This window comes from Barbus barbus (assembly GCF_936440315.1).
Source record: "Barbus barbus genome assembly, chromosome: 47".
Taxonomy (NCBI): Eukaryota; Metazoa; Chordata; class Actinopteri; order Cypriniformes; family Cyprinidae; genus Barbus; species Barbus barbus.
In genome coordinates this window covers 10,018,547-10,162,725 of record NC_136725.1, presented here as the reverse complement: position 1 = coordinate 10,162,725, position 144,179 = coordinate 10,018,547, and the positions used below count along the sequence as shown (strand labels likewise).

General features: G+C 37.2%; 1 protein-coding gene across 1 annotated transcript; it reads right to left on the bottom strand.

Annotated features, from left to right (window-relative positions):
- Nucleotides 1-32,580: 32,580 nt before the first annotated feature.
- On the bottom strand, nt 32,581-106,491 carry LOC306866191 (autism susceptibility gene 2 protein homolog). The gene is made up of 3 exons (XM_079411274.1): nt 106,123-106,491; nt 103,781-104,478; nt 32,581-33,853 (listed from the first exon to the last, which is right to left on the bottom strand). Exons 2-3 carry the CDS (start codon nt 104,051-104,053, stop codon nt 33,608-33,610), a joined length of 519 nt encoding a protein of 172 aa, XP_079267400.1. The 5' UTR covers nt 104,054-104,478; nt 106,123-106,491; the 3' UTR covers nt 32,581-33,607.
- Between the last annotated feature and the right edge of the window lie 37,688 nt (nt 106,492-144,179).

Below are 144,179 nucleotides of genomic sequence, written 5' to 3'. Positions count from 1 at the left end.
CTTCCTGGCTCCCCCCACTGAGCTATCTAGGAAATCACGGCCAATGGCAAATCATTTGTCTCTGCGGTATGTTCACTAAGTGTTCGCTGCCCTGTAGAGGGACGGAGCAGGACGCGAGCACATTTCCTCTCAGTAAACACAGCAAATGAGTTTTGCAACCCTGCGAGCGGCAATTTGGTGAAGGAACAAAGATGGGAAACACAACAATCAAAACCGTTTTGTGAGTCTGCATGAGAAAATTCGCTTTTGCTGACATTGGAGATGCACAGATAACTCGACTTTGTCAAAAGAGCATCTTTCCTCATTATATCAACACGATACTTTGGAAACAAAAAGAACATAAGCACAGAATCTGAATGTGGCGTGAAAGGCACTTTCCTTTTGTCAGTCAATTTGTTTGACCTTTTCAAGAATGTGATTCCAGGATGAGTCTTGTACAAACATCCTCCAGGTAGTTATCAGAGTTGAAAAATACACAGGTTTTCCACCTCTGTCAATGGCACAGAGATAAGTGAGGCTTAATTAAGCTTTGTTACATCTAATGAGAGGTGAAAACAAACACATCATGCATGTCTCTGGACCTTGGCTGAGGCTGATAAGATTGACTGCCCTGCGAGTGAGTGATATCAGCATGCCACGCTTTTTAAACATCAGGGAAGAGGATATATCTTGTGTGGGTGTATGGACGGTTAAGAGTTATGCGTTTAAGATGTTTGTTGCTTGTATTCAGAGCCCTGAACCTCTTATCATATCGTCTCTGCACACTTAAAGAGGTGTCTGTGATAAGCTGCAGTTGGCTGTGCTAAAACATGATTTACAGCTCTTCACGATAACTCTTTTACTGCCTCTGACAATTTGGGATTTACTGCATTATGACACTATTCAGAAAGTTAAATAAGGCTTGGCAACCCTTTAGTGCAAATAGAGCTACTGAGAGGAAAAAAAAAAAAATGCATACACACATTATGATCATATTAATCTTGGTTTATAACAGGAGACAAGGAGTATATACAGTATATACAAGGTGTGTATATATATATATATATATATATATATATATATATATATATATATATATATATATATATATATATATATATATATATATATATATATATAGTATAAAATATATATTTTTAATTTAACTGAAATTAAAAAATAATAAAACAAAAATTAATTAGATTTTCTATATTATATAAAACAATTAGTTAAAACAAAATATTATCTAAAAGCACTTTATAAAATAAATGTATATGAATTAGGAGGTCAAATGATTGATATGATATCTAAACAAAAATGATTTTAAAAAAAGTATTTACATGTATATATTTATATCATATTATATAAAAATATATTTAATATATAAACGACATATTTTTCTGTATTTATATATACATAATACATATACACAGTACACACACATTATCTAAACAAAAACTTTTATTTTGGATGTGATTAATCGTTTGACAGCACGAATATAAATGTGAAATATAAAATATGAAAACAAAAGGTGGCTATATTAGGCTACAATTTATTTGTCTCCCATGTAGCCTTGCATCAGAATTAAGGCTATTTTAGGTATGGAAAATAAATATATTTTAAGTAAGAGTAATGGGGGTTTCACATTCTATATTGTCTATAAAAACATATCGTATCATATAATTAAATTTCAATATATCTGACTGACTATTGGAGATGAAAAAAAAGAGTAAAATAACGCCTTGATTTCCTCAAGATTTACAATAAGGAAAAAATAATGCAGCACAAATATACAACTCAGGTACACAGTGTACACAGCACGGCCTCTGCCCTGGGCTTGCACTAGAGGAAAATGAAAGCCAATTGTTGTATGAATAATGCAGAAGCATGCAAAATGCAAATGCAGGACACACAGGATTTATTTTAAAGCCTAGAGCCACAAACGGGGATTTAAAAAGAAAGCAATTGAAGGAAATATGAGGTGCATGTTCTAAGGTGCATGTGAGCTTTTAGAAGGGTGACATTTAACTTTCTGATGAGAGAGAAAAAAATCCTTCTGAACAGGGTTACATAGTGTGCATATAATCGTGGACGCAATAATGCTCTGCAGCACAAGCTCTTGTCCTTGAAATGCAATGAACACAGAGCATTAGAGCTACGATCCTGTTGAAATCAGTCAAATTTACCTCTATACCATACAGTATGTGCCTGTAGTCTGTGTACGTGGATATCAGGTGTCTGTGAAGAAGATGTTACCTCTCTGCTGACCTGCAGGTGGTGCTACATGATCACTGATCAGATCAGGGTGAGGCAGAGGAGGATGAGGCAGGATGGAGTGGAACACAGGAATAGAAATATACACAGAGAGACGAGTATAAAGACAGGGCTTTCCTGTAGCTCAAATAATAGAGCATGGCGCTAGCAACGCCAAGGTCATGGGTTCGATTCCCAGGGAAAGCAAGAGCTGATAAAATGTAGAAACTGTAACTTGAATTCAATGTAAGTCGCTTTGGATAAAAGCGTCTGCTAAATGCATAAATGTAAATGTAATAAAATAAGCAGAAAAGAAAACTCAGCCATGACAATCTCAGGGATTATTTCCATTCTCTTAGAGCATGGGTAGATATAAATGTGCCTGTGAGGCAGATAGAGAGACAGAGAGGAAGCTAGAGAGGTGAATGTAAGGTGTGTCACTGCATACAAATAGTTGTCCTACAGAATAACATTTAAACCGGGGTCAAAAATTTAAGGTTAAGGCTCAGCTGATGCTGTGAGCGTTCAAATATTATGTACTTGCCCTGCCAACATTTTCAATGCCTCCATCCAAATAAATGAATAAATAAAAATACATACACAATATATAAATTATAATTACATTCTGCATTTATCATAAATATTTAAAATAAATGAAACTTTTCAAAATATTTAATATTCATCAGAATAAAAAAATACATGTTTCCAAATCACTTTCGCAATTTCAAATTAAATTGTCAAATCAAATGGATTTATATAGCAATATAAAAAATGACCAATGTGCCCTACAATAATAAATTCAAACCCTAGCATTGATACTAGCATTGATGATATAATAAATACACAAATAAAAAACACTACCATACTAAAAAAAAAAAAACTTCATCAAGCTGACTAATTTAACCTCTAATGTAATATTTGTACAACCAGCATTCAATAAAAACAGTGTTTAATACATAAAACTACATGATTAATGACACATAAGATTTAATGAAAAAGCATTAAAGGGCAGTCCTGTTAGCTGACCCAAACTAAGGATAAAAGGACATAGGACAAAAAAGGAAAAAGAAAAGGAGGAGGATAAAAAAAAAGAAATACTATGGAAGTCAATGGCTACCGTCAACTGTTTGATTACCAACATTCTTCAAAATATCTTCTTTTGTGTTCAATAGAATGGTTTAGGGACAAGTGGGAGAATTTTCATTTTTGAGTGAACTATCCCTTTAAAACTTAGATACTTACTGGGATATTACAAATCAAAAGATTTGAAAATACACAAAGATTCATTCAAGGTTAATTAGTGATATTAAATGAATATACAGATACGCGGTTCAACCTTACAGTCCTTGTTCTTCTTCTCTGCTTCCTTTTTTCCCTCTCTCCCCTTCCTCCTCCTGCCCCCCTTGTTCCTTGTATAGCTGCAGGCTAATTGGTGCGATTTTAGATAATTATTATTAAAACCAGAGCAGCGTGGGCGCTTTGGCAGATAATTCCCCGGAGGAGGAGGAGGAGGAGGGGTCTGCTTACACGGAGAGCGCCAATCAAGGCCCGGCATCACGCAAAGCATTTCCTTTGTTTTGCTCTGTGTTGCTGGAGCGTGTTATAAGAGAGAGAGCGAGACAGACCGTTACACTTCAAAACAAACACTAATGCAGAACGGATGCGATGTACATACACAGACAACTGTACAGCACCGCACCGTAAGTTGGCCTTATCACAGACAGACGCTCGGTCATCTGCTCGACAGTAATGCAGATCAGCTCTCCAGGTTTCATGGCGTCCAAACTTCAAAGCTTTATTTCCATGACCACACAGACAGCTACTCACACACCAAAATATTCATTTCTCCTGCATCCAGACCAAACGTAAATACTTCACAGCAAGCACAGCAGGAGTATGCAGTTAGACAACATACAATAATGGGGGAAAAAAAATCAATTGCTTCTTGACACATAAAACATATTTTTTGCATATTATTTATATTTTTAAGTAAGCATAGCAGTTTAGTCGACTAATTAAACATTCCTCAATTATAGGTGAAATGTGTAACTTATACATCACTACCATCACCAAACAGAATGACAAAAATACTTTTTTTACTTTTTGAAATCTTGAAAAGGCACTACTGCAGTGCAAGTGCTTGACATTTCATCTGCTCACCAGAAATAGCATACCATTTGGGCATCTTTAGAAAACTACTTTTAATTTGCTACGACATGGGATGCAAATGCTAAAAAGTATAGCAGTATGCAAATTGGGATGCAGCCACTTACACAAACTAAAATATGGAAGCATGAGTTTCCATAAGTTGAATAGCACTTGTGTTTAAAGCATAGTGATTAATTCAACTCTATCCAAAGGATTTCTAATTTTGGAAGTGGGGATCTGCACTATTGATCCCATCATAAACCACAATTCACTAACAGAAAAGACTCTGATCTTACTGATGATTAAGATCAATCCAAGAATTAAACAGAAAGAGAAAAGATAAAGACCGCACATGTATTATTAAAGCTACATCCAACTTCAGATTTAAAGACGGGATAGAAACATTAAAAAGCACTACGATAAGGGTGATTTTTTAAAAGTCAAAAATCCCAGAAGATATCATGTATCAGTGAATCAAACTTAAACGAATTCAGCTCCACTAATCCTGAAAAGTTCATCAGGGAAGGCAAATGAGATCCCTTGCAGTCTCATTTCAAGACTTGAAAAATCAGCTAAATTGCAGAGCAGACAGAGCAATAGAGAGAAACAGGAAAGGGTGCAGGTATTAGTTGAAATATAAAGCAGATCCTTTGAGGCTAACATGAGCCGTACATTTATTCTTATTTACCTGTAAATGCTCTGCTAGGTGTGAAAATAATAGGGATAATTATATTAAGCGAAAACCTTCTCCTAAAACATGAAATCGGCCTTCGCTATTCTTAAGACTAAGCCATGCACAACATTATAGCAGGTACTGTATGCACACACACACACACACAGACTGAACAAGAGCCTGTGGGCAGAGGGCCCTTCTCAAAACACCAGACTCTTCTTACTCTTCCTCTCTGGACATGAATAATTCATGAGAACATGTAAATACGTTATCTGGTGCATGCATTAATGATCACAGGGAGACTGAGGGTCTTTCAGCTCCCATAATTAATAAAACATGTAGACTACGAAGACTGACAACCTTAAGTTTTTTTCCAAGTGCACACACATAAGTAGAGTTTGCTGTCGTCTGTTAAGTCGATGCGCGTCTGAGACGGTCAATAGAGACATCAGTGTTGTCCAGTTTTTCTCAAACTGCGATTCAAAGTGATCTACAAGTTGAGGTGAAGAAATGATCTCTGTTTATTATAACTGAAACAAAGCACACTGAATTAATCAACTACTTAATTTGACTAATTAACCCAACAGGAAAGGAAACTGAAGCCATTTATCCAAGCTATTATCTTACACTACTTAAAACTGCAGGCAACACTTAACATCTTTTACTGTGGAAAGGTTTATGAAATCAGGAAACGCAATGAACCAGACACCATTATTCTACTGTATTATTTTATTTTAGTGAATGCTTTTAAAATTCAGCAAATGAAAAGCTGTAAATAAGTACATATTTTACAAGAAAATACTATTTCAGTCTTTCAACTTAAATTAAATTAAATGTAAACATGAAATTTACTAGCAATTTCTGAGTCAAAATTGTTTCAAATTAAATCCTACACCATATTTTTTTTTCTCCATATTCTCTCCCGTCCCTCTCATTTAATTTCCCTCTTACATGATTTCCTCTTTTCTCATTTATCCACACACACAGCACAGGCTCTGAGGGCCCAATAAAGTGACAGCTCTGCCTTGTCAGGTCTTTTCTCCACAGAGTTTAAGTCACCCAGGCAGCCTGTCAATCAAAATGCCAGAGAGATGACAGCTTCTCCCATTCGCTATCATGTTGCCGCGGCGACAGGGTGACCTTTCATTGCCTCAGCAGCTGCCAGGCATCTTTCTCTTATCACATGGAGAATGAGAGAAGAGAGGGAAAGAGAGATGAAGGGGAAGAATAAGGGAGAGAGGAAAATAATAAAAACAGCAGTTAGCATAGGGGAAAAGACTTCTGTGCTGGTCTCAGGCAGTTTCAAAAGCCAAGCTGCCTACATATACAGCATTTTTGGGGCCTATGATGTCCAACAATGCTTTCTAGGAAGGCAACACACTACAGTAGGTTTTGAGACACAGCCAGAAATGCATGTCAGAATGACTATATTCTTTATAGTACAACTAACAAAGATGTCAACACCAGTTTAAAGATGAATCATTTATTTGAACAAGCTCTTTTGAATAATTCAGTCAAACTGAACAACCAAATGAGAAATCTGGCTGGAGAAAACCACTGGAAACAAACAGAATCGCAGCAGTGAACTGATTCAGTTTCGTAACAACTGCTTGTAGGTCAGTGTGATTCTCTTCAATCGTGAAATCTGAAACTAAGAGTCTGAAATCCAAAACTAAAGTCTATCATTTCTGAAACGAGGCTATAAGAAAGTGGAAATGAAACGCATGTGCATGATGGCACAATGTATAAAACATGCAAACATTCTGAAGATGTATACATGAAGTGATGATAATGTAAATGAGTGTGTGTTGCTGTGGATGGGCGAGTGAAAGTGTGTCATTTTTATGAGATCCACACACACACACACACACACGGGAACAGCAGCATCTGGAAGCTGGGGAGGCATCACTGCACACAGGCTGCCCGCTTGCCTAGCTAAAAGAGTGGGGAAAAAGCTGGAGGAGCTGGATGACAGGAAAGCTGTTTCCTGTCATCCCCCATTTTGTCAGTCTCGGTGCAGACATCTTGCATCCTCTCGACCAGCTGTTTTCTGCTCAGTCACACAGATGGCTGCTTCTCTTTGATACAAACTCTCTCTCTCTGTTCAACTCTCCCTTCATCTCTTCATCTGACACCAACTTTCCTAAAGAGTTACAGAATGTTATCTTCAACAAAAGGCACATTACTGCTAGAACAAAGCTCAACAATAAAGACGGCCTGAGGTCTGAGGTTTTATCACTTGCAAAAATGATTTTGACAAACTCAGAATAAAGAAGCACCAAACATATAAGTAATGTTTTACCACAAAAGTGTCTATAAATTATTATTATTATTCATTTTCAAGAAGTTTTAATTCTGTCAGGACCAAGAAATCTCTTTGTAATCTAAAGTTTTTTAATCTAAAAGTACTATAAATTAAAATAAAGAAGCACGGAATTGGGAATTGGTTCCAGAATGTGTTGCATAAAAAGAGAGAGTTTGTTTTTGTTCATTTTTGTCTGTAGTAGTGAAAGGCAGCAAGTGAATTTGACAAGCACAGGTACATTAGTAGGCCCCTATGAAATCAGTTTTTTGTGTTTTAATCTTTCTGGATTCCGTTTTTAATGGTTAAATATATTTTTTATTAATCAAAAAAACGTTTAATAAATTGAAATCATGAAATTTACATAATTTAACAGCAGTTTATTAAAGGTTGAGCAAAAATTACATTTTAGGGCCCTATGAAATGTTTTTTTTTTTTTCTCAAATTCAGTTTTATTTAATTATTTTACCAAATACTGAGTTTTCCATTATTTTTCTGGTTTCCATTTTAACGGTTTCATTAAATTGTAATAATCAAAAGCATCTCTAATTAATTGATTTGATGAAATATTTATTTATTATTATTTTATTTATTTTTCAATAATATTCTTTTTCATACTCTTTTTCAGAAATACTGTGCATTTTTTCTGGTAAATATTGTTTCTGGTAAATATTCCTTAACAAATAATGTTTTAATAATAATTGTATTATTAGCAGTAGTAGTAGTAACACTACCATTACATTAAGTAATATATATGTTTGTATATGTACACAGTTTGTTCAAGTTAACCAAACTTTTATTTTGACGGTGTGAAGAACATTAAGTTTCTGATTGTATATGATATAACAATAGTTTTTCTCAAAAAACAGTAAAATGCTCATGAAGGGACTCTCAGAGCAGTTCTAGAGATCATTGGGCCCCACATTATTCTTAATCAAACATCTAATGAACATATATTAAACATATGGGCAAATGGATAATTGTAAATCAAAAACAACAAGGTCAAATAAAAATTAAACATATGCATGAATGAAAGTTTACAATAAGATCAATAACATGCATTTAGAAAATATATAGGCTGAATTTTTATTTCATACCAACTTCAACAAATAGACTCCTTGGAAGCTTTGTGCTCAAACTTTTTCTGACTGCTGTTTAAAAAGCTCTGAAACATCTGCAATTTTGGGGATTTTTCATCTATGCACAGTAAGAACCCAACAGAGTTGATGAATTAACCACAATGACATTGTTTGGGCCTCAAAGCCTGTTTAACTTCAGTTGAAAAGTGTTAGGAAACCTGTGCCACTTTGTACCTCTTTAGTGTCTCTTTAGTTTAGACTCTACACATTTGTGGCATTTGCATAATTTTTTTTAAAGAGGAAATTAAACTAAGAATATCAGTACTATTTTATTTTTATTTGTCAGTTTTATTAATCAATGCAAACAACGTTTTGTGGATTTATTGGAAATATGTACACACAGGGTGGTTCCTATCCAAGCTACTGTACCACCCGGACAGAAGCATGACCATTAGAAGCAGACCACCCATCTTGATTAAACCAGCCTAACATGGCTTCCATCAACAGCAGAGCAATGATCTGTTCATAGAGTTGGGGTAGAATAAAAGCAGCCCATAATCACTCAAATTATCTCTGCATGCTTCTCTGCAAGTGCCGTTTACAATTCACCGTTTTCCAGCCCGCAACTAAAGCAACAAAAACATTCTGATGCAAGTAAACCACAACACCCATGAGAAATTCACAATATCTTATTTTCCGTTTGTTTTTATGCTTGTTCAAAGGAGGGCAGATTTCTCCAGTCCTCTCTTTCGCATAAGAGAGTCTGTCTTTAGCCCACACATGTCAGAAGGGGGTAAATCTGTGGCCTTCTGGTCAACAGGGCTGAAACTTCGGCTATAGAGTTACTCTGCTTTTAGAACAACACTTGGACGTCAGCCTGCCGTCAGTTAAACCTCTTTGATCTAGACAGCGGTGAAAGGGTCATGGTGTACATCCATACTCGCACTAGATGGTGTAACAGAGATGTCCAATTCTACTCCAGGATGGCCACCTTTCTGTAGAGTTTAGCTCCATCCTTAAAGGTGCTGTATGTAATTTTTTGAATGTACTTAAGCATAGAAATATGTATGTTTGCAGATATTTAGAAAAAGATCAAATATGAGCCAATTATCCCACTTTGAAATGTGCATTCAGTGTCAGAATGTCTGTTTTTGTTTCGGTTTGTGTGATTTCACCTACTGCCAATTTACCCAATAGGATTTTGACACCCGAGTTGACTTCACTGAATGTCACTTCACAGTTGGTGGAACACACAGCCATGGAAGCCATCAGATAAACTGGGTCAGAGATTGCAGATTCTACCTGACATAAAAAGCCTCAGCATCCATCTAAAAAGCTCTTTGACCAGAGGCATAATAAAACACGAATATAATCAATTTACAGTTTAAGGCTCGATGCCTTCCATTATCAATTGCGCTCATTCCTGTTGCATGTTCTCAATCTGGCAACCTGCGTGAGTATTGAGTATCAAGGAGAAATGACTGCAGTAACCACTTCAACAACTAGCAGTCAATATCACATACTGCACCTTTAAAAGTTGATACAAACATATCTTATGTGCAATTCAAACATTATACAACTATGTTTTTATTTAAGGGTTTATTATTATATAAATTTATAAAAAAATAAAAAAAACTTTTTTGATTTTGGTGTTTTGGTTAAAACAAAAAATCAGTGCAGTTATTATTAACCAAAATAAAAAAAAATAAAAAAATGGTGAGACATAAAAATTAAACTTGACAAAAAAAATGACCAATTAATTATAGTTTTACTGCATGGTATATCATAAAACTTTTACAGCCCACCTGCCTGAAAACTACTCTAGATTAATCTGAGAAATTTAACACTGTTTAAAAGTTTGGAATGATACCACCAGTTTTTTTTACTATATATATATATATATATATATATATATATATATATATATATATATATATATATATATATATATATATATCGTAAAACTACGATTGTGTGAAAATTTATAAAAACTCATTTAAATACTAATTAACTAATACTAATTTTTTTATATTTTCAAAACTAATTTGAAAATAAAATACAAATAAAACTAAATTAAAAACTACTATAACCCTGCTCCTCTAGTATAACGTGCACTTTTTTTATCTTGTCAGTTTTTATGTAGACAATGTGATTTTCAGAAATCCAAAAGATGAGGCAAATTTCAGAGAAGTTTCAACACCTGGAAGCACCGTACAATATCAGCCTACTCCGACACACTGAACCCTCACATCTCTGACTTGTTCAGAGCTCAATTAGTTGTTCACTGGTCCGCTGCCCACATTTCTCAGTCCATCTCTCTCGGTCCTCATCCATTGCTCTGTTAATCAGCTGTGAAGTGAATATTTTTACTCTTCACCCTCTTGTGCTCGCTTCATAGCCTGAATCAAAAGTGTTCTCTCAATCTCTACTTTCACACACCAGGGAGCAGAGCAGTCAGGCGGTTGTCATGGTTGCCTTCCCTCATCCGCTCTCCTGTCCAGAGTATGAACCCCATCTCTCTTTCATTTCAAACCCTCTCTCTCCCCGTCTGTCTAGCGCTCACCGAGTTATGAGCTCTGCTAGGTGCCGTGTTAAATTATAGCAGTTCACATGTCACAGAAGCACACTTGGGTATTAGAATGAGCGGAGCACAGAAAAGACAAGAGCTGGAGAAAGAGAGAGACAGGCTTCACATAAAATGGACGTCCTATGTGAATGACAGGGTCTTGAACAGAGCAATATGGGGCTGACACACTGTCAAATAAAACGGGCATACATACAGTATTTTTCTCTGACGGAATTACAGATCGCATGTTTCACAGCTCTCTGATGTTAGACAGATACGGCCACCCCTCTATAATCAACCTACTTGCAAACTAGCATGACAGAGTTAGAGTTATTTACAAGTTTGTTTACAAGACAAAATTTATTAACCGAACAAGCCTAAAATAAGTACTTATTTTGCAATTATTTAATACAAAGACCATACCTCTGAACTACATTGCAGGTACTAGGTACTAGTGGTTAATTAATATAGTTTGTTAATGTTATTATTATTATTATTGTAAAACACTATGTGCTAAATTTGGTTGTGTTAAATGTGCTCTATATATAAAACGTTTGATGTTTGACTTTTTTTATGCTGATATTTAGAGAGCAAGGTGATAATACAAGCAATATTATGAACATATAATAAAACAATCAGGCATCATTATTATCCAATACTGGTGATCTAAAATATGCCAACATGTAAACTAGGGATACAACAATGCACCCCGAGCCAGCTGAAAAACAAAATAAATGTGACTATTCAAGACTGCTGAGATGTTAAACAAATCAAAAATGGTATTTTCTTTTAATTTTGCCTCTGTATAATGCATAATTAAGTAGTATTTCTTTGTAAACCAGGAAACACTACTGTAATATTGCCGCTGTTTCATAAGCGCCACCTGCGGTCAGAGAGTGAATTTGCGTTTTCATTCAGCCTGTCAACTGTTTTTGTTTTGTGCAGGTATATTTTATGTAGTATAGTTTCACAAAGCTAAAGTCAGACCTAAAAAGTCAGATCTAGAAAGTCAGATATAATTTAGATTAAAAACTGCTCATGTTGCATGAATGTAGCATTTTTGTTTGGATCATGGTTGTGTCTAATTTTACAAGGAAAGAGCACAGGCAAAGCCTGTTTATATGAAGAGATTTTTTTTTATTTATTTTAATTGGGTTTTGTTTTAGTTTTCAATTTAGTTTTTTTTATTTGACATTTCAATTTCACAAAGAAATATATGCAGAATTTTGTCTGAGAAAAATAAATAAAATGACACCTTTTTACTTAAGATTTGTTTTAAATCTCATTCGGTTAAAAAAATCTTGTGAATCCTATCACATTGTGAGTTGAGTGTAACCAGTATTTCCATCTAAAGCTGAACGGTACAGATCAATAAATAAATATATTGTGCTAGTTAATTTTGAGTATTTATTCTTGACAATCTACATTTACAGCCATTTTATTCCCCCTAAATCAATCAGAAAGGTAAATGATTCCCTATCCCAGTTCTCCAGCTTCTAGGTTGCCCCACATCAGAATTAACCCTGCAACCTTTGTGTAGACAACTGAGCTCCCTAACCATTAGGTACCATTATCCCAGTTTGACCTTCAGTACAGTGTAATGCATCAGGTCTGTGGGTAACTGGATCAAGTTCATATTTCACAGTGCTGATCCGATGTACATGTGACCTTTGATAAGGTTTTGCAATCTAAGAGGTTTTATGAGCAACAATCCAATAACAGAATGACGGATGGACGGATGTCTTTCACATCGACCATTTAGGTAACTGACAAAACATCAAAACCAGGTTCATGTCTTGTTTTTCACAAAGGAACACAATCCCTTTCTCTCTGAAGAATAGAATATCAGCCTCCATTAAAGTTTAACACTGCTGACAGGACAGGGGCATGACCTGATTCAGACACATATACACAGACAAATCACATCTGCTCAAATTTTACCATCTGGCTCAGTCTCAGCAGATTTCTCTCGAATAACACAACATACCAGCAAAAATGATATCAAAGAAGCTCTTTCATATCAGCACATGTGGTGCATAAGGGCAGATCTTAAAAGTGCAAAACATGTGTTTCAATGAAAATTTAAACCCTGGCCCTTGGTGGCAGAGTCAAGCTCGATTAAATATTCAATGATTCAAAACGCCGCCATGACTGTTACAAAATGCATGAGAGGGATTTTAGACCATCACACACTCAGCTATCAATATACCACCATCACTATTATCAACAGATCAATGGCAGGTTTAAGATTACAGCACCAGCATGTCTCTAGCACACAGAAGGCTGAGAACACCAGACCAAAGAGTGAACGAAGAAAAATTCGAGATACAACAGAAAAAGGAAACTCTACTGACTCACCTTCTCGTTATATTTGAACTTGACATAGAACCAGCTGGACTTAATCATGGTGTCGGCTGTTGGCCCGGAGCGTGTAGTACGCCTAGGGGCAGCGATATAGGTCAGGCGGGACGAGGGGTCCGGTGTCGGTGCAGAATGCCAGAGGATGGAGAACTGAATGCAGTCGGTCTGCTCCACCAGAGCTCAATCCCTCTGTCTGCTTGTGCTTCTTTCCGTCCTGCTCTCTACCTCACTCTCACTCGCTCTCTCTCGCTTTGCTTTCTGCTTATGCCTCTCTCTCTCGTTGTGTTGGCAGGATGTCAGCCCAGCTCTTCAAATAAGCTTCAGCTGTGTTCATTGGCGATGGCACATGCCAGAGAGCCAGAGGATATGCAGTCTCTCTCTTTTCAGTCTCTCGTTCCCCACTCTATGCATCCCACAATCTGTTTTCTGTCCTTTATGATTTTATGACAGCTTGACAATCCTCTAAGAAAATATAAGGCCAAAAGTCTCTGAATGATTCATTCGGTTACTTTACTGCCATATTCTGCTACTGTAGTATTTTTTCACTCGTGTGGATTTCTTTTTTTTCTCAGCCAGCCATATCATGTGTAACTATCACATTCTCACCTACCTTTTATCTTCTGGCATCTTAAACCCATCTGCCTATCCCTCTGTTTTCTTTCTCAGCAGCTGTAATCGCTATAACCATACAATATTGATGCTTTTACATAATATTCACCGAATGTCTGCGACAGTAAAAATTTAGGATTTAAATCTGTATACATAAATATTTTAGATTTTGAACATTTTAAAACTACTAAAGATGTAAAATGAATCAAATGTTTCAGTTTCTGCACTATTTCTGTAATCACTCTAATCACATCACCCCACACTTCCACTTTGCACATTTTTCAAGTACAATCTGCACTAATTTGTAGAAGGTTACGAAAGGATAAATGAGTGGGACTTACATACCATTTGTCTTTAGTATCCTTTTACTCACTTATACACTTTACTGCACTGCACAGCACAGCACACGGACACTTTATCACTGACATACACTTTACTTTTTATAGAATCTATATAGAATCATATTCTTTTTTTTATTCTCATATCTATTTGTTATTTTATTTTATTGCTAGTTTATTCTGTATATATGTTTACTGTACTTTTTCTATTTGTATTTTTGTAAACTTGAGGTTTTTCTAATTTTGTTGGACAATTTGTTGGACAGTCGTACAATACATTTCACTACATGTCGTACTACGTATGTATATGTATGTGACAAATAAAATTTGAATTTTGAATTTGAATTTGTTTTCATTAAATTTGTGACAAACCTTGACCATTTTCGAACTAAGGGTCAGATTTCCTTCTTCCACACAAGGTGCTCTTTGGATCACTCTTAAATCTCACTGGATAAGATGATTATCAGGTTTGCTCAAACTTGTATATACATTTAAATAAAGTCATTTGCTAAATAAATGTGCATGATGTAATGTAACATTTCCCAGCAAAAGGCCCAGCTGCTGAGTCACTGTGGGTGTGGATCTATTTGGTTCATTTTTATATTTGATATGAAATGAATGAACTAGAGTGCATCAGGAGACCAGACATCTATCAATACTAATTGAACTAACCATATAACTATTGCAATCATACTGCTTTCACTAATTGTACGTTTGCACTGTATCCCCGCCTCGATATGTAAATGACCTCTGTTATGATTGGCTAACCTCTTTGCAAGTGAAATACCACCCACAATAAATTGCAGAACACTAGTCTTCATATGTAAATATGAGTGGCCATATGATAATGTGCTCATTGTTGTGATATCAATACAGCTACTGTAACAATTATAAATGACACATTTATACAGCTTAGCTTTTAGAAACACAAAACCTGTATGTGCTCTTTAAGCTCCCGCTAGACTAATGTGAACACATCCAGCAACAGATAATGTCTATTCTCCTCATACACTGCAATCCACTTCACATAAAACAAAGATAAATAAAACAAATCCAGACTGCTGGGTCACTCCACTACTGTGCAATTTCTTGGAAAAAATGTTACATTACATCATCCATATCTATTTAGCAAATGACTTCATTTAATTATATATCCAGAATGTCTAACCTGAAACAATTGTCACGTTACATGACCTACAAAACAGTCCAATCTGTTCTGACTGTGTGATTTTTATTACTGAAATACAAGTATTCTCAGAAATATCTTATAATTCACACAGCCTGATTAACTGTAGTAAAGTAACATTTATATCTAAACCTGCACACCCACAAGTACGCGATATAATAATTAAGTTTTTCCAATAGCGCATTTGAACCTAAACAAATCAACAGAACGAGCTAAATTTGGCAGATAATCTCACACATGCTGCCAAATCCACTATAACTGCATTTTAAAAAAGCCAATCAAACATAATTGGCAATTATTTAAAACTATAATTATAATGTTTTAAATTGTCACAAAGTCACAATTTTCAGGAAAATCAACTTGGAATGGATTACGAAAGAAACACACATACGGACAAACAGCCCTAATCTCTAAATCAATTTCTAAACCAAATTAAATTGCTAAATCTCCAGCATACCCATGGGCCAAAAACTAAAACAAAATGGTTTACACTGTGTTTTTTGTTCTGTTTATTTTCAAAATGCGGAAATAAGATCTGGGAATGTAGTCTAGGGTCATCGACCGAAGATGTAGCGACAAACTGGGAGAAATTAGCAGCAGATTTAGGACACACACGAGCCCAAGGGCTGTTTTAGCCGTTGATCCATCCCATGGTGTGCACTGAAACCCATCGCCATGGTAATATTTAGTGACAGGGCATGTGCACACTCACATCCACCCACAAACACACGCTCCACTTCACTGTGCACCCCGTGGTAAAACACAAAAAGACAGAGAAAAACAGTAAATAAATAAGATTAGAGAGATGTTCTGGTGCCCATTAGGAAGAGACACACAGGCCCTTGAGACTCCAGCAGAGAATGAGAAAGAAATAAACACAGCGAGGACAAAATAATTACACAAGAAGTGCCTGTTGTGTGCTAAGACTCTGGAAGCACTCATCTTGTTAACATGTTTATAAAATGATTGTCTTTTGTTCCGTCAACAGCTATTGTTGTCCTGCTAAACAGCATAATCTATGTAAAATGATCTAATGCAAGCCTGAAATCTGTGGCTGTGAAGAAATGCAACAAGCTAATGCTTTAAAACGGCCAAAATAACTTTACCAAGGTCATATTATGGCTTTTCTAATACAAAAGAGATATATGGCTGCAATAATATTCCAGCTGGTGCACATATGACAACTACGCTGATGTACAGAGGCTAGTTAATTATAACAGAGATCGTAATATTACATAACATTATTAATGGTACACTAATAAATGAATGTGCAGAAGCGTTGCTTCACTGGCCGATAACAGCAGTGGGCCTGGACTGTATTCTGACACCTATTGGTGGGGATGCAGAATCATAAAGCAAATGTTTATATTTAACGATACTATTGTATAAATACATTATTCACAAGTGTACATTAACTAGCAGTAGTTCTTGACTAGTCAAGTGATCTCAAAATGGCGGCCTTTATGAGGTAATCTGCACTATACTTTTAAATTGCACAAAATTACTGTTTTACTGTATTTATATATACTGTACTGTTTTACTCTACCAGCCTTGGTGAGCATTTTTTGTTAAATACCGATTATGATAACATGATTATGAGAAACTGTCCCAAGTGTACAAACACAAATAGTGACCCCAGTACTCCTTTTAAGAAGCTACATGCAGAGAAAAGGAAAATGTTCACACACTCCTGCAAAAACACACTGACACATTCACCTCTGCACAGGAATACACACATTGTGCTTGAGGGTAAGCGCCTCAGGCTCGGACAGCAGCAGCAAGCCACATCCTCGGCTGTGAGATTCAGGACTCAAGAGCTCTGGGTGCGTGAGAAACAGTCTGCCTGACCCCCGAGGCCCTGCCCTGGGCATGCTAACAGAACGACGGGCCATCCCACCGCAGCTCCCCTGGCATTCTTGAGCTACACGCTACAGCCCCTCTAAATCTCTCAAATTATCCACTTAACCAGATGCCAAACGCTGAGAAAGAACCACAGACAGAGACGGACCTCCACTAAGCTTTGACAAATACTTTCAGTGCATCATTCAATCTTTTAAGCTTTTACAGAGGAAAGTAGCGTTTCAAATGAAACGGCACTTACATATTCCAAATGAAAGGAAGAGAGAAGACAAAGAAAAAACAAATTTGCATTTAGTGCCATTTTTCCATTCATGTATGTTGTAGGGAAATATTACATGCTGAAGTTTAATATCAAGCACAACCAACGTACAATTTTCTTGTGTGTAAATATGCACAGTATGTGGCACGTGAACCAATCATTTTAAAACACATCTCACACTGCAGGACTGATAGTCGCCAACAGGTCCAGATATTTAGCATGCCAAATATCTCACGGGCATCAGCGCTTCTCTCAGATCGTGACTGTCACTGGTGTGAAAGTGCCCCAATTTGCCTCCAATTTCAGGCAATTGTCTGTGATTTCCACAAAAACGTTGGAAAATGAAAATCTTGGCTAAAATTACTAAACTGTAACAGGTCTTGTGTTGATTATTAAAAAAAAAAAAAATTCAACAATTAATTAATTATGGAATAGATACAAAATGGTTTGGTTTGCACCAAAACAAAAACTTCAAAAAATCATTTTACATTTACATTTTACACAAAGCAAGTTTAATTTTTTTTTTATTATAAATAAAAAGCAAACAAATAGATAGAACACAAAAAGATTAGAGTGCCAGTTTTAGACAGTCTTTTTATAAAAATAAATAAAAAGAAAACAAGTAGACAGAACAGAAATAGAACTAGCGTTAAGGACTATAACTATAAAGATAACGATACCAAGAACGGTAACTATAAAGATGATAAAGATAAAGAAAACAAGCAGACAGAATGGAAATAGAATAGAGAGCATTCGTTTTAGAGGGTCAGGTTTTTAGAATAAATAAAAATAAAAAAAGCAGTTAGAATAGAAATAGAATAGAGAGCGCTAGTGCTAGAGGTTTTTTTTAATAATAAATAAAAAGAAAACAAGTAGATAGAACAGAGAGTGCTAGTGTTAGAGGGTCAAGTGCAGATGGAAGAGATGTGTTTTTAGCTGTTTCTTGAAGATGGCTAAGGACTTGGCTGCTCGGCTCAAGTTGGACAATGTCATTTCTCCAGGAGGGAACAGTTAAGGTGAAGGTCTGTGAAAGTGAGTTTGTTCCTCTTTGGGATGGCACTATAATGCGCCGTTCCCTTGCAGAATGCAAGCTTTTGGTACAGCACTTGTTCTAGTCAAAGATGTCAGGTAAAAGTCCATTCACACATGAAAAGAACTCCGAAACATCAGCTATAATCCAAGGTTAAACATCTTAAAACTAAACCTTTCAGATGTACTGCATTAGCTATTATTTTGAGCATGACAAGATATTACGGCATGCCAGAATGTGTTTACACTGGCGCTGAGATGCAGGTCTATTGCATTTCATTTGCAGCAAGGCAAAGAAAGCCTTTTAAAGAACAAGACGGCAGACTGAGACAAAAAAAGAAAGATAAAGAGGCAAAAGGAGAAGAACAGACAATATACCTTAGAGAAGATACCATAAAAACAAAACTATGAGGTACTGAAGTACAAACCCCCTTTCAGGAGTTTTTTTTTGTTGACTAAAAAATGGACTACAATCGACATGTAACAATATGACAAACTAAATGGGCTGTACTTTCATTCCCCACACACATGTTCTTGTCAAACTAAATAAAGCATCTACTCCAACTAAGGACTATATGACAGAAAAAAGCGTTCACAGATTTGGGAGACCTCGGCCAAGCATCCGTAGAGACACGTTAAGCACAGATCTTAGTAAGGTTAGGCAAACGTTTGTCGGTCGTTACCTAATGTTAGGGACACATAACAGGTTTAATGTACTGTGTGCTTTATGAACAGTGACAGGTCTGCGTGTGGAGCTCATTTCTGCTCTCCAGGCAGCAGGAGACTTGGATGGAGATAAGACCGCCCTAGAGAGACAAAGATGAGGCAACAATTCCACCATCCAATGACTTTCAGACGTAGGGGCCACTGCCAAACCCTCTCCGCAGATTGCGCTCTTCATTTGTCCTAACAAGAAACGGGGCTCCACGGCCCGGGCTTCGCACGCACACCTCCCACCCTCTGCTACAGCCCAGCTGGGATCAGATGAAAGAGAGGAAAGGGAGATAAACGAGTGTAATTGCTGGCAGATGACGAGAAGAACAATGGAGCAGAGTGTAAAGTGGTGAGGACCTGAACCAGAAGAGGTAAGATGTTGGATGTTTGCCACAGGTCTGCAAAACCACACACACAAATTCCAGCTCAGTTCCTACGGGACACGAACACAAATATATATATTTTTGCTAAATTTACATACAATTTTAATATATAGAGCGCATTGGTTTACACATTTTCTTTCTATATACCTTTGTTAAAATAGATCCCATTAAAACACTAATCAAGGGTTAACGGATAGAAGTCAATGGAAACTGGGCTTTTGAGCAAATGGGTTAAAGAATTAAAAAACTGAGCCTTTATGACTGATCAAAACATTTTAAGCTATCATGTGTATGTGTCACTTAAGAGGACAAAACTGGGATATGATGACAAGCACAGGAAAATATTTACAAAAATGCTGCAAAAAAGAACAGCATAAATCATATTCCACATTATTCCAAATTCTATTAATTTTACTTTATATAATCCAATTAAACTAGAATTAATTTTGAAGACAACAAACGTGTCTTTAATTTGACTTCCACTTATAATCATGAAAAATAACTACCACATTTTCTAAATAAATACAACCCCAAAGTTGTTATATAGGTTAGAAATATGAAAGATTTATGTATTTATGTGTGTATTTATATAAATACCTGAATATGGTAACTATGTATTTATGTTTGGAATAAATAAAGCCCCAAAGTTGTTATTATATAGGTTGGGAATATGACAGAAAAATATGAGACTTTAATCTAACTTTTTTGTATCTAATTAATGAAAGCATTCATTAAACATTTAATGAAAGGGCTATGATCCAACAAATCGAATACACTGAAACTATTCACAAGCTCACAGTGAAAGAGAAAGATAAGGTGCAGTCCCAATAACCTTTAAAACTTCTTAAAAGACAGAAAATATCACTAAAGGCCACATCAACCTGAAAAGATGAAAATAGCAAAAAGAAGAACCTGTTCACCCCTACAAAAGACAGTATGTCTTGTTCATTCAAAACAATTCACCTGTAAAAGCAGCAGCACAGCCATAACCAACCATCCTGGATCAGACCCAGGGTAAGACTGGCCAAGGTAATTACATGTAAAGTAACCAATTCACCAAGAGAATTGTGTGCAGCCCAAAAGATCAAGAAGTATACGAGCAATAATAACAGCCGCCCTGAGAGTGTCAAAGGAGCCAAAAGGCAAAGAAAACTCCAGTAAACTTGGTCCAATACCACACAGCTCTTCCAGTGCACCGACGCAGGCCACAATTCTGGCCTACCCGCATATTATGGGATTTGGTTGCCAGGGCTGAGTGCAAAGCAATACGTCTGCTGTCCAAAACTAGCTGAGGGGAGAAAAGGGACTTACTGTGCAGAGTGGCCAAACCTAAGACAATATTTATAGATTCTGCAGGAAAGTGCTGCACCAGGAAGAGGTCCTACTTTAACGTTGAACATATACGAGCAACAATTTTACACTGCATATTAATTTTCATTTGTGAAACTAATACAGAATTCTGTAATTGGAGTTGTTTTATATATATTAGTGCGGGCAATAAATCGGTAACGATAATTATCGCGATATAATTTTCCTCGATAAAACTATATAAATAAATGTTCAATATAATGTGTGTGCGAAAAAAGCAAAACAAAAGAGCGCTACTCATTTGAATCGGGCCACTTGGTCCATTTATCTGTTTGGCTCAAGGATCAAATGGCAGCACAGCATGAGCTTACTAGATCTAATGCTTTTACTTATTTACTCATCTACAAATTGCCATCTTTTCCCTTGGATTTACTGTAGTAACACTAATTGCTCCATGGTATTGTGTCAGAAATGTTGGTATTCGTATCAAATTGTATTATATTATAAATGTAGACGTATTAAATATGTAGTAACAGAGTAACAGAATATAGTTACAGTATTTTTTTGTGATTGAACTACAACATATACAAATGTAGGTGAACTATAGCATTTATAAATGTATTTAGACTATATACAGTCAGGTCCATAAATATTGGGACATCGACACAATTCGAACATTTTTGGCTCTATACACCACCACAATGGATTTCAAATGAAACGAACAAGATGTGCTTTAACTGCAGACTGTCAGCTTTAATTTGAGGTATTTACATCCAAATCAGGTGAACGGTGTAGGAATTACAACAGTTTGCATATGTGCCTCCCACTTGTTAAGGGACCAAAAGTAATGGGACAGAATAATAATCATAAATTAAACTTTCACTTTTTAATACTTGGTTGCAAATCCTTTGCAGTCAATTACAGCCTGAAGTCTGGAACGCATAGACATCACCAGATGCTGGGTTTCATCCCTGGTGATGCTCTGCCAGGCCTGTACTGCAACCGTCTTCAGTTCCTGCTTGTTCTTGGGGCATTTTCCCTTCAGTTTTGTCTTCAAGTGAAATGCATGATCAATCGGATTCAGGTCAGGTGATTGACTTGGCCATTGCATAACAGTCCACTTCTTTCCCTTCAAAAACTCTTTGGTTGCTTTTGCAGTATGCTTTGGGTCATTGTCCATCTGCACTGTGAAGCGCCGTCCAGTGAGTTCTGAAGCATTTGGCTGAATATGAGCAGATAATATTGCCCGAAACACTTCAGAATTCATCCTGCTGCTTTTGTCAGCAGTCACATCATCAATAAATACAAGAGAACCAGTTCCACTGGCAGCCATACATGCCCACGCCATGACACTACCACCACCATACTTCACTGATGAGGTGGTATGCTTCGGATCATGAGCAGTTCCTTTCCTTCTCCATACTCTTCTCTTCCCATCACTCTGGTACAAGTTGATATTGGTCTCATCTGTCCATAGGATGTTGTTCCAGAACTGTGAAGGCTTTTTTAGATGCCTTCCTGTTTTTGAGGCTCACCAATGGTTTACTTCTTGTGGTGAACCCTCTGTATTCACTTTGGTGAAGTCTTCTCTTGATTGTTGACTTTGACACACATACACCTACCTCCTGGAGAGTGTTCTTGATCTGGCCAACTGTTGTGAAGGGTGTTTTCTTCACCAGGGAAAGAATTCTTCGGTCATCCACCACAGTTGTTTTCCGTGGTCTTCTGGGTCTTTTGGTGTTGCTGAGCTCACCGGTGCGTTCCTTTTTAAGAATGTTCCAAACAGTTGTTTTGGCCACGCCTAATGTTTTTGCTATCTCTCTGATGGGTTTGTTTTGTTTTTTCAGCCTAATGATGGCTTGCTTCACTGATAGTGACAGCTCTTTGGATCTCATCTTGACAGTTGACAGCAACTGATTCCAAATGCAAATAGCACACTTGAAATGAACTCTGGACCTTTTATCTGCTCATTGTAATTGGGATAAATAGGGAATAACACACACCTGGCCATGGAACAGCTGAGAAACCAATTGTCCCATTACTTTTGGTCCCTTAACAAGTGGGAGGCACATATGCAAACTGTTATAATTCCTACACCGTTCACCTGATTTGGATGTAAATACCCTCAAATTAAAGCTGACAGTCTGCAGTTAAAGTACATCTCGTTCGTTTCATTTGAAATCCATTGTGGTGGTGTATAGAGCCAAAAATGTTAGAATTGTGTCGATGTCCCAATATTTATGGACCTGACTGTATGTATGTGTGTGTGTGTTACATTTTGTAACACTTGTAACTATTTTGTAACTCACACTGCTTAGTGTGAAATAAATGTAGTCTTTTGCTGCCTCATCCTACTGCTGATGTTTATAAATATGTGGCACTCCCAAACAATTGAAAAAAAAAAAAAATTGCTAGTCTCAGGAAAGAAAATGCTTTGGAGAATACACAGCTTTAGGGTTAGTGTGTGCAACAGTAGCGGGCAACACTAACAATAAAACTAATAAAAAAAAAAATCAATCAAGCAATCAATAACACTGCTAAATAACACCTCACACCAAATATTTCTTCTTTAAACACAAATTCATTTTGCAGGAAGTAAAATAATCGGCTGCTGCATTAAAAACACCATCCTTCTGAGAGACAGAGTGCATGTCATTACAAGAGACCTTAGCAATTGCAATCACTGCAAAACGGCCCGAGCAGAGCGATCGATCCGGACCCGTGAACTACATGTGCTGCATCGACAGGGTGAATGCATCAGGGAGAGCGAAAGGAAGATGGAGGAAGGGGGGACGGAGCGGGGAGGGACGCCGCAGGCCGTATGGGGGAGAGAGGTGCTGAAAAGGTTGAAAGATGAGGAGAAAGAAAGGTGCTGCAGTGCTCTTGTGTCTATATGATACGTGCCCGATCGCTCCAATATAAACACAGTCAACTAAAATGAATGCACACACACACACACACACACACACACACACACACACACACACACACACACTACACTACACTACACTCCCTGCTGTCAGGATGCCTGTCTTTTTGAGGCACTTCTGACGTGTGCAATGTTTAGCTGCAGGGAAGAGTCTGTCTCTTGGGAAGAATAAGACACGGATATATACTGCTTTCCAAATTCAGCCAAGCATCGGTGCATATGACAGAAACCAACCAATTTGTAGAGTTCACTAAAACCAATTTTTATTTTTTATTTTTTTAACTATGTAAGTTTGCTGCTGTTCTCTGTGAACACCAGCAGCGATAGCAGTCTGTAGCTGAAAGCTGACTAATTGAGAGAACTTAAAGGAAGGCAATCATTGCAGAGACAGACTACAGCTGCACCTTGCCTTCAAAAACAATGAAAACTGAGAAAGAGAGAGGGAGAGAAGGCAGAAAAGGGAGTGGAATGAAGAAAAACAAGAATAAAGTGAGATAATAAAAAGAGAATGAACAGGGTAGCAAGTAATGAGGGATGTAATTGAAAGGAAAGAGGAAGCAAAGGAAGGAGGAACCACAGACAGACAAACAGATAGAAAGATCCTGATAACACTGCTGAAGACATTCTTCAGTTAGGACACCAGAGGGTGCCAAAGCATCACATTTCTGTTTTTTCACACATCTGTCAGCTCAATAAAACTGCGACTCTAATTCAGTTCAGCAGGAGGTCAAAGTAGAAGTACTAAACATCTGTTTGGGGATGTTTCTGTCCTTTCTGTCAACAGGACACTTGAGATAAAGATATTTACACCTCTATGTCCAGTTTAGCACGCGTGTGTGTGTGTGTGTGTGTGTGTGTGTGTCTGTTATTGTTTATGAGCACATTTCTTCGATACCACCTGCTGTGTCTTTGTATTCTCAATTTAAGAGGAATTTTGGCAGTAAAACAGAGCAATCCATACAGATCCCAGAAACAGCTAAGAGTGTGAGTATCGTAAACACATTTATGAGTTACTGACCAGCAGGGGAAAAAAATAAAAGGAAATTGATTGTGAGTGGCCAAAGGCTCTCAGACTGCCTGGGGGTGGCTATAGGCAGCAAGTGTAACACATGCTCTCCTCAAACATTGTCCCACAGACACACGATACAGCCTCTGCATTCTTAAAATACATATTTACAAATATATACATTTTCATAATGACTTTCTATAGTGTAATGTTTAATTATATGAAGTTAAGGATTACATATACGGAATTAAAACATTCCTATACACAGCTCAACAGTGTTTATCTACGAAACTAGTCATTTTCATGTAGACCATTCCATGCTAAACCACCTCTGTTGTATGCATGTATGTATGTTATGTACGCACTGTGTGTGTGTGTGTGTGTGTGTGTGTGTGTGTGTGTATGTATGTTATGTACGCACTCTGTGTGTGTGTGTGTGTGTGCGCGCGTGTGTTAAAGGTAGGGTAGGCAATTTCAGAGAGGCTAGCAATAGCAAGCTAGCTTTGAAAACATAGCATAGCTAGTAGGGCTGTACGATTAATCGAAATCAAATCGAAATCGCAATTTGAGACGTTGTGATTTGCTAATCGCAAATCCTGCGATGTGGATGCGATATTACTCTGTTCCAGAGCATATGCATGACTGCCAGCCATGAGTGGCGGTGGTCTTACTAACCAATAGAGTGAGCGCACCTCCGTTCTCCTTGATCAGGACTGCTCTAGCCAACTGCGTAAACGCCCACCGTTTAAAAAGGGTCAGATCGAAAGTTAGGCAAATTAAAACTAATGAAAAACATACGTAACTTCAGCTTCAAAATGACATTGAACAAAAAAGGTAATTTGCAAGAGCTGTAGGCTGTTCCCCAAAGAATTTTTAAGTGAACAGTGCAGAACTTAGTGTGAAGAACATTTTGAAAATTTAAAGAACCTAAAACAGGGGTGTCAAACTCAGTTCCTGGAGGGCCACAGCCCTGCACAGTTTAGATGCAACCCTAATTAAACACACCTGATCCAGATAATCAAGTCATTAAGGCTTATTTGAAAACTACATGGTATGTGAGTTGGAGCAGGGTTGGAACTAAACTCTGCAGGGCTGCGGCCCTCCAGGAACGGAGTTTGACACCCCTGACCTAAAAGGTTGCATGGATGTAAAAAGTTCTTCATGTAACTATCAATGCCATTAAAGAACCCTTTTTTTTTTTTTTAAGAGTGTGGTTAGAATATGGTGTATCAGTCAAGTCCTAGCTTGCTTATCCAGGCTATGATAACACATGATAGATCAGTATTTACTGAGTATACCCACAGGACTATGGGAATCGCATTACAAATATTGTGAGAGATTCCTCCACTCTGAAATCAATAGATAATGTACTCCATAAAATCCCTCTGCAGGAAGAAAATATTATCAAAAGCACTCTGTGGTGGCCACTGCGAGAGAAATTATTCAAAGTGTCTTCTTCTATTGTCTAATACAAACACCCAGACACAAATAATGAGATCCATGTTTGTGTCGCTCAGCAGCCAGACTTTTGTCCAACAGCACGTTGTCTAACAAGATGATCAATCTCAAGGCTGATGCTGTCCAAATGCATCTTAGCAACAAGTGAGCATTAGAGACGAACCCAGAGTGAATTGCAACACACTAAAATGACTTGAAGCAAACAAATCAATCTCTCTAGAATAATCAAGAATATTGTTTAGACGTATGGAATAAAAATGATACAAAGTGTAAAAATGCAATAAATGTAAATAAATGGCAAATAAATAAATTTGCCATAAAGCAATAACCAGCTACTAATACGAAAGGAAGGATTTGTATTACAAACAATTAGCTATGAGATACTATACAAATGACTTAAATGTGATCACATTCTTCTATTGTTCCAGTCAATTTTATACTTCAAAAGCAATTCAGCTATGAATATAAAGGTTATATCCAGGAATTGCAGTCAAATCAGTTTAATCTGGAAACTATACTCTGGAGAGAAGAGGGGAAATTATGTTATCAGGGAGAATGAGTTGTGACTGAAGAGGACAGGTGGAGCAGTCTCTAAAATTATTTTACATTTTCTTAACTGTGGTTATAATAACAGTAAAGGGAACAGTGACATGGTCTATTGCTTTCCAAAAAAACTAAAAAAAAATGAGTTTAAAAAGCAAGGAAATATACTGTCAGGTTTGATGATATAACATTTAACATTTTAGGTTAACTATTCCTGTAGATAATGTAGACAGTGTTTCATGTTGATCTGGGTTTTGAGTAATGCCTGGGTTTCCATAAGAAGGCCACATGAATCTATACAAATGTGATGTTGGCATCTAAAACACTGGGCTTCAATTCCAGTCCAGATGTACAACCGTTGATCCATGGAGAGCTAAATTCCATCTCTATGAGCTGATCAAGAACCTCGCTCTGGAAACCTTGGCCAGACCAGTGGAAAAACAAACACAAGCTCCACAAGCTACCAGCTTCTCCATTGACTCATATCTCCACTGAAATTTCTAAGAATGCAAGCAATAAAAGAAAGTCTTATACAATGGAATGCTGGGGAAAATATTGGTTAGCAACTCATCGTAAAATATGGGAAGAATGAGAAAATTGAGTAGAAGAAAGATCTCAATGTGGTTATAGACCTTATTTAACATTCTAGAAACCAACATCTACGAATGACATCTAAAGCTATTACAACTTAACTTCAAACTATTTGTTGGATCATGGTAGATGCTTAGTTGCTGATCAAAGATGGTCTACCAGGCCTAAGATTGTATACCAAGCCATACATGGACCAGTTTGGACCTGCTAAGATGAGCTACTGACCATTTAACGGCAGGTCACAAACTCGGTTCCTGTAAAATTACTATATCTGAACACCACATAATTCTTTTAGAGGAAAAAAAAAAAAAAAAAATCCTCGTTATCCTCGTTCTGAACATCTCTTTTAACCCTGTTAGAGAAATGTTTCATACTAGTAATTTTGAAAATTAGCACTGCTTTTTGTATTGTTCTGAATTGTAGTACCAAACCGTTAATCCTGGTTAAATTATGAGCAGAGTGAAACTTGAATCAAGATAACCTAGGATTTACAATGGCCCAGGGTTAAATCTTATATATGTCCAGTCTTAGAGCTGAACAGAGTTGTACAATGAGTGGCTGGTAGTTAAAAAACTGCATTGTATGTGTGTATCAAAACTTTTTTGTTGAGACAGTTCTAACTCCATACTTGTTCTGATCTGGCACAGAATTATTGTCAATGGTCTCAGTTTAGTATCTCATTAAATCAAGTGGAGGAAGTTAACTCAGGGTTCTACTACAAACAACCATACCAAACTACAAACACATTTAAATTAGCTGAAAATGGTTCAGTGTCCTATAACTAAGTAAGATGGTTATTAAAGATCTTACATTGTTCTTCTTAGGAAGAAAGTGTTTGTGCATCTGTGTGCAACTTCCTGAAGGGCGATTAGTTTTTGATGTCAGCTAAGTGGGTTGGTTTGACTGACATCCAGTTTTAGCAATGCTGCTCTTTAAGTGCTGTAGTAAGGTGCAATTAATACTGGCTACACATGCAGTCTGACTGACAGCAACTGTCCAAGGTATTACAATCCAAACAGGTAAACTGCTCTCGCATAATTTCAGCAGATGGACTGCCCACCCTCAACTTGACGGATGGACGGCAGCCGGGGTGTCTATTATCCTGTCTTTAGCCCAGTCACCACCGCAACAATGCTTAACAAGCTTGTCTGTGAGGTTAACGCTTCACCCAATCCTGTCAAGCCGAGACGTTGTAATACATGGCGAGTGGAAAAAGAGCTAATACCATCCCTTCCAAACAGGGAGAGAGAAAGAGAGATGAGCAAGGGGGAAAAATTAGAACTGCAGTGAGATAGGGGGACATCATGGCCTAGTCTTGTCAAACAGCATTAAGACTCAGAGGAAAAGGAAGCGCTGGGGGTAGCATTACCATTACATTAGTACCATTACTACTGCCTGTGCGTATGAGTAACTGTCACACAAAGACAACATTAGGGCAAATTTCTTTGCAAGAAATAAAGAAAACAAAGACAGGGGTTTAAGTGTCTCATAAAAGGGCTCACTTAATGGGCCCGGGACAAAATATTTAGATGCCAGGTGACACTGAAAACTGGAGTAATGGACGCTAAAAATTCAGCATTGCCATCAAAGAAATAAACAACATTTTAAAATATATATATAAAAAAAGAAAACAGTTACTTTAAATTGTAATAATACTCCATACTTTTAATGTTTTTACTGCAATGGTGTGTGCACAAGATATGGTGATGCTTATATACACACACACACACACAGATTTGTTTTTTCAGACCCCAGTGTGCTTTACAATACTACCACTTTAGTGCATGCAGTTTTGGAGCAGAGTCAAGACTGAAGCTAGCATTTATCAGGTGTGTGTCTGTGAGTCACACTGCAAGTGTTTTCTCCTGGGTGTCTGTGTGTTCTTTGATGGAGGCATAAGTGTAGCCGCTCCAAACCTTGTAAACCTGAAAGCACAGGAAAAAGATAGTAAAAGAGGAAAAAGAGAGAGTTTCCATGTGTGCCTTAGAGATGCTTGTGCGTTAGAGTGGCTCTTTAACTGAGATGAACAACCAGGCATATAAACACGGTCCAAAATTAACACCCACCAAGTAAAAACTGGCTCTGCCGAATAAATAAAATCAGTCACAGCCAGCTGGCCGGCCACTTTATTGGGAACCACAACATAAATGGTTTTATTTCATTGAAATAATGAAAATCTGTCTCTCTCTGATGCAATTGGTGTTAAGTGGCCACATTAACTGTTTGTGGACTAAACAAATAAAATTTAAATATATTATAGTTTCATGTCCACTAACAAATATTTATAACTGATAAACCTTCTCAATCCAGGTTTGTCAATTTAATCTTGGCCCATGCTCCTGCAGACATTGACACTGAGCAAGCTACTAACCACTCACACATATGCCTTGAGGGTCGTGTGTAAATAAGAGGACATACTGATCAGGACAATACCGGCCCTGTGTCCTCTTCGGCAGTGTCACACTGTGTACATTTCTCACACAAACAACCGAACATAGCTCCCAGCGGCAGAATGTGTGTTTGTATCTGGCCAGATGGGCCTCTCAGCATGCCACTGCTGTCACAAACACACACACACACACACATTCTGACACAAAAACACTTCACATTCACACACAAATACTGACTCATAAACACAGTCTTGCACACACACAACCTCCCAGGCAGATGACAACCATGCTAACCTCGTCTGAGCACGGCCCTGTGATTAGTGCATGAACTCAGACACCCACATGAGTTCTCCATGGTAGGGCCAAATGGCTATATTTTTCTTCTGAGCTTGTGTCAATATTCATTATATATCTTGCATATGTCAAGTATACTGTAAGTGTATGATGTAATTATAAAAAGAAATATATAATTTATTTTCACGCAATTACCTAGAATATCATCATATGCTTAATATAATATATATATATATATATATATATATATATATATATTCATCTTTTAATCATATTTGCAAATGTCTTGACTCCACACACCACAGAGCAATTTAGGCTTTACTGTTCCAATACTTATGGAGGGGACTGTACATATGTGCTTATAAACACAATTTAAATTTTCTATACTAACATAAAATTAGGTAAATAACTTAAGTTAACACTATTATACATGCAGTATACAGCCTATAAGTCAACTTTAACTCCAGTATATTAAGAATATTATATAAATAGTCATGCTTTCCTGCATATTTCCATGCCCCAAGACACTGGGACAGACGCCGGGATCCCCAGGACCCTACAGTCCATTGGACAAGCGGTTTGGAAAATTAATGGATGGATAATCATGTTTTCCTGGCCGTATGTGATACGAGTGCTCCTCTGGATCCTATGAGCCTCAGCCTATGAGCCTCAGGAGAGGGCAGCCAGGGGTTCTGAAGCCAAGACTGTGAACAATATTTTGTGTGACAGCGATATAAAGGTGAGTCAGAGCTGTCAACTGAGTCAACTCAGCAGGAAACATTGAGACCCATCTGCTGGAACTTCAAACCCACATACCAGACATACACACACACACAACTGTGAACAGACCCTCATTCACACAATCACATACACACAGGCAGAAAATGCAAGATGGGCTCCTCTGGCCCTAACCCTAAGGGAAATCAGATTTTTAGAAATGACAATAGAGTAAATAGTTCACATAGTTCTGAATTTGCAAACTCGCACCTGTGCAGCACAACATACACACACAGCAGGGCAGAAAAAAGGGCGAGGGAGAAAGAGGATGAAACAATGAAGAAAGGGAATTTAATTCCCCACTATCCAGAGTAACTCAAGTTTATGGCCATTTCCTTGGTGTTTGATAAAAGCTTAAAGTGTCCTAGCCATCACTTCCCTCGGACTGCTCCATAAGAGATGGATTTGTCTGCCCTTAATTCAGCCAAAGGCAGAATACACATGATGAACGAGAGAGCTGTGCAATCGCTCTCTCTCTTTCTCTCTAACAAGGACAAATGGTACCTGTACCCTTCCTGTCTCCAGCTTCCATCTATGGGAAAAGTGTGTGTGCATGCCACTGAGCATGCGTTTAAGGAGACTCATATGGACAACTGTTATTATACCTTTATGGTGCATTTGCATCCTTTTTGAAGCTTCCCAATTCATTGTAATTGGATATAGATTGTGGATTCTTCAAAATTCTCAGTGATACAGGTTTGGAGCCACATGAGTGTAAGTAAATAATCACATAATTTCTTTTTTGGAGGTGAAGTATTCCTTTAAGTCACACTGTGGCACTGCATGAGCAACAGACTCAAATTTAGGTCATCATCTTCAAAAATCTTGACATCAGACAAAGCTCTCCTTAGAGCATTCATGAGAGTGAATGAATCATTCTTTTGAGTCATATTTCAATAAATCGGTTAGATTAATTAATTTAGTGCAGATGTTCACAGCTCCCCGGATCAACAAAGCTACTGTATGACTTTACAAGTTTTAAAATAAAGTGTATGGACCACTTATGAGACATTTATTGTGTTTTCTGTGCTCACCCAAAAAAATGAAAACATACTCACCTTTAAGTCATACAATATGTAGATGGCCTTGTTTCTTCAATAGAACAGATTTGAGGAAGTTTAGCATTACATTACTAACTCACCCATGGATCTTCTGGAGTGAATGGGTGCCGTCAGAATGAGAGTCCAAACTGCTCATAAAAATATCACAATAATCCACATGAATCTAGTCCAATCAATCAATGCCTTGTTAAATAATGATTTATGTTTTTGTAAAAAACAATCTGAAAATAAACTATTACTTCTGGCCAAAATTAGCCCCTGTTGTCCTCTCACATCAAAATCTACAGACATATTTATTTAGAACTGATGTGGACTGTTTTTGCTTGTAAACAGTGCTTGGTCTGTGCAGATTTCTCTCCTGATACAGACGAGACAACTTTTTCACTGAAGAAAGCAATATTATGGATAGAGGACCTATATTTTAGCCAGAAGCAATAGTTTGAATTTGTCATGAATTTGTTTATTACAAAAAATAATTTTTCACTTCACAAAATGTTAATCTATGGACTGGAGTCATGTGGAGTACTTGTGGATTATTGTGCTGTCATGATATTCTTAAATTAATTAAATTTCCATGGGAAAAAAAAGAATAAAACCATAGAGGTTTTGGAACCACATTCGGCTGAGTAAATACTGACAGAATTTTCACTTTTTGGGTGAGCTGTTTCTTTAAGTGCACATGGGTGTGTGTTCAATGTAGTGTGTGGCCATCTGATTGCTTGCTCCGTAGTAGCAATTCCTCTGTGTAAACATGCTATAAATACTCATTAGTAAAAACAAGAGGATGTCACAAACGCACACAACAATAACAAGAGTGACTAATTTAATTAGCACCATAAAACAAGTCCAAAAAAAGCTGGAGCCCGTCCTCTTCTCATTCACCCTTAATGACAGAATTAATCAGCAGTGTCTTTACACATCTAATCTCAGAGGACACAATCTCTATTATTCTCTCTCCCCACTTTGGCACTTTTTGTAAATCAGTCCACACGTTTGTCATTGTGTAATGTCTGAAAGACCCAACAAACCACTAGCCTGCCTGTAAAACCTGGTGTCATATTAATTACCTCCTCTGATTAGATCAGTAATAAGTCTTAGGCTGCTACAGAGGCGACTAATGATCAGTGGCAATTACTCGATTCAAATGAGCTCCGCCTTAATGGAGTCAGATTGTCGCACCTCTTCTGTTGTTCAGTCATTGTCAGCAAAGACAGACTGGCATTTTACGCAGCTTCGAGAAATGAACATGACTGTAGGTTTACATAATCTCAGTACACAATCTAATCAATTTAATTTAGTAAAGAAATTCATAAAAACACTGAAACAAAGAAGCATCTCAATGAAGTAAACTGTAATTAGATGCAAATGGAAGTTGAAGCATTAACATTACTTACAGAAAATAAAAACTAAAGCTGTTTTTGAACAGTTTTACTCAACCATGTGCTAAAGCACTGTGGAGAATCTTTAGGAAACAAATCACCCAAATACAAGGCCCCCAGTGTTATGTTTTCCTATTTGAAAAAAGTTGGACTCACAGGTCGGCGTTTCTTCTGCAGGTATTTCTTCTTCTTGCTGTGTGTATGTGCCAGGTGAGGGTTGTTCTCCTGGTCAGAGTGGTGGAGCTGGTGGTTGTTATGGTTGAGTCGGTCCTTGTGCAGGTCCAAGCTCAGCCCATTCGGCACTCGGCCGGGCTTCTTCTTGCGCAGTGGTCCTGCCTGGTTCTGTCTCCGCTCGTGAGGCTTCAGGGTCATGTCCTTCTGCCAAAAACAGATATGAGCGTAAAACACTAAAATTAAACAAATGCTATCAAACTGGATTTTTCTTTTCATAATAAATCTTATGGTGTGAAATTCATTACTATGTGTTACTCTACAGAAAAAAAATTATATCAAAATGCAAGAACTTTTAAGCCTCTAAAATGGCTTTTCTGATTACCGACTTAACTAAGGCTCAGTGAGTGAAGACAAAAAACAATTATAATAATGTCTTATAACAGTGTACACTTCTCAAGATTAATTTAAATTTCAATAAATACAATCAAGCCTTTCCAGAAAGCATTTCCCACTAAACACTACCATTCAAAAGTTTGGGCTTAGTAAAATAAAAAATAAGAAAAAAAGCAATTAATACTTTTATTCAGCAAGGGCACATTCAACTGATCAAAAGTGACAGTAAAAATAGTTATAATAATTTTACTAAAGATTTAAATTTCAAATAAATGCTGTTCTTTTGGACTTTGTTCATCAAGGAATCAAAAAAGAATGTATCATGGTTTCAACCAAAACACTAAGCAGCACAACTGTTTTCAACATTGATAATAATAAGCAATGTTTCTTGAGCAGCAAGTCAACATATTAGAGTGATTTCTGAAGGATCAAGTGACACTGAAGACTGGAGTAATTATGCTGAAATTCTGCTTTGTCATCACAGGAATAACTTACATTTTAAAATTACACTGAAATGGAAAATAGTTTTTAAATTGTAATAATATTTCACAAAATTCACATTTTACTGTATTTTTGATCAAAGAAATGCAGCCTTATTGAGCAAAAGAGACTTCTTTATAAACATATTGCTGACCCCAAATTGTTTAAAGTGATAATTCACCCAAAAATGAAAATTCTGTCAATTAGTTTTCTTTGTGGACAAAAAGTGGTCTCATAGCATAATAAAATTAAGGTTGAACCATTGATGTCACAATGGACTATTTTAACAATGTTCTTACTACTGTACTATCTATGCAGGGGCAGAAAGCTCTCAGATTTCATTAAAAATATCTTAATTTGTGTTCTGAAGATGAACAAAGGTCTTACAGGTTTGGAACGACATGAGGGTGAGTAATTAATGACAGAATTTTCATTTTTGGGTGAACTATCCCTTTAACAATAGTGTATCCTCATTTTGACTCTAAAATATGTAAAATGAAGGAAATGAGGGTTGTGTAAACGACATGCTATTTCACGTCGTTAAGTACCATTAATAAACAGCAAGAAAAACATTCCTGAATGTACTGTTTGTACTAAAACACATTACACAACCTAAGCAGTGCACACTTCAGTAGGCGTATACTTGTCTACCTCCAGCGAACATTGTTCTGCCAAGCTGCTAAATAAAATAATATTTACCCCACAGAAAAACAAGCACTTTGATAAAAGGAGTCTGAAATACAGCAGAGGAAGCAGAGGAGCAGCGCTCCAGAACTTTCTCATCCACAGAGGACTCTAGACAGCAAGATCAATATTCAATATGACAAAGCTCATCTCTACAGGGGAGCTGTGTATCTTCACATATCTCTGCTTACAGAAGCAATCAATTACATTATTATACTCCAGCTACAGAGAGATAGATACTTCCCGTGCCAAAACAGTACACTAAAGGAAAGGGAGACACTCGATACAGTTCAGAGTAGGAACGCCTAGAAGCAACAGCACAGTGACTTAGCAACCCTTAGAGATTCAGGATATTTAATGCATGATGTAAATAAAAGAATATATTTTACATTCAAATGTATCACGGTTTCCACAAAAATAAGCACAACTGTCTTCAATATGGATAATAACAGATGTTTCTTGAGCACCAAATTAGCATATTAGAAAGATTTCTAAAGGATCATGTGACACTGAAGACATCGCAGGAATAAGTTACATTTAGAAAACAGCTATTTCAAATTGTAATAATAAAATTCACAATAATGTCTTTACTGTTTCAATCAAATAAATACAGCCTTGGTAAGGATAAGAGACTTCTTTCAAACACATTAAAATGTCTTACTGATTCCAAACGTTTGAAAATTAACGTGTGTGTATTTACCAATTAAAAATGGGGAATGCTGGGAACACTTTTGAGTGGTGAAGCAAATGAATCCGAGTTTTAAATTGATTCACTGAAGCTTATAGTTTGAAGTGAGTCACAAAAATAACTTCTTTTTTTTGCTACTGTAGTTTTAAACACCTCTGCTTTAATGCTTTTCATATGCAACTTAACACGAGTCATCTCAAAACTATTCTAATGACACACTCTTAAGCAATCTCAATGGCGAAATAAACTACATTACAAACGTTGTTCAAAAATACAAGACCAGTTACAAAATGATGGGCAGCAAAGTGCAGTTTTTAATGTAAAAGTAATGATCATACGCCTCTCCACAGGGCCAAGGTTTTCATATCTAACTTCAGAGATGTAGAAGACTGTCCTTTTTATCTTGTTTTCAAGAGCTCAGCCATTTTTCTAAAATGACAGCTCCTTTTACGCTCTTCATTTTAAGCTCTGTGCGTGTGTGTGAGTAAAATAATATTGGTGTGTGATAAAAATGAGTAATTGCAGACATGAATGTTTCCTCTCTGATTCAGACAATAGTTTTAAAAGCCTTCAGTTTCATCAGAAGATATGTAGGCTATATCAAATTAAACATGAGCAAATGCTTATATACACATCTGAGTGTTTATATTGCATCAATTCAAGCCTCCAGGTGATTAAATTCAGTTTCTCAAACTTAAAGCAAAGTGTTTTTCTGTAACTGATGCAAACCGTACATTGAAAAAACCTTCTACTGTGCAAGTGTGTGTGTTTGAGAGGAGATACACCATCAGTCCTCATCCGCCTGCGGGACTGATCCTGTTAAATTTATGTACCAAATCAGATTACATGCCTCAGAGACATTACATCTTTAATAGCCTTGTTCTTGTACTTGAAGTCAGAAACATCAAAAGAACTCTCGGCTGAGCAGACGGAGCATGTCAGGACTACAAGATACGACAGGCTGATAACCAGCCATCAATGCTTCAGCTCTGATAGAGCATTCTGGGTATTTGTGCTGAGGGACAACTTCTATTCATGCTGTATCTCTCTATTCAGCGATCAGAATCATTCAGACTCAAAAAAATCAAGCCGTAGTTGATTTATTTCAGCTGCTTGAGAGGAGAAGCTCCTCATAAATATCATTCAGACAGGGACGAGGAGATGTTCAGACATACTACTTACTATATTTGAAAGGAAGCAATATGTAGGCATGGAACACTCAGATGAACAAACAAAATGGTGTATCCCACAATGCATTTGACCACGTTTAATGTGATAAATGACTCCGTGTAAATCAAACTGACAAAGGTCAATATATCACAACTGCAGTAAAATAGAACAAAATATAGGCCTACACCAAGAATTACAAAATTTCAACTGAACTTATTTGTAAGATAACAACTTAGATGCCACTTTAAAAGGGAAACTCAAACTCTTGTCCTGCCAATCAAACATGTACTTATGTGTCATGTGACAACTATGTAGCAATTTGAACTATTGAAAAATTCATACTGTATATTAAGAGATTTAAAACATGGTATGCAGTTGACAGTATAATTTGAACAGTAATATCTATCTATTAAAAGAAATAGTTCATTCAGTGATATACAACTGCTCGAAATGACCTCACCTTTAGGCCATCCGAGATGTAGATGAGTTTCTTTCTTCATTGGAACAGATTTGAAGAAATGTCGCATTACATCACATTTACAATGCATCCTCTGCCATGAATGGGTGCCGTCAGAATGACAGCTCATAAAAGTATCACAATAATTCAAAAGTAAGCCACATAACTCCAGAACATCAATTAATGTCTTGTGAAGTAAAAAGCTTGGGTGTTTGAAGTTTTTAATCAGCTGCTTGGACTCTCATTCTGACGGCACCCATTCACTGAAGAGGATCCATTGCTGAGCAAGTGATGTCATGCTAAATTTCTCCAAATCGCTACCCAGAAGAAATAAACTAATCTAATTTTGGATGGCTTGAAATTGAGTAAATTATCAGCAAATCTTAATTTTTGGGTGAACTAAGTATCTAATCTAATTATTTAGATTATCCTTTTACTTCAAAATGCATCCAAGTTCAATCAAAAAGGACATGAGCATACAATAGGCATTGACGTATGAAGGGAGACTTTAGAGGCTGGTGGAATCTGGGGCGGACTGGAAACTGAAATGACAGAAAGGCACATGAGATTATAGAGGATATGGAAAGTGAGTTTGTCAAGTATACTGAGCCTGAACTTGAATGTTTTTTCCACAGCAATCACTAGCACTCGAGTATGTGCTGAACCACAGCCAAGGAGGGTCTGGAACACATAATTCAACGGATGGGCCTAATTCGATGAGCTTTTCTTCTGCAGGAACTACAATGATCTTTCGACAACATGGCAAACTTCATTAATCCATCTGTAAGCACATCTGGCCCTGATGTGCGTCTTTCGGTGTGAATTAAGTATAAAACATGTGATGCTGGCAGAGGAAACATTAAAAGTTCACTCTGGGAAAACATTTGACGATAAATTGGGTTTGCTCATCTAAACTTGTCTAGTCTATCCTTGGAAAAAACATCAAAACCTACTTTTTTTGTAAAGAGCTCTGTTCTCTATTCTACAAGAAAACAGTTTTTTTCTTTCTGCACATTTTTGTTTAAAACTCTCATATCTGTCTTTCTATGCCTGTAGCATTCTTATCATATCGCACAAACTCATAGGACAAAATTTGATCAATCTAGCATTCAGAATGAGTGCAGAAAACTTCAAATAAAAAAAAATCTGCTATGTTAAGACAAAGAGTGGCTTCCATTTCTAAGAAAACTTGTTTTAATTTTTTGTTTTATTTGTATTTTTTTGCCATTTCCCAAGAGATTTAGCGAAGTAAACTTTGGATGCAAGAACAGCCCTACATCTACCCACAAATACACATAACACACAAGCTCCCTAGAGTTCACTTTGCTGTATTGCTTTCTAGAAGTTCTTCTTTTGCTGTAGGGACTTAAAAACACCTCCGTACTCTCTCACACACACCATCACTCAAAGGCAGCAGCTTTCAAGTGCAAAGTAGGTTTTTACAGTCTACACAGGTTTTATCTTTCATCTCCTTCACCACGAAAATGTATGATGTCTGAACAGAAAGAAAGACACATTCAGACAACAGACAGATAGAATGCACAGACATGCCCCCTCAGATTTATCAGTAGATTCTTCAAAATTTTTTAATTCTGTTATTAATTACTCACCCTCTGTCACACTTTACCAGGAAGTAAGGAAACACGGAACGAGGAATTCACAAACAGGAGTCTTTAATAATCCAGTGGGGAACATAGGAGACACAGGAACACATGGGATGACGTTCAAGAACCGACAAACACTAACTGAATGGACAAGACCTTAAATACACAGACAATTAGGGAGGAAGACGAGACACACCTGGAATCAAATCAACAATCAACATGAGGGAAAAAACTGGGTCACAGAACACATGGGGAGCAAAAACACAACAAAAACAGGTCCATAATGCTGACACCCTCATGTCGTTCCAAACCTGTAAAATATTTTCGGTCATCTTCAGAACACAAATTAAGATATTTTTATTGAAATCCGAGGGCTTTCTGACCCTGCATAGACAGCAATGCAACTGAAATGTTCAAGGCCCAGAAAGGTAGCAAGGAAATAATTAAAATAGTCCATGTGACATCAGTGGTTCAACCTTAAATTTATGAAACTACAAGAAAACTTTTTGTGCGCAAAGAAAACAAAAATAATGACTTTTATGTATCACGATATTCTCAACGTGCGCTGAATACTGAAATGGAAAAGAAGAAACTGTTGAATAAAGTCATTATTTTTGTTTTCTCTGCGCATAAAAGTATTCTCGTAGCTTCATAAAATTAATGTTGAACCACTGATGTCACATGGACTATTTTAACGATGTTCTTACAACATTTCTGGGCCTTGAATGTGGTAATTGCGTTGATATATATGTAGGGACAGAAAGCCCTCGGATTCCATTAAAATTGTCTTAATTTGTGTTCCGAAAATGAACTGACAAAAAATAAATACATTAAAAATGAACCAAATTAAAAATAATAATGATAAAAACGTGTATAAATTATGGATCAATTTATGCATTAGGAACAAACAATATTTTAACGAATGTATAATTAACATTAAAATTAGGGTAAATAGTGAAAAAATATGTACGTAATGTAATTTAATGTAAAGAATAAAACATTTTTAATCTCGTTTTATCTTGCCTAGGACCAAAACAAAACTGCTGTAGAAAGCCAACATAAAACTGTATGTGACGTATTATTTATTCTATAACGTGCTGTTTCTCAACCTGTAATTATAATCTAAGGTACTATCGCCTCTGCGGTGTGGTGCTAAAACATCCTCCTGATTCATTAGTGACACATACGAGGGCTGTGCTCACTATCCTATAGATGCAGGGGATGCTGACGAGCCAAACAGGAAAACTCCCACTCCTTTTACCCAGCAGTAAATGAGAGAGACAGAAAGAGAACAGCATGGGAGACCTGCACTTCGATCCTATTCCGTGATTGCACCCCTGTTCAACAGCAGAGCCACTCCAGGGATCAGTTCCCCTGCCAAGCGTAACTACACAGGCTTTTGTGAGATGGAGAGAGAGATTCTGTCCATGGCCTCTCTGTTTTATTAGTCTTATCTGTGGCCCTCAGGGAAGTTATTACTTCTTTAGCCAAAAAAAAGAGAAAAGAAATAACGAAAAAACTGCACTAACAGGAAAGCACAAGACATAAAGTGTTGCTTTGAGACGGCACAAGAAGCAATAGGCTTTTGTGACCAAGTAAGCGCCGATTTAGAAAACATAACACAGCAATTTAGTTCCATTCCAAAGATGGATTGAGGGGGTGAAATAGATGGAATGAGAGAGAGAGGGACCTGTGCCCTCCACATGAGTGAGTAAACACCATACGTCCATCTGTCTTCTCACTGAGTCAGGCTCTACACAGCAAACACATGCTTTAGCAAGTTTCTGCCTTTTGTTTTGTTTTTTCAGAAAAATAAATAAATATTCTGGTGTGAAATGCTTTATGATAGGAATAAATACCCGTTCACAACAAGTACGATAACTGTAAAGATAACAATGATAACTATATTAGCGTCCACACCAAAGGATGATAGTGTTCTGTTCATTATAAGCATGCGCTGCAGTTTTGCCATCTTTTTAAATGCTCAATCTCTTTAAGCAGGATGACTTCTGATTGGCTGTCAATGTTTTTATCATTCATCAGTTGAAAGTGTTTCCAATACATCTAATTCCAACATTGATAATAAGAAGAAATAACATTTCTTTATCAAAAAAATCAGCATATTAGACTGCATAACGGCTGCTGAAAATTCAGCTTTGCCATCATAGGAATACATTACATTTTAAATATATTAACTAAGTAAACATTGTTTTTTAAATAGTAATAATATTTCACAATATTACTGTTTTTACTGTATTTTCGATTAAATAAATGCAGCCTTGTTGAGCATAAGAGACTAAACGTTAAAAAAATCTTACAGACTCCCAACCTTTAAACTTTAATGTGTATATATGCTGTTAAAACACACACACACACACACACTAAGACACTCGAGGCCATGCATTACACTGATTTTACCATGGCCTCTTGTGACTTATTGCTTCAGTACCAGCAGGGGAGAACAAGCCAATGGCCTTCAAACGCAGGTTAAAAGAAATCAACTCTATTACAACAAAGGTCAACCACCCTCCACCAGCCGGCACTCAAAGAGAATATTTCATTAACTCGACTCAATAAGCAATTCGGAGAACGATATGAGCAGGTTTAAAGATGTATCTAATTAAAGGCCTGGCCAATCGAAAGAGTGTGAATCCTCAGAGGGAAGGGGAAATGAAGACCCCATACAGACCGAAGAGGTCATGCATGGTCGGCATGAAAGGCAAACATCTTGTTCTGAAATCAATCACCATGACAGGAAGGGAGAGGAGCTCGTGCTTTGAAGCCCTCTGCCTCCTTCCGTCCAAGTAATGGAGCTCAATCGCTGACAGATGGTGGGAGCGGCGGGGGGAAGCGAGGGAACGAATAAACGAATGAACGAATGAAGCAGTCTGTGTCCATGGGGGGGAAGTAGGTCATTCACGCTTGGGCAGTTTATACAGATTCACTGTAACAAAGCTGTTCCTTTAATAGCAGAGATCTGGGCCGAACCATATTTTCGTCACATTCTACAGCACAAAACATTTTAGAACAAATTTTTTTTTAAACAAATGTTCACCATGGGGTCGTATTAGGGAAACATCCTATCTTATCTGTTTAGTAACATGACGATTTCAGTTACAATCTCATTTACAACATCCTAATCTATCACTTAAAGGAACAGTTCACCTAAAATTGAAAATGATGTAATATACTTACCCTCATGTCATTTCTATGAAACCTTGTTTCCACTCCAGGATAAAAATATTTTAAATTTTCAAAATATAAAATCAGATATAAATGTGCAATTCTGAGAAGAAAAGTTGGAATTGTAAAATGTATTAACAACTGTGGAAAAAATGTCCAAAGAGATAAAAAGTCACAATAACCATTTTAAATTTGTATTGCGTGGTGGGGGAAAAATGTAAACTCAATTCAGACAAAAAGCCAGAATTATGAGATGTGAACTTGGAACAGCACGGGGAAAAAAGTCAGAATTATAACTTGCCATTCTGACTTTTTTTTTTTCTTTTTTTTTTCAGAATTGCACATCTATGTCTCCGAATTCTGAGATAATAATAATAAAAATAAATGTTTTTTTTTTCATTCGTTACAAAACTGTGTGACTTCATTTGTATGGAACATAAAATAATATTGTGAAAAATATATTAGTGTTTTAAACCAAGCATACTGCAGCATGATAGTTGATTCTAAAACTAAACAATATGCAGTCTGGAGTTTCTTTAGCATGGTTGTTTTGTGTACTAAATGATTAGCGAAGTGCCCTCCTGCGGTTCTAAGACACAATCACAGCACAAGGTGAGAAGCATCAAAGAGCAACTCAAGAGCGCATCAAAAGCTGCACAACAGGTTGCTTCATGAGAGTTGCCTTTTATGTTTTGAGAGGGCAAAGTCTTTTAATTAAATTCACGCAAAACAAAAGAATCAATTGGTCTGAGGAACGTCTGGATTTAGCCCAGGCAATTAACATGATTATAATAGTCATTTAATTCTATGGGATAAAACACTTTCCAACAGCTGGCTTCAGCCAGTTTTTCAACATCAGAATGAAAAATAAGGGAAAACTCAAAAGGGGCTCTGGGGGTAATTATTAAAAATGTAATAGCTTTATAACTGATGAGTACAAAATGATATGAATAATTATTCACGGCTTTCGTGTTTGATCCCCAACCTATGCTAGACACTGCAATGAGTTCACACGAGGCCTATTTCAGTGTATGTAATGCCTATAAAATAGTAATGTTAAGTTAAATTTAGTTAAATAGGTCAAATAAAATGTACACTATTACGGCCCATTATGACAACAAATGCATTATGAAAGAATTTGATTTTATTTTTGAAAGGAGTCTACAAAAATACAGTAAAAACGGTAATGCTGAAAAATATTATTCTAATTGAAAATATTTATTCCTGTGATGCAAAACTGAATTTTCAGAATCATTACTTCAGTGTCATATGATCCTTCAGAAATCATTTGAATATGCTAATTTGCTGCTCAGGAAACATTCTTAAACAGTAGAATGTGTGGCGCAGTAATTTGTAGTGTATTATACTGTACATATAATGTTAAGTAGGCGATCGTGAGTATAGTGTGCAATGGGTTTTTACTGTAATGCAGCAGACTGTGTATTGTTAATGGACAGAGTGTGTGTTGTAGACAGCATGTCAGTGGTGCTTCTAGTGCCGAGTAAGGCTGCAATATGAACAATACGTTCTCACTGAGGGCTCATCCATTCGTGTGACACATGACCTGATTCTTCACCCGCAGGCTAACAACACCCGCACACACAATGTTACAAAGGCTTCTAAAGAAGAGCTCTGCTCCCCACTTATTACACACTCTCTATCAGTTTACCCTTTTAACCTACGGCTTTCTCTCCCTTTCTCTCTAGCTGCAGTGACTCATGGGCAGTAATCCACACTAACGCCTCAGGAGTGCTGAGCTTCATTACACATTCAAACACTCCACTAAACACACTCGATCCTGCAGTCTGTTTTAAGATGGTGTGCTTTTTATGCTGATGTCAAATCAATAAAAAGGCAGCCCATCAGTCAGCAAATTGTTCGATACACTCCATCACTGGTTTATGCTATGGTCATTGTTTACGCTCAATGTTGTTCTATTTTCCTCCAGAGAAGTCACAGGTTTTTGTCTGGATGTTGAAATCTAGATGTTTTGAAATCTTTGGCAACACAGGCAGGTGTGAATATACACTTATGCTGCCCAAAAAAGCTGTCTAGGAAGGCAGCTCAAACAAGTTTTGAACCCCAATCCAACCCAATAAAAGCAAACTGTCACCACTTTGAACTTAAGGGCCAACTCAGTAAAAAATGCATTGCTTATATTCATCCTACATCATCCAGCCCTACGTTAAATGAATATTAACTACAAAGAAATTCATTTTTTTGTGTATTTTCTATTAGTCATCTAATCAAATAGAAAAGAGCATAATAACCAGCTCCAGAATGTAGCTGAATTTAAATAAACAGAAATATTAGCGGGTGCGATTCATATTGAATTCCCTCTCATACTCTTTTCACACATATTGCTTTTCTTTCTTTCTCCTGCTGTTTGCTTTCCAGTGGTCAAGATCATTATTGCAGCCGTTCTATTCTCGTCTGTTTGTGTCGAGCTGATAACATCTAAAAAAGTGCAGTCCCTACAAAGTAAGAGCAGTTAGTGCTAACATTACTAACATTACACACAGTGCATTTTAAAAACACATCAAAGAAACAGTAAAAAGAATGAAATACATCATGAGCGAAATACATCAAACACAGCGCCACATAAATATGTTCCAATAAACCTTTTTGGTGACCTCATGCCAGTCCGCTTGTAGGATTCCATGGCTTGAGCCCCTTGTGTCATACAGGCAATGTTGCCTAGCAACAAGGTAGAGAAAGCAGATCATTTAATTTTGCTGATGAAGTCTAGCCAGCAACAGCCACCAAGCGAGAGATCGCATAAACCATATCATCTTACATTGTGTTCCTCCCCTCAAATTTATCAATACTCTACTTTTTCTGCAGTTCGTTTCCATTAATTATACTTTTAATTCTTTCTTTTGTACCTGTGCTCCACCTGCCCTAGGAATATTATCATTTTAGAGTGTTATAAAAACAACAACTGATGATCTGGCTCATTAATTTGTATAGTGCTGTAGACCAATTCTGTGTTTGCAAACAGAGATGATGGGTTTTTTTTGTGGGCGGAGCCTATCTGGTGGCAGAAAATTACAGTTTTCAAGTAGCAGTCTATGGAATAAAATATATATATATATATATATATATATATATATATATATATAAAAAGTAAATTTGAGGTTATATTTAAAAATTCCGACTCTATTCTTGCAATTCCGTGATTATTTGCCACAATTCTAATAAGAAAAATCAACTTGTAATTCTTTCTTTTCCCCTTGGCTCATGAGTTTATATGCCACACTTCTGGCTTTTTTTCCTCAGAACTGACAAACTCGTATTGTTATATCGAGTTATAAAGTCTGAACTAGGATAAACGTGCATTTGCAAGAAAAAAGTCAGAATTGTGAGGCAAAACAGGTAAATGTTGTGAAAAATGTTATAGGTTTAGTATTTCATGCTGTAACTGTAGGGCTATATGTCCCCTATGAACAGCATATGTGAATATTATGTACACCTATTGTTTAAAGGGGTCATATGATGCGATTTCAAGTTTCCTTTCTCTTTGGAGTGTTACAAGCTGTTTGTGCATAGATAAGATCCCTGAAGTTGCAAAGACTAAAGTCTCAAAACCAAAGAGATATTCTTTATAAAAGTTAAGACTCGACCATGCCCACATGTCTACGTCACGGTGTGGGAAGATTTGCAAAACACAGCCCAAATGTATACGCAATGAAAGAAGTTGGAACTATTATTCTTGCTGTAGTATTGTTGCTGCCGCCGGCGCCATGTCCTGAAGATGCTGTATTTCATTGTGAAAGCGGAAGTACTTTGTTTGGGCTTCCAAAAGAGGACACAACTAGAAATCAGTGGTTAAGTTGTATTTACAACACTGTTCCAAAACAGATCAACCCAAATATTAAGAGTGTGTGCAGCGCATTTTACGGAGGACTATTTCCTGATCCTGGAAGAGTAGCCTACAATGCTGGCTTGCACAAAGGCTGTTTCGATAAAGTGGGGGCAATTCTAACTTTGCAAGGACAGTCTGGCGCTTCTGACTCACAGCCTATAAGTACGTTTCGATATTTAAAGAATTTGCCACTGACGATTTTTGAGCAGTGTAGAGTAATGCTTGTTGTTTGTTGTTTCTCCGATCACAAATGCAGACATGGTAATGTAAAATGACAGTATAAGTCATTATAATCATTAATTATGTCCCCACTGGATGCAACAAATGCCTCATTTATAATGGGTTTCGTTGTTTTTGTGTCATCGCGCCGGGACACGCCATCAAAATATGGTAAGTGGCGTATCATTTCTGTCTCACGCTTGAGGTATTCGGCCAATCACAACGCACTGGACAGCTGGCCAATCAGAGCAACCCTTGCATCTCAGAACGATGAGCTTTGTAAAAATCGACGTGTTTCAGAAAGGCAACAATAATGTACAGTATGTAGAAAATAATGTGTTTTTTGAACCTTAAACCGCATAAACACATTGCAATACACCAAATACACAAAATAATGTTATTTTTAGCAATGTCATATGACCCCTTTAAATCAAATGCATGATTTAAAATTAGAGTAATCACAGCAGGTTTCATCCATAGTCTGTTCCTTTAAACATCTGTGTTGAGCTTCAAATGGTGTCTTTGATGACAGCATTCTATAAAAATGATTTGCAGATTACAAGTAAAATAAAAACACTTTTGGATTGTGTCATGAACTATGGCCTTTTAACTCTCAGTTCCTGTTGAATACTAAATTTAAAAAATAGCAATATACATAATGTACTAGTTCAGACACTACATAGGGGTATATTTCCACTTGAACCATACAGAAACAAAAGTTCAATGTGACGTCAAAAAGTTGAATGTCACAAAGAACTTGTTTCCATCAACACATGCAGCCACCCTGACTGCGAGACAGCTGTTTAAAATCTTCTCTCAGTCCAACTGTTCCTCCAGTTCCAAATCTACGATTCCAAAACAGCCGCATGCTAATGGAGCCATGATTCTATGATCCTATTAAGTTCTATTTCATTCCATTCCCACTATACGTACATAAACCACCGCAGACATAAACAGTTCCAACCTTCCCGAGGGGTCGTGACGGGCCACCTGCTCCAGTGTGGGCCTGTGGGGCTTTAAACTAACAATGTAACGTGAAGCCCCTCACTCTCTCTCTATACTAATTAGACCTGACTCGAGAGAAAACCACACCAGTAAGGCAGATTTAACATCTTACCTCAAGTGAGCTAATGAGAGTTCAGAGATTCATTCTGAAAAGCTCATTGACTGCACACAGACTCTGTGAAATCCTGGCATGACTGTGGTAAAAACGCACATCACGAGCCAAATTCTACAAAAAAAAAAAAGCCTGTTTTGAGTGAAACAGCCAAACATGTAGAGAAGCTCAACACAAAGAGATTAGATAAATACAAAGTGAAAGCTTTGGCTCTAATGCATTAAACATACTGACAGACACTCGAGTCTTGTCCAAAACTGCATATCAAAGTGAATAGAAAATCGGACTTATTTTTCCAACATCTGTCTCTAGTTGTTTTACCCTGTTTTACACTTTTTTTTATTTTTTGGTCTTTTCTGTGTCTTACCAGTGCTATCTGCTAATGCAAGCATTACTGCTATTGTTGCACATACAGTACTAAGGATCAGGGAATTGAACAAACCCCAACCTAAACATTAAACGTCAGAGTGTAACTCATCCCAAACCATGTTACAGACATGGATGAAGCTTTTAGATATGGATGAAGAAACGATAATTGTTGCCGCAATGCTGCAAAATATAAATGATGCATGTTAAATAATCAGAACACACTCCAGGCCAGATGTCTTTCAAATATCAGCTAAATAAATAAAAAAATCATAAACCATGCACTCACTGTCCTTCTAAAATCTGCCGTGTGATCTCTCACACCATCTAAAGTTCAAAAATAATGAAATATCAGATTATTTGAGATTGCTCTGATCTTGCATACCTCTACTGGAATCCAGCAAGACAGACAGCCAGCTGGTATGTTTGGAAAGGTGTCGAACCCACATCTGCAGCCACTGACAAGTCAATAACAGCTAATGAGAGGTTTAGAGAGGCTCTGACTGGCGTAAACACACACACATACACAGTCAATCATGTAAGAGGGTTATTATTGGGATAATTAAAGTGTGCTTGTTATTGTTTGATTAGGTTTCAGTAACACAATTAACACTTAGGTGCTATCTATAATCACACTTCTCTTCTACACATCATGTGTAAGCAAACAAACAGCATGTTGTGTTTACACGGCACGGCAGAGAGATGGATCTGAAGCACGAACGACAGAAACAAGCGGTTGTTATGCCGTAAAGTCAGCCTTCTGTGACAAAAACAAACCCATCTAAACTTTCTTTCGCTCCCTGAAGAGCGCTGTCTGATTAATATGTTTCCAGACAACCTCCTTCATCTCTCTCTCTGTTGCTCTCTCTCTTCCATCCACCAGAGCAATTATGGCTCTTAACAGCACTAGATGAACTTCACAGTGAAGTGATCTGCAAGCGGCTAATTGGCTCCCCTCTAGTGGAGAGTGGCCTTCTTCTGTTGAAGTTGCTCCTTTAGATGGTTACAATAGACCATCTGTCTGCTCTTCCATTAGAAATGCAGACCTGCGTGTTTGTTTAAGTGTGAAACTGCCATTGAGTGTCATTAAAACAGCGATCGACACTTGCAGATCAAAACCAGAGGTCTTTTAAGGTTCACCTGTTCTATGTTAGTTGATATTCAAGTCTAATATAGAAGGTGACTAGCCTTGTTCATATGAATATGATTATATAACGCTGAAAAACGTTGACAGAGACACATCAAAATAGGTTTAAATCCATCTAAGAGCAATAAATGTCCACTGCTGACTGACTACAGGCTGATGACTTTGGTTTTCGGACACAGAAAATTAGATTCAGTGCATAAAAAAATAAAAATAAAAATGCAGCCTCAGATATTTATGAAGTAATGCTCTAAAAATGACTAGCGGGGTATAAAACAAAAAAGGAGAAGGTATGCTATAGAAACATACCGTAACTGTAGGCTATGTTGTCCTTTGCTAGCTGTCAAACAAACTGCAGTGACAAACTGGAGACTGCAGCTGTGCCACCGGGAATCAATTACAAACCAGTGAAGCAGAAGTACGGACACTTTAATGTTGAAGTGTTATAAATTCACACTCACACACACAAACACAGAGGTGTCATACACTTATTTTGGTGAGGGGCACCAGTTGCATTTCTGACTCTCTTGGTGGTCTAGTCTACTGGTTTCCAACCTTATTTTCATTTTTTTGCATATACAGTGCCATTCAAGAGTTAGGGTTAGTAAGATTTAAAAAACAAAATACATAAAATAAATATTTTTTTCAGCAAGGATGCACTAAAAAAAGATTCCAGTCACACTTTATTTTAAGGTCCAATTCAGACTATTAGCTGACTATTAACTACAACTTCCGGCTAAATAAACTCCTAATTTGCTGCTTATTAATAGTTAATAATGTTGATAATATTTTTTAATAGTTAATAAATGCTGTTCTTTTGAACTCTGTTCATTAAAGAATCCTGAAAAATGTCTCCAAATATATATTAAGAAGCACTGCATTTTTTAACATTCATAATAAATAATAAGAAATGTTCTTGCGCACTGAATAAGCATATTAGAATGATTTCTGAAGGATCATGAAGACTAGAGTAATGATGCTAAAAATTCAGCTTTGCATCACAGGAATAAATTACATTATAAAATATATTACAACAGAAAACAGTTATTTTAAGTTGTAATAATATTTCACAATATTACTGTTTCTACTGTATTTTTGATCAAATAAATGCAGCCTTGATGAGCATAACACACTTAAAAATAAAATAAAACAAACAAAGAAACTGGCCCCAAGTATATGTGTGAATAAACTTTTTAATAAACAACTTATTTAGTAACATATACTACACTCAGTTTCATCTTTATTAAAAACTGGGGCAGAACAGAATGAAAAAAGGTATCTTCATACATTTTTCAAAGATCAAAATTTGCAAAAGTGGCTAGAAATCTGCTAAAATCATAATGTGTTCCTGTACAATAAAGTAGTATGGTGGATTTAAATAGATACAACTCTCAGGTTAGAAAATTCTACACTATGCATAAAACAAACTTGTCTCAAACTAGGGCTGCTCAATTATGGCAAAAATAATAAAATCACGATTATTTTGGTCAATCACGATTATTTAACATGATTATGAGTGGGCCATATGACCAAAACTTTTTTATGAGTGATTTACTTAAATATAGTGAAATATATTAAATATATATTCTGTAAATAAGGATGCTATGACATCTACATTTTAGAAACCAGTGAAATTATCAATACCACAGCAGAATATTAGGGGAACTGATATTAGTAACAAACAAAAAAGTCCTCAAAATGATTGAAAATAATTAAACTGTCAGTAATAAAAAAGCAAAGGACACAGTCCTAACTCAAACACTATTTTTAAACTTCAGCAGTTCTTCATTTTCCAGTATATTCATATAGGACTTGTTAGCCTAGTGATGCAGTCTTTGGCACTTGCTGGGGGACCTGGGTTCAACTCCCATCTTAATATGTGAGTGTGCCGTGCACCCAGATAAACACGTTCTCTCTCACAGGCATACAAGCTCTTCCTTTTCTGTGTGGGCATCTGATAAAATGATTACAAACCACAGCACCTGCATCGCTTTACGTCATGAGATCAGACCGGAGTGAACAGACTAGATCACATTTCTTCTCATTACAGCCATTAAAGAGTCATTTAAGATATCATATGAAAGGGCCTCTCAGAGCCGCAGCACAGAAAGAGTCTGCCTGGGAAATATGGGCCAGAGCTAGGCAACTAATGGCCATAAACGCTGCACATATTAACCCGTCTTGAGGACCTGACCATATATGGTGCACCTCATTAATATACGTTTATGTTAGTTATTGAACTCCCACTGAATTACGTTAATGGAGGGGCCTGAGGGATATGTGGGGTCCAAATTATCAGAGACTTGGATGAGGGCTCTTTTAAATTAACCACCCAAAATACCCTAGCGACCACCTAGCAATACTCTAGAAACCAGCCAGAACACCTTTGCAACCACATAATGATTTAGCAACCATTTAGAAGATTATTTAAGTTAATTTGAAATGGTATTATATGGTTAAATATTATTAATTAATATATGTGTATTGTTAAATACAAACTATTATATTAATTATTATCTCCTAAGCCTCTTATTAATTTAGGTATTATATAATTTTATATATTACAAAAAAATATTAATTAATTATAAACTATGATAATTATTAACCTACTGTATATAACTATATACAATAGGTCACACAAATTGTTCTCACTGAACTAGAAGTAACCCATCTAAAAGGTCTCAGCCCTGCAGTGAGAATGGACCTAACAGTCTGGAAAAAACATAAACACTATAATTGCCAACATTACTGGAATAAAATCAACTTTAATTGACTTAATCAGTTTTTCAAAACAGTCTGATGCTCGACTCCCTACACCAGCTGTCTACAAGCCGCTCACTTTGATTCACATCTCAATATGCTAATGGAGTTGTTTTCTAAATGAGTTTTTTTTTTTTAAGTCTTTACATGCAACACAAGCAATTAGAACAATGATTATCCATCCCTGATCCTCAGATCTCGGACCGACCCCCGTCTCTGCGGCCACCCCCCTCTTTCTCCGGCTGTTAAGTAAAATAGAGGATAATTAGGAGGATGGGGATGAGATGGCAGGAGGTGTCATTAGAGGAGACAAACTCGCCGCACAATGATAAAGGGGGATAATAGAAGCCTTCCTCACGCAACCAGAACAGACAGATGGAGAACGCTTACAAAACCAACTGATTTCATTTAATTACAGTGTACTGTAAATGTATGGTAGAAGAATGTACATGAACTAAACTGACAAACCCTAACTATGAAATAACACAAAATTCTTTTCCACCTTATCATATGAAGAGGGTATGGCATTATAGAAACATTCAGATACACTAAATTGGCAATATATTCTGCCCTGTATTAATGGTTCTGATCTTTTCGCTTTGTCTTTTCCCCGAGCACTTCCTCTCTCTTTGCAGGGTCAGCGGTAATGCTTTCACTCCACCTCTCTGTTCTCCCTGCACTTGACATCATTATAGCGTCTATCGCTCAATATTGAACAAAGAGATTGAACTGAAAAGCCTCTGAGAGTTTTCTACAGGGAACTGCCCTTTAATGTACAGAAACCAATTCATTGGTTGGTATTAAAATCACAACTCTGAACCAAGTCATTGTGTGTAGACTATTGTTGGAGTGAGTCAAGCTAAATGCATTCCCACCTTCCATGTGATTTAATGTCACACCGTCAATCGCAATACATTTCAGGTTAATATATTTGAAATAAATTGCATTGTCATACAATCTGCCACACAGCAAGCACTAAAAACATTAACCCTGAACAAGAAAAAATAATAGCTATCACCAACCAATATAAACAATTTCAAGCCAGTCTACAACTTGGAAAAACAGTATGTAAACAGAAAAGTATGTAATATAGTTTTTTATATAGATATATATTCACACTAACGTGCACACATACACAAACACGCTTCAGTTCTGGATCCCAGTAAATGAGTTCCTTTTCAATTAGCATCACTAATGAAATACTACAAATGAGGAAAATATCATTAATGCCAGACACAAGCGCTCTCATTCTTCATTACATGGCACACTTTCCCTCTCTCGGACTGTTAATAAACTAAATCAATTATTCTGACAGATTACGCACACACACACACACACACACTGCAAAGCCTAAATCCAAGGCAAGCTGGGAGGAATTCCAGGAATGTACAGGAAAGCGAGAGACAGCGAGAGAGACAAGAGAGAGACAGACAGACAGACCACCTGACAGGCAACAGATGCTTGATATTTTAATGCTGCTCTTCCTTGAGAATTTTCTTACTTCATTAGTTTATTACTATTTTGCCCAAATATGTTATTTTAGTAAGATTACTGTCTCACCTGGTACTAATTTGGCAATAGAAATGTACATCTACTGAATGTCATACTAATGTATCACACTGAGAGAGAGAGAGTGCATGTGCTATTTGGCTTTCAGAGTAGAAAACAATGAGAATAGGTTTTCATTTCATTTCTGTTTGCCAAGAACACGTTCATTTCGGTGTGATATTGTTTCAGTCTCACTCTCTCGCTCAATATCTGCACAAGTGTTTCTTCAACTACAGGCACTTTTAGCCCGGTTGAGTTTTCGAAATTAAGACATTATTTTCTCACTCTCACTAGTTTTTCTTTTGTCTAACAGTGGAAATACATGCACCACAGGAACCTGTCATGCACCAATGTCATTCCCACCGCATCCCACATCATATTCTGTGGTGGACTTTGTACTGACAAGGCTAACTTCATACCTATAGTAGCATTTCAAGTATCTCAATTAAAATAAATAATAATATTACCAATATTTCAACACCTTTAGTGCTTGTTAAAAAAAGTCAAAAAACTGACTTTGTAGCTAAAGACACTCCAAAAACAAATATGCCAAGCTCCCTAATTCTAATAAACAATTAAAACAACCAAATTTGACAGTTTAAAGGCCAATTCGTATTACACTGACAGACGCAGACAAACACAGACAATCTCCAGATTACAGTGCGTCACTTTTCAGATATTAAATGACCCGACAAGTCAGATTTGGATATCAAAAATATTTATTCTCTCTCTTTTTGCAAAACATTTAATTGCTGCTGCTGAATACCATAAACAAAAATCAGCCGGCTACATTAAAACTGGAATCGATTAAGAGCTGTTTGTGTGAAAAATAGAGCTTAAGTATCCGATTCTGTAATTGGAATTGATTTTCGATTCCCAACCCTAACAAACACCCAGACCTATGTTCACAGACATGTATCCTAACATTTTCATCCTCCTAAATGCATGCAAACACACCCGCCAGCTTCCACAAACAAACTCGCAATTTTATCGCTGGGAACGGAGAGAACTAGGCATCAGGAACTTTAACACACTGTAAAATGTTCAGTGTGACAGAAATCAATACAGAAATCTTGTTTAACTTCTCTGCTGGAATATGTCCCACCCACACTCGGTGCGATCAACATACAGAGCGGCTCCTCGGCAACCAGAGCTGATGTTGTCTGTCAGCAGATGATCAGACAGAATTCTGCTGGATGTGTTTATGTGTGCAGTGTGAGGAAAAGAGCCCGAGGCCGTTCACACCGCACTGAACAGCTCAGAGCTCAGGAGAGCGCTCAAAATAAACAGAGGGTGAGATGGGCACCTGTGTTAGGCCACGCTCACTGGCAACAGGGCTGAAAATATAGCCCTTCAAGGCATGTTTGAGTATTCCTTTGATTCATGCTAAACTCACAAACATGCATATGCTCAACACCAAACCCAAGGGTGTAAATATAAACACTTAATCACACTAAATAAATATCGGCTTTTATTGGTTCGTTGTGCTTGTAGCAAAACGGTTTCCCTTTAATCTGCTTCATGATTGACAGGCAGTAGGATTTTACATACAGTATAACAAATATTTTTCAAAGATTGTTGGAGCATGTTTTACAAGAAAACACAATTTCAGTCTTTATACATGAAAATATAATTTTTAATTCAATGCATTACATATGTTTGTAATTAATTGTGATTACTAGGAATTTCTGAGTGAAAACTATTTTCACCAATTAGTTTTTTTATTTAGTGTAGTCTTTAGGTTTGAAAAGAAATATTGGTAACACTTTAGTATAGGGACCAATTCTCGTTAACTAGTTGCTAATTAGCATGCCTATTATAAATATATTGGTTGTTTATTAGTACTTATAAAGCACATATTCTGCATGATCATATTCTACATCCCTAATCTGACTCAATACCTAAACTTAACAACTACCTAATTAACTATTAATGAGCAGCCAATTAGGAGCTTATTAATGCAAAAGTCGTTGTTAATGGTTTGTTAATGGCAAGAATTGGATCTTAAAATAAAGTGTGACTGAAATATTTCAGCTTGTTCATTAAAGAATGCAATGGCTTCATGAAAATTTATATACACTGAATAAAATTATAAACGCAAGGTTTTTTTTTTTGCCCCCATTCTTCATGAGCTGAACTCAAAGATCTAAGACTTTTTCTATGTACACAAAAGGCCTATTTCTCTCAAATATTGTTCACAAATCTGTCTAAATCTGTGTTAGTGAGCACTTCTCCTTTGCAGAGATAATCCATCCACCTCACAGGTGTGGCATATCAAGATGCTCATCTGCATGCTCATCGTCCTCATTGGGGTCTCGACATGACTGCAGTTCGTCGTCATAACCAACTTGAGTGGGCAAATGCTCACATTCGATGGCGTCTGGCACTTTGGAGAGGTGTTCTCTTCACGGATGAATCCCGGTTTTCACTGTACAGGGTAGATGGCAGACAGTGTGTATGGCGTTGTGTGGGTGAGCAGTTTGCTGATGTCAACATTGTGGATCGAGTGGCCCATGGTGGTGGTGGGATTATGGTATGGGCAGGCGTATGTTATGGACTACGAACACGGGTGTATTTTATTGATGGCATTTTGAATGCACAAAGATACCGTGATGAGATCCTGAGGCCCATTGATGTGCCATTCATCCACGACCATCACCTCATGTTGCAGCATGATAATGCACGGACCCATGCTGCAAGGATCTGTACACAATTCCTGGAAGTTGAAAACATCCCAGTTCTTGCATGGCCAGCATACTCACCGGTAGGGCTGGGTATCGAGTTCGATACTTTTTAGGCACCGACCGAATTGCCTCGATACCACCGAGTGTCGAAAAACACGGCCGCCATACATTAGAGGACAACGAACAAACATGTCGACTGCTGTGCCAGTCATCGTTAGCTTTGGATTTAAGGATAGATTATACAGTTGGTACATTAGTAAAACCATTACGCCCATGGAGAGTCCCGTAAACCACATATCCAAGTGAGTGTGTGTGTGTGTGCGTGTGCTTGCGTGTGAGAGAGTGTGTGACCAGTGTGGTCATTGAAAATGTGTTCAGATATATATTCTTCACAGAAAATGAGCCAAGGCCAATGAGTCTGAGTTTGAAAAAATTATTAATCGTATAATTTTTCTCTTGATAAAAAATGAAAACGGGTCCTACAGATCCGAACACCATACAAGGGTTTAATTGCCAAACTTGTGGTGGTCGATTAACGTAATCATTTACGTGCCGCTGGCTTCCACCACGTTAATTAACGTTGTCTGCAAACAGGTTACAGGATTATTGTTGATCACGTAACATTACACTGGTTTGAGAGTTTGGGATGTGTTGATTTACAGTAGTTTATAAACTATGATTAGTTTCATTTTCATTGCCATTTAAGTGAAATTATTGAACTTAAATATACAAGCTTGATAAAAATGATCATTCTGAAGAAAATTTCAGATGGCTTTTGCATCTGAACTCTTCATATATTTCACATCGTTTGGTTTGTTGCAATAGTGTTTTGCATTTAGCTACAATGTGATGTTTGACCATATTAAGTCTTTCTTAATTTTTGGTCTGTACTGTACTGTGTGTTCATGCTACAAGGCAAAATACAGATAATATTAACTTAAAAGTAAAGCATTCTTGGTGTTTTTGTCATGTTGCAATAGCCTGTTTACACTGATTATATATACAAATCAAAGCTGATACTGTATGCTAATAGATACAGGAGTCATAATAACATATTACATGCTTTCAATTCCTTATATATAGCTATGCAGTGTTGGATGGGTCGCTGTAGACTTAATATAATGAAGAGACTTGAGACTTGACTTGGACTCTAGCTCAAAGATTTGAGACTTGACTTGGACTCTAGCTCAAAGACTTGAGACTTGACTTGGACTCTAGCTCAGAGACTTGTGAGCATCTCTGCTCTCTACTGCAGCTATGAATAAAATAGGCGTACAGGTAAAAATAAATATGAAAGGAGAATAGCATGCCAGAAATCAGAGCTAACAATTGTATTCAAGGAAGGCCTGTGTCAGATGCTGTCAACATACAGATGGTGCGCAGTGTTTAACAGGGACTTTGTAAGCCGCTCTCATCTGCAGTCTCTCACAATGGCAAAGCACAACAGCTCAATAGGATCAAAGCCTGCAGTCAGAACAGCCCAAATAGAGCCACTCTGACTGTTAGAAGACTGAAAGCTCTCTCTTTCTCCCTCAGAGAGCATCAGAGAGAGCACACACTGGCTCCATATTCCCTCAGCTCTAACTCTCTCCTCCTTTCTGTCTCTCTCTCTTTTTAAACAGCTCTTAATGTCGCACTACCCTCCTCAAACCTCCCTTAGTCCCAGCTCAGCAGTTTAGCTGAGCCACTCTTTCACAGTATGTGTGTGTGTTCATTTCTGTTGTATAACGCACAGCTCTAAAACAGGCAGCTAATGAGAGCAATTCTAATGCAAAGACAATAATTCACTGTAACTAAACAAAGTTTTCAATACAAAAACAAATGTGAATGTGTTTATAATCAGTCCAAATTAATAAAAAATCATCCAAATTAAGATTCATGTACAGTGCTGGGTAGATTACGTATAAATTGTAGTCCAATACTTAATACAAATGACATGACAATTGTAGTTGACAATGTAATCTATTACATTAGACATTTTCAGAAATGTAATCAGATTACTGATTACCTAACTCGTTTATTACACTGATTTTAATACAAAAATATTGGGTCCCACTTTATATTAGGTGGCCTTAACTACTATGTACTTACATTTAAATGAATAATTTGGTACAATGCACTTATTGTGTGCATACATGTTCTTACATTGTACTTATATTTTTTAAAAATGCCTATATGTAGTTACATCTGTAACTAATTTCTGTAATTACATTTATAATTACACTTTTAACCAATCCCTTACACCGTAACCCACCCTTAAACCTACCCATACCACCAAACCTGTCCCTAACCTTACCCGTATCCCACCTCAATAGCAGCAATAGTGTGTTGCAATCAGGGCCTGAAATTAACACCCGACCACGCGCCAAATGCGGGTGAATTTTGCAATTGGCGGGTAAAACCGTCAATCTACCTGCCACATTGGCGGGTAGCCAATGAGAATTGAGTTGTTGTTTTTTTGCGTCTGTTTTTTTTTAAGTCTGCCTTTTCGTTGGATTTTAGCTCAAGGTACAAACGAACGGCTGAAACGAACAACCAACAAAAAGATGAGGATGAGTCAAAGAAAAGTAAAAGACGACGTTTTAATACAAAGTGGCGACAACGGCAAGGTTCGTGATTGGCTGATTTATGACCGCAGTACAGATTAAATGTACTGCAGTGACTGCCGTATGTATGGCTCAGAGAAAGCGAAGTCAAATCATTTTGTAATCGGGACTAAAAACTTAAAATTAGAAGCGATTAAGGACCACGAGTCATCAAAAAGCCACCTACACACAATAAGTTGCAAAATATCAAAGACTGCGCTTCCGGAGGAGACCGCTGCGGTCAAGGCACTGACGTCCATGAAAGTAGCGCAGTTTGAGAAGATGCGACTTCTGTTTCGGAACGATCACGCGATCGGCAAGAAGATGAGGCCCTTCTCTGACTACGTTTGTGTGTCACAGATGTGTGTGCGTGTGTATGTTGGGAGTTGGGAACCAGTGAGAAAATGTCCGGTACCCAGTAACTTTACCAGTAATATTCATTTAGTTCTGCTTAACGGTTCCTGAAGGCTGTAATTAACAGTTGCCAGGAACTGTCTAGACTAAATCAGCCATCAACACAGCCGTGTCCGTGTGTGATGTGTTTACATACGAGCTGCGGTAACTTAGGTCTAACTTATATCTGTTGAGTTAGCACGGTGTGTGTGTGTGTATACCTGTTTTTCTATCCCGGTGTGACTATGACATATGATTATGTCTGTGACACAGCAAATCAATGAATAAAAAGATTAAAAAATATATAGTCTAAGAGTTATTATTACTTATAATGATTTCGTTAATAACTTGACAGCACTTAAATGTGTATTCTTACAAGTTAAAGAATAATGTTTGTGTGATTTCTATTTTTCACCTTTATGAGGCAAAAAAAAAAAAACAAACAAAAAAAACCGGCTGGTAAAAAGTTACTGTGGCAGGTGGATTTTTAAATCCACCTGCCACAGTGGCTGGTGGTCAAAAAAGTTAACTTCAGGCCCTGGTTGCAATACAATATGAGCACAATAAGTACATTGTACTTATTTTTTTATTTAAGTACATAGTAGTTACGGCCACCTAATATAAAGTGTGACCAAATATTGTAACCTTATTAATATAAAAATACTAAGAAAAAAGGGAAATGAAGTGCACTAAACATATGTCAGTGTTGCTTATATATATGCAATTAGTTTTTTTAAAGGAAAATATAAAAGATTAAAAAATAACAATTAAGAAAAATCAATAAAAAAATTGGCATTTTCTGAATATTAAGTAACCACGTAATCAATATAAAAATGACTGTAACATGATGAAGTATATAATGTAATCTGGATACCGTAATCAGATTCCAAACATGAAATACATTTTAAAATGCTCAAAATAATATTACACTTACTAGTGTATAATGAGTTACTACCCAGCACCTTATCAATCACTTTAAAATGGGACTTATATGTCATACTTAACATACAGAAAGGGGGAAAAAAGATATTTGATCATTGCATTTACCAAATGTTACATTTAAAAAAAAAATCAACAATTGTCTGTAATTTATCTTTAAATCAAATCCAGAAGGTAAAAAGTCAAATGTAAAGTCATTTACATTCTTTGTATGGTGGAATTTAATTATCAACCTCAACAAATATGTTTTTGTTTTCTTTTTGGTATAACCACTTAATAAAAAAACATCTTAAATATGTGTACATTGTGGAGAAAGTTGTTTATATTATTTAATCAGCTCAAATTAAGTTGATTTAGTATCAACAAACAGATTCCAGAGTGTGGAATCACACTGAAGCCTATATTCTGGTACCAATTCAAACCTAAACGAGATCCAAACCTCAATTAAGCAAACAAGCTTCGAAATAATGAATGAATGACAAAAGAAAAAAAACATACACATGCACAGTCACTTACACACTGTATACACATACACACAAAACCTCTCATTACTCCCTCATTACTCACACATACAGTGCTGATACAGAGCCAGAGATGCTCCCTCCAACATCCTCAGCTAATGAGCTGAGCCAAAAATCTTCATATTCTTCACATTAACTCAGATGTATTATAAACACTATCTGAATAGTCATGATTTTAATAAACTCAGCTCCCAGTTTCAACCGCTGTTTTTCTCTCCAAGTTTGCAACGTACAGTATTAATTAAGCTTAACAATCCAAAAATAAACACCCGCACTATCTCTGTTGTTTAATAGCAGCTTATCATTTCTCTATGAATGGCTCGTAAATCCTTCAGCAGCACACAGTCAAGAGCTCAATCTCCTCTGAAGGGAATTTAACACATTTATGGACAGACGAGAGACACGTTCAGCTCCACTGACAGGCAAATAGAAAGCTTAACGCTGAAGGAAATCAATCTGCTCTGCTGGAAGCTTCACAATACATCACGGAACGAGCGAGAGCAGGAGAGAAAGCACACCGCAAGAGACAGAACTATAACATGAGAGATCAAAAATAAGACTTGAGAAAAAACCTGAAGTGACTGAATGATAAAGAGAAGATGAACAAAGTGAAGAGAGTTAAAACAGGAAAATGATACGGCACCAGCAGCACAGCTGCCAGATGACTGTCAAAATCTGATCAAATGACGTGACAGCCGATAAGTGTTAGAAAAGCTGTTTGACAAATGCATGAAAACATTCTCGACATCATCATCATCACTCATCGTTCTCCACAGCTCACTACGTACAACTTCATTCCCTACATCACATCCTTAAAACATCACACCTTTTGCTTTGCAGTTTCAAGTGATCGACTGACTGAAAGGCACTCATTTCCAACGAGGCTGGCAGGTTTGAAGCATCATGAGCGACTTCCATGAGTGACCTCCAGCGACTCAACACCCCTTAAACATCAATGCAATCTCAACTGGTTTATAATACTGGAGATGAAGAGCTGATCCAACACTGTACTCAAAACACAAAACCAAACAAATCTTAAAATAAAACTGAAATGTATTTGAATTACTCTGAACTACATAAAACCAGCAATATGTGCAATTATTAGTGGCAATAATGTAGTGTTGTTCATGCTCTCAAGTATTTCATTTTTATAAGTCCCTGTACAGTTCCATTCAAAATCTTGAGGTCAGATTGATTGATTGATAGGAAATTAACACTTTAACAGTAAAGACTAGGCCTAAATGATCTTTTGGGGGTAATATCTCAGCCAAAATGTATTAATTTGCAATTAATTTGATCAATTAATCAGTACATGATGTAATTAATTCATTCAAAAAATTGAGCTTGACATCACTAATTAAAACACAAAACGGTTATTTTAAAATTTCACAGTATTACTGCCATCTTATAGTATTTTGCTCAACGAAATGCAGGCTTTGGGAAAAACAAAAACAAAAAAAAAAACAAAAAAACATACCAACCCCAAACTTTGAATGTTTTTTTAATTGGATTAATTTGATTAGTGACAGATGTATTTGTACCAAATGTCAGAGTTTGATTAGACGTGGGACCTACGTATACAAGTTATGGTCTGTAACCCACCAGAAACAGTCATATAGACCTCAGACAAAATTAAATCTTACGCAACATTTTATTCTTTAAAATTTCACATGGCTCTTAAATAAATCACAGACTCTAGATTCTAGACATCTGTAACTCAGTTGCACTCTTGTTTTATCCTCTGGGTAGACAGTGACTACAATAGCTCCTGAAGCACCATCTAAATTCTGAATGTTAACAACAAATCAAAAAGTAGATTTTTAATAAAGAAATCAACTACAAGCTTCAAACCACAAGTACCTTCTAAATCGTGCAGATCTGCTCAAATCTGCATCAGACTGAGTAGAGATCTTTCATCAGCACCATCAGTGCCTTTACCTCCTCGGAAAATTATTTGTTCCAAACATACACAAAAACACAATAAACCAAGCCCTTCTCCACCTTTTCCATCATCTGTGAGTTTACTCTGTAGTGCACATAAAAGAGCAAAGTCTGTATGTTCAAATGTATGTTCTGCTCCGTTTCCATGGCCAAGCCAACAGCTCATTAATCATCCCAAGCTCGGACACCCTCAACCCCTCCTCTACCCTCCCTCCTTCCTTTCCTCCTTCCTTCTAAAGAAATATGCAGACAGATGGAAAGAAGCAGGTCATAAATTCATTTCAAAGCAAGTTACACCATGACATGGTTATCAGTATTATAATTTGAAAGTACAAAAGGATTTATCATGAATTCTGAGTTTGTACAAATTTACAGCGCAAGTACTTATATTTGGATCAGTGTCCTTTGTTTTACCTGCAAAAAAAAAAATCCAATGACATTTCCGGTTGTTTATGATTACTGGGAAACAACTTTCAAGAGATTTTTTTTTTTTTAGATTTTGTAATATCTAATATAAAAGTTTAAATAAATAAATAAATAAATCAACAAAAATACTACTAATAATTTTAAGATATTTCAAAATCAATCCTTAATCAGTGTCCTCTTATTTTAGATTTTGATTTTAGAATGAAAACAAACAAACAAAGCAATGTCCCACTTATGTACTTTTTGTCACAAAAGTGTGCATTCAAAATAAATGTGTCTGATTTCTAGTCTTTACTGAAAGCCTGTAATGTGAAAAGGTGAAACATGATAAACAGCCTGTGGCTGTACAAGCTGATCACAATGCATTCTGCTGGGCCGTCACAACAAAGAAATCGAGGAGAGGAGGAGGACGGGAAAGAGGCAGAGTAATGACCGAAGGGTAAAGGGGGTGATTAGAGGCAGAGGAAAGGAAGATGGGAGAGGAAAGGGATTGAAAAATCAAGGACAGAAACAGAACAGGGGAGGAAGAATGAGGCAAAGAGGAATGCAAGAGGCAGGAGGGAGATAAAATAAAACAAGATGGAAAGTGAAAGAGAGAGCAGAAGATTTTCCCCTCCGTCTTTCTGTTATCAGGCTCTGCTTGAGCGAGGGATCATTCTGTAGAGGAGGAGATCGAAAAGGATGAGAGAGGACACGAGCAGAGAGAGAGAGATGAGGCCTGGAGTGAAATAGAGGAGAAAGAGAGACGGGGAGGGAGGATCTCTCCTCTCTCTCCCCAGAGATCAGTCCAATCTCTCACAGGGTTATCATGATTATCTGCCCCAGATTGCTGCCTCCACCTGTTTGTCCATTAGAACTGGGCCATCCCTGCTCAGGTCGCCCTGAAAAGGCTTTTTTTAAAGCTTCAATACAAGTTAATTTCAATTTGTTATCGCTGTCCTCAAGAAAAAAGATATACGTGATAACACTTTTCCACATTAATATATAGAGCAAGTTGAGTTCACATGACAACCCAAACACTACTCACTTTATTTTGAAAACCAACATTTTATCGAAACACTTTCGTTGGGTGAATATATAATCGCGGCTAACTTGTAATAGTTACTTGCATTTCAGTAACGACACTAGCAAGTAACTACTTTTGAGTATTTTGCTTAACCCACACCAATAGATGTCAGTATAAGAGATGACCGCCATATGTGTAGCTAAATAACTTCTAAAAAAAGAAAAAATAGGATAAAGTGTCATACTAAACCCCTGCAGCTTTGCTTGAAACATTACTGTACATGTACCAGAGTGTTGTGCGTTACCCTCAGCACGCTACTTGAATGCCACGTTACTTAGAGAAAATGTATCTTATGGCACATTCCTAAAGCACAGCCACATATATACTCCAAATAGGAGCTATATATCATGTACAGAAAACTGAGATGGGGGAGGTGGAGGGGGTGCAGACTTCATGTATTTGCGAGCATAAATACAGTACCACATGTAAAGATTGTGATACTACGGTGGGGATTGGTTATTTATATTCTCTGCTGGCTCATACAGTCTGACAGAAGATGAGTAGGACTGAATCATGAAATGGAGATGAGAGGGTCTCTTTCTCTGTTGTGGACCTCCTTTGGATATTTTAAATATTTCAGTGATCTAAAAGTCTCTATAAACTATTCTGTTTGTGAGGAGCCCTTTTCATGCCTTTTCCTTCTTTTGGTATTCAAAAGTGAGTCGCTATGAAAAAAATGCAGCATTTCCATTTGGAGAAAAACATCCACTTTGCCTTTTTTCCAGAACGGTTCAGTGAGTTTTCAGATCTTACTGTATATTTTTTTGTGCATATTACTTGACAGAAACCCTGGATCTATTAGGTGTACACATGCATGTATTTGTGGGTATGTTTTCACACAGAAATCATAATTAATCAATTTGTTTTCCAACATTTTCCTTTCTAAATTTAGAATAAAATCCCCATAAATGAATACAGAAATAAAAATATATACACAATATACTGTACATAAGACAAACATATTAATTCACACATTTTTCTGGAATATTAGATGGATCTAGACTTGAGTTTAGTGTTGTGAGTTCAAGTTAGAGAACACTTGTTCAATTCTGTCTGGATTTGGCACACTTCATTGGGTACACCTTGCTATTACCAGTTCAGTTCAATTTATTTATAAAACACTATTAAAGGAATAGTCCACCCAAAAAATGTTTTATTGAAAATTGTCATCATTTACTTACTGTCATGTCATTCCAAACCTGTAAAAGTTTTTCTTATGTTGAACATAAAAGATGATATTTTGAAGAATGATGGTACTCAAAAAGTCGATAGTCCCCATTGACTTCCATAGTAGGTAGACTGTGGCATTTAAACAATGCTCAATTGGTACTAAGGGTCCCAAAGTGTGGCAAGAAAATGTGCCCCACACCATTACTCCACCCCCAGCCTGAACCGTTGATACAAGGCAGGATGGATTGATTGATGCCAAATTCTGACCCTACCATCTGAAATCTTGAATTATCAAATCAGGCAACCTTCTGTTGTCCAATTTTAGTGAGCCTGCGCAATTTGTAGCTGACAGGAGTGCTAAAGCTCCATTCAGAGATGCTCTTCTGGATACATTGGTAGTAACGTGTGTTTATTTGAGTCACTGTTGCCTTTCTATCAGCTTGAACCAGTCTGGCCATTCTCCTCTGACCTCTGGCATTCACAAGGCATTTACACCCACAGAACTGCTGCTCACTGGATATTTTCCCTTTTTCGGACCTTTCTCCGTAAACCCTAGAGACGGTTGTGTGTGTAAATCCTAGTGGACCAGCAGTTTCTGAAATACTCCGACTATCTGGTAAAAAAAAAATCCCACTTTCAAAGTCACTTAAAGGGATAGTTCACCCAAACATGAAAATGTATTTACTCACCCTCATGTCGTTCCAAACCCATAAGACCTTCATTCATCTTCGGAACACAAATTAAGATATCATTGATGCATTCCTAAAGCTCTCTGACCCTCCCAAAGACAGCAAGGATCCTTACGCGATCAAGCCTCAGAAACGTAGCAAGGAGATCGTTAAAATAATCCATGTGACAGTGGTTCTACCGGGATTCTAAAGCTACGAGAATACTTTTTGTGTGCAAAGAAAGCAAAAATAACGACTTTATTCAACAATTCGAATCCTTCGCATCACCCTATAGCGCCATTTTGGAAAGTATCACATACGTAAACAACGTATGCAATGTATGTACGTGGATACGTTGTTTACGTGCAGATCAAAGTGCAAACAACGTAAACAGAATATCCGCATACGGTGCTGCTGACACACACTGCAAAAACATGACTGCAAGATAGTTCACCCCAAAATTAAAATGGTGTCATCATTTACTCATCAGTTATTCATCATTTACTCACCCTCAAGTCGTTTCAAACCTCTATCATTTTCATTTGCAGAATACAAAGGAAAACATTTTAAAAACTGTCTATATCATCAATGAAAGTCCATTGGGTCCAAATATTGGACCTCATTCATTGTATGGACAAAAATAGGTAAAACAGGTCTTTTGTGTGAGTAAATGACAGAATTTTTAGGTGAACTATCCCCTTATATTCTCTTGTCTAATTTTACTTCAGCTCGACTGACGCCATCTAGCTTATCTTACTTAGTATTTTTGTCTTATTTTCTAGTCAAAATATCTAAAAATTAAATATCTTAAATCAAGATACTTTTACTAGATAAGCAAAATGACGTAAGATATTTAGTCTTGTTTCAGGGTAAAAAAATAAATTATGTGCATTTTGCTTAAAACAAGTAAAATTATCTGCCAGTGGGGTAAGTAAAATACTTGTTTTAAGAATATTTTACTTAGCCCACTGGCAGATAATTTTACTTTGTTTATGTATGTGATACTCTCCAAAATGGCCCTATAGGGTGACGCAGAAGAGACGGATTGTTGAATAAAGTCGTTATTTTTGTTTTCTTTTAATATTTCAAAATATTCTCGTAGCTTTGTAAAATCACGGTTGAACCACTGATGTCACACGGATTATTTTAACGATCTCCTTGCTACGTTTCTGAGACTTGATCATGTAAGGATCCTTGCAATCTATGCAGGGTCAGAAAGCTCTCGGAATCCATCAAAAATATCTTAATTTGTGTTCTGAAGATGAACAAATGTCGTACGTGTTTGGAACGACATGAGGGTGAGTAATTAATGAAAGAATATTTTTGAGTGAACTATCCCTTTAAATCACCTTTCTTCCCCATTCTGATGCTAGGTTTAAACTTCAGCAAATTATCTTGGCCATGTCTAAATGCATTGAGTTGCTGTCATGTGAATGGATAATTAGATATTTGCATTAACGCACAGTTGAAGAGGTGTAAACATACACATATAAATATTTGTAGGTATAGAACAGCATAGGGCGAACACATAATTCACATATTTGACAATTTTACAGAGTGAGTTATTCTAGAGCTTCTTACCCCAAAAACTCAATACACCACGGTTGAACTGAGCAAGAGTTTGGCAGAAGTGAAGATTTAGAGTTTATAATGACTTCAACAAGTGGAGGGGGAAATGTTCTAGTTTACAAATGTTTGCATGAATTAACTTTTCCACCTCAAATTAAATTATCAAGACACTGAGGGCATTAAAGTTGCAGGATTGTAAAAACATAACCACATATATCCACCTTTCACACACACACAAACATGCAATCGCACACAGACAAATAATTAAATGAAAACTACCTCATATTTTAACAGCTCACACAAAAGCACACTCACAAATGCCAAATCTATGTAGGTTTATGAGCTTTTAACAATCAAAGCAGCAATTATTGCCATATTTCCACTTCTGGATTGCTGTCAGAAACAGAGAAAGAAAAAGATAAAGTGTGTGTGTGTCCAGACGGCTGGTGACGAGACAAGAAAACTCTGTCCTTGAGAGTGTGTGAAGTGAATACTGAGGATGCAGCGCCAGCGGACGACTAGCTTTTTTCTCGCTCTCTTTCTAAAGATAAAGTGAAAACACTTCATACAAACAAAGCGACTATTCCTGGCATAGTTAAAAGGTGATTTAATCATAAAAAACCCACATATCTGAGGAACACAATCAAAGGGCCACAGTGCGCACAGCAGATGTGCCACTTCTCCCAGAGGCCTCTGGGAACTCAGTGTTTGCTGCACCACTTAGCAGTCAAACAGCAAGGAAATCAGATTTGCTGACAATAGCTTGGAGTAAAGCAGGGTTTGATTCATCTGCGACTGGTCTTATCTTCAAATATCTGGCTGTTTTTACACCTGGTATTGACATCGGTCTCAGGTGACATGAAAACAAGCAGTCGGCCGAGACTGGTATTAACATTCATCTCCTGTGATCAGATGTGACAACAAACATTAATTTTACATTGTGTATTAATCACTTCTTCAGACTGAATCGCCTGGGATGTCAAAGGGTCCCACCTTCTCATATATACTCTTCTAAACCTTCCCAAACATATTTCATTTATAACATGCTTTGTCTCCGGTACAGGTTTGCATTCTGATCAGGATTCAGAGACTTAAATCACTGTCACAGGCACTACAGCAGTCCTCTAATCAGACAGCATGTTCTTTATTCCTAAGTGACACATTGCAATGACAGATCGGCTGGCATGGTGGTGGATATCGATGCAAAGCAGCCATTCATTATGAGATTTTTGGGTGCTCTCCATCTTGGCAGAGACCGAGGCCCTCAGCGTCAGTCATTCGCCAATGAGTTCTGATGGAAGCCAAAAGAGAGCGAGCAAAAGTGCTGACAGCAACAAGATGGTTTCAATGGGTTTATGACCCAGATCTGTATGTCTGACACTAATGATTGTCATTTATTTACCCTGCTGGTGAAAGACGATGCCATATATGTCTCAGAAGACTTGCATATCAACAGGAATATAATTTTACACTTTTCCTCAATAATTTCTTGTCCAATCTACACAAACTTAAAACAAAACAAAAAAAAACATTGAAAATTGAATTGAATTGAAATTAAATAGACTCTTATCCATGAGTCTAATATGACAAAAGCCATGCGGCCATACTCTGTCTTGACTTATAGAGCTGCCCCCCCAGCCCCCAAGTATGCAAAAAGAATGAAATTATAAGGCAAAGCCATACTGAACCATAAAATTGATGGCATTATATTGGTGTCATATGTCTGTATGACAAAATTCTGCAGCACACAGCAATATAAAGTAAGTTAGCAAGGCAACAAAATGTATTAGAATGTAAATAAACTGCAATTATGGCTTAAACTGCATTGTGCCCCCTATCAAGGGGGTACTTACAGCATTTAAGTGAATATTCTCATAAGCAATAAAGGCAATGTAAGCACATCAGACTGTGAGGTTTAAATGAAGCGGCAGGAGGAGAACTGCAAATATAATCATCATCCACAGTCATTATCGGTTCATTATATTCTGATAGTGTGCTGCACTTATGATCCCATAAGGATCAATTTAGAATTTAGTCTTTACACTTACAAGTACACGCACACACCTAACACTAGGTGTCCTCAAAAATAAAAAGTGGTGCTTAACAGGGATGAATTTAAAGATACAGCATTTCCGAGAGGGTTTTTACAAGCTCTAGCCTAAAAACCTGCTTGTTTCTACAAATCCTATAAGTTTTATCCCAACATAAATACAGCTCCCTCACCCAATGTCATCTCTTTTCTCTTTTCTCTGAGTCTCTCTCTCTTTTTTTGGTAATATAGGGAGAGGAGAGATGATAAAAAGGGCCACTCTTTTACTTCTGACAGAGTTTCATTTATCTTATGATGAATGGCTGCCCTGCTGAGCCCGTTTCCTCTGTTGGCGCACAGTTTGCGCAAAAGAACATCTAAAATTGGAGAAAAACAATAAGAAGGGAGAATAATAAACATGTTGAGGATAAAAGAAGTGGGTGTAATGAAATGTTGAGAGGAGGAGGCTCTATGGGCCAATATTTCAGAGAACTTCATGATAGCTACTCAAGAGATTTGACTAGATGACCAGTTATCTAGATTTTTATATAGAAATGCATGAACAGGCATGGTAACATCAGATTCCATTTTGTGCATCATGATTTGAACTACAAAACAACAAAAGCCAGGAAACACAACCTACTTCATCATCTGAGAGGAACAATGGTCTTCTCAAACTGGACAAAAGAAACGCAGTGGGTCTATAAACCTGCATACAGTATAATAAACTACAGCCTACTGTATTAATGAACTGCATAACATAATGTCCTTGCATAGTTTTCACTGTCTAGGCTTTTCAAAAGCTTTGTTCAGCAGCAGCATCATCTAACCAATTCTCAGTAAACTCAACAAAGGCAAGAGACCTTGGACGTGGAGCAGCCAACATAATAATAATTGAGCCGCTACCAGCATTTTTCCACTTAATTGGTGACCCTTAGCTAGTCTAGACTAGAAAGAATTCACATTCTTGCATTCCATTAGTTTTTTTTTATTCTTTGCCTATGAACGCAATGTCAAAGACATATTATCCTATTTATATCCCGTTTCTTTAACACCTTGCATTTGAGAGACGGTGTGACAAGTAAGACATGTCTTTTGTTATGTATTGTCAGTTTTACAATATCAATTGGTCTGTACATACAATTATAATACAATTGATATCTGCTCATATAATATCAACAAATCGGACTGTCATTCTTTTATGTTTTGATATCATGTTGCGCTATAGCCTATCTAGGGCTGAGCGATTTTTCTGATTTTATTGTTTTATTCGATTTCAATGTTTTGCCACGATTTTAGCTTTTAGAAATCGTGGAATCGCAATTTTGAATAGAAATATTACCAAACGTTAGAATTAGACACTATGACAATATACCAATGATAACAGTAAAGAGAAAAGAACGATCCAACCGCATGTCGGCGCACGTGATTAACCGCTCACTTTTGACACTCATATCGCTAGGCACCGTTCACACAGAATGCGTTTTTGTGTTGACAAAGATGCGATGTGGGCAGTAGAATAGGAAAAACATGCAAGAAAGCAGCCAATACATGAGCGTCGTCTTTTAAGAATGCCGTCTCATGCATGAGATGCTGCAATAGACGCGAGCGCAACAGTAAAACGCGTCCACCTTTACATAGAAAAAAAACGTGTAACTTAATACAAAAACCTGTAACTACTACTGTATGTCTGATAATTCATGTTTGCTTCATGGTGACAGCCTGAAAGCTGTTGTTGTTTTTACAGAACATTTATAGTTAATAATAGTCTACTGGTGTTACACCTTCAGTCATTTTGAATTATCTTGACTTGTGAGATTTGTTTTAAGCATTTTCCTCGTATTATATCTCAACATATAATAAGACAAGTTTGTAAAAGGTGTAGCTGTAGTTCATGCATCTTTTCTGCAAAGATATTTAACAAGTGATTTGTTTAACATTTGCATCATGTTGACAACTTCATGTGTGGTGCACTTGGAATAGAATTAGTTTGGCTATACTTCTCAAAAGCTTGATAAATAATCCAAAATAAAACTTTTTATTTTTGCCATCTCTATACCTACCCCAACTCAAACACAAAGTTTATTACCCATTATTAAATTAGTCTATGACTAACTGTAGCAAATAGCAACAAGCATGACATTAAAACATGTTGAGACACCAAACATTTGTATTATGCACATTAAGCCTACAATATCCTCAGCTAGTGCACACTTAAGCCAAATGAATTCAAGCCAGCTGATTCTATCAACACAAAGGCTACTGAACAGCATTACTTTGCATATATTTAAAGGGCTGTGACTAAGAACAAGAAGTAGCTGACAAGGACATGTGTCCTCAGCCACATTCAGTGACTTGCCTTGTCTTTTCCTATTCCCATTGAAATTTAAGAGATATCAAATCACTGGCTGTGAAAGACACTGTTTTACATTTCAAACAACAATCTGTTCTAGAGTGTCGACCCAGATGCCCTTGTGTCCTCTTGTGTGGTGCTTGAACTGACTGGTGCTGCATGAAAAAAAAAAAAAAAAAACTCATCTCCCGTTTACCCTCCACTATCTCCCTCCAGCAAGCCCAGTCAGCTGAACCCAGCACAATAAAAGCCCTCAGTGACTGTAAACCATACCGTTTGCCTCTCAAGCTAAAACAGCCCGGGATGAAACATGAGCGGCCTGCATATAGAGGCAGAGAAACGGAGCTCCATCTGTGACAGTGGCTCTGGGCAGAGGGTGTCCTTTCTGGGATCACATTCTCATTTGAAAATCTTGACTTTAACAAGCGATTAGAAGAGAAAGTGCAAAAATGGTTTCAGGTCGGCATGAAAGCAATGTTGGGTAGACTTAAAAATAAACACTGAGAAACAAATCATTTAATCATCTTAGCACAGAAACAAGGATAAATTTAGAGAAAAACGTAATACTTAGCATTACATTTTATTCTAATTAGCCATGCAATTATATAAAACAACTAAGTATATTAATATTATCTTAAGTGTGCATGCATGTGTGTGTGTGTGTGTTTTAATGGCAACTTAGGGCAGGTTTAAACGACACTGATTTCAAACAAAACCTGAATTTGTTTTTATGGATTTTTGACGTGCATTTACACACCAATGACATTTTGGGGGCCTGAAAAATTTTGGGGACACACTTGTTCAAAAGTAAAAATTTTTGAAAACAATACCGTTATTGTCACCACGTAAACTACAAAAATGTGAAAATGGTGGCGTAATGTGCATGCATATTACATGTTCAGTCTAGGTATGTGGGCAGGTGTGTAGAGTTTCTTTACAAAGAGACACCTCAACTCCTGGTCTAGTACGCATGCAGTTTTTAGTCGGATAAGAACAGGGAGAGCAGCGATAACCCCCCTAGGCTAAATAAAACAGAACCAACATATATGTATTGCAGATATCATTAATGTTCAATAATTTAATGCCCACATTTTAGATATTATTCTGATTCAATGAGGAATCAGAAGGCCGAATCCTGACTGGAAGAGAGGAGGAGCTGGGGATGGAGAAGGATAATTGGCTATTGAGTAATGCGAAAGCTGCTGATAATACTGAATGACCTTATATGGGTGCTGTGATAGGCATAGGTAGACGTGGATCAGTTGATGTGAGCTTGACAGACGTGACCTGCCAGAACTAATGTTACGCTTGATATCTGTGTGAACGGGGATCTTTGACAATATTGCTGTCTGTGCATGAAATTTTCAAAAACGCAAAAGGAAAACCGTTTCCATTTTTAGTATAACATTGTCATGTAAATGTACCCTAGTAAGACAATTACAAACACTTGAGTTTTCATTTATATATACAACATTTCCACCACTGGTCAAGAATTAGTTTGAAACAGTAGGAAATTATGCCTTGCTGGGGAGTATGAGCTCTCAGCATTGTAAGTAATTCAGCAGGGGCTCACTGACACATGTTATGACATAATAAGCCTGTGTCAAAAAAGAAAGAAATGAGGCCACATTCACAGAGAGGGTAATGGAGACAAACAGCAGTGTTCTCTCTACTCAGCCTGTCCCCAAGGGCTCATCTGACATGGCAAATAAAGTCATGTGTCTTTCTTTGCTCTCCGTGTCTCTTACAGTCAAACACATATACGTTCAATTTTTTATATCACATTTTAGAAACTTTCTTTTAGTCGCAATAACCTCAAGCGCATCACAATGAAAACAAGTATGAATTAAAATATATATCAACATTTCCTCCCCTCCTCCCGTCACATGTCACTCCAGGCAGCGATTCAATTAATTTTCAAAATCCAATCAGTCTTGGGCCAGTCTGGAATAAGCACAGACCTCCAGGGAAGCATTTCCTCAGCATTTTATAGCAATCCTTTCAATTAAGTGCAGATTATTACCTGCAGGTGATTAAAAGGTGATTCGATTAACCCAGGCCCCATTAATTGAGTTTGAGGAGTTTGCTCTGAATGCAGTTTCTATCCTAAAGAGTCATCTCTGAATTCTTCCATCTTGCTGCTCTTGGACAATACATTTTCAATGGCCCATCAATATAAATCAAATCAGTTTACATGCTGGCCAATATAACATGCCAGCATAGTCCATTCCAAACAAAACAGGATACTTTGAATAGTATGACTGTATGTTTAAGTGTGTGAAACATATACATTTCCATTCAAAAGTTTGGGTCATTATTTATTTTCTTTAAAGAAATTAATATTCGTTTTATTCACTATCCTTCAAAATGACAGTAAATACATTTATAATGTAAACTCAAGAGTATTCTATTTCAAATAAATAGTTTTAAAATTTCCATTCATCAAATAATGTATCACTGTTTCCACATATTAAGCAGCACAAGTGTTTTCAACAATGATAATAAAGTTTCCCAAGCACAAAATCAGAAAAACCTCTGAAGTATCATGTGACATTGAAGACTGGAGTAATGGCTGCTGAAAATTCAGCTTTGCACAGAAATAAATTTCATTTCAAAATACATTCAAATAGAAAAAGTTATTTTAAATAATAAGTATATTTCACCATACTACTGTTTTACTGTATTTTTAGCAAATAAAATTAGCATGAACTTTCAAAAACAAAAAACAAAAAAAATCGAATGATGCCAAACTTGGGATGGATGGTAGTGTATACATAAATCAACAGAATTAGTCTGCAAATTGGGACGCAGCCAAAAAGAAAAGATGGATTGGGTAACATAGCCTCCAAGATCCTGATATAATTACACACACTTGACAATCAAACACATTCTTACAAAATAATCGCCATGATTTGTCATTTCAGCAGGCTCCACAGCATAGTGCTTAATATAAATTTGGCACATTGAGAGTTTTCCAGTCCGAGTTGAAATGATTAAACACTAATGAAGGCGAAAAACAGAGGAAGTGGATATCGACTACTGAGAGCATGAATTAATTTGCCTTTTCATTCATTTCCACTGGAGGGATTTGGATGAGTTGTTGAGCATGAGCATGCTGTTGAACAAGAGCTTCTGGCAAGTGTTTATGAAAAACCGCAAGAACGCGGATGCATTATTGCAACAGCACCAAGAGATGTGGGCTTGAATCATTTTCAGGATATATAAACAACCAAACAGTGAATGGCAACGGAGAGTGTGGTTTTGAATGTTTCCCTGTAAAACTAACATGATTTTACATTCAGAGGAACTTCCAGGGAAGAATGAATGCCTTTCAAAGCCATTTGAAGCCAAGGCTGAATTGTCTTGCATTTATATTCACCCCCCAAAAAAATATATTTGGCCCAAAGAAAATGGCATGCCTGACTGTGCTCAGAACGGGTTAGCGTACTTGAGACCGCAACACTAGCTGTTGAAGGACATTCACCTTGACGCTGAGCATACAGAACCCAAAGCCCGACTTTTCAACCTCCTGAAGGCACGCCATGCTTCTGATTACGCACCGATTAGAGGCCGTGGCTGAACCTCACACATTCAGGATGGCTCCATTCATCAAGGCTGTCGTGGCAGGCTAGCACTGTGTGCTTTGCAAACAGCGCGTCATTAAAGCCGACAGCTGCTAACTCATACATAACTCAGCCGTTAGCCTAGCATAGCGCCTCCCGCCTCCCGCCTCTCAAACAGTGATTTAGGAGCTGCTGAATCCACACATCAATATCAATTACAGATGCTAAAAGGTGTGTTTAGGGGAGCCCTGAGGTACACCGGGTGAAGGCAGAGTAATTGTGCGAGAACTTCATAATGGTGAAAGCTAACAGAGTGCCACTCGAATCGAGAGAGTTTGTACATAGGGCTGCATGATAAATCGAAATGAAATCGAAATCGCAATTAGACAGAAGCTGCGATTGTCATCGTATCTTTCAGTGAAGCACGGTTCTGTGATCAGTAGTAAATCTCCATCCGAAGTTCCAGAGGGTCCAAATACGCCCCGCAGAAGAAACCCAGGAAATGCCTAGCGGTTTCTGAATAGACAGAAGATTTAAATGCTTTTATCGATTCAACGTGACTAATAAACACACAACACAAATGTCAGTTTACATGCTGGCCAATATAACATGCCAGAATAGTCCATTCCAAACAAAACATGATACTTTGAATAGTATGACTGTATGTTTAAGTGTGTGAAACATATACACTTCCATTCAAAAGTGTGGGTCATTATTATTTATTTTCTTTAAAGAAATTAATATTCGTTTTATTCACTTTCCTTCAAAATGACAGTAAACACACGACTATGGCAATATATGGTTTATCTGAGTTCTTATAAAGTATATGTAATAATGCAATGCTAATCTACATTAGCCTTTATCACTGCTTAGAATAATTCTGTGTAAGAAGTCACATCATCTTACAGAAGGATTTATTTCAAACTCGACTGACCTTATGAAGTGAGTTTGGAGTAAAAAGATGTTATTAAATGTTGTATTTCCACATGCTTTCAGATGGAGCAGCATTTATTACACAGAGCTGTAGTTCACTGAGAAGCTAATCGTGCAGCCCTAGTTGTATAGAAAATATATCCGATTCGTTGTTATTAACATGAAGTGCACTAAACATTAGGTTATGTCAAGGTTTCCCAAACTGTAATTTGTCAAGGAACAGCAGGGGATTTGTGAGTAATGAAAAGCAAATAATAATCATAAAAATGTCAAATTAAAATAAAACTCTAAGTTAAAAAGCTAAGAAAACACTTAAAATTAAAATTATTTTTGTAACCCCAGTGGTCAAATGCTGTGTGGACTTTCAATTTTCTGTTTAAGTCACCTGACTAGTGACTGGCCTTTCTGTGGATGTCTACAAAACTTGGCGATTTCTTGAAGAATTCATATATGCGGTAGGCTATTTTTAAAAGGAAAATTTAAAAGATGAAAAAAGAAGAATTAAATTCATTAAATTCACTACCTAAATTCATTATTGACCTGTTAATATGGCTAATACTAAACGAGCATTTGGCCTATTGTTCATTCTTTGCTGTTGTCAATTGTCGGTTTTCCAATTCAGCCCAAACTATGTTAACAACTGTGCAATTAATCGCATGCGATTCTCATGCGCATCTCGTCAGTAAAGCCGGTTCCGTGATTAGCGGTAAATCTCCATCACCTGCTTTCAAATGGAGCGGCAGTTAATACACAGAGCCGTAGTTCACTGACAAGCTAGGCAATATCGCGTTCATAATTGCAGATGAATTGCAAGTCCTGAAGCAAAATCAGATGAAAACCACTGGCCTAAAGCAAAGAATACATACACAATCACTCCTACACACTAGCACCAACACAAAACAGCTCTCTACTGATCTAACACAGACATGCTGGAATTCCTGGCATTTGTCTTTGTGTAATCCATTCTCCATTCCCTAACCTTGTAGAAACCCTCTCTCCTCATAAACTTATTCTGGTGTCTCTGCTGAAAGTACATTTTCTCAGAGAAAGGGAGGAGAGAAAAAAGAAAGGGAATCATAATCAGAATTCTCAGCACAGCGGCACAGAGCCATTTCTGTGAGAGTAAACTGCAAGACAAGTCAATCTGTTAGATGCACTCAATCTTTTTTAAGATGCCTCAACTAAATGCACTTCAGTAAAAGTCATAAATCAATTGCAGGCATAGAGCCATGAGTGGGCAATTCAGTGCCTGCGGGTGACGGCGTAATCAGGCTCCTAGAAAATATTTTTCTGGCATGCGAGCAAGTGTTTCTGTGAATCACAACCAGCACCACCTCACCCCGAGTCACACAGACATACACAAACATGTATGGGATACACAAGTTTAGATTTCTAGTGGTAGTGCTTTAATTGGCGAATAGACAGTGTAAGAACCCAGCGCAAACATGGTTCCGCACTGATGTAAATGTATGTTTCAATTTATCATCTTCAAAGCATCACAGATACTATCATATACATTAAGATGGACATCTTGGGATGCGAGTATATTGGACACCATGCTTTATGGTTCGCCGCAGAAATATTTATGGTAGTGACGGTGCACATCCAGGCTGCAGGCAATCTAACGAGCCCCATCAGCCAGCGCCCTGATTAGGCACTACAGATCTGCTTGCCAAGACAACTGCATTTCCCTTGCAAAACAGCTCTCCGCAGGCCAGATGAAAGAGCGAAGGATGACAAGAAACACATTCAACATCTCTTGCTTACAGGCTCAGGCTTTGGTAGGTTTGACATTCACAATGTCAACTTTAAAGACGCACAAGCAGAGGAGAACAGAGCAACGCATACTTGAAAGACAGCATGAAGTGTATAGTATTATGCACTTCACAGCTGATATATACTAAGAGGTAGTGTTGTCAAAAATATCGATATTTCGATAAATATCGATACTGAAATATCTGAACGGTACCAATATTAATTTCCCGAAGTATCGATACACCGATACTAGCCGAGCTGTCACTTTCACTTCTCTCCAAAGGCGCGTGGACAAGCACCACACGTGACCGCACTCGTCTCCTTCGCTCTGGTTAAATAGCAAAAGTGAAGTGAATAGAAAGATGACTGCTCTGGTTGTTAAAGAACACAGCAGGAGCGCTATCTGTAGGGATCTATGATCTCCGCGATGCAGAGAACGCGCACGGAATCCAGTCATAAACACGGAATTTACAGTTTAACGCGGAATGTCACGGAATTTGTCAAAGTTTGGATGAATTAATCAAAAGTAGGTCATTACACTTAAATCAAATCGCGATATGGACTAGTATCTGTAAATATTAAGCTGCAAAAGTGGATTTAAATATGAATCCTGCATGTTCTGCGCGTCTCTGTGTGAATGTGCTGCGCGTGCGGTTGTGTTTACTAATGTGGCGCTCGCGGTGATTTCAGCGTCTGCCGTCTCAATGAGGACATAAATACATCAACAATATCTCCAGAACTGATCTGAAAGGCACTTTACCAGCATTTTACCATTTAATTTGAGTAAAACTAGCATCATATCATACACACACAGAACTTTAGAAGTATTCACGGCAACCCGTCAAAATAAAAGTTCGGTTTAACTTCGCCTATTAAAGACCGTGTGCCAGAAATAGGCTATATTACTATTATTTAGTAGAATGTACATAATACTACTACTTCTGTTAATTTTTTTTAAAGAAATAATCACAAAATATTTTAATTTTAATAGTAAATCCCCTTCATTTGCCAAAAATGTAAATGTTTAATTTTCATTCATTCAAATATAAATTAATTAAAATTGTTTTATGCCTTCATCTGATATCCAGTAAAATTTAAATACGCAACACAGAATTTCTGAGGGGGAAAACATTTCATAAGGCTACTGTAAGAATAAATAAAAATAGTTTGTATGCATTCAAATAATAGACATGCTAAAACTGAGAATTTGGTAACAATAAAACATAAGGTGAGAAAAAAATAAAACATTTCATACGGCCCTAAACATGTCATTTTTGTTACACATTTAATAAATTAAATGTTAAATTGTATAATTTTCATGATTTTAATGAATTAGACATGCTTTTAGATTAATAGCATTTAATTTGACCATTAAAAAAAAAAAAGAGTCCAGAAAAATTCAAACAGAAAAAAACGGAATCCAGAAAAATTAAAATGGAAAAAATTTAATGTAGAAATTTTTTTAACGGAATTTGGGAAAAAATAAAAGGGATTTCATAGGGCCCTATATCTGGAAATATTTTGGTTATGAAGCAAATGAGAATATCAACAAATCGAACTTTGGATTTTAATTAGTACATGTATTAGTAAACGTTAGTTTCAATTAACATTTAACTAAGATTAATAAAAGATTAATAAATAAATCAACAAATGCAGTACCTCAAGACATTTTTTTTGTTCATGTAAAATATACCGCATGTTCTCGACTTGTTACATTTATCTTTAAATTAAAAAAATTACCCCCTTAATATTGTGGCAGTTTTTTTCACCGTGGTTTCGAAAATGGTATCGAGTATCGATATTTTTCAAGGTATCGTATCGAAGTTAGAAATTCCAGTATCGTGACAACACTACTAAGAGGACCTTTTTGTTTTGTTTAAACCCATTAGTTTCCAGGTTTTGAAAAGGAGTTCAGAACAGTGAGATGTCCACAGAGTGTCAACATGAATGCATATCCCCCCCCCCCCTTTTTTTTGATGTACATATGCACATTGTGTGTATATTGTACTCATTATAATTATTATATCATACATGTCTAAACTGCAGTTGGTCAGTTTACATCATGAGGACTTGATGGTCTCTTGGTGTTGATCTGTTGCCAAAAATCCAACTTGGTTTGGCAAAATCTTATAATAACCCATAACAAACAGTCCCAGAAACATTCCAATTAATAGAAAAATTTATCCTCAAATCATTTAGTTCATGAAAGAGTTTCTTACTCGCTCCAAATCAATTACCTGAGCTTAGCTGAGAGCTAATTGCTTGCGGGAGACCTAAGTGAAGTATTTAACCTAATTGAAGTTGAGACCTGGGATTAGCAGTTCATTTCTGAATGCTGAACAGCAGCATATTCCAAATGACTCCATGACAGATTTCCATAACCAACATTATCTTCGCCCATGCCTTGTTTTCACTGCTTTCACCATTTATGTGCAATCAGATGTATTTCTCATTGTTGCATTTCAGTTTTCAAATAAATTCTCATACAAATACACACACACACACACACACACTAAAGAACGCACACAACAAAGGCTGTGTTCCACAATCTCTTAAAATATTTTTCTAGCGTGTGTGGATGATTCCAGCAGCAATTAATATTGTTAATTAGCAGCAATGAATGATACAGCGACAGAGCAATGAGATGATGTGACAGACTGCAGTGTCTCCAGTGTGGCTGAGTGCCAGAACACAACACACAGTAAGGGGCATGACCGGCTGCCTGTTCCCCTAACTACACCCACACACACGCTGCAATTATCTCCCACACACATCAAACCAAGACAAGCAGACTAAACAGGTACGATCAAAAGTAATACATCAAAACAGTCATTTTTATGCACATTGAGAAAACACATGATTTTTTTTTACTAGTGATGTTTGGTAAAAGTAGTTTGGTACCAAGTCAATACTTAAATTTAAAAAACAAATGTAAGGATACCAGCCTTTCCACAGTACTGGTAGTACTGAATACCGTCCTGCTAGCGGGCGGCTGCTTTTAAACGCTCCCATATTTGTGTGAGTGTCTGTGAAGAGCATCAAAGGTTTCTATTTACAATGTGTTTTTGCAGTGCTGACCTTGTAGCCAATCTCAGATGAACTTTAGATGAACTGCCAAATAAAATAAAATAAATTAATTATGTTTATAGATAATCTTCCATTCCAGTGACCAAAAAAAATATATATTTTTTTACAAAAAAAATATTTTTTTACTTTCTATTCATCAAAAATCACTGAAAAAGTGTTGTTTCCACAAAAACTGATTTTACAATAGCATTGTCTTTACTGTATTATTTATCAAATGAATGCAGTCAGATGACCATAAATAAAACAACAGGTTTCAACACCATATATCTTGATAAAACAGGGCTTTTTCATTCCAATTAGCCTATGCGATTCTTGTGTGTACATTGAGGATGAGCATCATACTGCAAGGTGACATCATCCAAATCCCTGCTGCAATCCTTAAACATTTTTAAGAAATGCACATTTAATGCTGGGATTATGTTCTTCTCAAATGCAAGGATACATTTAGGGATTACGCTGAGGTTTAGGTAAAGATGAGGTACAAAAGTTACAGTCAACAGTGCGTGAAGAACATCTCAGATGCTAAATGCTCTAGCTATCAACTAGGATTTACACTGCTTTGTATTCTCTAATCGTACCATCTCCAGCTAATGCAGTCTTTCAGAAATAATCTTCGGAAATTAATAAAACAAAAGCGTCAGGCATTAAATTGAATTTTGTACCACCTAAAAGAAGCAAAACGCTCACTTTTTATCCATCCAAAACAATACATCAAAGTCACATCAAATCTTTCCCTAGGTCTCTCCTGTTTTCACAGAGGTTAAAATTACACCTGGAAATGGAGATGTTCAATTATTCACCAGCAGCAGGGACAGCTTTCAGCTCTCTAATCAAAACTGGTGAAGCAGGCCTTACCCAGCACACAGAGGCTGTCATTTCCTCTCCTCCGTCTCCTCTTATCCTCTGCTCACGTTCAGGAGAGAGGCATTAAAATAGTGCAGTAATATTATGCATTGCTCCATGCACACGCTGATGCAATCAATGTTCTATTTCATATGAATCCCCCTGGGAGAGAAACGATGGGGGAGGGAGAGATGGTGAGAAAAACAGGGAGAAAGATACACACTGACGCGGAGAACGCGACTGAGCCAGCAGTATTTCTCCATGCAGAGAATTTCCGTGCTGTGGTCACGGGCCCATGGGAGCAGAGCGGTGCAGGCCTGCAGCTGATGGGCCGCCGACATTTTCCCACTCTGTTTACACTAGCTGCCAAAGCACTGTGCAATAAAACCACACCGTGCACTGCCATAAAAGCTGCTAGCTGATAAGGGAACATTTTTCAAACTTATCTTTTAATTACAGTATGCGTTATAGCTGAAGTGACCAAGAAACAACACTTCCCAACGCAAAATCAGGGTGGTGTGGAAGGAAAAGCAATCAACACCTATTAGACAGTATCCAAGCCTACACAGATTCTGCACCAGGGTAGTTTAGACTGAAATTTACAGCAGCAGACTTTATGTAAAACTATCTAAAAAAAACTATTCTAACCCTTCTATAGCTCTACAGATTTATGCATTCATATGTATTACCCTTTTAAATGCAATTACTTGTACTTTTAAAAAGTTGAAATAACAGAAAAATATAGGTCTTTGCACGGTTTTACAAAACACTTGAGCTGAGTGTAAAAAAACAACAACATTATTTGGTGAAATAAATATTATAAAAAAAAAGAAATATACAAGAATATATAAAACAAGCTGAATATATTTTATAAAATATAATTTTATTATGTAAAATTATATTACATAGTAATTATGTTAATTTTTTTATAAAGCAATAACTCATCCATTAAAAATTTAATTTAAGGCATGTAAAAATATATTTTTATTTAGATGCATGCTCATTTTAATCATATATCAAGGCATTTAAATATTATACATCCCATCTGAATTAATGGGAAAATTTGCATATGTATTTACAAAATTCTACACATTCATTTATTAAATATTTAAGCTAATTTCACCATGTTTTAAATAACCAAAAACAGTGTAATCTACATTTAACATCTTACATATTTAAATCCATTTTGTGTACATTTTTTCCCTTTTTCACAAAACTTGGCAATAACTTGGCAGGGCTAAATCAATCTGCTGTTTAAAAACAGAACCCTGATCCCTGATAAGCACTTCCTCACAGTGACAGGAAGAGTCATTAATAACTCAGTCATTAATAACATAACTCGGGTGTGAATGAGCAATTAACTCGTGTGCAAAGCCAATGGCACAATCACACTAACTAACATGTCAAAGAAAGCATCTGAAAAAACAAAGCACAAGGAAGACAAAGAAAAGTCTTATCATATCACATGCCCCAAGAGATCTCCATTTTAGGATCCGTCCTCCAAACCACAGTGCCACACTCATTTACGGCAGACCAGCATGATGAGCGAAGCTATTCCCAGAACACAGATGCCAGAGGCTGAACAGTACAAGCCGTCTCTGGGATTCACTACTTCAGTTGGTGCACATTTATAACAAAGTTTGGATGTGGGAAGGCCTGCGGAGATCCCTGGCAGAAGATACACTATTTCTATTAGCACATGTGCCATAAAGATGTCATGGGATAGACCTCAGATTGATTGCATTTGTTGCAGAGAGAAAGAGAGAGGAAAAGAGAAATGTTTTTGTGGTATCGCTCTAAACAAAAACCATTAAATTAGAAATGCAAACCTACACACGTACAGTCCTTCAACACTCCAGTCAAACAAAACAGTGTGGGTGTATCTATTGGCTCTGAGAAATGCATGCATGCCAAAGAAGGTCTTAAATATAAATCAAAGCCATGCTTCACTGTTATTTGGCTTGTCACACATTATCCTACAGGAAAAGAGTGCTAAATCATTATTCCACTCATTAAAACATAAATTGAATTGAACACATCTACACAGAATGTTTTGTTCATCTTCCTGCATTAAAACAGTGACTAAGCAAGCTTTGACTCACTATTTGTAACTACTGTTTGTACAGTGGCTCGGAAAATATTTTGGGCAATACATTTAAAATGCATGAATTTATTAAATACCAAAGCAAGTGGCATCCACAAACAAATGTTTTTTTTTCTTTCAGATTGCAGAGAATTTATTTCCTATGCAAAGGATCCCATATTAGAACTATTTTTCAACCATAACTATGTTTCAACTATATATTTCAAATATAGTAAAACGGTGTATGTTAAATGAGTAGTATATGAGAACATGCAATATTCATGAACAAAAAATATGGCTGGATGACTTACATCTGCTAAGATTCTGAAGTGTGGTTTCGCTTGGACACTTTTCTTTCCCATGAGGCCACATGAGCTGAGCCATTGTCAGATTCAACAAATGTGGAAAAAAAGTTTTTTATAAAAAATATAAATCATTTAAAATTATAATAAAAATTATAATTATATTTAATATTTTTGTACTAACTTTATTTAACTTTTGTTAAAATAACTTTAAATTGTATTTATTTAACTTCAGTTTTCATTTCAATTTTCATCATTTAACTATATAAATTTGTTAACTACTGCAGTGACATTATTTAATCATACGCTAGATTTAATTATATCGCATGGACTTGATCTTACCGATATAGATATCGTACCTCAAAGTGATGATGTTACTGATCATTTCCTTGTATCGTGCATGCTGCCTATTACTGATATTAGTTATATGGCTCCGCGTTATCGTCCGGGCAGAACTATTGTTCCGGCCACCAAAGACAGATTCACAAATAACCTGCCTGATTTATCTCAACTGCTCTGTGTACCCATAAATACGCATGAACTAGACATGGGCACTATCTTCTCTAATACATTAGAAGCTGTTGCCCCCCTCAAATTGAAAAAGGTTAGAGAAAAACATACTGCGCCATGGTACAACAGTTATACCCATTCTCTCAAGAAAGAAACTCGTAATCTTGAGTGCAAATGGAGAAAAACTAAATTAGAAGTTTTTAGAATTGCGTGGAAAAACAGTATGTCCAGCTATAGACAGGCTCTAAAAGCTGCCAGAGTAGAGCATATCCGCAAACTCATAGATAATAACCAAAACAATCCAAGGTTCTTATTTAGCACAGTGGCTAGACTAACAAATAAACAGACACCACCCGATCTAAATATTCCCCCACAGTTTAATAGTAATGATTTTATGAATTTCTTTACTGATAAAATAGATAACATCAGAAATACAATATCAAATGTAAATTCTACTGCGTCTAGTATTTCAGCGTCATTCACTGCCGTGCTTTACAACTATAGGACAGGAAGAGCTAAATAAACTTATCAGTGCATCTAAACCAACAACGTGTTTATTAGATCCTGTACCTACTAAATTACTGAAAGAGTTGTTACCCGTAGCAGAAAAACAGCTTCACAATATTATTAACTCATCGTTATATTTAGGTCACGTCCCAAAACCATTCAAGGTGGCGGTTATTAAGCCTCTTATTAAGAAACCACAACTAGATTCAAATGAACTGGCAAATTACAGACCCATTTCAAATCTTCCGTTTATGTCAAAAATTTTAGAAAAAGTTGTGTCTACTCAATTATGCTCCTTTTTGCAAAAAAAATTATCTCTATGAAGAATTTCAATCAGGTTTCAGGCCCAATCATAGCACAGAAACTGCACTTGTTAAAATTACGAATGACTTACTACTTGCTTCAGACCAAGGCTGCAGCTCATTGCTAGTATTACTTGATCTTAGTGCTGCGTTTGACACTATAGACCATGACATACTCATAGATCGATTACAAAATTATACTGGTATTCAAGGACAGGCTTTAAGATGGTTTAGATCCTACCTGTCCGATCGCTACCACTTTGTTCATTTAAATGGGGAGTCATCTCAATTATCACCAGTAAAGTATGGAGTACCACAAGGATCTGTCCTAGGTCCTCTGCTATTTTCAATATACATGTTGCCCCTTGGAAATATTATTAGAAAACACGGGATAAATTTTCATTGCTATGCTGATGATACTCAATTATATATCTCAACAAGACCAGATGAAACTTCTCAACTATCTAAGCTAATAGATTGTGTAAAAAGTGTAAAAGATTGGATGACCAATAATTTCCTCCTACTAAATTCAGATAAGACAGAGATATTACTTACTGAACCAAAAAACTACACAGAATCTCGTGGATTATAATTTGCAACTAGACGGATGCACTGTTACGTCCTCTAAAGTCAAAAATCTGGGTATTATTTTAGACAGCAACTTGTCCTTTGAAAATCATATTTCCCATGTTACAAAAACAGCATTCTTCCATCTCAGGAACATTGCTAAGCTTCGAAGCATGCTACCTGTTTCTGATGCAGAAAAGCTAGTTCATGCATTCATGACCTCTAGACTGGACTATTGTAATGCACTGCTAGGTGGTTGTCCTGCATCTTCAATAAACAAGCTACAGATAGTCCAAAATGCAGCGGCTAGAGTTCTTACCAGGTCAAGAAAATATGATCATATTACTCCAATTTTACAGTCTCTGCACTGGCTACCTATTAAGTTCCGTATCATTTACAAATTATTATTACTTGCCTATAAGGCCCTAAATGGTTTAGCACCTGTGTACCTAACTTGTCTTCTACCACGCTATAATCCAACCCGCTCTCTAAGGTCGCAAAACTCTGGACTTTTGGTAGTACCTAGGATAGCAAAGTCCACTAAAGGAGGTAGAGCTTTTTTCACATTTGGCTCCCAAACTCTGGAATAGCCTTCCTGATAACATTCGGTGTTCAGATACACTTTCTCTGTTTAAATCTAGATTAAAGACTCTTTAGCCACGCATTCACATAATGCATCTTATAATCTTGTACTGCAGTTATATCTGATCAGACGTACATTATTATTATTCTTTAGCTTTGGTTGAACAATTCATTTTTGCTTAGATGGAACAGCAGTCATAATCATGTCTCTGCTTGTCTCTCCGTTTCTGCCTAGGAATTACAGAACTTCAGTCTGGATCCAACCATTACATGATCTGAGCCATCGGAAAAGACCACTGGAACCAGCTGAGCCCTCACAATCTGACTTGCTGCAGTTTGGAATTGAACTGCTGGTTTGTTTGGCCAGAGGAGAATTGGCCCCCCGACTGAGCCTGGTTTCTCCCAAGGTTTTTTCTCCATTCTGTCACCGATGGAGTTTTGGTTCCTTGCCGCTGTCGCCTCTGGCTTGCTTAGTTGGGGACACTTCATTTCCAGCGATATCGTCGACCTGATTGCAAAGACACTATTTAAACTTATTGACACATTATTTTCCTTTTTTGATATTGTACAGTGCTTTGACACAATTTGCATTGTAAAAAGCGCTATATAAATAAAGGTGACTTGACTTGACTTGACATTAACACATTGTTATGTTTGGCTTAAGGGTCCAAATACTTTTGGGGCCAATATATGACAGAAAAGATTACATGGGATATTTCTCGGCAAAGCTGAAAGAGAAAGGCTGAAGTGCATGACTTAAGTTGTCTTGAATGATTTATGGGTCTTTCAAAACTCATTCAAAATTGAAGCCATATTTTGGTCATCTGTAAGAAGCACATTGAATTCAGGCATATATATTTCCTCACCTGATCGAGTTTGTTTCCAGCCATCATCTGAGGTTTCTCAAACAGTTCATTTTTCATGAATAACAAAGCCGCAGCTGATGCTCTAAATCCACAGAAGTTCTCTTTTGAATCCTGTCAGAGTGGATTTTAGGTGTTGGTTAATGTGGTTTGTTTATGACTCTCGGGTTCTCCTGAACGTGTTTGTCAGCGGCTGCTGATCCTCCTCTCGCTGCGGTAAAGACTTTTATGCTCAATACTTAATAACAGGTTGTGCTGTCATCTCCATGGTTAGCATCTGATCTCAGCACAGCTGCGGGCTCTCTCTCCGCCTGCTGACACCTCAGCAGCGCCATCCCCACATCACGCCTCCCTGAAAGAGCAATGTTGTGACATACGTACACTGAACGCACTTCAGTAGCATTTAACTACAGCAGTAAGCCAAAAGAAGAGATGTGCTATAAAGGTAATGAGGATGTTGTGAGGGGGAAAATTCACTTAGATGTGGTAAAATTACTGCAACGGTATAATTTTACACCAATACAAGAGCCCACAAAAAAAAAAAAAAAACACCAAGTGTTTAGATGCTACAAGTGAATTTAAACATCACATTATCATACTGCAAAAAGAAAAATGCATATTCATTCAGATTTTCATGTTAAATAACCGATAAAATTGACATCCGATAAATGGCTGATATTAAAATTCAATATTTTGCCTACAAAAAGAAAACACTAAAAAACTATTATTGTAAATGCTACAATTTATGCATCATCTTACGATATTGTACAATATGATGGATATTCATTTTAGGATTTCTGCATTATTCAGTAACCGATAAATGGCCAATATTACATTTTCTATTAAATAACTATTCTATTTTAAATAATAATTATAATCTAGTAAATGAGAAATAAAACACTAAAAGCTAAAATCATTTGTTTAATTGCTGCAAGTGAATTTACGCATCACATCATTGTATTGTACAATATGAGAAATAGACATATTGTCAGATTTTGCTGTATGAATGCTGTATGAATATTAAAAGTATATTTGTACAGTATGAAAATTTAACATTTTGAGATCTAAAGATAACATTTAAAGATTAAACAAATTGAAAATTATTAATGTTTTTAAAGATTAACTTGGTGAACTTTAGATGATGGCAAACAATCTAATTGTAAAAAAAGGGAAAATACACATGTACAATGAATGCAGATGCAGAAGTTCAATAGCCTGTAACTATGGGGTGATGTGCAAATAATGCTTCAAAAATGGATCATCCAATCAGATTTCCTAATCATAACTACCTGTTGAAAAAAAAAAAAAAGTCTCAACAGATAAAAGATAACTTTTATTCTGAAAGTATAAGCCTACAGGGAAGGAAGGGTGTGAAAAGAACCTCACAAAAAGAATACTAACACAGCTCAAGTCAATAAACACCTCATTTAAGAGCAAGCCTGAACAAAATCCAACCTACTGCCGACTCAGAGAAATCAATATGACATACCAAAGTCGTGTTAAACGCACAGCATGACAAAAACACACAGGAAGAAAGAGAGAGCAATAAAGAGGTCTTATCTGCACTTCGCCCAAAGAAAAATCCAAAGAAAAAAAGTGAATAGAAGGATAAGACTTTCACAGTCTTACATCATAACAGTGTAACCTATAGACTGATAACTGAAAGTAACACTACAAATTCAACAAGGCTGAATTTGCATTCAACAATTACAGTGATGGCAAGGCCTTAATTACACATATATGAAAAAAAAATGCTTTCACACAACAAAACAGCTCTTAGACATTAAACAAAAGTGTTTTTTCACTGCACTGTCTGAATCATTTTGGCGCCTACGCATCATTTCAGCTACTTTAATAAGTCTCGTCACGACTCACGAGTCGTATAAAAGTGTATTGATTAATGATACAAACGAGCTTGAAACGATCTGGGAAATGTTTGCAGGTGTCCACTCGGATAGGCAGCATGCCAAGCAACTCTGATTCGTAATCATTATCATGAATCATGTTCACAATCCCCATACTGACTACAGATAAATCAAAACAGGGAGGACGCCGGAGACGGTCAGACCTTTATTAAATCAACATTAAAAGAGCGAATATGCCATCTTCAGAGCGGAGCGTACCGAGACCAAACTGTGTGTGTGTTTACACATGACGGGTGCAAATATTGAAAGAGCTGTAATAAAATGTCATTGTGAATGCAGCACTGCCATTGGGGAGGATAAGTGTTCTCCTGCTGTAATTAAATTCTCAATCAAACTTTACAAACTGAGAGTATATTTATGTGGAACATACACTAATTTAACCTTAAAATCTTAAGAGAGGACGCCCCATCACGGCACCATGATTCATGGGATAAATGACTGTCATAATATACTGTGATAATATTTGGACTTATAATATTATAATATTTTTCTTCTCATCAGTTGGTTTGGTCTGCTCATTTGATTGAGCCGTCGACTGGTCTGTTGTTTATATTTCTACTCGTCTTCCCTAGAGGCCTCCTCCATGTGTCTTCCTACATTAAGTATGAGTGTGTTAACACCTACTGAATCCATCACTGTCAAACTGGAGATGGTGAGGGTGTATTTTACAATGTGAGTAAACTTCATTACGGCCTTGCGTGAAAACGTTTTGCGTAAGTGTGTTTAGTAAATGCTCCCAGGCCTCTGCCGGCACACTTGAGAGTTATAAAAACAGATTAATTTAATGTGAGGGTGTCAATCATAGCCAAATTTGTTGTCGGCGAGGAACCAAAGAAATACACAACCCTAGTGTATCAGACACAAGCTCATGGATGAAAACTGAAATGGAAAAACAAAAACTTACATTAAAATGTCTTCTTTTTTTTGTGTAAATTAACAATTTTATTCAACAAGAATGCATTAAAATAATTTCCTTATATATGAGGAACAAGTCTGTCCAGCTTTGGTGTAAAAGGAACAATTGTATTGTATCTACCCGCATCAGGCAGATAATAGCTTGTGAATCCAGTGTAGATTGCTGTAACAGAGACAGCTGAAAATAACTCCTTATAATCAGTGCAGACCTCACACTGCAAACTCTTCCTCCTACAGAGGGCTGAACTCAAGCCGAAAAGGAAAAAAACAGATCTGATGGAACAAATAAGGCTGTCTGCAGGGAGTTTGTGTGTCCCTGAATGACAATGGACCTCATCCCTTGAACCCTGAGCGCAATAGTTCTAAATGTCTCCTCGAGAGCCCTCTTACCTACATACTCCAACGACCTGCATTCAGCAGCCATCCAAAAGCACAAGAAATCCTCTAGTAAACATTTCACCCTGTACTAGGGGTGTGCGATATATATCATCTGTGATAAAATCGTAATTGTTGTTTTAACGATGTGCGATTTGACATTATTGCATATTTTGCAAAAACCATCTAGCCCAGTGCGTGTATGCATTTAGAGTGCGTTCTTTCAATTCATTAATCTGTCTATTAAAATCTATTTAGAATGATCACAAATTCAAGACATGGGGGCAGAACATTTATATATTTATACCACATCAATTTCACTTGGAGAGCACAGTTTTTCTCCAAAAATCACCATGATTACAAATGTGATTTTTTTTACAACAGTTCAATAAACAAGAAGTTAATTAAGAGACATTTTAGACACCATATTTCCTTTTTTTGCGATATTTCAACAAGAAAACTTCTAAACACAGCCACAATGCTGTTTTGCGTCTCTGAGCAACATAACAGAGTTTCGTTCCTGAATAAATCAACTGTTTAAATGATTTGGTTCAATCACAATGACTCACTTACTAACAGTGACTTGAATGAATGAATGAGGCATTTATATAGCGCTTTATTGTGTATTGTTGTACACCCAAAGTGCTTTACAATCATATAGGGGGTCTCTCCTCAACCACCACCAGTGTGCAGCATCCACTTGGATGATGCGACGGCAGCCACAGCACAATGGCGCCAGTGCGCTCACCACACACCAGCTACAGGTGGAGAGGAGAGAAAGATAGATGCCAATCAAGTGGATGGGGACTATTGGGAGGCCATGATTGACAAGGGCCAGTGGAGGGAATTTGACCAAGACACCGGGGTTACACCCCTACTCTTTACGATGAGTGTCATGGGATTTTTAATGACCACAGAGAGTCAGGACCTCGGTTTAACGTCTCATCCGAAAGACGGTGCTCTTTTGACAGTATAGTGTCCCCGTCACTATACTGGGGCATTAGGACCCACACAGACTGCAGGGTGAGCACCCCCTGCTGGCCTCCCTAACACCTCTACCAACAGCAACCTAGTTTTCCCAGGAGGTCTCCCATCCAGGTACTGACCAGGCTCAACCCTGCTTAGCTTCCGTGGGCAACCGGTCTTGGGCTGCAGGGTGATATGGCTGTGACTTGCTGCAACCTACTAGCGGTTTTAATTTCACATTCAAAGTATCTTTTATTATTTAAATAATTTCAAATACCCATATTCAACGTTTTATGTTTAATATATCAAAACATTATTTATGCATTTGTAATTGCAGGTTAAATGCATTCATGTCTTGCATTAAACCAGTGGTTCTCAAACTTTTTTTCCACTGGGCCGCACTATGGTCCAAGTGCGAGTCTCACGAGCCGCATATCATTTACATATTACGTCATCAATACAAACCAACCAGAGTTATAATATAATAGCCTAAATATTATCTAAATTATTACATTTATTGAAATAAAAAAAAGAAATCACCATTAATAAAACACCTGATGCTGTCGGGAGCTGACCAATTTTGTGAAATTTGGCTCGAATGGAGTAACAGCACAATGAAGTTGCGATTATAAGTTGCAGTCTGTAACACGTGACGATGCGTGACATTGCAGAAAATATGCATTCACAAATGTAGCCTATATTTATCCAAATATGGAAAGCACTTTCGAATTTAACAATCTGAGGTTCTCTCCAGAGATGTTTTGCCACATTTCTGCAATTATGGTTGATTGCTGCATAGTGTGGATGTTTCCTTTTGCCTGAACATCTTCAAGTGAGTGGCGGGGCAAACTGAAATGCAGTGACTATTCTTGTTTGTATGGCATTTTCCACATTTAGTTTTTCTCCATTAACAAGTTTGTCCATTCTAATGGTTAATTTTACCAAACTAATTATTGGAAAAGATTCATTTCTATCAGTGTGAACTGACCACCACACAGAATATGAAGAATATCAAAAACTTTAGGAGTCAGCTGTACACGGCAGTTCTTAAGGTACCAGCACAATAACACACTTAGGAAAATATTGTCTAATTATCGTTATCGATAAAATCCCAGAAAATTGTTTACGATTTATTGGTTTTATTAAAAAATGAGTTTTTTTACATTATAGGGTAGTTATTTGCACACACTGCGGCCACACAACTGTGTTCAAACACCTTATAAAAGTGATTTTTGCATAATAGGTTCCCTTTAAAATTCAATTATATTAAATTTCATTTAATTTTAATATAAATTACATAAACTACTACTAAATTATAATACTGCTGCATTCCTTGTTTCGCGCTACACTAGAAAAAATAAAAACACAAATTTGAGAGCATATGCCATTTGAGCTACATCATTCTGGACTGAACCACCACTGAGAGCCAGCAGAAGGTCAGGGACGAGCTCCAGCGCTCCAAAGCGGAGGGTCTGCTAACAGACAGACAGCCTGCAGGCAAGCATGGCATGTTGTGACATGGTAGAAAAAATCACTTAAGAGATTTCAGTGAAGCAAACACCCAAACAATGGAGTGGGGAATCGCACCAAAATAAACAAATACGGGAGAAAACCGTGACAAGCGATTTGGATAAGGTCAACAAAACAAAATAGCAGCTTATCCAATCCAATATGCAATATATTTGATCAGTTGTAGATCTAGCTGAAAATGGTCAAACCATAAGTATGATTTATCATTAGGAGAGTGGGTAATATATCTGTAATACAAAGAGTGTTGAAATCGTTGAAGAACGGACTCCATATGAACACCCCTTAATACATTCTATTATGTTTCAGGCTCCTTTTATGTTCTCAGTCACACACAAAATCACACTCACACATCCGCATATCTCTAGTCACAACACTATATCACTTCTGTCATCTCAAATGACTCCAAAATGTTCCTCAGTTCTGCGATTCAATTAGCACATAAAACATCTTGCCAAGCCAAATCCTGCCATTAGAAACAAGGCTTCCTCATTACTCTCCCAGCAAGCACAAACTCACTAGGCCTCTAAACTGCTCCTCATGCATAATTCAGCAGCCACAAATATGGCATTTAGGCAGGATGGCTGTTATGCATCGAACAGCAAGGGTCGGGTAAAAACAGGAGTCTAAATGCAAAACGCTAATTCAGAAATGAGTCAGAGAAAATAGAGGCAGAAGGGTGGAAGGGTTTTTTTCTGTCCAACTTTATTTTGAAGTGTGTAGAGCGTGTCAACAAGTTTAGCTCAAGGATTAGAATAACAATGGTCGACTACAAAAGTGCATTTCTACAATGCCATGTGCAAATGAACTACCAGAGCCCTGTCTGTGAATACATGCCCTTGTATCGTCCTCCTGTGTCTGCAGACATCGGCTGGACCCACACTTGACCCCAAACACTTCCGTTGACCAGCAAGCTGTTCCACACACACCTAATCAGTCACTTCAGGGTAAATAGAAGAGCTCTGGAATGGAACAACACATTCCCCTCACGCTTCAACAGGGACAACCTAGACTCTTACTTGGCATGTGTATAAATCAACTTGGTATTTACAGGATAAAGTTTTGTTACCAAGAAAGTGGGAGGGATTTTAAGTCCTTGGCCACAAATTCTTCTCATAATCAGAATTCACTTTGGATTGAAATGTGTTTACATTTAGGAAAGAGAACAATGTGCTTCTATAGGTTTAGTTTCTTAGAGAATTCCTATTGCTTATTCTTAAGTTTATGGATTTGAACAAACTCCTAATCGCATGTACATATAACTTGTCCCGCGTCATTTCATGCATCATAAAAGTACGGCAAAACCAACAAACTGCGAATGTAAATCTAACGTCTGGGCTCCTTGATCACAATCATGCATTTTCCCAGTCAATGCAGCCAATGCAAACAGTTACAATCTGGGTCTATACACCTAATTCTGCAATGTAAGGTACATTAAAATGATACATTCTTGGATATCTATAACAATTATTTATTAGAGGCAAGTGAACACAGCTTTTTAATAAAGAGTTCACAAAACAGTTGATCTGTTTTTTCCTTAAGGCTTTTATGAATTCAGACACTTGACACATACTGAAATGAGATTCACGGTTTAACACCACTTTGAGGAACACAAACTCTGTGGTTGGAAGATCTTGATAAATAGCTACAGGATATAAAATCAAGCCAAACAGCGTCCCTGCATATGGCATGTACAGGGAAAAATAGCTCCATCCTGGCCAACAACAACATACAATCCAAAAGAAGGAAATTACAGGCCGCCATTTGCATCCCTTAAAAAATACAATTTTAATTACTTTATAAATTAATGCCAACATTTACTGTTACATTAGACATATCTAAACGCAAAAATCCAGTAGCTTTATTTTGTGGGTTTTTATGACTTTTCGTCTTGCTTTTTTTTGGCATGCAATACTGTACCTTTTCCCTTGCTATATTAGAAATTTGAAAATAAAATGTTTAAATAAAAGCAATCATTTTGTCATTAATCTATATTTATATTTTAGATTATTGTTTTGCTTTGAAAACGTGAAACAGTCAGTGGAATGGGCGAAAAAACAAGGTCTTTAGGTGTGTGTGTGTGTGTTTTTTTAGAAGACCTTTGTCAATGCAGGGAACGCTGCAAAAGACATGAGTGCAACAGTCAAACACATAGAAAAACAATGTAAAGTAGCACAATGGAATAAAAAAAAAGTGTTTTGTTTCAATAGCCCTTTGCACATATTTGCTCTTTTTTAAAACCATTAAGCAGGTCCATAAGTAAAAAGAACTGTTATTAGTAAACTCTTCAAGGAGAAGTCAGTCTCTTGTTTTTGAATCAATTTTTTTTTAGGTTCGTCAGTAAGGGACAATCTTAAAATGTCAACCCTGTTAACAGGATTTTGTACAGTAAACAAATGTCTGTATAAATATTAACATTGATTTCTGTTTACTGAAAGTCTTTTTATTATTTACTTAAAAAAAAAAACATCTTATCAAACTGCCTCATGGGTGCCTGTTTCATAGAAGGACATTTAAGCCTTTAGGATGAGAGAAAGGAGCTCTGCTCACCTCCGCTTGTCCTGTCTCGACCTGAATTTGAACACAAAGAAAGATCAAGTTGCTTCTGGGTGTGTGTGTGTGTGTGTGTAAAGCAGAGTTAGAAACGTGTGAGAGGAAGGGTATAAGAAAATGAAGAGACAGCTCTGACACCGTCTCCAACACGAAGCTGCTTTGGAAATGCAATGGCATCACTTGCTGCCAGGTGTTGGCAGGTGGAGAGCCAGAAGTTCCAACTTCATCGAGGTCTCTGCGAGACTTCAACCTCTCACGACCCTGCTGTTGACCACTAAAGACAAGAACAAGAAATTGAACGGAGGGCTGTTCTCAGCAGTTGCTCCTCACTCATGCCATTTCAATTCAGCTTTTGCAAACATTTGCCTTTTTTTCCTCTATTTCTCCACACGAGAGAACAAGGATAATGAATGAGTGGTGCCCCACCACCAGATACTAACTCACATACATGCCAGATGTATTATTATAAACCTACTCAGGCAAGCCAGTTGTATTTGAATAAAAATGTAATTTGCCTAAGCATAAGCGGTGCGAGTTGGAGCAGCATATCTTCTCTTTGCAGACTAGCGTTTTTACAGCTACACCTAGAAGCATACGGGTTAGACTTCAGGCTACACTTAACACTGCTATTTGATACATTATTTACATCTACACGAAAGCAAAGAGCTCAGCTTATGCTCTCTGAGAGTGTCTCTGCTAAGGCAAGCATTACTAGTACAACAGTTCATTTTAGAAGAAAGAATTATTAACCTTTAAGGAATAGTTTGTGTTCAGTAACACAAGTTAAGGTGCAGTCACATTTACCATTGTTCAACACATTTTCACAAGCAAAATTAAGTCATCTCAATGGGAATCTGTGCAATTGTGAGTTTTACATAAGGGTGAAAAAGTTCCCATATGCAGATTTTACTTCAAGATACCATGCCCACTTTTGCAAATTTTTCAAAACTATGGCGATAACTAAATGGTACTGAAAAATGGGTTTCATGAATGTGGCATCCAACCATATGCCACAAATGCTACGAGTTTAACTTGTAGCTATTAAACTTCCATTAAGCCTTAGACTTCAGTATAGAGTGACCCTGTTTCAGAAACACAGAAGAAAATGTTGTGTAATCTCCAGTGAGTGAGTTTTCTTTCTCAGAAGCACAGGTTTTGTAACTATCACTACTGCAGCCAGTGAGGCAAATTTGTTTTCAACGCTTCATTTACAAAGGTCATTGGGGTAAAAAACATCTAGAAACAGAAAAGAAAAGTGTCAAACCTTTATCAGGAGGTTGTAAATGGAGGTTGTGTATGATTGTCTGCATTAATCTCAGAGTCCTGCCAACCATGAATGGCATATGCCCAATAGAGGCCATTGAGGTTCATGGGAAATAAATTACAAGGTGTCCTTCATTCACAAAACGCATTCAATTTTCCCATTACAACATGTTTCCAAACTCAAAATCGTTTTTTCGAGTTTTGAAGCCAGTTTCACACAAATAGGTGAATACAGAGACAAAATACACATTAAACTCGTCTACATGGACCCATATAGACCATTTAATTTCAAAACTGTTAACATCTTAACCAATTTTGTCAATTTTAATTAAAAGCTACAAAGGCTTCAGTGCATATCAGTGAACAGATGTTTGGAGGGAATGCTGATTCTCTCTCACACACACCACACACACACTGCACACCCTCACAGGGTCATTAATGATATTCTTGCCACACCATTTAAACATGAGAGCAAACATTTACTGTGGTTAACAGCCCTCCTGCAACACCCAGGCTATTACCACAGCTGCTGCTTAAAGTGTGTATGTGTGTGTGTGGCATGGCACCTGGATATGACCACAGAATGATGATTTACATATGTTTGTCCCTATACACGAATCGATATTCATGTGTACATCGGGTGTCCCACCTGGATATGTCAACGGCACCATTACATGTGCAGCTGTCGCACGACAATTGCGGCGACACTGAATTAAAGCTCTTACAACAATTAACCTTCCTCACACCTGTACTTGTCGCACCTTTTATCCAATTACCTGTCACAACCAAGCACATCTTAGTTTTTAATTTCTCCTTTAACAAGTACACAGTGTTATTTTCCTTTTGAAATGCCTCGAAAGATCAAATAAATGTCAGGTCATGGCTAATATTGTCAGTGATTGGATGATTGCTTTTAATAGAGCCAAAATGAGAGAAAACACATTCGAACAACACTGCTAATTAATGAGCTATTTCAAACAATTTTAATCATGCAGTAAGCAGACAAATCCTGCTGGGCAAAGATTATTCAGTATTGATGCTATCTTGAGATTTAGTTTAATTGTAGACACTTGTGCATTAGTTTTAGACAATATATTAATTTCTGGTTCTACAAACAACACATCCATCTTAAAATCTGACAGTTCTTCACATCAGCATCATGTGGTGGTGGTGACTTGATTCAGAAATTTACACTACAACCGAATTTATAAAATATATATTCTAAATAGCATTAGAGATTAAAAGTGTGCATCCATTTGCACTATTTAGGACGACTTCCTCTTCACAAAATAGAGCTTTGGCTAATTGCTACAAAGCTTTTTACAATGTGACTACAAAGTTATTCTATGCCTAGCCACCTAATTTTATCGTAAGAATGGTTTCAGCAATTTGTAACTTAAATGTGCAAGGCGTCTGCTGTACAAAAACAATCCATTACACTGCTTGAAATTGCAAACTGGTATTTATCATATTATTTAAATTCAGTATCATAATCATAAACACATTGGTTTGCAGTGCAAATAGTTTTGCCGTTAAACTGCACTTCATTATTCTTCTAGCCAATAAATTGGAAGTTTTGCACATTCACAGAAAATAGCAAAATAAGGTAGATACTAACATATAAAATGGTGTACTTTACCATCGTCAGCACAGTATAAACAAGAGACAGCCTTAACTCCAGATTTAGCTGAAGTTGAATTGCTTTTGGCATGTTTTTTATCTTAAATAAATGATTCACTCTTTTTGCTCAGTAGCTCCAATTGCAAACCCATATCATGCATTAATAACCCAACAACAGCAAAAGTATTGCTACACATTTATGTTCCAAAACTTGATCCAAAAGGGACACAATTTAAGTATGAAGGAATGTAAAAGTGTAACAACAGTATGATCCATCAGCTGCATTTGGCATGCCTTGGAGTGACAAGACGGTATATTTGATGTGTCAGTCATGGCTCCTACAGCGTTATATTAATGCATATCACACATCATATTGTGACAGTTTCAAATGAGGTCTAAATGAATATCAGATGTAACTGCCATGAGTAGACATGAGCACTGTTATGGAGGAAATTAATTGATGGCTTAAAAAAAAGTGACATTTGTCATGCATGGAAATATTCTGAGCGTGCCTCAAACAAAATCACCAGCGATTTTCAGTACTAAAGAAATTAGTGTTTTTATTCATTTCACAAGTGTTCTTTCTTTATTTCAACATAATTATTGACAGATTTTGTACGTGTGTTTTTAACTAGGCGCAAGTGCAATGTCAATAGATTCAGTGCAACAATATTCTTCTCAACGAAGAGTGTAATCAATTCCTCACCCTTTCTCTATCTGTCTCTCCCTCTCCATCTTTCGATTTGTCTGCTAAACAGCAAAGAGACATCTACAGCTCAGAAAATCTATAGCCTGTCTCACAATTCTGCCAAGAACACATTTCTGTCATAGCGCATTTGACATGATTACATCACAAAAGACAAAATAAACACTGCGCATTTTCTCATAAATGCCAGACAATTTACACGCACACTGTCAGAGAGAGGTGTTTAAAGCTGGAGTGTGTAATTTTTTGGATGTCAACACACTTTCTGCTATACCAGCTTAATTTGTAAAGACAAATATAAGAAAGACTATTCCTTTAATGACTTTTATCCAAAACAATTTCCATTATGAAGATGATTCACACTTATGCAACTAAACACGTGCCCATTCGTAACCCTTCATGAATGCATAACACTGAGTTCATTCACATATCAAATGAATTACAAGTTGTCAGGGTGCTTATTGTCTTGCTGTGGCATTAGGCGATTACAGACCAAAGATGTGCCCCTCTGGGCCCCGTGCCAACCCCTCCTTCGGCCATGACCTAATTTCCTCTTTCAACCATCTACTGCCTGACATGATGGGTCCCTGCTCAGTCTTTCTCCTGTCTCTTTCTGAAATGCTAATCTGGTGTCAAAACGGACTACTTTTTTTTTCCAGAGATGCATTTGAGTTATTGCAGGCTGTGTAAATATTTATAAATGATAAAAGCACAGTCTGAAATCATTAACATGCCACTTAGACTCATCAACTTAGCTAAAGAAGAGAACATAGTGGCGTCGAACACAAAAAAGAAACACTTGATTTGTTCGCATTAAGATCTGAAAAGCCATTTTGAATGTCAGCTGAAAGAGAAAAGCCATTGTGATGAACAAACGGTTTGTTTTGTGCCAGGCACGTGCTAGCACATTAGTATTTACATTGACTTGACCATTTTATTATGAGTGGATCAATGACGTGGGGAACGTGCGCAGGGTGATTGCTGTTCTCAATCAAATGAGCTCGGAGCTTTACAACACAATGATCACATAAAGTGGTTTAAGGGCACCAGTGGTGCAGGCATTAAGTAATATTGAATTGGGGATGCAGGGGCGGTCAAGGGGGAGGAGGTTAAAACGATTACGTGGCAACTTTGTGCTCAGGGACCAAGGGGGAGGAGGTTTGTCGAGGCAGCCCAGGCCTGATGATTTAGTAATTTCTCAAAGTGGTGTAACACACTGCCTCTCAGGCCTGTCATTCCAGCACTAAGCAGCATTAATAAACACCCGCTGCTGATGGCTTACTTCTATATGAGCGAGTCTGTCCAATGGAGTGGAACGAGTTTGATTTCAATGTGTCATTTGGGAATACCTGTACGAATTCTTCAAGCACCTCCTGGCAAATTGAGGACAAATTCCTTCTCAAATTGAAACCATCAAGGGATTGTTGTAAAAGAAGGACAAGAAATAGAAATGGTGAGGCAGAGGAAGAGAGAGGGACCGTTTAAACGAAATTGTATAAAGAGAGAATAGGTGTATTGGATAAAAAGTAAGATGGCTCTGATGTATTGTAAATGTTGATCCATACGGACAAACAAACACTGCTACATTTATGGGCCAAAATCACAACAGCAAGCAATCTGTGCAAAATGGATATAAATTCATATGGAAAAAATAAATGCAATAAAGTTGGAGCTGTGGCATAGTGGTTTGCGTTGATGCGTTTACCTCTGGTGTTTATGCAGAAAATGTGATTCCTGCTTTTGTCAGCTCCCCTTCTAGTTTTCCCACCTCCCTCATAGTTTACAAATCTTTTCAATATTAATAATAATGGCAAAAAACAAGTCAGAAAAACACAACACAAAACAAAAAACAACTAAAAACAAAACACCACAAAACAGAAAAGAACTAAAATACAAAACAACAAAACACCACAACATAAAACAAAAAAACCACCACAACTCAAAACAAATACTAAACATAAAAACATTACAACACAAAAGAAAAAACACAGCTAAAACAAAATAAAACCCACAATAAACAGTAATAATACATTTTAATTATTACAGCATTAAAACTTTATATTAGAATAGACCAAGATGCATTTGATTTGGCTAGCTGCACTGGTTCATTAAGTCCTGTGATCATCTCAGCTGCATGAATGAGAATGGAGCTGATTGTTGACATGCAGGATCTAGTCTAGGGTCTCCTGCTCTGTGAGGTTCTAAATGGAGCAAGACGAGAGAGCATGAAGGGGAAGGCTATGAGTCACAGATCCCAGAACAGTGAAGAGTGGTGAATGGGGATGTCACCCCTGGAGAACTGCGCCTGCGGTTCAGAGCGCTAGCGTGACAGCGTAAGCTGCTGATGGGCTCCTTTCACAGATTACTATAGTGAACATCCAACACAATGCAACAGCATCTGTAGGGGATGTGAGGGTAAAGCGTGCAAAGCTTTGTCGTGTCTCACTGTTGGGCTTGTAACAGCAAGAGCGATGCTGAAAGTCAGGATGACACTCTACAGATGTCCTATCAAGACTGACAAATGAAACAATGGCGAAGGCCAATGCCGCCTTCAAGTGCTCCAGGGATGCACCTACGAAATGACACATCAAGGTCAGAAACACAATACTGAAGTAACAGTGAATGACAGCCAAAAAAAATAAAAAATTGTACCATAAGTGAATACACCTGCATTCCCAATCTATATTTAATTTATATATTTAGCTTAGTTTTTATCTACAAAATATTAATTCATATTTAAATAATAATAATAATAATAATAATAATAATACAGAAAGACAGCACCTGCCGCAGTTATACCTGCAGATATGTATATTATACCTGAAGAAAGCTACTTGTTCGCAGGACCCCAAGCAAAAAATAGATAAATATCAAAATAGGTATAATTAAATTTTTTTGTTTACCAGTTTCCCACTGGTAAAAATGATTTTACGTTATTATTTCTGTGCATGTAACACGTAATGACTACATTTCCAGCTCCACTTAGAGGCTGTAAACAGCCTTAAATTCATACAGCAGTTTTACTAATAAACAGAACAATAATAAACATCCACACAGTATGTTTGATCAGTCTACCTAGATTATATGTAACAGACCAAAGCAGCTTGTTTAGTTTCAGTAAGGAGGCTGTCAAAATGAGTTAGAGATCTAGATGCCTTATTTGTAGCTAACTTGGCTGGTACATCCAACCCTTATTTCAAACATCTGAAGTTTGAAATTTCACTTCAAGCCAAGAAGGACTTTCTACATATAATTACATACCAAGTCGGTAATATACTCTGTAGTCACAATTAGAATAATGCAAAAGTGATTACTACAGAAGTACAGTTAAACTTCAAACATAGATCAGCTAAAATTATTCTTTCCACTGTAGGTATTATTTTTCATTTTTCATCTCAAAATGAGACAAGGCTTTGCTCAAGTTGTGTGTTTAAGGTGTTTTTTTAAACTAATGAAGCTTTTTTTTTAGCAGAATCATCTTTCTTACCAAAATCTGTGACTAAAATCTAAATATAAGACTGAAATCTGTGACCTGAACATCTACAATAGTTACATTTACATTCAGTCATTTAGCAGATGCTTTTAAGGGACTTCCAAAGTAGAACATTATGAGTTATGAGTTATAAATTACATCCATCTTCAGCTTCACTGGATTACATGAACATCTTTAGCATGTGCACATTATGACATCATTTCTATAGATGATGATTTCTAAACATTTATATTAGATTCTTCAAGTTGTTAACCTTCTCAAAACAGCATCTTAAAGAAGGAGCACATCACATTGGACAGTTGTCTCCTAAATGACACACTATACACTCAACTGTCTGGTGTATAAATTTTATAAGATTATTTTATCATCTAACATCGGAGTCCAAGCCCCTTTTATTCATCTACATAAGGAAAGCTGCAACAGATGAGTGCATGGAGTGTCCAACATTCCACACCGGTTTTTTTTTCAATAAAATAAGTGCATGATCTGGGTATTTGGAGTGCACTTCATGTTGGAATTTTCAGTCTGAACACACTACTCGCACCATTTATACTACAAAATGGCAGAATAGTGAATAAGCAAGCAAATTCGGACACACTTTACATATTTGGCAGAAAAACAACAACCTATAAAGCCACATCTACTTGAATCACAAACACACTCACAGAGGAACAACAGAAAATCCAATACTGTGCAAACAGACCCAGGCAATTAGAGTCCAGAAAGAAGCAGTCTACAGACAATAATAAACCAGTCATTATGCCGCCACTGAGCTTTTCACAGCCAAACCAAACAAGTACTTCCAAAAAACAGCAGTTAAAAACACATTCACGCAAAGGCCGCGGTACAAGGTTAACCTGGTCTCTTACCTCAAGAGCTTCCAGCGTCATAAATCCCGATATTGAGAATCCATCAATGATGTCCTCCTCAGCAGAGGTAGACTCCTTCCTTTTCCTCCTCGGTGGCCTGGGTCGTGAGGAAGAGGGGGGGTTGGTCCTGTCTTCCCTCTCCGAATCCGAGGAGAATCGAAGCACGGTGCCCCGGACATGCTTATTCCTGATCCCGTTAGACACGCGCTCCCGGTCTCGCACAGACCGAGACTTCCGCTTTTTCCGGATCCCGATGCACCGCGGGCCATCCATTTCACCAGATGACACACTCAACCGAACACTTCCTGTTAGGAGGCTCTCGGCCTGCGCTCAGAGGTGGATGCAGAACGATTCCCAACAAACACCTGTAATGGAAGGCTCAATAACTGTACTCCAGCTGTGCAATTATCCAAATTCCAAAAGCGGCTGATGCTATGTGACTTTGTTTGGAGTGCGATACGCACATGAGATTCCAGAAGGATAAATGCATATATCCACAAGCACAGAAACCCAAAATCGAATCCGGTTAAGGGTTGCCAAACTGGAAAGTATCCAAACTTCCAAATTCAGCCCACGTTTAAGGGAAACAAACTGGCAGATCACTTGAAGTGTCTTCCAACGGAGCTGTAACGGGTCTCCACATGGCTGTCCTCACGGATCCAACACTCTGTTTAAGTGCAGTCTGACACCTTCCCATCCTACAAGTCAAAGAGATAGAGAGCAGACGTTTGAAATGTTCTCTCTGAGAGCCTTCCCAGAATCCCCACCCTTAGCTATACATAGGAATATATCATGCAGGCATATGAATAAAGCAATTTTCACAACACATTTGGACTCTCTGCAAGAGATCATCTTAAGATGCCTTCCTTTTGATCTAATTCCACAATGGCTACAGTCACTTTCACATTCCCTTCTTCCCAGATTCTTACAGTTTCTTGAAAGAAAACAAAATCTATTGTAGGAAATTATTCAGAATGTGTTCTTGCAGATTAAATACATCATATAATGAGCCATTTACAGAGCTGGGTCTAGATCTCCAGTTTTACAAATTCAAGAGCTTGTATTTCTCCTCCTGCACACTGTCATTATTCTGAGACTGCTATAACCGGAGACAGGAGGGGGGGAAATTATTCATTTTTCTTAACAGAGCTGTGGATCAAGAAAAAAAAAAGTCATTTTCTCACAGCAATTTTTAGTTCAGCTGATTACACTGACAGAACATTTATGGCTGACTTTCCAGTCATCTTCTTATGCAGTTACATCTATGTACTTAAAACACCAACAGCCACAATCATTCGGCACTCTACTGATAATCTCTACTCAGGGTTCCTCTGTTTATTTTTCAATGTCACCAAACTATAGATAAAACTCTGAAAACCTTGCTAAATCTTCCACACTCAGGGTTGTCAAAGAGGTGTTTTATCTGAATAGCAATTACTAACATCAGCTGAAATTATTCATGCAAGGCATTATTTTTACATAAAACAAGACATTGCTCGAAATATTAAATAATTCTGTCATTAGTTGTGTGCTGAAGTTTGTAGCAGAATCATCTCCAGTCTGTGTCTGACATTTAAATATATGACAAAAATATGTGACCTGAACATCTACAATAGCTGCATTATGACATCATGATCATCAAGCTTTAAATTCACCAAATGACATGAACACCTTTAGCAGCTACACTGTAACATCATAATCAGCTATAAGCTTCCAATTAAATCACACAAACAGCATCTACATTAGACAACATAATCACCTTCACTAAAACACTGACATAATCAAGCATTAACATAAACACCGTTAGATGACATTTAGACCTATCTTTACAAGACAACATGAACATTTACAGTAGCAACAATGACATCATAATCAAGCATCAACTTAAACATCCTCTGATGAGAAGAACATGTCATTATATCAAAACTAGCCATAAATGTAAGTGTCTTGTCCAGTGAGGTTTACAAGACACATAGAAATCATAAAATCAAGCATCAACGTGAACTTCACAAGATGACATGAACATCTACAGCAGCTACAGTATGACATCATAGACACCCATCAACTTAAAACTTCACTAGCAACCAACCTTCATCTGCCTTCAAAATCCACCACTAACAAATATCAGCATTGCAATCTGACTTTTTCGAATAAATTATGCATTCCAGAAACATTTTACCAACAGCAATGACCAACAGTCCAGGTGGGCTATTATTATAAAGCTATTCCCAACCACATATCCCTTTAACCTGATGATGCCCTGTACTGCTCCTGTCACACACACGCGTACGCGCGCACACACACACACACCCCAAATATATAAATGGTTTTAATGTATTTACAGTCCATGCCGCCCTCCCTTCACTCTCGCTGTCTTCCACGAGTCCTTTTTGTCTCTCTCTCTCTTTCTCTCCGTCAGGAAATCTCACGCACCGTGGCCGGTCCAGCCCACAGCAGCAGCAGCAGCGCCTGGCACTGCCTCCTTCAGCTCTAGATCCACCAAAATACAAAGCCTGCCTTCTCTCCTGCAGGACAAAAGCAACACATGCAAAGCCTGGCGAGTGGAGGAGGGCCGTCCGAGCGAGTCGTCGGCATTCGGAAAGCGCGCTGCTCTAGAACGGAAAACAAAAGAGATTTTTTTTCCCACAAACAAATAAATCCTGCAAGGAAGCGACGCTGCTCCTCTCCGAGAGTCCGTGCTTCAGGATCCCGGAGCGAGGGGGGACCGGGCGCATTGATACAGTACTGCCGCAGTGCCGCTTTACAGGCGATCCGCTTCCTCAGCGAATATAGTGCTGCGCTCTCTATAGAGAAGGCTCGGTTTAAATGCAGAAGATATTCCTTTTAGTTGCTATATCTTATTAGACACTCTAAATGTACTTCAAAATACCACCCGTTCCCATTACACTGCCATTTTCAAAATAACGAAAACTAACTGTATTCTGTATGGTACTGATTACTAGATGAGGGTACGAATTAGGGTTTGACCGCCTCTATTTAAAGGCTTAAACGCCACAGAAGTATGTCTTAAGAAGTTTTAATTCGGTATTAATTCTACTCATACTATAAACAACGTTTAGTAGGGTTTTCAAACGTTTAAAAGACCGAACAAATTCGATTGTATGAAAGCTACTTTTCAGCTGTTTGCCTGAGGTGGTAACCATGCAGGCAATTTCAGTGTTTTCCGTTTTCATACATTAAAATCTACATACGGTCATTTACTTATTGCAAGAATATTTTTAATATATTTTTTGTTTGTTTGTTTAAAACCATTGTTTAAAAAGCCACCTGTGGTTATGGCAGGAAATCAAGGATTGGATTGCATCAGATGAACCTTATGACTTATTATTGCTCTTATTACTTGACTGATGTATTAAATGGGAACCAAATAAATGCATTTGAATTTGTTTAAAACTTGCAGCAGGGAACATCCAGCCTACCAAAAGAGCATTTGCTTCTAGACAATACACAACATGACAAAAATTCAAAACACTCTGCACACTGAATCACCGCATAGCCAATTTTTTTTACACGCAGACAAGAAAATAATTTGACATATTAAGAATCTTGCAGCCTATTTGTAGTTTACAAGGCCTATTGTCTCTTTAGGTTCTTCCATCTGTCCAACCACATTGTGTTCATTCAGGCCTCATCAGCACCAATGAATTAGTGAAAACAATCCTGAATTTATGGCATCTAAACTTGCTGGCTGCTAATCAGACTTAGTAATTGCACAGGCTATTAAATCTTCATTTGGCATCGCATGGGTTTTCAACCAAAACATCCAGCTAAAAAGCAGCACAAGTTTCTTTTCAACCATGGCATCTGGCACAATGCATATCAAGGTGTTTTATCATAGTATGAAATACATAAAACAAGTCACCGCATAATCAAACACTTGTTTCCTTTTAACATTTTCAATGCCTTCAGGCTGTGCATAACTTTCTATGCCTCTAACACGCAGCTATTAGGCAATTAGTAACTGCTATTAGGCAAAATGTACAATCAATTAAGTCAAACAAATCATTTACACTTACACGTTTTGAATGTGTCAGATGTTGTTTCTCATTCTTTTATACTGTTTGTATTGCTCTTGTTATGTCATATGAAGAGGTTTTCCCTTTAGGCCAACCATGGAGTGATCTTATGCACCCCTGCTATCAAACTGCACTGAAACCAGAGCCTAACTTTACTTATTCAAAATGTTTGTGCGGTCAAGAGAGGCACAGCAGATGAACTGGTGGCAGATGGAGACATATCTGGGAGACAGTGATTTAGTCAGGTTTCTGCAGGTTTTATGAAAGTACACTGAAGACCTTTTTAAAACCACGTAAAGGAAATTTAAGGACTAAATTGAAGGGAACATCAATATGTTATCTAAAAGTAAATGTATGGGGAGTACACAATGAGGTGTATTACAGTTTTTTTCAAATGCTAACATCCCTTTGTCCAATCTGTAGTCACATTTTCAAAACTCAAAACACAATTAACACAACATCCGTTTGTTGTGACCATACATTTACACAATTCATGTTGTTTTCACACAATATTCAGTCAATTAACACGTTTTTTAAAATGCTTAAATGTTCTTTTCACACAAGCTTACCCCATACCAAAAATAATGGATCTTTCTTATCGTTTTTACAAATGCTAAAACATTTCCAAACTTAAATATAGTGTAAAGCCTCTACTTCTGCAACAAAAGCAGCTTAAAAGATCTGCTAAGAATTATTTTAATTACTAATAATTGAGAAACAGCTGATTCCAGGGAGAGGTGGATGAGGAAGCGGAATAGTTGGGACGAGGAAAAGGACTGGTTGGACCAGGAAGAGGAGTAGTTGGACCAGGACTGTCTGGTTTGGTTCAGCTACCAAATCAAGAGACTACAGCAGACAGTCAGGGTTGCTGAGAGGAATATTTGTGCCCCCCTGCCCAACCTCTTCTCCAGATACATCTCCAGAGTGAGGAAAAGGGCTAAGAAAATCACTTTGGACCCCACACACCCTGCCCACTCTCTCTTTGAACTGTTGCCTTCTGGTCAACGATACCAACCAGAACAGCCAGGCACAAGAACAGTTTCTTAACGCAGGCTATATTCAGCCTGAACAATTGTAAAACATTCATAACAATACATTGTCCATCATAACTGACACATTTATACAGAGAAAACTGAAAATTGTTCATCTGTGAACTACACACTTGTAAATAACATATCTGTACATTCATTTAAAGTTTTTTTTTTAATCACTGACAGCAATTTCATTTTGCCAGTAAAGCCTTTACTGTTGCAATTCTGTCACTTTTCTTTTACATTCCATAAAGTACTGATGATCCTTCACTATGCTGTACACATAGGCCTACTATATACAATGAATCCACTCACACACACAAAAATGAAATTGCTGGCTGAATTATTATTATTATTGTTGTTGTCATATTTTTTAATGGATCTCATATTGTATGTTCTATACAGGCCGAACTGAGACATGATAAGTAATGCAGTTTTTGTAATGCCATTAATTGTTAGCATTTTGACAGTCTATGCACTATAATTGACTACATGTTCCTGTTGGATAGAAAACCAGTGTTAATGTTTTGACCGAATGACTCAATTTTGAATCGGGCTTGCTGTGTTTTGATAGAGTTAGTATATGAAGAAAAAGGTATTCAGCATTTTGAAATGTAGAGTTTGTATTTATTTAACAAAATATGGTTTTGGCCAGAAAATGAACTATTTGGCTAACTGTGTGATGTAGGTGTGTTGCTGTGTTGAGAGTTTAGAAAAAGTACTTTAAGTATTGGTAAACGCTTGTTAGCAATTGAAAAAAAAAAAACTGTAAAGTAGCAACACTTCAAAGTATGAGAAAACAACTTCCTACCGATCTCCATTTTTAATTCATTAAAAGAGGCTTGATTACCTCAAACACTAGAATATGGAAACAACTTTTACTGTGGTAATTATCTTTGTCTCATTTTTTCAGTTCAAAACATTCTTAAATAAATATCAATTTAATGTAGAATCAAAATGACATAAAATACTAAGTCTTGTTTTCTCTGAAATGAATCAAAATGAAGTCAGCTTATGATTAAAACAAGAGCAAATATGCGCCAGGGGGCTTAACTCAAAGGCAAAACAGATATTTGTTTTATTCCCCCTCAATTTTATTCAATTTCTCAGAAAACAATACTTAATTTCTCTTCATTTGGCATTTCAGTATTTCTTTATATGGAAAAGAAAATTACTGAGGAAGATAATGTTTTTTTGCAACATTTAATGCTAGGACTGTATGAATTTAAGACTTAAGGCCTTCAGTTGTGGAAGAGCAAATTATGATTTTTTAAGACCCGCAGAAACCCTGTTTACAAACACAGTATAAAATTCTGTCTACAAGGAGCAATTCAGCTTAGCATGAGTGATATAACCCACTTGATGTGTTTAATCCATCTCACACTCACCCCCCTTTTACACATCCTGATAGAAAACACACAACAATTTATTCACGCCACATTCACGCCTCATTAAAAAGAGCACAATGCAATACTTCAAGCAAGTATGACTCTGCAACACTTTCCTCCATGTAAACTGTCAAGCATCAAGATATGGGTTTTCTACGAGAGGTCCTGCAGTCCTGGGAATTCATTCAGCTAATACAGTGTGTTCTAAAGATGGGGATGGTACTATACCGGGTATATTTATATAGCATATAGATCTATGACTCTACGCTCCTCTGCCTGTGATTAATAGACCAATACACAAGCATAATAATGGGACTGTATCAAGTGCGAGAAGAGAGGAAAAAGAATGTTCCTTCTTTAAAATCGCAGCATTCCACATCTCTCTAAAATGGATTTTTAAAGCAACAATTGTCTCAGAGCATAACACGCATTACTTAATTCATTTTCATGCAATCAGGCCAATATTGTCCTCACCCCATCATTAACCAAATGCCTCATTTGCACTTTCATTAGCTATAAAGATTTTTCATTCTTTCTGGCACCCAATCAAGAGTCACTGTAACGATTTGCATGCTGTGTATCCATAGTGTTTTTATCGATGTTGTCTGAAATAACAGAGTGAGCTCTTCTATCTGCTCCCCGGGAGAGAAGGGATGTAACAGCTGTCTCCTTGACACCAGATGGGCGGGACTGATTTTGTCATCAGTTTGTGAGCTTTTAATTACTCAGTAAATCACTTTAAATAGGCTAATGAAAAAAAAGCATGATGAAAGATATGAATATGTTATATTCAGATATTAATCCGTTTCTAATTATTTAATATTTTGATTCCGACAGCATAATAGATGTAGACTGGCATCCCCATTTTCAAAAAAAAAGTTTATTATTGTATTGTATTATTGTAAAAGCCATATACTCAGTTATAATAAAATATTGTATAATTGCATGCATTGCATATAGCACATTCAGATCGATGTCATATTGCTAAAACATAGGCTTCCTGAACTGATCACATACACACTATATCAACATATGTTTATATATAGTGGCAGATATGCTTGCCTTCTGAAAGCTTGTTTATTTCTAGCCCTAATGTAGTCTTAACAACTGCAGAGCATAACAAATGTATGTGAAAGAGAAGTTATTTTATTCCCCAGCTCCTACGGACAAAATAATTACCAGTGTTCAAACTCAAACTAACAATAATGCTTCAGTGATCTTAGCATTTCCTCAAAATTATAAGACGCAGGAAGCTGAGTACAGTTCATAATACACAGTATTTACTTCTGATGAGCCATTTACACCTGATAAAACATCCAAAGCCAGCTGCTCACTAACAAACAACTGTCAACTTTTAACAGAACTAACTTCTAAAAGAACTATCTACTTTTCAGACTGATAATGTAGATTTACATAAATTCTGCATTACTGTACATCACTTGCTCACCAATTCATCCTCTATAGTGAATGGGTGCCGTCAGAATGAGAATCTAAACAGCTAATAAAAACTTCAAGAATTCACAAGAATTCCACATGACATCTTGTGAAGCAAAACAACTTCATGTTTTTAATAAACAAATCCATCTAGATGTTTTTAACTTCAAATTGTTGAGTCATTAAATCCTAATGCAAAGTCACCTTGTCTGAATCAGAAGCAAAATATGCACAGATCATTGTTTCACAAGATGTTACAGCAATTGATTGACTGGAGTTGTATGGATTATTGCGGATTATCGTGATGTTATCTCAGCTGTTTGGATTCTAATTCCCATTCACTGCAGAGGATCCATTGGTGAGCAAATGATGTAATGCTAAATTGTTTCAATGAGGGGGAAAAAGCATCTACATCTTGCATGGCCTGAGAGTAAGTTACTTTTTATGCAAATTTTCATTTTGGGTGAACTATTCCTTTAAACATGGACTACTGAAGGCTACTGAAACAGAGGTAACTAAAAGAGCTGGAGTTCTGATCGGGAAAGACTGTTAAAATTAAATAAAACTGAAACCACAACCATAAGAGAGAGTAAACAGAACAAATGTCAATCCTCTACAGAAAAAAAATACTACTCAAGCAGCTGCAGCTATATAAAAATCCTCAAGAATCAGTGAACTACTGCGGTCCCTCGGCTCAGAATCTTCCAGACACCTATCAAACACACTGACAGTGCAGATGAAGTCTCTACAGCCCAGAGGAAAACATCACATTGCAGACAATTAAAGGTTTACCACACACACACAACAGCACCATTCAAAAGCTTTTTCAAACACCCAACTCATGTAAAACCTTATTATCCAAAAAACAACAAAAAAAGAAAATTCTGTCATTTACTCACCATCATGTCATTACAATCCCAAACTCCCCCTTTAAAATCTGTCATTATGGTTTAAATGCCATTCATTCCTCTTGCTCCGATCCCTGCCTGCGCTGACAGTCACTGTAACACATGGACCTCTGCCAGCATATTATTACCAACTTTAACAGCCATCTGTGTCTCTGACTCAGGGGATGAGGTTTTGATAACTCCCCTGTCATTCCTTGTCATTCTCTTCACCGTGACAAATACATGTATATATGCGCTGTATGTAGAGATGTGTGGATATAAAAACTATCATTGTAGCTTTCTATCAACAAAGCAATATTTATTCCTACAGTTTTCAAAAACAGTTTTCAGAGTGCTGACACCAAATTGCTATTTATGTTGATCACACCACACTAAAGTGTGTTCTCTAAAGTAACATGTGGCACAAAGGTGTAAAATCTCCCAACACCAAACTCGTTTATATGAAATCAAACATTTAAGTGAATAAAACAAGACTGTAAATAAATCAGATTTTTTATCTGCATGTCATGCGAATAAACAGAATCCATTACCACTTTGTCTAATGTGTCTTGTCTGTATATTCTGTGGAATACCAGCACACATGAAAGAAATAGCTATATATTACATATGCATGCTGAACATGATTTGTTGCCATATGCTGCAAAAATCAGCAAAATGCCATGACAAATTATTTTTAGTGCACTTTACATAAATTTAACTAGAATTTCTAAAGAAAATGCGAGTAGTGCTTGCTCACGCAAAACTCATCCAACTTGGGTGGTTGCCAAGACTTTGCTATGCATTTGCTACAGCATTCTGGGTCAGACTTTGAATGCATGCTAGTTTGACAACAGCCTTGTTCAAAGGTTTTGAGTGTTTTTTGTTTTTTTTTAAATACGCTTTAATATCTTTTAAATATACAGAGAAAGAGAACAATAGCTACAACAAAAGATGGACGGATGGATGGATGGATGGAGAAAGAACAGAAATAAGGGACAGATGGATGGACGGACAAACAGAAGGGTGGACAGACAAGCAAGATGATAGATATAGAAAAGATGGATGGATGGATGGAGAAAGAGCAAAAATAAAGGACAGATGGCTGGATGGACAGACGAGCAAGTTGATAGATATAGAAAAGATGGATGGATGGATAATAGATGAACAGATATATAGACAGAACAGAACAACTGACAGAATGTTGGATGGATGGATGGATGGATGGATGGATGGACAGATGACCAAGTTGATAGATGTAGAAAAGATGGATGGATGGATAATAGATAGATGAATAAATGAATAAAATAGATAGAACAGAATAACTGAGAATGATGGGTGGACGGACAGATGGATGGATAGAGAAAGAACAGAAAGAAAGGACAGACAGACAGACGGATGGACAGATGAGCAAGTTGACAGATATAGAAAAATTGGATGGATAATAGATAGATGGATAGATGAAAAAAACAGAACGACTGACAGAATGATGGATGGTTGGATGGATGATGATTAGAGAAAGAATAGAAATAAAGGACAGATGGATGGACGAATGGACAGATGAGCAAGTTGATAGATATAGAAAAGATGGATGGATGGATAATAGATGAACAGATATATAGACAGAACAGAGCAACTGATAGAATGATGGATAGATGGATGAGAAAGAAGAGAACAATGGATTGATGGGCAGGTTGATAGATATTGAATAGATGAAAAATGAATAGATCAACAGATCGATGGATGGATGAATGGATTAAATTCAGGGATAAATTGATAGCACAATAGATTGATTAGATTGATACAACTGTTGAAATAACAACTGATAGAATAATAGAAAGAATGAAAGTACAATACCAACTTCCTGTGATACCAACTACCAATCAATTCAACACATCTTTGATGCCAATATTTAGTTTGCATGTGGCTGCATGAAATCAGCACAGGCCTCCAACAAGTCTTCTTGTCTAGAAATCTAGGTTGGCGGGTGATCTATAAAAGCCTGCCTTTGTTTCACTAAGTTAAATGAGTAAAACAGCTTCTCCAAAACAGTGTCAAGGGGTGAAAGCGAAACATTCAGTGACCCTACTGCGAGGCTGTCATTCAGCAAATCAACACTGCTCCATTACCTCCTGCACCCTCTTGTCAAGATTACAAAAAAGCTTTTACTTCAAATGCATGTTTAAGAGTTTTCCTCGCAGGGCTTTGGGAGGGTGAAGTGGAGAGGGGAAGGCGGGGGAGGAGAGCAGAGGATGGATCGTGGAAGAGAGGTACAAGTGCTATGTTTTTCTTTTGCCGTTATACAGCATGACAGGAAGTTCGCATCACTCCGCTTCCTGTCGTACATGCTGCACTGGATCTGCTGAATGTCCAATAACAGAAGGGCCATTAGCTCAAAGCATGTGTCGGGGGGCCGTGCGCACGCAGGCAAGCTGAAAGAGACACAGATGAGCCTCTGAAAACTATTCCTCTTCCCTGGCACTGCGACATTCAGCCATCTGAATACACAATTTACAGAGAGATATGTAAATACGCCATATTCTCTCAGCCCCCATCTTGAAAGCACGCACACACACGTAGCCCAAGCAGGCTAATTGTTCCTTTTAAGAGGCAAAATGAGAACAGTATCTCATTGTGCAGGCAGAAGATGGAGAGAGAGGAACGCAGAGAGAGAGAAATAGAGGGATCTCTCCGGAATACGAGGCAGGGATATTTTCCAATTATTCAGCCTTTCTCTGCTATCCCAGAGGGCAAGCTCTGGAGTGCGAGAGAGGCAAAGAGAAAGTCGCACTCGTTTATTAGTATTAGGGGCCTCTTCTGTTTTTCCTCCCAGGCCTGTGGTCCCTACACACAGTGGCAGAACACACACATGCACACACACACACACACAGAAAAACTTGGAAAAGAAAATGGAAAGACATTAGGGGAAATTAGGAAAACCACACAGGTACTCTGGCCCCCAAAAAGTATTTGGACACTTAAGTTACACCCAAAATATTTGAAGTTCTTCAGACAATAAAATCAAATAAAGACGCTTTTATTTTGAAGAAAGATAAGTAAACTCATAACAAAAGTACAATATACTGTATATATAATTTCCTTGAGCTTATGGATATACTAGAAGAAAAATAATATACAAATGTGGATATTTTAGTTTTTTATATTAATTATATATTCTATTATTATATAATATATTATTATTATTATTATTATTATGACAATACAATATTATATATGTTTTTATAAAAGTAAAACAATTTATTATTATTATTATCATCATCATCATCATTATAGATTAAGGAAAGGGAAGGGAAGTGGTGTGTGGCCAAGTATGGTGACCCATACTCGGAATTTGTGCTCTGCATTTAACCCATCCAAGTGTACACGTAGTAGTGAACATACACCCGGAGCAGTGGGCAGTCAATGCTGCGGCGCCTGGGGAGCAGTTGGGGGTTTTTCTATTACTATTTCTATTCTATTATTATAATAGTAATAGAAAACCTCAGACATCTTTAGATAATATATACTATACTTTATATATAGTTTCCATTTTCATTGATCTTTTCAAAGATACTTCACACTGTAAGAAAAATATTATTTTGATTTTTAAAATCAGAAATGATAATAAGATTATATAAAACTATTTATTATCATCATCATCTTTATTATTTTACTATTATTATTGCTATAATAATAATAATAATAGAAATACACTTTACATAATACAAATCTTTAGATAATAGAAGTACATATGTATATAGTTTCCTTTTTCCTTTTCAAAGATATTTCACACTGTAATATATATATATATATATATATATATATATATATATATATATATATATATATATATATATATATATATATATATATATATATATATATATATATATATATACATATACACACACTGAAAAAATGGAGCAAGATTTGCCTTGAAACAATTTTCACTGTGAAATTGTAAATAAATAATTTTACAAAGAAATGGCAAGTAACCCATTTACTTAAAGATGAAATTTTGAAGTAGAAAGACTGAAATAGTATTTTCTTGTGAAATGTACTCTTGACAAATATTTTTTTACAGTATATATGCTTGTGTGTACTGTATATGTATATATAACAATGATATTCATTATTATAATGAATAACAAATTAAATTTTTAAATATAATATTATTAATATTATAAATTTAAATATATTATAATTTATAAAACAACAATAACAATAGTATGATTATAAATGACAATAATAATGTGTTCGATGACTGTTACACAAGCCGGTAAAAAGTCATCACATTTAGAGCTCATAATTATTTGCAGATGTCACTTGTTTTGATAATATTTACACACTGAAATTTATTTGTATGGTAAGTATGGTGCAAGTTTCCAAGTACTTTTTCAGAGCCACTGTATATGCAGAGTACAGTAAGTACAGTTAAAGAATCTCAGTCTCACACTCACACTCAAAGCTACAGCACTTTGTGCTGTTTGTGTAGTTTGTGATTTGGCAACGTGTCACTCACTTATTACGAGTAGCATTAATTCTCATGCTAGCAGCCAGCTGCTTGAATACTGAGGACACACTGTTCACATTTAGATTAGCGAACACAATAAGTATACAATATGCCATTGAAATTCACAGTTTGTTTTCACCATCCGTTCATCCATTCATGCCGTCATCCTTATTAGTTTTCGTGCCTCTTGGAAAACTGTTGCATTCAGTGGGGCTTTCAATGTGCTCAATAATAAGCATTTAAAAATGACAGGCATGAATGTGAATTAATTCTTCACACATGAAAGAAAAGGAAAATTATTACCTGTCACTAAATGACAACTGCTTTAGAATGTTAAAAAATGTATTAGAAAATGTACTCTATAGTGTTAGGAAATACAGCATTTCAGCCATGCCAATATGCACAATATAGTAACCACTAAGACGTAAAACATATGTTTATGTCAGAACTGTGTAGGATATGTTAGAGATAGGTGTGTCTGCCTGCTCTCTGAGAGCTGGTCTGTTGGCCTGTACTGACTCATCTGACTGTAGTCAGTGCCATCTCTAGCACTGCATGTTGGCATGACTGTGATGTAGGTTATTACATTACCTCAGTGACTGCAGCGGCTGCTGTACAGAGATGAAGCAATACATCAAACCTCCACACATCTCACCCGGCCTGCAGCTCACGGACCACTTCCCTGATTTTCAGCACTCGGCCTGTCTATCTGTGTAGACCTGCATCTATCCATCAATCCATCCATTCATCAGTCTGTCCATCCATCCATCCATCCATCCAACCAAATAGTCCTTTTGGAAACATAAGTACAATGTAAAAACGTATATATACAATCTGTGCATTGTATCAAATGATTCATTTAAATGTAAGTACAAGAAGATGATTTTGCAGTAAATCACAGGGTTTGAATGACATATTAAACATCTATCAATTTACATTTTCTATGTTTAAGTAGAAATTGAACTCGCTTCATTGAAAACTAAGCAAGTACAAATAACACACTTGTGTTTTCTGAGAATCATGTTCCTTCCTGAAATAAATATTCGATGTGTGCTGGACAAAGACGGCATTCAGTTATTTCTTCATTTCCTCATGTCTCACAGCAGGCAAGAAGATGCTTTATTTTATCATACCTCATCTATAAATAGAGACAGTAAAGGAAACAGCAAAAGAAGAGAAGAATAAACAAAGCACCTTGTAGAGAAGAGGTGACATCCTGATACAAGACTCATTTCTGCAGGTAAATAATTTTCCAGAGAAAAATGTGTGTCGCTGTCATTGGCTTGTCAGGCCTATTGTCCTTGAGCAATGATGCTGCCTGCTAGCATGTCTGAGGGAAAAAATACCCATATCACGACAAGAAACAAATTGCACTGTCGATCTGAATGAATTGGGTGGACAGAAATCACAGGTTTCCTCCACTAAACCTTTGACTGAGCTGCGGTTTTGAATTGCTTTGATACATGCCCGTAGATCCACGAGTGGGATGAGTTTTTGCATCCGGAAAAAATGGAGAGAAGACCCGGCACATTTTTGCAGTAGTTTCCACCCGAGAGAGTGCACTCTATGTGTGCTTGCCGAGGAGGAGTTCAGGAAGAGTCAGAGAATTACAGGCTATCATAGCCAAGTGGGTGTCAAATTATCCTTTCAGCGCATTTGCACCATCACATGTTCCTCTGTGTGAGTGTGTGAGAGTGTGTGGCCCCTAACCCAGCTGCATCTCCACAGTAATGAGCTTCACTCAAGATGGAGAGAGGGTGTGAGAGAAAGACAAAATTTGTGTATGTGTGTGTGTGTGTGTATATGTGTAGGGGTTGGGGGGGCAGTGAGAAGAATGATAGCACAACACCAGCATATCAATAAGCACCAGCTATGAACATGTATTTTAATGGCCAACTTGCTACTGACAAGTGACTATATTTATATATACCCAATTCTGTTTTATTTAAATGTATATATTTAAAAAAAAAAAACAATTCTATAATAATTCGTTTTGAAATAATTTTTGAAAAATCCCTTAATTTTCCATTTACTTCAGTACAGTATACACTTTTGGAAACACTGTCAATTCAGATAATAAATTGAATGGCCAATTTATTACATTGACAAGTGATTATATATTGTTAATTTAAATATATACATTTTTGGAATAAAAAAAAATTAAATGAAATGTGTTAATTTTTTATTTAAATAAAAAATAAATGTAAGTGTATATATATATATATATATATATATATATATATTTGTGTGTGTGTGTGTGTGTGTGTGTGTGTATGCATATATATATATATCATACACTTTGGATATACTGTAAATGACAATGCTGATATTCATGCTAATAAAGCTGTGTTGACTGTATATGTGTGTCGGAGAGAACAAAAAGTGAGAATATAACACTTGTCTGTGACCATATTAACATCTCTGTGTTCACTGTTGGCTTCCCTTGCATCATGCGTCAGGGCCCTGTGTCTGAGCATCTCCTACAGCCCTGTTCAACAAACAGAGTATGTGTTACTCCTGAGGAAAGATGAATTCAATAAAGAATTTTCTATTAGAATAAAGAAATGATAAAACAAAGAGAGAATAAAAAAGAAGTCTGTAAAACAATACAACATAAAGGTGTATAGAACAACTACAACTGTATGATGACATTTTCACAAAAAGGAGTGAAAGCTAAAGTAAGTGTGTGTGTGTTAGGGCTGTAGTCAAGTCCACCTTTGTCGAGTCCAAGACAAGTCCAAGACCAGGACTATCGAGTCCGAGTCAAGACTGAGTCCAAAGAGGTTCGAGTTCAAGTCCAAGAGGTTCGAGTCCAAGTCAAGTCCAAGTCCAAATGAGACGGTCAAAACAGAAAAAGAAAATAAAAGCATCTTCTTCAAAACCACATACTTAACTATTGATCATTTATGTGACACGAGAGACAGCATATTTTCTATTCTAAGATAATGATTTTGCATTATTATTTGTGATCTAAAAGCATGCGCAGCAACACTGTAGGATCAAATTAGGCTATTTTATTTACTTTATGTTTAGCAGTTTCACTAAAGTCACATAAGCTGAAGTGCAACTTCACATTTTCAGCATTTTTATTAACAATCACATTCTGGGAAAATATTACAAAGAACAAGCAACATAAGTCTAAAAAATAAATCAACATGTTCCCATTCTTGAACTTGTTACTTGTTCTAAAGCAGGGTGTCCAAACTCAGTCCTAGAAGGCCGGTGTCCTGCAGAGTTTAGCTCCAACTTGCCTCAACACACCTGCCTGAAAGTTTCTAGTACGCTTAGATTAGCTTTTTCAGGTGTGTTTGATAAGGGTTGGAGCTGAATTCTGCAGGACACCAGCCCTCCAGGACCAAGTTTTGAGACCCCTGTCCTAAAGAAACCATAGTACAATGTAACCCTCCCAAGCAAGGCTGTGTAGCATATAAACACCTTCAGCTCTGTGTTTCTGTGTGGCCACGCATGCATTTGTTTGCTGTTTACCTTAGGCCATATAATATAGGTGCAATATATATCCCCCGGCCCCGGGGATAGGGGGATATAGACAGTATTACAGGTGTTAAGCTGAGGCCATTTTTAATAGTAGAAATAAAAATCATTTAGTTCAGTTAGAGAACAGACAATTAAAGATTGAAAAATTAAAGAAATTAAAAATTAGAAGGTTTTTTTGTATTTGTTTCTAGGCTGGACAATATGGCAAAAAAAATAAAATAAAATTGATATTCATAGAATATTTGACCAATTCTCGATTTTGTACAATTTTAACTAGTCAACTTGAAAATATAACTACAACATGATTCAAACAACTTTTTTTTATTAAACCTCTAGTTAAAGAAAATTATATTCTAAGTGCACCACACATGAAGTTGTCATCATGATGTAAATGTTAAACAAATCACTAAATATCTTTGCAGAAAAGATGCATGAACTACAACTACATCTTGTACAAACTTTTCTTATGCATAGGCCTATATGTCCAGAAATAATACAAGAAAAATGCTTAAAAAATTCTCAAGTAATTCAAATTCAAAATGACTGAAGGTATAACACCTAGAGTGCAATTATTAACTATAAATGCTCTGTAAAAACAATGAACAGTAGTTTTCAGCCTGTCACCCTGATGCACACATGAAATATCAGACATACAGTAGTAGTTCTTCACGGGTTTTGTATTTGATTACGCTGCTTTTCCATTGTTTTTGTTCTGTGTAAACATGGACGCGTTTGACTGTTGTGCTCGAGTCTCTTGCAGTGACTCGTGCATGAAACGGCTTTCTAAAAACGAGGCGCTCTAGTTATTAAAACGTTTAACGCCAATCTTCTTGCATTTTTTCCTATTCCACTGCACGCGTCGCATCTTTGTCAACACAAAAGCATATTCTGTGTGAATGGCATAGAGAGCATCACAAGAGAGCGGTAATCATGTGCGCTGACATGCGGTTGGATCGTTCTTCTCTCTTTACTGTTATTGTCAAGGTGTCTAATTCTAGCGTTTGGTAATATTTCTATTCAAAATCGCGATTCCTCGATTTATAAAAAATACATCTGTGGCAAAACATTAAAGCCGATAAAATTAATCCATAAAATCTGAAAAATCGCCCAGCCATAGCCCCAGTGTATGCTTAGGCCCTATTTTTACTTTATTTAAATTTTGTGTAATTTATCTATTTTATTTTACATCAAGGTGTTTGATCCTCCAGGCTTTATTAATTTTGCTCTTATTCGTTCTGTTTCTTATTCATTTGGTTCCACAGCGTTTTTTTTGTGTTTTTTTTTAACATTTGTAAGTTTGTTATTTTATATTATGCTTATAGCATATGGTGTATTCGTTTTGTTAATAAAAGTCCCATGTTTATTGCAGAAAATTTGTCGTTGTAAGTTATAGATAAGCAATTGACGCGGAATTGCGTTACTGAAAGTAAAAGTAAAATGCGCACGGGCATTTATTAGCCATTTAAAAGTGAAGGAAAGTGAGCTGGAAGAGAGGGAAAACTCCAACAAACTTTGTAAAACCAAACTGTATTATGTAACTCGCCGACATTGCGTCTGTGGCCAAAATAAAAATTAATTATGCTTCTGAGCAGCATGCACACTTGGAGCCAGGCATATGACGCAGCCGTGCATTTACCAGGCGACCAATGGCAATGCCAGTCCTAGATGGATTGTAAATTAAACCATTTACATTACACATTTTCCGAACAAGCGAGCCAGATTAATGGTTTTGTTTTGAAAGAGAAAAAAAGCAAATATAGCTGGACTCGGTCGAGACCAACTAGAACATTTGGCGAGTCCAATGACCAAGTCCGAGACAAGTCCGAGTCCAAATACCAACGAGTACAAGACAAGTCCGAGACGACAGAAAAACGTCTCGAGTCCGGACTACAGGACTCCGGACTCCGAGTACTACAGCCCTATTGTGTGTGTGTGTGTGTGTCCTGATGTTCTGTGGTCTTAGATTAACATCTTCAAATCTTGTGTTTTCAGGAATCTTGTGGATAAAATAGACTTAAACCTGTGTTGGCGGTTGGATGTCATTGCATTCTGAATATTGTCAGTGACTCAGAAACAAAACACAAAACACTAGGCAAATACTGTTGCCATTAAAACCATTGCTGTGCAAACATATGCAAAGATATTTGCTTCTTATGGATAATTTTCCCTCATTGGTTTCAGTAAAACTACATGTATTTTATTCAGCATTAATATTTGAAGTCACTTCAATCATATCCAATGATTTTCTGCATATAACTACACAATATAACCGTTGTCTGTTTTATATGGTATTACCTATAGGGAATTTAAAAATGATTATCTCTTTCTCCACAGCCTCCATTAAAAAAATGGCCAAACTATCCAACAAGTCGTGGAAGTCGTGGCCTAATGGTTAGAGAGTCGGACTCGTAATCGAAAGGTTGCGGGTTCGAGTCTCGGGCCGGCAGGGATTGTAGGTGGGGGGAGTGAATGTACAGCGCTCTCTCCACCCTCAATACCACGACTGAGGTGCCCTTGAGCAAGGCACCGAACCCCCAACTGCTCCCCGGGCGCTGCAGCATGGCTGCCCACTGCTCCGGGTGTGTGTTCACGGTGTGTGTGTGTGCATTTGTTCACTACTCACTGCTGTGTGTGTGCACTTGGATGGGTTAAACGCAGAGCACCAATTTCGAGTATGGGTCACCATACTTGACAATACGTCACGAAAAAAAAAAAAAAACAAGGCTGTTCAATTCATACTGAGGTAATGAACTGAAAAATTTATCCAATTTTCATAATGGTTTTCAATGACCCTACAAAAGAATTTCACTTCTCTGTTATATAGCGTCATATTAAAAAGTTCAGCTTTTAATGCTGACCTTACATGGTCATAAAGAATCATTTAAAATGATGGCCTGACATAAGGGAGAGCAAACTATAAAGTTCAAAAGCGGAAACATATGGCTATCTAAAATTTAATGTGTATTCATAAGATAAATGAAGCAGAGTGTTAAAGCAGGACTGTGGCCTTTAAAGAAAATGGAAGTATACTGCTCTTATAATTTTAGGAATTTGGCATTTAAAATGAAACACACCGCTAGTGGTGTACATTAGATCAACCTTTTTTGTTGGATTGTCCTTTTAGTAGAGTGATCATTTTATTTAATATGAAAGGAGTCCTCAAATATTTTTGTTGTCACAGCTTTTTTACAACCAGGATTTGTTGCTTTTCTGTGTAAGTAGTGAGATTGGTTTGCAGGCCCAATAAGTTTATTAGTGACTTCATAACAGGCAGAGTGGTGTTTGTTTTATAAAATGTTAAGGTGAGACACTTAACCTCCTGCCAGTGTAAAAGGTGCCCTTAAAAAGGAGGCAGTCACATTTGTGTTGGCTCTCATTTGAAGAATGGGACACATCTGAAAGCTTTTATTGTTATCTTTTAAAAGGCCATTGTCCTCTCTCTCCAGGCCTTCATCAGCACTATAAAAATGACAGCAAGTCGACGTTACAGAGATTTAGGGCAGACGCAGCAGGCTTGGTTTGCCTTCTCTTCCCCTCTAATGAGTACAGTTTGTAGTCTCAGAGCTCCGGGCACACGAAGACTCTGATAATGAGAGAAACAGCCACAGGGGAAATCCTGTCTCGCGCAGTGTCATTCAGGTCTGCCTAGTGCATTTCCCAGCTATGCTCTCTGAGGGCGCACTTCAAATTACTCTATACTTTATAGACTCATTGGTGGTGTATTCTAAGGCAAGAATTAATCCAAACTATTAAACTTTAGGGTGTAACTTGTGCCACATCATTTGTTCTACAGGCATGAAGAACACCTCAAATCAAACAGTTTGTTGAGGAGAAGTGAGCTAGTACTTGCCCGGCAGATGAGAAACCAGACAAAACAAAACAAAGCAAAAAGCAAAAAGCAAAAAGCAAAAAGCAAAAAGCAAAAAGCAAAAACAAAACAAAGCAAAACAAATCAAAGCAGTAAAAATAAAACAAAAAAACAGAGCAAAAATGCCTCAACCATGGTTCCCCGAAGGGAACGAGATGCTGCGTCCGAAAATGCTTTGGGAATGCCTTCAGCGGGAAAGGTGAGGCGTCACGGGCGGGGGGACATCACGACCAGGAAGCAGGTCACAAGAGACAACGCTCTGTTTTTGTGTGTCCCTATATGAGGAACTGGTATGCGGATAGTTCGAGAGCGGCAAGGGAAGAACCGCTGGAACGCCGCCGCTTGTTTACAGGCCTCCTGGTACCTGTTGACGACTACATTGACGGCGTCAACGAACAGGCCAGAAGGCGCAAGCGAGGCAGCCATGAGGCAGACCCGATCTTTGTCTCTCATGTCTGAGAGGGTCAGCCAAAGATGCCTCTCCGCTGCCACCATAGCTGCCATGGATCGCCCAATGGCAGTCTCCTTGGTGGCACGGAGAGCTAAATCAGCGGTCCTTCTAAGCTCAGAAATATCTTCCGACTTAAACTCCTCGCCCTCATCCAACTCCTTCAGCAGTTCAGCTTGGTATGCCTGTAACACAGACATTGTGTACAGACACGCACCAGCCTGACCTGCTGCCGCATACCCTTTGCTCATCAACGCAGATGTAGTATGTAGCGGTTTGGTGGGCAAAGCCGGAGCCTTCAGAGACGATGCTACTCCGGGTGACAGAGCGTCTGTTCGACCCATGGCATCACTCTGTAACCGCGTTTACTCAATCCCCCCACATTACTGTAGTAATCAGATGCGGGGATGAAGAGGCGGGCCGAGAATGGCTTAGCCCACGATCTTGACACCTCAGTGTGCATATCAGGGAAAAACGGGAGGCTCCGGTGTGGAGGTGGTGGCCTCGCCTGCAGAAAGCGTTCATCTAACCTGCTTTTCTGCGGCTCAGTGACCGCCTGAGTCACCACCTTCAACATCTCCTCATATTGGGGCGATTGAGGGGGCGAATCCTCGTCGACGCTCACCACATCAACCTTCTCAGCGGAAGAGAGATGAAGCGTCAAGCCCTCACCTCGGGGGGAAGAGACCGCAGAACAGAAGAGACCGCAGAACAGGCTTCTGAACCCAGGGAGAGGGCACCTGATCTGGCAGGTGAGGAAGAAGATAGGGACTCGCCCATCTCCATTCCCTCTGCCAGATCAGCCTGCGCACCCCACAAGTGTAGCTGCTGCTCTGCCTCGGCAGCAGCGGGGCCAAGCAACATGAGGAACACTCGCGAAAGACTCCCTCCTCAAAGAGAGCCCCCCGGGAGCGAAGCCGCTTACAGTGTGGGCAGTCGGCCCCCTCGAGAGCCACAAACTGTGTGTATCCCCGCTCGTGATGTAGCGAGGGCAGGGAGGAACACACAGCTTGAAACGTGATCCGTGATCGCCCTTGTGTTTAGACTTATGTGTAGCCTTAGACATAGTGCTTGAGAGGACAGTAATGACACTAAATAAGACTCACAAAACACGTATTGAACTGACAGACACACAGAGCGTTTGCTGAATGACAGAAAGCTGATGCCGGCTCTGCCGCACGTGCTTTTAAGCTTCCTGGTCGTGACGTCATCCCGCCCGTGAAGCCTCGCCCTTCCGTTGGACTGATTGCACATGTGATTCTGAGTGTGGTCATGCTGAAAGTGTTCCCAAAGCGTTTTCGGACACAGCTCGAGTTCCTGCAGGGGAACAAAACAAAGCAAAACAAAACAAAATTTGGCAAGAAAATTCTTACCAAAGAGGGTTTTTTTTGTGTACTCACATCACTCAAGCCTGAACACCAAACTCCAGTTACTGTAATCAGCATCCCTCTGTCAAAGCTGCATTCAAGGTCCTCAGAGGTCGTTCTTCCTCCAGACAGAAAGATGGTTAAATTGGCTGCCCCTTCACGACGCTCGAGGAATGACATACAATCTCAGCCACCCTGCAGATGCAGGAAGGTTAAAGAAAACATAATGAGTCATAACAGTAGAAGAAACTTACAAGATACTGTATATACTGTATATGTTCAATCTATGTTTCTCCTATACGTTTAAGCTGGTAAATTAATAAGCCTTATAAAAAAAAAAAAAAAAAAAAATGTTTGGGAGAATAGCTCATTAAAACTTTATCTAGATAAAAGATTATCTAGATAATCAATTGCTTGCAGACACCACGAATGGAAACTATTAAACTGTTCTGAGACTTGTCTTCACTGCTGTAACTGGAAATATTACTTTACTGGGCTTTGAAATGTAGTGAAAGTGTCTTTGCACATAAAGCATATACATTTTAGGCACATAAAATGATTTAAAAAAAAAAAAAAAAAACTTTTCAAAGTCTGTAGAATAACATAATAAAATGTGATTTTTATATTTAAAAAATTATCATAGATTTGGCTGCTAATGTAAATCGTACAGGGCTCTTTGCTGAAGGCTCTGAGTGTGTCTTCCGGGAATATTTAGGCCCACCTCTGAGACAGGCACTCATTAGTAAGGGCAGTGAAATGAAAGAATAGCACCTCTATCTATCTCCTCTTCTCTTGCAATGATCATTAGTGGAGAGAGGAGGAAAGCGGAATTGGTGCTGAGTTGTGAGTAGAGCTGTTAGAATAGTGCCAAAGCAGCTCTCTGCTCTGGGACCATCTCCTGCTAAGTCAGTAAGAGTGCTAAACTAGGCTTAGAGAAGACACCAGGACACACACTTGCTCAAAGCATGCATTCGTTTGGAAATGCATAGTTCTATATGCATATTGGCTCATATAGTGTACTTTTATAATGCTTTAGGATGTTTTTCTAGCTTTACAGCCACTAGTCCACATTCATTTTTACTTTATGGAAGAGAGCAGCGTGAATATTCATCAAAGTATCTCCTTTTGTGTTCTACTGAGGAAAGGAAGGAACAACATGAGGCTGAATAAACAATGACTGAAATTTAGTTTCTGGGTAAACTATCCCTTTAAGATGCTGTTGTGAGTGTTTCTCAAATTAGAGAAAGAGAAATAGAGAGAAAGTTCTATTAACAACACCAGTTAACAAACACGCGACAAAAGGCGGCACTATTTTTCTGGGCCTTGCAGTGAAAATTAAAATGTTCCTGAAGTCTCATCCCCAAAAATGTAATAAAAATGCTGTCTCAAAATCTCATTTGACATGCGATTCAATGCAGTTGTACGCTGACGAATGGACAAGACGATCAGATTTGGTGACAGACGGATTTTTCCTCCCCTCAGTAGCTTTGATTTCATTTCACGGCGCTGAATGAAATGTGAGTCAGATGCTTGAACATCATCTATCACAATTCAGTATGTCAACGGCGGCCTGACACAAATTCTCATTTGTTTGATGGCCACAAGCAAATGCATTCAATTAGTTGCGATGAATGGAGGTGCTGACTCTGTGCCCCTCACACGCTGGGCTGTCTGAGCGACAGTCTCTCACAATGGTTATCACAGAACCTTCCTTCCTGCCCTTTTTATGTCAGGCTTTGAATCAGACATCAGCCTACTCTTTTGAAATTATTTGAAATATATTCACACAGTTATGACACTTTTTCAAGCAGTATTTTAGGGAAAAAACTTATTCAGTTACCACCTACAATCTGCATGGTTTAACCAATAAATGTGCAAAAAAATTACTTAATTTATTTATATAATTTATATAATTTAATTATATAGTTATTTATTAAGTTATTATTATTATGTTTTTAAAGCAGTAGCAAGTAGCAAGGCTTCATGACAAGAACAAAATAAATCATTTAAGATTAATCAAGAATAAGATAATCTAATAAGTGAACAAGGATACTAAATTAGCATATGCAAAAGAAAAAGTGCTATCATCAAGCAATTTATTCATAGTATACACCCTATTGTGCTTTCGCACATATAGTTTCTTTTCTACACATATTCCCTAGTAAACTCTAAATGACCCAGGAGACGTCCCTGTGGAACACCATCATCATATCTATTATGTATGACAATGGTTGTGTAAGGATGTTATTGCAGGATTTATGGAATATACTATGAGGTTGTATTTAGAGCATATTGTTCAGCTAAGCCATAGTGTATGTGTGTTAAATATCCTGCTTTCTTTTCTTCTTCATCAATCCTTCACAGGTGTCAGTTACACACTCACTGTGGAATTTGACTTCGAAGCAGTTTGATGGAAATGCTGACCCAAAGCAGTACCCTGAGAGATGAGTAAAACAAAACCATGTTCCGTTTGAAGTCAAAGCACAAAGAGAGCAACAGCCTCAATTTTACCCAAAAGCCTCTAACTACAGTACACAGTGGAAATGTAGTCTCAGGGGCCGGCTGTAATCTTGATTAAGAATGTTTTGTGTCGGCGGAACTCAACGGAAAGGTTCCTTGGTGAGTGATGCTTGGCTGGGCTCTACACGGGCCCCTAATCACACTCATCCATCTGGCCTTTCATAATTCCCTGATTTATCACAATATTGCAATAAGGTTCTTAAGATCTCATTTTCCAGCCAAACCGAGAGCCATAATTTAATTTCTCCTCTGCAAGGAGTTCATTTATAGCGTCTGGGTCGAACGTTTATCCTGCTGACACGGGAGAAGCACATATATGCTCACCTTGCTCTTAGCTTTAGCAGGTGCTGCTACATGCCAGCTCCCAGTAAAATATCTGGATGTGAGCAGATTTAACAAAACAAGCAGGATTATATCTGTCTGGGATGACACATGTAGAGATACAAAATGCTATGACAGGGACAACATATGCCTACATGCATGCATTATTTAATGGCAGCAGTGCACAATCTGCTGTGTTAAACATCACTGTTATCTAGCACATGTCTTGCAATTCTAAAAAGCATTACTTAATTTAAGATGGATCTAGATCTGACTCTGGATCTGATTTAGATCATCTTCCACATCATTTTAATAAAAAAAATGAAAACAAATTAAAAAAATTATTGTACTTTACAAATTATACCTTGGCAAGATACATTGGCATATTATCCACCATCCATGCAATCCGCATAAAAACGTTACCACGTGTAATGGCTCTTCTCTCCCTGCACACCCTTGGCATCCGTTGGTGGGTTTAATCTGGACCTCCAGATAGCCCTCTATGGGGGATTAAATCTTAACACTGTGATAATCCCATCCACCAACCCAAAAGCAATCACTCATAATCTGGTGTACACACGGTACCCACTGCCACTCTAGCTGTCATTAATGTTTCCTTAGTTCAGACTTTGTTTTTCTGTTTTCCAGGAAATCCTGGATAAGCCTCTTGATAAAAAAAAGACTCAGAGACATGTAAGACTTTGAACGCACACACATAGATTTAAGGCTGTGTGGGAGAAATAAGAGCATATTCTGTGGAAAGATATCCCCTGATATCACACCTCAATTAGAAAGTAATCTCATCCTATCCTATTACATTTAGATGGTCATCTTTTTTTGTGTTGAAATGGATTGTGGGATTGAACAGCATGGTTTATTGTCCTCTATATACACTGTTTGAAAGAGGGTGGCACTACCAAGCCTACTTTTCAACTCAGGTCAGTTATTCCATTAGGAGACAAATAGAAAACAGAACATCACTATGAAAGCAGAGGGTGTTAATATGATGAAAAGGAAGATAAAAGACAAATACGTCAAAATATATACAGCCAATGTCTTTCAAATGAGTATGGAAATTTATATTGAAGTATGAACACATACATACATATACATATATACACATTTTTAGAAGGATAAAAATATATCATATAATATTATTTACATTTACATTTAGTCATTTAGCAGACGCTTTTATCCAAAGCGACTTACATATGAGAACAATGGAAGCAATCAAAATCAACAAAAGAGCAATGATATGCAAGTGTTATAACAAGTCTCAGTTAGCTTAACCCAGTACACGTAGCAAGGTTTATTTTAATTATATAATAAATAAAAGAAATATAAAAATTTTTACACTATTTAAAGAATGTTGCTAAAATCCAACAGTGAGATGTTTACTAGCTGCTGATGAATTTGTTTAATCTCCGTTTCTCCCCCACACAAACTGTGCTGCATTACAATTAACTGGATAGAACTATTTAAATATTCTTGTAATATTCCCAGGAGGTATATTCATTCTCTGTTTATACAGAAGAGTTTGCCATCCAAAGAAAAAATTACATCCAAAAACCAGTGGAAAAAAACCCCTGAAATGACTGACAGAACAGAACTGAACAGTTGCCATTTTGAAATCAAGGCTTATGAAACTGGTAAATATTTGCTAGAATAATGAGAGGATTTTTCTCAGTTCACACAGACCCAAGGGATTGACAATACTCTTAAACTGAGTACATCCAAAATTTGTTGTGATGTCTTAAACAAAACGGCTTGGGTAGAATGGATGGGATTCAGAAAGTTACTGCTTAGGGAGGGACCAGCAATGCTATCCATTTTGGCTAACGGACATGAGAAGTATCTGTTGCTGATTTAAACAAACATAACTCTTCTCCGACTCAGACATAAATCACCTGTCTGGAAGAAGCTGCAGAAAGATCCTATTGTGTACTCCAGTCACGCTGGGAGGGTCACGCTGGGTCAATCGGCTGAGAGATGAGTACTGGAGAGGGTCAAATGAGAGTGGAGTTTTTGGCTAAACCTGGAAGTCCAAGCGTCTGCGTCTTGACCTGCAGACTATCACAGGAAAGCCATCAAAGTCCTGTACCCTAAACCCTACGACAAATCCACAAGTATTGATTTCTAAATACAAAAAAACAAATAACACACACACACACACACACATGTTGGTTTTTGTGGTTTATGGGGACTCTCCATAGGCGTAATGGTTTTTATACTGAACAAACTGTGTGTGCTATTGCCCTACACCAACCCTACACCTAAACTTAGCCCTCACAGGAGACTTTGTGCATTTTTAGATTTTCAAAAAAAACACCATTTAGTATGTTTTTTAAGCCTTTTGAATTACGGGGACACAGGCAGTGTCCTCATAAACCACCTTCATATTGTAATACCTCTGTCATACCCATGTCATTATACAAATTTGTGTCCTCATAAACCACATAAACATGCACACACACACACACACACATCAGATAGCAGATCAAAGTAAAAATGAGTGATTCATTGTAATTATCTGGATTTCAGCAAGTCTTTAATAAAAAAACTAATTTTACAAACAGCAAACATAAAATATAGTACCACCATATCTTTGTTAAACAAATTGTTTAAACATTACAACGATAATTACAAAAGGTTCCCATTTTTTTCCTCCTAGATTGGGACGATAATGACAAGCATTATCATTAAACACATGCAAGCACAGCAGGAGCAGAATAACCTATTGTAACATGGGAGGTGTGCACTATATATCTATATCTGCCTAAAAATATTAGATGGAACCCTTCATTAAGGTAATTATGTGGTGTCTAATATTCGCTGATTGTTAAAGAGAAGAAAAGGCCCCAGCACTTATGTGGGGTTAATTAAGCTGAAGATAAGCATCAACTGTCAGGTTGTGATTTACACACACGCACACACATTCACACTTGCACTCAAATCTACAGCAGTTAATTAGAGCTCATAAATGCTTCATAAGTCATGGCCGACAGATAACTGATGGGCATTAATGGAGTCCTTAGTGGGGGATTTAACCTTTAGTTGTTTTACACTGGTCAGAACACACACAAAGCAGACGAAGCGGAACGTGGGGGTCAAAGCCTTAATCTATAAAACACAAAGAGAAGCCAATTTAGCAGTGAAAGAGCAAGAGCAGAAAGGAGGGCTTTGAGCTAAATTGTATCTAAAGGAAGGCTGAGATAATGAAGGGGATATTATTTTCCCTTTAGTGTTATCAGCATGATTCTGTAAAAATGATTTACCATGACTGGACATGTCTCTCGCTCTCTCATTCTCTCTAAAACACTGTGTCATACATATTCACAACAGACATAGCATTTCAGACATATGCTGCTGAATGAGTTTGACAAGAAAATTACTTAGATATCTGATATACACGACTCTGAGTCTTGGTAGAGAAAAAGAGGAAAAGAAGGGAAATGTAAGAGGCAAAATGTGAAAGAAAGATAAAAGGAAGGAATGAGCATAGATAGTTATTACTAAAGAACCAAACGGAATAGAATGGAAAGGTATAGAAAGGTATGGATGGATGGACAGAGTAAGAAAGAAAAAAATCAAAAAATAAAGGAAGGACAGAAAGATGGTATACGGTAGAGAAAAGATAGGCACAATGTAGGAAAGACGACAACGAGTAGGGAGGGAAAGAATGGAAGGAATAAATGAAAGGAATGAAGGGGAAGAAAGGAAATTATCCTTCCTAAGTTAAAAAAGGGATAAAAATGAGGGGAGTGGAAAAAGGAAGGAAGGTGGAAAGAAGAATGGAAGATAGAAAGAAAAAGTTAGAAAGAAAGGGATTGATGGATGGAGTAAGAAAGAAAGAATCAAAAAGAAAGAGAGGAAAAGATAGAAGGATGGCATAATGTAGAGGAAAGAAAGGAAGGATGTTGCAATAAAGGAGGAAAGAAGAAAAGTAGTAAGGAGGGAAAGAAAGGAAAGAATCAATGAAAGGAATGAAGGCTAAGAAAGGAAATTATCCTTATAATGAATAAAAAAAGAGGGCAGTGGAAAAGGAAGGCAGAATGAAGAAGGAAGGGCTGGAAAGAAGAAAAGAGACAGGCAAAGACAAAGTATGGAAGAAAGGGATGGATGGATGGATGGATGGAGTAAGAAAGACAGATTCAAAAAGAAAAAAAGAGGAAGCACAGAAGGACGGCATAAGGTAGAAAAAGAAAAGAAGGATGTGGTAATAAAGGAGGAAAGAAGAAAAGTAGTAGCGAGGGAAAGAAAGGATGGCGGAATGAAGAAGGAAGGGCTAGAAAAAAGGATGAGAGAAAGGAATGAATGGATGGATGAATGGAGTAATGGATGAATGTAAAAGTGAGGATAGTGAGGATAAGAAAGGGTAGAAAGTGAGGAAGGAAAAAATGATAGATGTGTTGTAAGGAAGGAAAAAAACAAAAGATGCAAAAAGGGAAGGAAGGAAAGAAATAGAAAGGAAAACTTTTGACTATTGGTCAAACCATCTTTAGCAAAACACAGTTTAAATGTGTCAATGAAAAAGCAGTTCAGAATCCAGCAGAAACCCAGTTAGTGTGTTACTGCAATTACATCTTTTGTCCATCTTTCAGTGACGGCTGCTCAATGTGTTCATCTGACGGGTGTGAGTCACATCTGATCCCATTCACACAGACTCAAAGACAGTCTCAGCTGAACAGATCTCTGGATGACGGGGGAGACGGCGGCTTGAGTGATGAACTGCTAGGTGAAGTGTGACTGCTAAAGGATACTACTTTTTATAAGCACATAGAGACATATACTAGAAACAACACACATTTTGTGTTTACAACTCCTTCAGTGCAAGCATGACCTCCATTTTCACATTTCCAAGTCAATCAACCTGCAACAATCAACTCTAATCCTCGACACAAGTCGAACGTTTTTCATATTCCACTTCCCTATAAACCATTATATGAACATATAATGAAAAACAAGAAGCAGGTTCATAAAAATCTCTTTTCATGAATCTTTGTAATTTGATGGAGATAACTGCTCACTTGAGAGTAATTAATAAGGTTTGGATAAAAACCTCTCATAGGATCATATCAGGTAGACAAGTGCATAACCTTGATTTGTTAATCATTCATTTACAGACATGAAGCCTAGAAAAATACTTACCCATCACATACCAATACAGTTTTGAGGGTCATGGTAGGGCCTTTTCCATTCACTTTATCTAAAATTTCATCTTTATAGATGTAAAGAGTATATATCTATATACACTGCCCTACAAAAGTTCGGAAACGCCCTAGAAAAGTGGGGTTTTGGACAATATTGGCATGAATCCTTTTTAATTTGTGATAATTTTGCACTGATAAGGGACAACACAAACTACGAAAACATATTTTATTACATAAACAGTTTATACATAGAAAAAACTTAAATTTTCAAAACTACACTTTGCCAGGGGTGTTTCCAAACTTTTGGAGGGCAGTGTATCTACATTGCATTTATAGTATTAATATACAAGTAATGCAGTGGTTCTCTAACTGGGGGTCGGATCCTTAGCAAACTTCTGATGGTGTTTCAAATAAGAAAAAAAACAAGCATTAAAATAAGCTAAAACAATTAATAAACAAGAAATTAATTATATTACTGACCCCCCTCAACATCTGGTTTCATGGAAGAACCGATCCCTGTCTTAGAAAACCTAGATCTATAATTTTTAGACCTGAGATTTTCATGAATATTAATAATATCTTAAGTTAAAAAAAGAAAAAATATTTAATCAAATGTAGAAATAAAACATCAAATAAGAAAAAAAAACATCCTTATCCAGTAAAATCATGAACAACTGGAATAGTTATGGAGTCTTTGAATACTGTCTAGAACCACTCTTAAAGTTCATTTATCATAAAGTTTGTAAAAAGATTAAAATGATACTATACCAGTTATTATAGGTGATCTAACAATCCACTAAACCATCCCAGGCATACAATAAGTTAATATTTTTCTCCAGCCTAAACATAACCTTCACACAAACCTTTCTGCATTCTTACATATACATTAAGACATTACATAACATGTTTATTAATTATGTAGGTGCTTTCTGGTTTCACTAATCTTGTGAGACCCTTCACATCTGTTCTGTGAGCTCCATTTCTTCTAAAAAAAATCCTCTCAGCTCTCAACATCACAACATACTGAAAATCACCTTTAGATTTTGTACTGGTCAGAGAGAAATCTTAGATGATTAAAAAAAAAGGCTTTCAGCTTACAGGTCAGAGCTTTTTAAACTCACTTAGATAAACTCCTGGAGAGAATACAGAACCTCAGTGTGCTTTAGAGCAACACCCACCACCCCCCGATGTTCATGTACACCTTCACCACAGGGACTTTAAAGCTAGCTGCCCTCAAAGAGCCAGAGCACAAAGCACAAGATGAAATGGTCGAGAGCTCTCTCAAAAGGCTGGACATGAGAGTCGCACACACATAGGTGTACTGTTCACAATAAACTGAGTGTCTGCGTGATTCCTGTTTGTACTGGGTTGAGGTATTTCTGATTTTACCATATGATGAACAACATTTAAAACAATGAAAATTAAATCAGTAAAGCTCTCAATAACAATTTGTGCTTGTGAGAATAAGCAAAAAAATATAGAGAGATAAGCAAAAAAATAAAAGAAACAGAGAAATCCATCTTACCGTCTTATCGTGTCTCTCACAGGCTGAAGTCAGGGCATTCTGTCATCTTTCTTCTAAGCAGGCCCAGGATGCATTTCCCAACCCAGCATCCTGCAAAGAAAGAAAGAAAAACAGGCATTGCATCCAATTAGACATGCTGCATACTAACGGCTTCAATGACATGTTTAATGTGAGATGTGGAGGGGCCTGCAGGGGACTTTAGCACATGAAATACTTCTTCTCATTCCCTTGTTTCGCCCCAAACTCTGATTAAATATCTGATACCCACTGAGACTCTTGCCTCCATCTCTTTCTCTTTCCACCCCCCTTTATCTTTGTCTGGGAGCTTACTGCATCACAGTGGTGTTCCTGGCAAAACAAGAACTTTAAACAGTTTAAAAAAGAGCAATGGAAGTCAAAACCACACATTTTGGAGTGCTTGATATGTCCAGGCTATTTCCTATTTGTCTGTGGGAAACAAACTCACTGGGGTAATTAATTTGACGCTCCGGCTCTTCACCCTTCCCCATTCCCAAGGGAGTCTGACAGAGGGCATCCAGGCCTGCTGTTGGTCCAGATGGTCGGGACAAAAATATGTGAGTGTTGCTGACAAGAATGTGGTGAGCATGTATGAATGGATTAAAGGAATGCCTTGCTACATTCCACTACTCTACTACTGGCCAGCAAACGTGCCTCAAAATCACCCTTGTGTTGTTCCAAACCTGTATGGCTTTCCATGGAACACAAAAGAAGATTTTCTGAGAAATTAGTCTTAGTTGTTTTCATCCATACAATGGAAATCAAGGGTCATCACAACTGTTTCATTACTAACATTCTTCAAAATACCTTCTTTTGTGTTCCACAAAGGAAAGAAAGTCACACAGGTTTGGAATGATTTGGTGGACTATGCCTTTAAAATCAGACTTACTCAGATCAGTTGAATAACTAAAGTAATATCATTCATTGTTTCCCTTCCAAAACTGTTGTTTTGTGTCACATCACATCACACCGAATCAGCTTGTCCTTTGTGTCACAAGTAGTGCAATCGCATAGAGCAGTGAGGCTACATAAGGGCTTTTCTTGGGAAAGAGGAAAAATCATAACTATAATTGCCGAAATATGTGAATACGCAAACTACTTTCATGTGTAAAAGTAAAAAAATAAGTAATATGCATTAAGATCCTGCATGGCGGATGCTTGTTGTAATCTGCTAGTTGAGACCTTTTCAACAATATATGACATAATTCTGTGTTATGTATGATGCTGAACAGATGAACATTTGTGACCTTTTTCTCTTTCAGCCAAAACCGATAATGCCATTTTTAGCTGTCGAAATTTGCATCCCTATTTTTATCTCATGTATTGCAAAAAGAAGCCAGATATCACCACCAGATATCACCAAGGTCCATACAATTTTTCACCATTTAAATTGCTCCCAACTGTCATGTAACTGGCAGAACACACCTGCTATCATTACTTATTCACATCTTTATTTAAAAAAAAAAAATCAAATACTATATAAATAATTTATGTACATTCATGCATTTTAGCTTGATTTAACAATGATTAACAAATCAACGCAATCCCAGTCAAACAGATAGAGCTGAAATACCTTAAATAATTCTAGAAATTACATGTAGGCCTATAATTTTAATTGACAGAGTCACAATAGCAATAGACTATGTAGACCGATTTAATGATTCCACTTAGTTGCTCCTATACAATCTCAGAAAAAAGGTACCTTTGTACCTAAAGGGTGCATATTAGTAAGTTAAAGATACATATTAATACCTTTTAAAAGGCTACCACCCCAGTGACAGCTTTATATCCTTTTTCTGAGAGTGTATCCAATAAGTTCTGTAAATGTGTCCTCTGCCACTCATCTGTCTGAAATCAGAAAATTGCAGAGGTATGGAATGAGTCATTTTTGCAGCAGTTTCAATAAACATCCTTTTTGCATGTGGAGGAAATTCTGAGTTCTGATATATACAGTACGTTTCCATAGCACAAAGAAGTCTTATCCCAAAAGATCAAGGAAAATATGATATGACCCCTTTAGGGTGCAAAATCCAGTGAAAATCTTTTCATCCATCCCATTTCCCCATCGTGTTCTGGCTTTTAGTGACTTTTTACACTCTGTGAGCTATAGTGAAAATGATTATATGCAGACACCTAAAAAGCAGCTTCCCTAATCAGACAGATGGAAGAAAAAGTAGCAGGAGAGAGAAAGAGAAGCAGCACTTTGAGCAGAGGTATTAAAGAGTACTTTGAGGACAGCTCTGACAAACTGCCTACACTGATAAACGGTGTTCTCTGCAGTGTCATCCTCAAGTGAGCTTCCAAGCCTTTTACGATTGTGAAAAATGTACCATGCTGTAATTCTGCCTCTGCTTTTCTCTCTCCATCCGCCCATTACAACATAACACACACAAGCACATGCATTACATACTCTACAGCACACACAGGCGTACATACATTTTAGTTCGGTCAGATTAAGGACCACGCCAATAGAGATTATTCACAGATTATGATATCATTATGATGTCAACCATTATGTTCATTGAGCATCAATCCCATTGTGCTGTAAATTCCCTTCATAGATAATTCTACAGACTCTTTCATCTGTAAATTGCTGGACACACACACACACACACACACACAAAATCAATGCAGTGCAATCTACATATTTTAATCTTAAACCTCGGTATCTCATCCACGGAAATTGACATTGGATTTAGGCCTGACCACAAGTCAGATAAATATCTTATCAATGGCAGTGACAATAGTGGTCTGACCAATCATTGAGATAATCTTTCTATTATCAGTGATTAAGTCTCATAACCAGTGACATGGAAAAGAAGAAACTGTTGAATAAAGTCATTATTTTTGGGGGTTTTTTTTGCACCAACAAGGTATTCTCATAGCTTCATAACATTACAGTTGAACCACTGATTACACATGGACTATTTTAACAATGTGCTTACTACCTTTCTGGACCTTGAATGTTTCAGTTGCATTACAGTCTATGCAGAGTCAGAAAGCTTTCATATTTCATCAAAAATATCTTCATTTGTGTTCCAAAGATAAGTGAAGTTCTAACGGGTTTGGAAACAACGTGAGGGTGAGATAGATAGATAGATAGATAGATAGATAGATAGATCTCTCTTTCACAAACAAATGTAAAATACATAAACCCCGGCGCATGCTGCAGCCAAGACATGCTCACTGTCTCCTCCACACGCTCTCAAATGCCACACACATGTTGCCTCCAGATGTTATGGTCCCTGTCGACAGCATTAATGTAGCATGTGCTGAATATAAAGGCAGATAGAGAGAAAAAGAGACAGAGAGAAAGAGAGGGGTCGTCCACACCACAGGCACCTGTAATTAACACACCGATGAGAACAGAATCTACAGCTTCACCTCTGAGTGGAACAGAGCATGAGCGGTTCATTATCAGCTAATTAATAAAGCCACTGGTTAGCATGTTCACATCCCAGAGAGGCGTTCAAACTGTGTCACATCCAATTTATTTTTCCAATAGGGCACAAGAGACCACAAAGAAGGATATATATGAACACGTACACGCGCACACATACACACACAACACAACATTCTGCCATACCTGCCCTATAAATTCAGTCAAATGCCTCTCAGCACTGTAAATCTATAAAATCCACACACATTTCTACTAAATCAATGGTGTTTCAAAGGTTTTATTCTTCATTATTTCAGCTCAAGGCCTGTCTCTTTTGATTTATTGCCTGTCATTACCGAGAACAAGCACATGTTCAGAGGTTTAAATAAACTTTTCATTAAGAGGGCTGACTGCTCAAAGCATATGGACCCTGTCACCACCTACTGTTTACAAACACCAATCTTCACGCTCATGTACACTTTTCCAGTAAAGTCTACTTGTGCATTTCAGCCTTGTTGTTGTAGTATTATAAATGGCATAGTGCTGACATCAAATGTGAGGAATTTGTGAAAAAATAACAGTGGATGAATGAATGAATGAATAAATTAAATAATGCTGGGTTTCTGCAGGCTTTATGAAGGTAAATTGAATACTTTTTAAGATCCGTTTAAGACCATGTAAAGAAAATTTAAGGAATAAACTGAATTGAACATAATACGCCAAGAACAAATATCTGCCAAAAAAACAGAGTAGGTAAATATATATAAACCTATACACACACACACACACACACACACAAAGAGTGCCTTGCGAAAGTATTCATACCCCTTCTTTTTTTTCATGTTTTGTTATGTTTATATCTTATGTTAAACTGCTTTAAATTATTTTTTTTACCAATCTACACGCCATACACCATAACGGTAAAGCAAAAGACAGTTGCAATTTAGCTCAGTAGCATACATACTGCTTGTAGATGTCACTACACTTCGAGTGAAGATAACCTGTGGCAAATTCAATTGAATAGGTATGATTTGGAAAGGCACATGTCTTAATAAAAGGTCTAACAGCTGATAATGCATATCAGAGCAAAAACCAAGCCCTGAAGTCAAAAGAACTGCCTGTAGAGCTCAGAAACAGGGCTGTGTCAAGCCACACATCTTGGGAAGAGTTGAGAAAAAAATCTGCTTCACTGAAGGGTCACAGAAGCATGTAGTCTCTGTTAGCCTTAATGGAAGAAGGTTGAAACAACCAGGACTCTTCCTAGAGATGGACATCTGTTCAAATGGAGAAGGGCTTTGATTAGTGTGACCAAGAACCTGACGGTCACTGTAGTTGAGCTCCATGATGATATATGCAGATGGGAGAAATCTACAGAAGGACAAACATCACTGCAACACTCCACCAAATTGGACTTTGTGGCAAGACCAAATCCTCTCTTCAGGTAAGACACATGAAAACACACTTTGAATTGGCAAAAAAGCACCTAAAAGGAACCTCAGACTCTGAGAAACAATATTCTCTCGTCTGATGAACCTCAATTCCAAACATCATGTTTGAAAGAAACCAGCTCTGCTCATCACCTGCAGAGTACCATCCCAAAAGTAAAGTGTGCTGGTAGCAGCCTCATGCTGTGGGGTTGTTTTTCAGCGGCAGGGACTGAGGGACTCATCAAAAAAAATCTCAATGCACCAAAATATTGAGATAGCCTTATTGAAAACCTAGTCCAGAGCATTCAGAACCTCAGACTGGGCAGAAGGTTCACCTTCCAACGGGACAATGACCCTATGCACACAGAAAGAGTCAATTATAGACAACTCTGTGAATGTCCTTGAGTGGCCCAGCCAGAGCTTGAGCTTGAACCCAATCAAATATTTCTGGAGAAACCTGAAAATGTGCATCTGGCCCCATCCAATCTGACAAAGCTTGAGAGGTGAAGAATTGCAGATAATTGCCGAATGCTGATGAACAAAGCTTGTCATATCAAACAAAAAACATTTGAGACTGTAAAGGTGCTTCAGCTAAATCATATCTGGTATGAATACTTATGCAATATACTTATTTCATTTTTTTATATTAAATAAATTACGAAGTTGTGACAGTTCTGTTTTTGCCTTGTCAGTATGGTGTATGGAGTGTAGACTGATTAATTCAAGAACTGAATCAGTCTGATTAATTAAATGATTCAGAATGGCTTTTTGAACCAATCAACCAATTCAGTAAAAGGATCTGATTCAAAAGAACAATTTACTTTTATACTTGTAAGTTGCTTTATATTTAGATGCATAAAAGCTACAGTCCACCTTGATAACATGGAGGAAAAATGCTCGTTACATTTATCAAAAATTGTTCCTTTGTTCAATGGAAGAAAGGAAATCAGGTCTGCAATGACTGAGAAAGTAATGACAGAATTTTCATGTTCAAGTGAGCTATTATTTTAAACCAGTCCAATTTTAACTGCTCAACTGTGACATATTTCATCAATATTAGTGATTGTTTCTGCCGGTGCTTTTCCCCCTCTCAGTGGACAAAGTGCCACTCATGTACAATTCTGCCATTCATGGCCACCCACTTGAAAGATAAAGAAAGAAAGAGGCAGAGAGAAAATGCTGTTTAAAAAGGCAGTAATCCTTTAATTGAATGCAGATTTATTCGGAGCCTATGTTCGGACTGGATTAAAGGCTGGTACAGGGGGGACGGCATTTCTGAATGTGGGTCAGAAAAGCTTTCTGCTTGTCGCAAAAATTGATTTTTACACCCTTTGTAAGAAATAGCTGTTATAATCATTGTCTGGGTTTGTAACGCGCCACTAGATATGCTACAACAGCTTTTTGCTCGCAATAGTTCTCAGTTTCTTTCCCTTTATTTTCTCACCACGTCAAATCATCTATTCCTGACCTTCACAGTGACCACAGAAATGTGCAATACAATATACACAAAACACTTTTATAGAGAGATATGCAATGAGAAAAGTAAATAATTTACATGAAGCATATATATATAATGCTTAGATATTATCTTATAATACACTGTAACCGGCGTTTTCAAAGAGTGGGTCAAAATATTTAATTTACTGATTCATGCTTAACTATTTATGATATTGCAATGTATTATATTATAACTGTTATTCAACATGTATTACTGTAATAATATACATGCAGGCTTCAAGTAAAGCGTTGGTTAACTATCTTAACTGAACTGGGATCAGATATCGCTCTGTCCTTAACTAACAGCCTTTCCATTCAAGCAAACTAAGCATTAATGGTATATCAGCAAACTCGCTCACGAAAGCGAAAGAAACAGGTTGACATTTTCACAAAAGAAATAAAGCTTTTCAGGATCTAGAGACTAATATCAGTACAGGCTCTTCTCAGCTGCCTGAAAAACACAGAGCTCGACTTCTCTCAGGGGCATGTCAGGCCTTCCCGAGACGCACACAGAGCTGCAATGGCATCCCTCTCCTCTCCTCCGGTGAGCTGTCAGTCTGCTGTGACATTAGAAACCTCTCTATCCATCATTCCAGCAGACCCCACAGCACGCCAACAGGAGCTGCCGAGAGCCATGACAGCGGGAGCTCTGTGTATCAGGAAGACTGACACCAGCACAAAGAGGTAACTGCAGGCACAACAGAGAAAGAGCGGGGCTCTGGAGATGGGCGACTGTACCTGTCTATGCCAGGGTTGTGCGTCATTCAGAACTTAAGTGAGAACTTGTTTTAAACTCACATTCAGTTCTCGAGGTTGAATTGAGGTGACGAATAGGCTGCAGAATCTGAATTTGCCATAATCATTTGTTTGTATAAGTCATAGAAATGTCACCATGTGTTACGTGAGTACAGATCTGGACACAGGGGTAAGTATAAACAATGAACAGTTTATAGAATGGTTAGGTCAGAATGGAAGAACTTGAGGGGAGTAATCCAACACTGAGTTAGTCCAGGGAGGTGAATACTGGGAGTAACAGGAATCCTTTTGCCTTTCAGGAGCTTGTGGAGATGGAGACCAGGAGAACAGAAGGACCGGAGATCGGGAAGCACACACCTCAGCGTGGAGTATGGAGCTGTAGATGACATGCACAACTGGAGGAAGAGAATTCAGGTGAGTAACACAGGTAAGTCACTTTGCTAGTATCAGACAATAGTACCAGTAGGTTGAGTCCACTTCGCATTAACGAGATCGGACAATGGATGAAGCTGAGGTGTGTGCTTTTAAACTGTGACTGCTTGATGGGGGTGATGAGGAACAGGTGTGCTCAATGATAGGCGAGGTGGAAACAGGTTTGTGAATGCAACGTGACAGACAGATACGTGACACCATGCAACATATGGGGTATTTTTAGAAACATTTCACAATATGAATAATGGCCAAAATAGAAGAACCTAGTATAGATTTACATTTTTATATACACTATATAAAAAGTTTGAGGTTGAAATTTTTTTGAAAGAACGCTCATATTCACTATGAAATTTACTTGATAAAATAAAGTCATTACATCGTGAGATATTATTTCAATTTAAAATAACCATTTTATATTTGAACACATTTTAAAATGTAATTTATTCCAGTGATGGCAAAGCAAAATTTTCAGCATCATTACTCCAGTCTTCAGTGTCACATGATCCTTCAGAAATCCTTCTTTTTTTTGGTGCTTATGAGAAATGTAATATTATTAGTGTTTAAAACAGTTGCTGCTTAATATTTTTGTGAAAACATTTTTTGTTTGTTTTTCAGGATTATTTAATGAATCAATAGTTCAAAAGAACTACATTTATTTGAAATAGAAATCATTAATCTAAAAAAATCTCTTACTGATTTAATAAAAATTTGCTGACCCCAAACTTATTTTTTTTAGTAAATTAAATTTTATTTAATTTTTCCAAACTTTTCATTTTTATATATAAGATAAAATAGAAAATAAAATCATGGGTGGCCAGTTCAATCAAATTTCAACTAATGAACAGAAAAATAATTCTCAAAGCAATTTGCCCTGGTGTAAGTGCGCAGGTGTTAGTGGTTAAATCAGCT

Coding starts and splice junctions, on each gene's coding strand:
- LOC306866191 (XM_079411274.1), bottom strand. CDS start 104,053: ATGGATGGCCCGCGGTGCATCGGGATCCGGAAAAAGCGGAAGTCTCGG. Junction 33,854..103,780: donor TGACGCTGGAAGCTCTTGAG/GTAAGAGACCAG, acceptor TGTTTTTGGCAG/AAGGACATGACCCTGAAGCC.